The sequence below is a fragment of the Salvelinus fontinalis genome, chromosome 6 (assembly GCF_029448725.1).
Source record: "Salvelinus fontinalis isolate EN_2023a chromosome 6, ASM2944872v1, whole genome shotgun sequence".
Classification (NCBI taxonomy): domain Eukaryota; kingdom Metazoa; phylum Chordata; class Actinopteri; order Salmoniformes; family Salmonidae; genus Salvelinus; species Salvelinus fontinalis.
Window position 1 is genome coordinate 42,887,998 of NC_074670.1, and position 144,179 is coordinate 43,032,176.

Genomic DNA, 144,179 nt, shown 5'->3' on the forward strand with positions numbered 1-144,179 from the left:
GGTTGTCGGGCAAATTATTTTGCCAATAAGCTTCGAAAGGAGATCAGAGCCTCTGACAAATTGTTTTGCTGAGAGGAAGACAGTCTGCATGAAATTGGTGGTATATGTAGCCTAGTGGTTAGAGTGTTGGGCCAGTAACTGAAAGGTTGCTGGTTGTTCTGCCCCTGAACAAGGCAGTTAACCCACTGTTCCTAGACTGTCATTGTAAATAAGAATTTGTTCTTAACTGACATGCCAAGTTCAATAAAGATTTTAAAAAATAAGTAAACATTCTCCTCATGAGACTCAAGCACACCATATGCATATAATCCAATGGAAAGACTGAAATACAAGAAACTCCAGCGTCTATCAATGGAGATGTACTGCAGCTACTTGATGGCTAGCCATGTAGCCCAAGTTATTGAATTCACCATCATTTCTCTCTGGATGTGTCCCTTCAGAGTGCAACACTACCATTCTTTTCCAAGAGCCTTTAATCTGACATCTTTCACTTGAAAAATATCCACTATGGGATTCGATGCCTTTTAGCATGGCTCACACTGGTGCATCACAAAGAAAAGCTTTGACTGTGAAATGGTAATGACTATTTGTCAGATTGTTACCTTGAACGAGGAGCACCTTCAACTCCAATAGAACATTACTCAGATAATCATCCACAGGCACTAGCTTCTTCAGCGAACAAGGCAACAACAAATGGATGGAAATCATTAAAGCTGCATAAAATAGGCAAAAGTTGGCAGCTAGATTATTTGAAGAGAGGAAATATCAACGTTGATTTTCAAATCTATTGAAATCTCAATGAAATCTGGATGCTCAACCAGTCTTCACTATATGATAATCAACACCAAAATATGCAGTTACCCTCACATTTCACAATAGTATCGTATTCTATGGGTGTATGCATAAGTGTACGTACATCTTTTGGAACATTGAGCCCCTCTTTAAGAATGACCTATAAACTACTTACTGCACCCCTGGTGAGGTTGTTTGCATTAGCCCAACATGCCAGCTTCACACATATTGCTTTGCAACCCTTTGTTGCAGTTTGAGAAGATCTCAATCCCATCGCTAGCACAGTGGATCTGGGCCGATTCCGGCTGAGAGTTGGGGCACTCGGCTGAGAGTCAGACTTAGTCGACGTAATTTGGCCCGAGTCTGGGCCGCTTTAGGCAGTATTACTCATAGCTAGGATGTGGGGATTATGCTAGACCGATTCTGGTTTGAGTTATCTGGCCCAAATGTATTACATTGGGGCTACTCTCTGGCAGATGATTACACGGGCTGCTTTATATAATTATTAATAATTGCATTATTTATTTATTTTTCCATATTTTCTCATTGTTTCTGTGATCAAAAAATATAATTAACATTTAATTAAAATTCTTTAAGAGTCCTATTTAAGTTGTTTTTTAGTATTTTTATACTTTGTGCAAGGCAATTGATAAGCATTAAAAACTTTGTGGATGGAGCCTCCCGAGTGGCGCAGCGGTCTAAGACACTGCATCGCAGTGCAAACTGTGTTGCTACAGATGCTGGTTTGAGACCGGTGCAGGCCGCGACAGGAAGACCCGTGAGGCAACGTGAGGCAATTGGCCCAGCGTCGGTCAAGTTAGGGGAGGGTTTGGCCGGCTGGGATGTAGCGACTCCTGTGGCGGGCCAGGCGCATGCGTGCTGACACGGTCACCAGGTATACGGTGTGTCCGCCGACATAATTTTTTTGGGGGGCTGGGTATAATTTGTATGCATTAAATGTAATATATTAATATTTAAAATTACTAAATTGGGTAATTTTGCATACATTTAAGAAATTTGCATCGGGTCGCTTCTGGGGGGAATCTGGTAAAATGCCGACAAAGTCAGCTGAATTCCGGTAGACAGAAATTTCGATTTTGATTCAATCAGTTCCACCCCCTCCCCCGGAAGAGAGCCGCTTCTGGGCCGATTAAACATACCATATTACTATCAACATTGAAAAAATATCAACTAAAATATGTCTAATCAATTATGAAATTCAACAATTGCAACCACCCAAAATGTAATATAGGGTGAAAAACAGACATTGATTAAACAGTGAGAACATGTAGAAAATGGATTTGATGTTGTATGTTCAACACATTTACAACACCACATAACATGAATTGTGTTGCAATTTCCATGTAGATTCTACGTGAGATGTTTCACCATTCTACGTGGAATTTAACACAATTTCAACATATACAGTACCAGTCCAAAGTTTGGACACACAAGGGTTTTTCTTGATTTGTACTATTTTCTACATTGTATAATAATAGTGAAGACATCACAACTACGAAATAACACATATGGATAGTAACCAAAAAAAGTATTAAATCAAAATATATTTTATATTTGAGATTCTTCAAAGTAGCCACCCTTTGACTTGATGACAGCTTTGCACACTCTTGGCATTCTCTCAACCAGCTTCATGAGGTAGTCACCTGGAATTCATTTCAATTAACAGGTGTGCCTTGTTAAAAGTTAATTTGTGGAATTTCTTTCCTTCTTAATGCGTTTGAGCCAATCAGTTGTGTTGTGACAAGGTAGGGGTGGTATACAGAAGAAAGCCCTATTTGGTAAAAGACGAAGTCCATATTATGGCAAGAACAGCTCAAATAAGCAAAGAGAAACGACAGTCCATCATAACTTTAAGACATGAAGGTCAGTCAAAGCAGAAAATGTCAAATAAAATAAAATTTATTTATATAGCCCTTCTTACATCAGCTGATATCTCAAAGTGCTGTACAGAAACCCAGCCTAAAACCCCAAACAGCAAGCAATGTAGGTGTAGAACTTTTAAAGTTTCTTCCAGTGCACACGCAAAACCATCAACGATGATTGGCTCTCATGAGGACCGCCACAGGAAAAGAAGACCCAGAGTTACCTCTGCTGCAGAGGATAAGTTCATTAGAATTACCAGCCTCAGAAATGGCAGCCCTAATAAATGCTACACAGAGTTCAAGTAAGACATCTCACCATCAACTGTTCAAAAGAGACTATGTGAATCAGGCATTCATGGTCGAATTGCTGCAAAGAAACCACTACTAAAGGACACCAATAAGAAGAAAAGACTTGCTTAGGCCAAGAAACACGAGCAATGGACATTAGACCAGTGGAAATCTGTCCTTTTGTCTGATGAGTCCAAATTGATATTTTTGGTTCCAACTGCTGTGTCTTTGTGAGATGCAGAGTAGGTGAACGGAAGATCTCCGCATGTGTAGTTCCCACAGTGAAGCATGGAAGAGGTGGTGTGATGGTGCTTTGCTGGTGACACTGTCAGTGATCTATTTACAATTTAAAGCACACTTAACCAGCATGGCTACCACAGCATTCTGCAGTGATACGCCATCCCATCTGGTTTGGGCTTAGTGGGACTATCATTTGTTTTTCAACAGGAAAATGACCCAACACACCTCAAGGCTGTGTAAGGTCTATTTGACCAAGAAGGATAGTGATGGAGTGCTGCACCAGATGACCTGGCTTCCACAATCACCCGACCTCAACCAAATTGAGATGGTTTGGGATGAGTTGGACCACAGAGTGAACGCAAAGCAGCCAACAAGTGCTCAGCATATTTGGGAACTCCTTCAAGACTGTTGGAAAAGCATTCCAGGTGAAGCTGGTTGAGAGAATGCCAAGTGTGTGCAAAGCTGTCATCAAGGCAAAGGGTGGCTACTTTGAAGAATTTCAAATATAAAATATAATTTAAATGTTTGCAACGCTGGTTGAAATTATATGAAAACAGTACTGGTTGATAACTTTTTGCAAATCCAAATCTGTTCCAAACATAGATTCTACGTCACAATACTTTGACAAATGACGTTGAAACAACGTTGATTTAACCAGTTTGTGCCAAGTGGGAAGAATGTCAACTAAATCAATGATTAAGTATAAAAGTTATATCAGACCATACTTCACCAGAACATAATTGGCATTTTTAAATATGAATTCATATTGAATTACTGGAGTAAATCAGTTGTTTTAAATCGTTGTGAGCCATAACCAATCTCCAGACCAGACTGTAGAGACAGAATGACAGCATTCAAAACAACTTCCACTTCATGATATGCGAGTGTGCTTGTAATCTCCAAGTCTCTTTGATTGCCAGTGTAATAGGCCGCAGACTAGTTCATAACAAAGTCCAGCTGTCTGTTATGGGTCCGACATTAGGGCTGATCTAAACACATCTTTACTCTCTACATATCCCCCAGCACATTGCTAGCTGCTGTTGAATTTCCAAATCAAAGATGTCGGTCTTTCAGCAGTTTCCTCTAAATCCACCAATTATTGATCATCATTGTCAAGCATATGAATACATTTCCATAAGGCTACACCTGTTTCTTTAATAAGGTGCACCTGAATCAAGACAATAAAGTGTCACTCATTTTATATGGATTTGTTCAAGCCTAAACGCAACCAACCAATCTACATGTGATTCTCAAAACCAACCCTGGATGTGATGTGAGAATGGCTATTCTTCTCACCATAATAGCTCATCCATAATGGTTGTTGTATCAGATCAATATTTATTATCTTAAGCAGTGATCCCTGACCACTTCTACATTGATCACCTGTTTGTAATCATATTAAGTTTTACATGGTTAATACCCATCATCTATCAGCGTTAGGTCACACATTGTATTTCAATTCATGTTTGTCTACTTAAGGGTAATTGCATTCCTGCGTCTGTGAATGAAGCTCTGTCGCCCTGCATTGACTGTGGAGCAACTCAAGGTTGAGTGTCAGTATGTGACGGATTCAAGTGAAATTAACCTATTTAAATAGTGCATACACTACATTCAAGGTTTAATCTATTCTAAAAAGGAACAAAATGGTTTTAGTAAACATACAATGCCTTCAGAAACTATTCATACACCTTGACTTATTCCACATTTTGTTTCTTACACCCAGAATTCAAAATGGATAAAATAGATTTTTTCTCTCACACATGTACACAAAATAACCTATAATGACAAAGTGAAAATGTATACACTACCATTCAAAAGTTTGGGGTCACTTAGAAATGTCCTTGTTTTTGAAATAAAGGACATTTTTGGTCCATTAAAATAACATCAAATTGATCAGAAATACAGTGTAGACTGAAGAGTTTCAGAAGAAAGTTCTTTGTTTCTAGCCATTTTGAGCCTGTAATCGAACACACAAATACTGATACTCCAGATACTCAACTAGTCTAAAGGCCAATTTTATTGCTTCGTTTATTCAAAACAGTTTTCAGCTGTGCTAACATAATTGCAAAAGGGTATTCTAATGATCAATTAGCCTTTCAAAATGATAAACTTGGATTAGCTAACACAACGTGCCATTGAGGGATGGTTGCTGATAATGGTTCTCTGTACACCTATGTAGAAATTCCATTACTCTGTGATGTGTTGGATTGGACCCTAACATAATGCTTTGTATTCAGGGTATAAAGTTCATTTCTTTGCCACATTTCTTGCAGCTTTACTTTAGTGCCTTATTGCAAACATGATGCATGTTTTGGAATATTTGTAATTCTGTAAAGGCTTCCTTCTCTTTACTTTGTCATTTTAGGTTAGTATTGGCGAGTAACTAAATTGTTGTTGATCCATCCTCCTTAGTTCTATCACAGCCATTAAACTCTGTTTGGCCTCATGGTGAAAAAGTTTACAGAACTTACAAACAGGAGCTGAAAGAGAGTTCAAATCACAGATCCAAAGTTTGCGAGCACAAACGCAATCCTGCTTTGGCGTGAGCAATTAAAATATCAGCTTCAATCAGCCCATGGATCCATCTCCAACTGGCCTGACCTTGGTTTCAGAAGGCAAAAAACAAGGCAGTGGAATTTTCCAGCCCAGCTGGCAATGAAGCCTGTCTGCTGGAGCTGAATACATTGGTGCTCCCTAAGGATCCACCTCAGTATCCGCTTCTGCTGCACATTGACAAAAATATATTCCCCCAAAAAATTGAGGAGCGAGGCTTATTTGAATTGGATACATGTTTATAACAGATTTTGATGTATAACAGATTTCTTCAAAAAAGTATCTTACATAGTGTTTCAATACATATAACATATCTTCATGCAAAGCATGAAACTGAAGAGTTTTACAGTACCGCGCTGCATGTTCACCAAGACTTTCCGTTAATATGTTGGCTCTTATGATCGACAAATGCTTCCATTTCCAAGTGCTTCCATTTTTACTTATATTTTTTATTTAACCTTTAACTAGGCAAGTCAGTTAAAAACAAATTCTTATTTACAAATTCCCCGGCCAAACCCGGACGACTCTGGGCCAATTGTGTGCCGCCCTATGGGACTCCCAATCACGGCCGGATGTGATGCAGCATACTCTGTAATCCATCTCTTTTCCCTAGCTGAAAGAACAGGCTTGGCCAAAGCTTTTGATACGGTAGACCATTCCATTCTTGTGGACCGGCTAAGGAGTATTGGTCTCTGAGGGGTCTTTGGGCTGGTTTGCTAACTGCCTCTCTCAAAGAGTGCAGTGTATAAAGTCAGAAAATCTGCTGTCTCAGCCAATGCCTGTCACCAAGGGAGAACCCCAAGGCTCGATCCTAGGCCCCACGCTCTTCTCAATTTACACAACATAGCTGAGGCAGTAGGAAGCTCTCTCATCCATTTATATACAGATGATAGTCTTATAGTCAGCTGGCCCCTCCAGATTTGTTTTTGTTAAATGCTCTACAACAAAGCTTTCTTAGTGTCCAACAATCTTTCTCTACCCTTAAACACCTTGTTCTGAACACCTCCAAAACAAAAGTAATATGGTTTGGTAAGAAGAATGCCCCTCTCCCCACAGGTGTGATTACTACCTCTGAGGGTTTAGAGCTTGAGGTAGTAACCTCATACAAGTACTTGGGAGTATGGCTAGACGGTGCACTGTCCTTCTCTCAGCACATATCAAAGCTGCAGGCTAAAGTTAAATCTAGACTTGGTTTCCTCTATCGTAATCGCTCCTCTTTCACCCCAGCTGCCAAACGAACCCTGATTCAGATGACCATCCTACCCATGCTAGATTACGGAGATGTAATTTATAGATCGGCAGGTAAGGGTGCTCTCAAGCGGCTAGATGTTCTTTACCATTCGGCCATCAGATTTGCCACCAATGCTCCTTATAGGACACATCACTGCACTCTATACTCCTCTGTAAACTGGTCAGCTCTGTATACCCATTACAAGACCTACTGGTTGATGCTTATTGATAAAATCCTCTTAGGCCTCACTCCCTCCTATCTGAGATATCTACTGCAGCCTTCATCCTCCACATACAACACCCATTCTGCCAGTCACATTCTGTTAAAGGTCCCCAAAGCACGCACATCACTGGGTCGCTCCTCTTTTCAGTTTGCTGCAGCTAGCGACTGGAACGAGCTGCAACAAAACACTCAAACTGGACAGCTTTTACCTCAATCTCTACATTCAAAGACTCAATCATGAACACTCTTACTGACAGTTGTGGCTGCTTCGTATAATGTATTGTCGTTCTTAACTGACTTGCCTAGTTAAATAAAGGCTAAATAAAATTTTAAAAATGAGACGAGGGGCTCACCTTATTTGCCACTCTACTTGTCTGTCGGTTTCCAACAGATGCTTTTGATAGGTTATTTTCGAGAGAATAGTTGATCCTAGCGAATCCCACATGTGATACATCTCACTCATTATCAGAAATCCGGGGTTACGCAAGTAACCTTAGGTTGTTTTATTACTGTAGGAAATCTTTATGCTTGCAAAACTAACCCTACTGGTCTCATCTGTGATTCAATCAAACTTAGCACATTTAACTCCCACAGACCCCTTTTCACTTTTTATCTTAGTCACACGCCAACACAATGTGTGTGCCTAAAAACCTATGTACAGTAGATACTACATGTTTTAACCATAATAGCAGCAACTAATATCTTAACTGTTAACTACAAACGACATTAAGTGCCCTTATTTTAACTGTGGGACATTCAATATATTCATTAAAAGTTGAGTCCTTTCTGAATATAGCATCTTCCCTTCTAAATAGTTAATTATCGAAACAAGGTATTATCATGCCATCCCTTTAGATTTAATCTCCGCAGTGATGTAGAGGTGGTGTTTGAGGTAAGGGTGTTCAGCTGATGATGGTCCTGGCCCAGCTTGCAGAGTAGGAGGCTGTGTTCAGAGCCATTGTACAGGTTGTGGTCCTGGCCTGGGTCTCTCTCCATGAGGTAAAGTTCCACAGCGTGGACCACCAGGTCAGTCTGGAAGCTAGCAGGGTCGAAACCCACCCACAGGGTGAAGCGTTAGTCCCAGGAGCGCAAAGTAGCCAATCACCTGTAATTCTTTCAGGTTAGGCAGGTCAGAGTTCTTCTGGGGGGTGTCTGCATGCTGGGGGTACAGGCTGCAGGCGATGGCCTGCGAGTCCTTGCTGTCGTCTAGGTGCTTGAAGGAGTGGGCCAGGTTGTCTCCCTAGGGTACAGAGCTCCACATCGAAGGAGTTGTCAGGACAGGGGTGTGGGGGCATCAGCCCAGCCAGGTAAGACACTGTGGGGAAGACATCTAGCAGCTCATCCACATTCCTCACTGTTCCTCCTGTGAGAGTGAGGTAGTCACAACCCATCAAACAGGACTGGGAATAACAATGTCACATAGTAGAGAAAAAACTTATCTTGCACCAATCTGTCCTGTGGGAGAATGATTGTCACAGGAAGGAGTCAGAGGAATATGAAAGTCTCAAATTACTCAATGGCTCCTTTCCTTCACTGTACCAATGTCTGATAGGGGGAAAAAGACTGGATATGTTTCCAGCATATTGCTTTCATCTGTCAAGATCAGTGTTAATTATATAATAAAGTATAAGAGACGTACACACAAGGAATTAAAACTAGTTACTAACTATATGAGTGAATACCTTGTGTAAAGTGATGCTGTGCTGGACCAAACACATCTACGTAGGGGAAGATCTCATCCCCTGGCCACGGACGGACTGCAGTCACACCTGGTACGTAGAACATTAGGGGAAGGCGAGTGGCCACGTCAAAGTTGCTGTATTTGGCCCATTCCACATGCTACCCAAGTGACCATCCTTTAAGAGAAAGGAATCATATTTTACAAAAATGCCAATGTAATTAAGCAATCGGACAACATAAGATGTATTATTGGCCATGGTATGCAACATACAGGCATGGAATAAAAAACATGTAACAATCACTTGTTTTACATACGATGCTCCTGTAAATCAACAGACAGTTCATAGTCACGACAACATATCAGTCCCCCCGGGATTTTTTGTGATATTTGCAGGCCAGAATTCTGACATTTTGCACGGTAATATGCAATGATTTTGTCCAATTTGTCGTAGAAATGCGCTGACGAGGGAAAACGTTTGTTGACGTGTGGCTTGATTGAACCATGTGGTAAATTAGAGGTGATTGGTTGAAATTGCATGCCCTCTTTATAAACCGTGGTGATGGGTCAGTTTTATGCGATGGTTTGACTTTTTTTAATGCAGAAGTGCAGTGATTGTTCAAATTTGCAAGCCCTCCCATAATATGGAGGGAATTGTTGATTTTCCGAAAAAAATTATGATCGAAGAATCCTGGAGGGACTGATATATGCTATGAATGGATCCAAGCTGGTGAAGTAAGTCTGTCAACTCAGGAAGGTGAAGGCAGAATTTTGATGTTCTCACACCCCCATCTAGTGGCTAAAGAGTACCTCAAGTATTGCCATTAACAAACCGTCACAGACACTAGGGGTTCGTTCAGTTCGATTAAACGTTTGGTACATTGCGTGACGGTTTGTACTGAACAACATGTTTCCCCACGTTCTTGAACAAACTTTGAGGTACGTTTGCTCCGTTTGGTGTGTGTGGTGGGGTGTGGCTTGGTGCAATGAGTGACGTATTTAAAGGGCAGCGGTGTATTTTGAATCGTCATACCAACCCACAACCCAACTCCTCCCCGTTTTTCAACTCGTCATTCAGAACAGAAACGTATCTATTTAACTGAACACTGCACACCATTTTTTCATACTGAACGCAGCCCAGTTTAGGACTGGGCTATATGGCCAAATTATTTTACCATGGTATGAAGTAAAGACCACAACATTGTCTTCAGCCAGGCCCAGATCATCCAGAGTATTTGACAACCTGCCCACTTGGGAGTCCAGGTAGGTACATCACAGAGGCATAATAGTGCTGTCGAATCTGGAGCTGAGTCACAAACATTGTCTGATGAAGGTCTCTGACCGAAACATCACAGATTTTTACCTCTGGATTTATAATAAACAATATATGTTCTATAATGAGAGAGTGTCTTGACATAACTTTTGATGCTGAATCACTAACACAAATATTTATGATATGTATGTAGCCAATCATAACAGATTATTTTTTGATTTCTTTGTGCTTCAAGGTTCTAGAGACACAAACAAATATAGCTTTGGTCCCGTGTGGCTCAGTTGGTAGAGCATGGCGCTTGCAACGCCAGGGTTGTGGGTTCATTTCCCACGGGGGGACCAGGATGAATATGTATGAACTTTCCAATTTGTAAGTCGCTCTGGATAAGAGCGTCTGCTAAATGACTTAAAATGTAAATGTAAGCTTTGCCCCTACAATCATGGAACTACACTCTTGTAGTTCTTTGGCTGTCCCCACAGGATAAACCTTGTTGGTTACATGTAGAACCCTCTGTATTAAGGGTTCTACCTGTACCCAAAAACTGCTCTTCAAAGGGTTCTCCTATGGGGACAGCCGAAGAACCCTTTTAGGTTCTAGATAGCACTTCTTTTTTTCCAAGAGTGTACAAGTATAATCAACCTGGAATTCCTTTGGTATTGGTTCATATGGGAAGCTGGCGTTCAGATCTTGGACATATTCCTAATGTCAGTCCAGGGATTGTAGGTCATGCTGGGAAGGCCTTTAGGAACATCAGGGTCTGAAGCCAGGGTCATCTTATCCAGGGGGTAGAGCTTCAAGAACTCCTAATACACACAAAGTTTGTTAGGCAATTAGCAAAGATTTTCATCAGTTAACAAGTCATACCATCTACATTAGGGCTCTCCAACCCTGTTCCTGGAGAGATACCCTCCTGTAGGTTCACCCCAACCCCAGTTGTAAGTAACCTGATTCCGCTTATCATCAGCCATTTATTAGAATCAGGTGCGCTTGAATAGTGTTGGAGCAAAAACCTACAGGACGGTAGCTCTCCAGGAACAGGGTTGGAGAGCCAGATCTACATTCTATTGAGTGAATCATACTTGCTCATCAATGCCATCTGATTGCACAGTTAAAAAGTCCGTGTCTGAAAATAAGGGCAGCTGCAGGTGCAGTACCTGTGGGATTCTGAAGGGAATGTGAGGTTTGTGGAATCCAACAGACAGAAATAAGGGCTTGTCAGAATCCATTGTGGACTTGAGCCTCTGTGCTCTCCATGTCTGGTAGTGTCCCCAGAGTGGTTTCTGACACATTCACCGAGCACAGCAGGTTGACATGCAGTTGGCCATCAATGCCCTTGCAAACCTAAACAAACCAACATTTTCTTTAGTTTAACAACATTTTACATGTTTGAATGTGAAAATGCACAAAAAACATCTTACGATAAGCAGTTTGAGTATTACACAGAGAGATGGCTCAAAACAGACAACAGGCAGAAGCATCTTTAGCCATTATATCTTAAAGATGGAATCTGCAGTAGGAAGAAACAGCGCCACTGTCTGCCCTACCAGTGTTGTTTTTGTTTTGATGAAAAAGTAGGTGACAAGCCTCGCGCAATGTGGTAAAAAAAAATAACAAAATTGCAGTCCATATTCTGCTGTTCTATCGCTGTGCAATGATGTCCGAGGGGAAAAAAGTGCATCGCTGTTTCACGGTATCCACTAGGGTTTCCGTTTGGAAACTGTGGCGCCGGACATTTGACCAACAGAATTTTAATTTAGCAGACATTTGAAAAATGTACCGGACCCATAGGCATTGGGTGAGTAACCAGCTTAGGGCGTCTACCCACAGTGCTAAGAATGACAGAAATCACATTTAGATTAAAGTAATTCATATTAACAGAACATGCAAATGGAAGATGCAACGATTTCAGGTCCTTTGTTAACGAATTCTGATGTACACTTTGAAGATGTTAGAATAACTGTCCACGTTTACTCAGCTAACAAGAAGAATAACGAACAGCAAAATCACTAGCCTCCATAGAAGAAAAGTTTACCTATTCTATTGGTGCGCTTGTCGAGAAAGAAAGACTATTCCAAACAGACTCTGGGACAGCTGTGGGATGATAGATCCCAAATTCATACAACCAGAAGGCCTAGGCTACATAAACAAAAGAAAAGTTAAAAAGCAAAGAGTCTTATGCAACAGATCAGAGAACATTCATTTAAAAATGTTGATAAACTATTATTCACATTATAAAGTTCAGCAATACCCACAAGGCAGTAGGCTTCACGTGAATGCTTGTACCATAATGCAATTAGCGGGGCAAAGACTGTTGTTAAAAGCACACCGCACATGCCAGCGGTTTCATGTGACAGATGATGCAACAACTAGCATGGGTTGCTAATATGACAAGGATTGTGCCTTTGGCTACTGGACAATGAAATAAAGTTGATATAAAATAATTGCCTCCACGGATATGGTCTGATTTTGGCTAGGCTTCGTTGAAGCAAGGTAAGATATGCCTCATAATATGCAGTAAAATGTTCAGGTTTCAAACAATTAAGTATATGTTTTCAAAATGCATACTGCCTCCAGCTCATTGCAAAGTGGTGTGTGATGCACTAAAGAAGCCTGCCTTCTGTCGTCTATGCATTTGCTGTTTAAGACGCTGTATGAGCAGCTCTCGCTCGGTCTGACAGATATTCCACTCAAAGGCTCTATACGTGTATGCTGTACTCCTGTGATAAGAGACATAACGAATATACTGTACACATGCGCCAATTTAGTTCCGACAAATTATGCAAATTAACCTATAGACCAATAAGCATGACCAGTCAAATGTATTTACATCCACTGGTATTTCCATCAATGAATAGGCTAAAAAGCATTTCGCAACGGGCTTTTCTCTCTCCCAGTGGACATTTGGCTGGCAGCAATTATACTTATCAGCTTTTCAACAACACGTTTTTTTATTTTAAATACTGTCCAAAACCCGGCTATTACCGGCTAACGGAAACCCTGGTTTTCTTAGAGGAGTATCTACACAATTAACTACTGTTTGTAATAACTTCTTTGTTGTAATATCACAAACAGACGTGGCAGTTTCACCATTAAGGATTCCAGCTTTAAATTAATGTTTGTATACCGAATTGAATCCATTCACTATACTGAATAGTACCCATTAAATATACAAACATTCATTTAAGTCATACATGACCAGAGCGTCTGTAGACTAGGGAGACATGGCAGCAGTCAAGGCAAACACTGACCTTCCTACTTTCATATTTGAAAGAGGGAGGATGATAAGGAGGTACAGACCCGCTGTATGGGTAATCATCCGAGTGATTGGAGGCTATGCCTTCAACACAAACACATAAAACTGTGATATTAGCACAACACAATGACTCAGGAGGACAAGTATTAACAAGACAACTGAAACAGCCTCTGGCAATTTGAAAGCTCTCACATGAGATCCTGCACCAAATAAACAGGGAGATATTTGAAAAGTAGATATTAAACAAAGTGGAGAAAACCAGAGAATTGTTACACATTTTTCAAAGTAGACTGATAAAATAAATTCACCAACCACTAAAAACATTAAGGTCTAGAAAATGACTAGGATATTTACCTGGATGAAAGACCTTCCCAAATGGCATAGTGGGGTCGCCCTTTGACTTGAAGTACTGAGGGCCAGTAGGAGTTAAAGTCATATAACTTGGTTGTGTCAGGTCTACGACTTGTTAGTAAGGAGGTCCAACTTGGTGCGCACACTGCTTGCTACAAATTGAATGACAGAAAGATAAATATAAAAGGTGAAGAAGAAAATAGATTCAATTATACAATTACAATGGATTGCTAACTTAAGTTGGCTTGGGCTACATAATTAAATCACGTATCTGCTGTCGGCTTACCTGGGCATATGCGTTGAGAAAGACATTGCTTTTAGAAGCAAGATCATCAATGTTTGGTGATTTCACAACAGGATCCCCGTAGTATCCTAATGTTGGTCTCATATCATCAGCTATGATGAAAATAACATTTTGTCAGTCTAAAGGAAAACAAATTAGTATTACAATGTTGCCCCACCATAATTAGCTACAAATGTAGCAAGCGGAAGTGGAGGGAGTACAGGGCTTAACATGTCCCTCAAGGAGGCTAAAAAGAGATTTAGACTTGGAAAAGTTGAATATTTTCAGAAGGAGTTGGGTAATTGGTTAAGGGAGGAGGGTTGCAGGGAAAGCGAGAAGAGGTGGAAAAGACTGAGGCAGGCAGAGGATGGGTTTGTATCTGTTGAAGCAAGCAATGACAAGGGAGAGGGTGTGTCAAGGAAGATCGGTGCCAAGTAAAAACACAGTGAGCCTGACGCCAGTTCGAGTTCCTGTAGGTGAAATGGAAGGGGTAGAAGGTGTTGTGAGGAGCTTGGAGCCTGTGCCTTGTATTGATGGCCATGGTTAAGATAAACCAGGCTTCTTAGCATCATAGCAATGGTTATCAAGTCACAGAACATAGATGTTGTGGTGGCAGCTGCAAAGTAGTACTTGGGGGTACAAAATTTGACTTCAGAAAAGTTACGGGGTGTGTTGACTGGTAGTGTCCCGTACTCTCAAGTCGTTGCCCTGGGACAGGATCAGATAGGGTCAACGTAGTGGAATATGGTGGTGGACTTTAATGAGTGTAGGGTTAGTTGGTAGGGTCATTTTAAAAAAAAAAATCAAATTTCCCCTTTTGTATCTCAAAGTGTAATGGATTTATACTAAATTTCCGTTAGGTGCGGTTATGCAACATATTGGATGCTAACTGCCGTAAACCTCACCGAAGAAGAAACGTAGTAAGCTGCTGAACACACACCAGACATTGAGCAACATTGCTACATTGCAACAGTGTGTCACTGAGCAAGAATTAGGAAATACGTTTGTACACTATAATACGTTGTTTTATTTTTTTATCTACTAGGTTAATGTTGGGTTAGGAAAACTTGACAGAAGAAAATGATACAACAACTCAGGACGCAAATACATTTATGGACAGACAAAGACAACATAAGCTAATGTAGCTTGTGCATGGTCTAGAATGTTATTTCATGGAAATAAACTGCATTAAAACACGCAACAAGTATTCAAGGTTGTCTCTCTGTCAAAACATAGCAGTGTGTCTGCTTGAAAAAAAAACTGTTCATGATTTTTAAATGGCAGTTGAAAACCAAAAAGGTACATTATTGCCACCAACTGGACTGGAGTGTAAATCCATTACACTGATACACAAAGGGGAAAAATAAAATTACCCTGCCAACTAAACCTACACTCATTAAAAACCCACCACCCCTTTGACCCTATCTGATCCTACTCCAGGCAGAGGCCTGGGAGGACGGGACACTGCCACTCAACACACCCTGTAACTTTTCTGAAGTGAAATCTCATACACCCAAGTACTTCTCTGCAGCTTGCACCACAACATGTATTTTCTGTGATTTACATTCCATTTCTGCAGTACAGTTGATAACCATTGCTATTAACGCTAAGAACGCCAACCTTACTGAAGTGTATATCATTTGTTGGCCTATCCCTCTGTACTAGCACAGATCTACTACGCACATGGATCCTCACCCTTGACCCATCATGCTCTACTTTCTTCACTGCCTCAGCATACGACACCTTCTGTAAACCATCATCGTACTTCTCTAACACCCTTCTTGAAAATTGACCATGTCTCCCTTTCTACCTAATTTCTGCCATCCTCACACCCACCTCACAGCCTTGATCAACCATGAACTCCCAGGCAGTCAGTCAGTCCTACTAATCTCAGCAGTTTTGCAAAATAAATAAAAAACATCCTGTCTTCTTCCTCTATGGTATTATGGAAGTTCATAAACGCACGTTAAAGGTGCATGCTGCCACCTACTGTGCGGGGTGAAAACTGAACTTAAACGCAGAAAAAACGGGGGAAATAGGGAAAAAGAATAAAACCAAAATCAATGTACACCTTTAGTCAGATTAAAATGTCTACTTAGGCTCTGTGGCCTGAGAGGGAAGAACATCTTAAGAAAGAATTCCAAAGTTATCTATCCAGATTTCGGCCATCGGATAGGATTAAATTATATTCTATTTCTATACATTTAATCCTATCCAAAAGCCAAAATACGGATAGCTAACATTTGAAAAACTGGGCCCAGGAGATCCAAAAACCTTTCCGCCGCATTCCCAAATATATATCCAGTTTCTTTGATTTCTTGTTAGTTTGCCTGAAATGTTTCAAATTGCAATATGAATAGGCTGGAGTGGAGTGCTCTCAGGAGAATAATGATCCACAAGACCACGCACTCAGCACATCTCAGTATCAGGAGAAGCTCATATTCCAATAGCATCTGTTAACGCCGATACATCCTAACATAATACACCCTATGACTGCCCTGCTAATGTGCCTTGCTGGACCTTGTAAACTAACTGATCCAAATATTTTCCTAATCAAACATGCATTCAAAACACGGCGGTTTTGAGCGATTATTCAAATAGTTGTTTGGAAGAAAGTATAGTTATTTATTTATTGTTTAATTATTCAAGACTCCCTTTGTTATTTAATTTCAGAATAAAATGCTTGATTGTATTTAAATGCATGAATGACTCATAATGGCATGAAATGAATGATTGATTATATTGAAGTAGGCTAAGTTACATTAAGAGATAAAACAGAATTCGCTCTCACAGCTCGATGGTGGATAGTTTATATTTAAATAAGGCTACTAAGCGAATCAAGAGCAAAATAATACACTTGATTTAGGCTACATTATTGATGCTAAATGTTTCTGTCAGTGACAGATGAGCAAACAAATATATTAGCTACCACCGCCAGAGATCAATTAAGGTCATTTCCATGTAAAACAACCTGCTCTCAGAGCATTTCGTATTATGCTGTACGTAAATCCAAGAAACTCCATTTAGTATGATATGTTACGTTTCGTATGATATGTATTAATCTGTGGTTGTCCGTTACCCATTTCGTATGATATGTTACGAATTACAATTCGCATATGTTACGAATTACAATTCGTATTATATGTTACGCATTTGCAAAATAGTTTTGCTGTAATACGACAAAATGTGGAAAAGGTCAAAGGGTGTGAATACTTTCAGAAGGCACCGTATTCATATTCTTATACACAGTACAGTTCAATTAAATATTTAGAAAGAGGTGCTGGATGCAATATGTTTTTTATATGTTTTTTTTAAAGTTAAACTCGCTTTTTGCCTGGTTAACCTCTGATGGCAGAGCATTCCTCGATGACATGGCTCTACAATGCCTTCAGAAAGTATTCACTTTTCCTACATTTTGTTGTGCTGGATTAAAAATGTATTAAATAGAGCTTTTTTTGTCACAGTTTTACACATCCAGCTGTGACTGGGAGTTCCATAGGGTGGCGCACAATTGTCCCAATATCTTTGGGGTTTGGCCGGAGTAAGTCGTCATTGTAAATTAGAATCTGTTTTTAACTGACTGGCCTTAACTGACAGCGCATGTCAGAACAAAAACCAAGTCATGAGGTTGAAGGAATTGTCCGTAGAGCTCCGAGACAGGATTGTGTCAATGCACAGATCTGGGGAAGGGTACCAACAAATGTATGCAGCATTAAAAGTCCCAGAGAACACAGTAGAGAAGTTTGAAACCACTAAGCCTCTTCCTAGAGCTGGCCGCCCAGTCAAACTGAGCAATCGGGGGAGAAAGGCTTTGGTCAGGGAGGTGACCAAAAACCCAATGGCCACTCTGACAGAGCTCCAGAGTTCCTCTGTGGAGATAGGAGAAACTTCCAGAAGGACAACAATCTCTGCAGCACTCTACCAATCAGGCCTTTATGGTGGCCAGATGGAAGCCACTCCTCAGTAAAAGGCACATGACAGCCCACTTGGAGATTGCCAAAAGGCACCTAAAGGACTGTCAGACCATGAGAAACAAGATTCTATGGTCTGATGAAACCAAGATTGAACCCTTTGGCCTGAATGCCAAGCGTCACGTCTGGAGGAAACCAGGCACCGCTCATCACCTGGCCAAAACCATCCCTACGGTGAAGCGTGGGCAGCATCATGTTGTGGGGATGTCTTTCAGCGACAGAGACTGGGAGACTAGTCAGGATCAAGGGAAAGATGAATGGAGCAAAGTACAGAGAGAACCTTGATAAAAACCTGCTCCAGAGCACTCAGGACCTCAGACTGGGGTGAAGGTTCACCTCCCAACAGGACCACGACCGAAAGCACACAGCCAAGACAATGCAGGAGTGGCTTCAGGACAAGCTTCTGAATATCCTTGAGTGGCCCAGTGAGAGCCCGAACTTGAACCCGATCGAACATCTCTGGAGAGACCTGAAAATAGCTGAGCAGCTAAAAAAGAGTTGTTGCTTTGTCATTATGGTTTGTGTGTAAATTGATGAGGGGAAAAAATATTTAATCCTTTTTTAGAATAAGGCTGTAACGTAACAAAATGTAGAAAAACTGAAGGGGTCTGAATACTTCCAAATGCACTAAGAACTCAGTGTCACACACATCTACAACTCATCCATTGTGTTTGCTTCTCCTATTTATGTAAAATGCAGTTGGCTCCCCTCCATCCATTTCCCGGCAGCAACCTCCCATCCAATGTTCCCTCTAATTTTCTTCAGCACTGAGAAAATTTCAGGTCTGCTGAGTGCAAACTTGAACATTGTGAAAATTCTGTACCTGCTTTTAAAATACAGTTTTAACTGTGGCCAAGTTGACTGCTGTAGCTATTTGATCATAATGTAGTCCTACAGTGCCAGTGTGGCCTACCATAAAAATAATTATGTAGAAAATGCATTCCATAACATTCTAACATGGAAATAGCTGCTCTATCATTCAGCCTACAGCATCATCCAATTTGTGGTGTTCAATAAAGGCCTACATTCCATGACATGTTTGAAAAAAACATGCAGGCCTTGACATGAACCTGTTTATCCACTTGTCCTTCAGACAAGGAGGTGACTGAAAAGTTATTGTGTTGTTTGATGCAAGAAAACACCTTACAAAATAAAATGCATTATTATTCCCATACCATTATTAGAGAATCAGACAAATTATGGGACCCTCTGCCTCTTGGCTACTTAGCTTATTCAAGCCTGTGTCAAAATACAAAACTGCCCCTTAAAAAAAAAAGCTCTTTACCTGACTTGTTTTTCAAAGATGTCTACAAATGTAGACATTTTGTGCTCTTGTATGAAGCAATCACTCCTCTTTTGCTGACCACAAATGATCTATAACTGGGCTAATAACTCACTAACCAGCAAAGGATATGAACAAAATGTGCACGCATGGCTACATGCAGCTCTTGCTATGATCTCAAAACAAGCGCATCTACTCACGACCTCATCTCTAAACACAGTCCAGTTCAAAATAATTGGCACAGATCCATATAAGCCTACTGCAGTTCTGATTGGTTATAGTTATGTTGCACCGGTCTGTGTGGAGTATGGGCTGAGTCGCGCGCAATATAATCATACTGTACTCCGATGTCTTCTGCCTACAACAAAATATCTTGCATAGTTCGTTTCGGGAATGTTACATTGAAAGTGGATAATACTGCATTGATTCGATCACAATTTCCACAGTAAAGGGATACGGGGAAAACTCTAGAAAGTTGTGAAATTCAATCTCGTGCTTCTTTCTCTCGGTAGGCTGATATTTCTTCTGCACTCTGCGCGTCAGTCCCGGGGGAGCTAAGCGGCAGTCTTGTGCTACTGCGCCCACATTGCTCAACCACAACTGTCACGTGCAATAGATCAGTCTGAGGAACTTTCATTTACAGGAAATCACCAAGAGAAAGACATCAACATGGGTGAGCTCTGTTCAACTGTATGATCATTTGTAATCATAAAACTATATTTATTTCACATAGATTATTTTAGAAGGGCACCAGCTAAAGTAACCTATGGTATCTGTATTTGTCTAATTTGATAGGAGTTGGAGTTGGAATTGGTGGATTCATTACATTGTTGACTTTAGCCTCTTGTTTTGGAGACATTACAAAGGTTGACACCAGTGGGGCCTCAGCGATAACTGCTAGACAAGACAAGCTAACTGTCCAAGGTATTTGAGTGACCGGTATTCAGAACCTTCCAATAATCAATAATAATAAATCCATCGAATCTATATAATTCTATTGGAAAGAAATTACATGCAAAGTTAATTTTTTATATTTATTTTACCATCAATCCTAATCCTCTAAAGGGGTGGATGCCTCTCATAAACTGGCTGAGCATGACCTGGTGAGGATGAACAAGTACAAGAAGCTCATCACCAAGGTGGGGCAGAAGCATGGCCTGGACCCAGCTATCATCGCTGGCATCATCTCCAGAGAGTCCCGGGCTGGGGCAGTGCTGGACAATGGCTGGGGAGATCATGGGAATGGCTTTGGGCTCATGCAGGTTGGCTGGCAGTTGGCACAAGATTTGTGTACATGTGTCGTTGATTGTGTGTGAGAATAAGGAAGCAGAACTTACCAAGGGGATATCTGTTGAAATCTGAGAAGTTTAATAGCATCTTCCTCTTCCTCTTTTAGATTGTACTACAGGCTATTTTTGTAATGCAATAGAAGTGGTGTGATTTATTTCTAAATATTTTATTTTCATAGGTTGACAAGCGCTACCACAAGATAGTGGGGACATGGGACAGTGAGGAGCATATCAGTCAAGGCACTGAGATTCTCATTGAGTTTATCCGAAGGATCCAGGCTAAATTCCCTGCGTGGCCCAAGGAGCACCAGCTGAAAGGTGCCGTATTGCTCACCCACCTTTTTACTCTGTAGTTTGATAGAAGGGAGGAGTTACATATTTGTTATGTATGCAAATGCATGGATACCATGGCAAAAACATATTGTACATCTTTTCAGGGGGAATTTCAGCCTACAATGCTGGGGACAAAAATGTCCGCACCTATGAGCGAATGGACGTGGGCACCACTGGGGATGACTATTCCAATGATGTTGTTGCCAGATCTCAATGGTTCAAAAGACAGGGTTATTGAAGACTCTCTTCATTATATACTTCAGTCTTTGATTCTACCTATCGTAAAAATATTCAGTACGTGTTTTGGAATAAATCAAAGCAATAAAATGACTTCTCTGAATGAATCAAAGCAGTAAAATGTCTTCTATTTTCTGAATAAATCAAAGCAGTAAAATACATTCTATTTTTAAAAATACATGAAACAAATGTCATTGTGTGGTCGGTCACTGGTCAACATTATTTTATATATTTTAAGCAAACATCCTCTAATGCAGTGGTTCCCAAACTTTTTATAGTCCAGTACCCCTTCAAACATTCAACCTCCAGCTAGCACCAGGGTCAGCGCACTCTCAAATGTTGTTTTTTGCCATCATTGTAAGCCTGCCACACACACACACACATATGATACATTTATTAAACATAAGAATGAGTGTGAGTTTGTCACAACCCGGCTCATGGGAAGTGACAAAGAGCTCTTATAGGACCAGGGCACAAATAATAATAATAAGCAATAGTTTTGTCTTTATTTAACCATCTGACATATAAAACTTTAATTGTTCATTGAAAATGGTAAATAACTAACCACAGGTTAATGAGAAGGGTGTGCTTGAAAGGATGCATATAACTCTGCAATGTTGGGTTGTATTGGAGAGAGTCTCAGTATTAAATCATTTTCCACACACTATGCCTGTATTTCGTTTTCATGCTAGTGAGGGCCGAGAATCCACTCTCACATAGGTACGTGGTTGCAAAGGGCATCAGTGTCTTAACAGCGCGATTTGCCAAGGCAGGATACTCTGATAATCTGGCAGTGGCTTTTGATTAAATTAAATTTTCACAGAACCGCTTGTTGCAATTTCAATGAGGCTCTCTTGTTCAGATATCGGTAAGTGCACTGGAGGCAGGGAATGAAAGGAATAACAAATCCAGTTGTTTGTGTCATCCGTTTCGGGAAAGTACCAGCGTAATTGCGCACCCAACTCAGGTGCTTCGCTATATCACATTGGACATTGTCCGTAAGCTTGAGTTCCTTTGCACACAAAAAAATCATACAATGATGGAAAGACCTGTGTTTTGTCCTTGTTAATGCAGACCTCAATTTTGTCCGGCACATTGAATATAATTGCAGGGAGACCCTGTAATCCTAGATTCAGATCACTCAGGCGAGAAAAAACATCACCCAGATAGGCAAGTCGTGTGAGAAACTTGTCATCATGCAAGCAGTCAGACAAGCAAGCTCGTCTCTCAATTTAAAAAAAACGTGTCAATACTTTGCCCCTTGATAACCAGCACATGTTGTAAAAGCGTTACATAGTGTCCAAAACGTCTTTCAAGCTGTTAGGCATTCCCTTGGCAGCAAGAGCCTCTTGGTGGATGCTGCAGTGTACCGAAATGGCGTCGGGAGCAACTGCTTGCACGCGCGTTACCACTCCACTATTTCTCCCTGTAATGGCTTTTGCGCCATCAGTAGATACCAACACATCTTGACCACCAAAGTCCATTTGATGTCACAAAGCTGTATAGTACTTAAAAAATATCCTCTTCTGTTGTCCTGGTTTCCAGTGGTTTGCAGAAGAGAGGATGTCTTCCTTAATTGACACCCCATAAACGTAACGGAAATATACCAGGAGCTGTGCCAGGCCCACCACACCTGTTGACTCATCCAGCTGTAACGCATAGAATTCACTGGCTTGTATGCGAAGCAGTAATTGTTTCAAAACCATGTCACCGATGCATAGTGAAAGTGTTGCTTGATGAAGGCATTGTCTCAATCGTTTTTTGCTTTTTCCCCCATCATTGTCCCAGCCATATCCGAGGCAGCAGGAAGAATTAAGTCCTCCATAATAGTATGGGGCTTGCCTGTCCTAGTCCCTCGGTAGCTCACATTTACATTTAAGTCATTTAGCAGACGCTCTAGACCCTTCTTATTAATGGTATATGTTGCTTTTATACATGTATTACTGCTCAAAAGTCGGCTTAATTCTCGATTTAAAAACTCTCGTGGCTTATTTTTCAAATTGGCATGTGTTGTTTCTAAATGTCTGCGCAAGAGTGAAGGTTTCATCGAGTTGTGAGATAGTACTTTTGCACATATAACACACTGTGGCTGAGGAAAGGCACTACCAATACAAGTGAACCCCAAATCAATGTAGTTCTCATCATATTTGTCTCTTCGATGGTCCAACGTCCCTGTCTGTTGTTCGGTGGTTTCCCGGGTAAGGGGGCAGTAGCTCTTCGCATGCATCAGATTCACAACTGTCAGTGTCCATGCTAGCTGGGCTAACAACAAATGTAGGATTACTGATGCTAGCATTGGATGTGCTCGTGGAAGCAGAACAACTTGTGTCGTCGACAGGTGCAGGTGTAGTACTGCTGGTAGTAGCAGCTGGTAGTAGCAGTACTACCAGTAGAGCTGGTATGTGTCTCTATGGACGCGGGTCTTACTTTTTTTAACCATTTATCCATTTTCGATCAAACGGAATAAGCAGCAGCTACATTTGGCTACATACGGACCATTAGTGGAATTCCCATGAGAGAGTAACGGTTAATGTGATTGGATGTTCATTATTTGACTAGGCTACCAGTATTTTACATTATGTTATTATTACGATGAACACTAGATGGTTTAATTTTATTTTTGGCAGTGAAACGAGGCTACTCAGGCGAGAAAAAAAACCTCACCCAAATGTATAGCAACGTTAGAAAATATAAATGGCCTGTTTGAAAATGTGAAGAAAAAATGGTTTTCTATTTTTCATTTTTTTATGTGAATCACATTTTCATCTGGCGTACCCCAGACGGCATTGAGTACACCAGTTTGTGAATACCTGTTCTAATACGTTTAAAAGCTGCCACTAGAGAGCATTGCTGCCCACAGAGTTCCCCCTCAATTCTCAAATACCTCCCAAAAAGATTTTACTTTAATCTATGGACATAAAATGAATGTATTTGAATAGAAAATCGTTTTGAAAGATACCTGTTGTTACAGAGATTACAATGGAATTGAGCTATGACACAAAGTCAATGGTGTATCATCTTTGATCTGACTACTGTTGTCGTAAAATTGGTTTCATTATTTTAGGGGTTTTGGTCAAGGACAGCAATATTGTATCCAATCAGGTGGTTCATTTTTTCAGAGGGATCACATTCTCCTACACCATACACTGAGCATATAAAGCAAAGCATACCTAAATGGAATTGTTAAAAATACACCATCAACGTTATCTTGGATTTAAAGTTGATCTTTGAGAGCAACGTCTCAGTGAGTCAACTGGTGAACACAATTGTGTTACTTCCTCGCAGAGAAAGCATGCGCGGTACTCTAGTGCTTCTGCAGGCTACTTGAAGAAAGACACGAAACTTCAATGGGCCAGATCTAATCATCACAAATCACCGACGTATTTTTGACGTATTTTTGACTTCATTGATGGATGTCTGCATACTTTAAAATATAGCGCCTAACTCAGTTTGTAAGTATCACTTTCTTTCATGACGATCTTACATAGATAGACATATGGTTTGATAAGATTCCAAATGGTTCGCACCAGTTGCTTTTTCTATGTTGCTTTTAGGGTTAGCAAAAAAACTGTTGAATTCAGATGGTGGTGGTCTCCAACTTTTCTTGGAAGATGTTACCTTAAACTGCTCTTCTTCATTGCGGATGCGATGTTGTTGAATTATACCTCTCACTTGAAGGAACTCCCACATAATCCGACGTGTTATCTTTAGCATAATGTGACTCATCCTCTTCTTGAATTGATTTTGGTTACAAATATATTTTACTTATATTTAGTTTTTAAAGACAATTAGCTATTGCTTTCTTAAACATTTAGTCCGATTTTCAATGGCCTGTTGGCTATAATTGTCTTCTTCTCTTTGACAACACAGAAGGATAATGGTGATTGTTGTTACACTGTTTCAATAGGCTGTGGTTAAGATAGTCAATATTTTGTCCACATCAGTTTCTTATTCCCAGCAGCTATCTGGTATGATATGTCCATCAATAACTTTACATAATTCCTTATTTGATGCACATAAATCAATATACTTTATATCCCTGGTTTGGTGCAGCGTAGAAAGGGGTTGACTTGAGCCAATGTGTGGAGTAAAAACAAAGGAAATTGTCAAATCTGTCTGCAGATGTTCCAGACACCAAATGCATGAGATCCAACCTGGAATTTTTCTTTATAAAGAAAATATCTATACCTATATAATACCTAAATACTGTACCTATGCTCATGTCAGCAGAACTGGGTGGCACTTTTATGGCAAATACATTGAAATTCCATTCTAGCGCTTTTAAAAAGTCATCTGATGATTCATGGTGTGTCCAATTTAGTTTTGTTATTACAAATATCTGCAAATCTTGAAGAAATATCCCATTGTATATCTCTTTATAATGATGGAATTATATAGTGACATCAAAGGATAAATGTGCTCAAATTTAGTCTCCCTGTGCCCTTTGGATTATTGTAGCAGTTTATTGTACAAATTGAATGCAGCAAGTTTAATCTGAATTGTTCTTGACCATTAGTGTTGTTGTTTTTTACAATGATGCATAGCATTATATCCAAGCATAATGTCACAAAGTCTAACAGTGGTTAGTATAGTGGTCACAGTTGTCCTTAGCCTTGTAAACCACACACAGCTGACCAGTAGGGTGAACCAGATTGAGTCATAGCACTAATTACATGTTTTAAATGGGCCAACTGGGAAATGAGGATCTGGCGAAGAGCAAAACACTTAAAAAATTAAAGTCACAATTATTTGATTATCACCATACAATTAAATCCTTGAGATAAATGTATTCTCGCATGCCCTCACCGCTCACACATACTCTGCAGCAAATGATTTGTAGTGTAAGAAATGCCTTATGAAAATGGTCCCAACTGTAGGTAAATGGCAGACTAGAGGGCCTTTAGCAGTTTTATCAAGCAGTAAAACCCAGCAGGATCCCTTTTCATGTGGAGAGTGTGAGAACAGAGTGGGTCATTTCAAGGATCAGCTCTGAAAGGTTTCCAGCACCATGATAAGATAACCAAAAGCAGGCAGAGAGGAGAGGAGGACTGTGTTGTTTTTGCTGTATACACATCCCTGTCTATCTGTGACACATTCAGCCTCACCCTCGCACCCAGCTAGGGGTCCTCCCTAGCTCAGCTCTGGGGTATAATTTTTTTGTTATTTACAGTTCTGCATACATGGCCTTAATTAGAGTTTTGGCCAGAGAGCTCACTGCTCGCAGAAGATGTGTTCCAGATGTTAGCAGGAATTCCAAGCGCTTTGTAAAGAAAAGAAACAGTACTCTGCAGGAGTTGACTAAAGAAACTTGAGTCAGAGCAAACTGTTGAGGGATTCGAGAGAACAGGGGAAAAGGGGCCTCTTGCTCAATCACGGGCACAGATTTAACTCGTCAGAATTCAGGTTTATATAAGTAACTATCTAGAGTTGAAAACAGCATGTTCTTTTACCCTACAGTATTTTGGTGAACCACAAAGTTGATGACAATCGGTGTGTTTTCAAGCACTGAGCACTCCTTACATTTGTTTTGCAAGTTCTCATAAATGAACTCCAATGTACATACTCACCTTATCAGGAGTTTCTATACTTTCTCAGTTATGAGCTAAGCAAGCAAGAGATTCTGTAGGGGCAGTGAAAAAAATGTTTCAGGAAATACCCCCAAAAAAATTCAAGGAGGAAAACTGACTGACATTCCTCCGATCTTTAAAAACCAGAGGGATATATGATAGATGTGTTTTTCAAATGTCCACATAGTTTGCATGAATGGAGATTTCCCATGCGTGAGATTCTACTCTGATGTAGTCTGTCTGGATGTTTGAATACTAAGATGAAAGCTGCTTGTGATTGCAATTGGTGTACAGTAGACATCTTAAAAGGCCCAGTGCAGTCAAAAACATGATTCTCCTGTGTTTTATATAGTGTATATATATTTCCACACTGAGGGTGGAACAATACTGTGAAAATAATACCCTTTTAATTTAAGAGCTGTTTGAAAATGTAAGCCTGTTTTGGTGGGGTGAGTTTTGGCCTGCCTGGTGACATCACTAGGTGGTAAATTAGTTACAAAACCAATAAGAGTTCCAAACCCCTTTGCCAATAAGGCTAGTTTTATATTTTCCCCTCCCCACTCAGACCACTCCCTGACAGTCCTAGCAAAATTCTTGCTTGATAATTTGCTGTTTGCCAAGAACCTGTTTTTGTTTTCTTTTTTACCATTTTAATTTAAAACAATCACAGTAAGGTACTTAATTGTTAACCAGAAATGATTTGATATTGAGATCATTGGACCTTTTTTAAAGAGATTTTCTGGAAGTTTTGTATACTTTTTAGCTAGTACTTCTGAAAGTAGCACCCAAGAAACAAAAAGAGTCCCTATAAATTGTGCAAAATTGTATACAAAGTCGTAACGTAATTGCTCTCGAGCCCCCTGCAGCGCACGTGTCCCTTTGCTCACCCACGCAACCTCATTTGACAATGCTGTGACCATCTGATCCCGCCTCCCACTAACTTTGCAACCTCATTGTACATCATTCCACTTGCCAATCAACATTTTCCTACAGTTCGGTTGTGGCTAGTTCCCGTGACTAGTATGGCAAGCAAATGACCGTAATAATGTCATTTTATACAATGGAAAAGTTATAGGCCTACTTACAGGTAACTGCCAAAATAAAGGAAACACCAACATAACGTGTCATAATAGGCTGTTGGGCCTCCAGAATAGTTTCAAACCACCTACAAATAGCGTTTGACATTGTGGGGAATAACAAATTGCCACAGTTGGTCAAATGTTCAGGTCCTCACAAGAAGAAAAAATCACGCTCCTTTGAGACCCCATCTTTCAAAATGACAGGTCTCTTCTAGCCATGGTAGCCAAAATAATGGGCAAATGGGCATTTTTATACATGACCCTAAGCATGATGGGATGTTAATTGCTTAATTAACTCAGGAACCATACCTGTGTGGAAGCACCTGCTCTCAATATACTTTGTATTTGTAGCCCTCATTTACTCAAGTGTTTCCTTTATTTTGGCAGTTACCTATATATATTAGCGTCAAACGTCCTACTCCTTGAAACTCATGCAATGGTTATATATAGCATTTGCTTACGTGATGAATGATGATCGCAGACAATCAACTGCAGTGTTTGATTATTACCCCACATCATGGAATATCTGTGTGAACGTTTATAAAGACAGAAGGTGGACACGTTAAATTATTTTATTTGGATGGTTGACACAACAGAATGGTAGGCTGATATGTTCTTGTCTAAAAAGTGGCTAAAAGTTTGCTTCAACGTGTGTGTTGTTGTGAATGGCGACCGGGATCAATAGATGGAGCCATGCCTGGTAAAAAACCTTAGCCTATTATGAAGTACTGTGTATTCCAAAATTCACCAGCGGCACCATTTAGGAGCTAAAGGTTGTCAGCACAGTGTTTATGATCAGACACTTATCTTCTAATGTATTTGTGTGGCTACGATGCACAACGTTTTCTAGTTTGTAGGGAAATGCATTGAAAGAGAAATGCCACTACTACCGAGGTCTAAAATATCTAACTTCTCATTTCAGATGCTTTCTAACATCTGATGCATCGATTTGATCGACGCATTCAATGTATTTTTTTTAAATCTTATAATGGTAAGCGCATGCATCCACTCATCCCACTTGCTTCAGAGAGCGTGTTCCTAACACGACAGGAACGAGCGTGTAGGTCTCATACACTAAATGATGGCAGGATAGAATGTAAGGATTCGGTGCATTTTTCCACTGGGAGAGGACTGTAGATCGTTTATGCATGCATGAGCTTTTGATTTGATTTACACGTCGAGTCCAAAACGGGAGGTTTAAAAAATGAGGTAGTTTTCAATTCTCCGGAAAGTCTCTTTAATTAACAAACTGATAATCATACCAGACGGTATATATTGAGTTGATAAGCTAAGTGTATTGATTCTAATTATGTATTTTATCAATGTTTGTAATCCCCCCCCCCCCCCATCACTGTCTGTGGCCACAGTCTTCTAATGTGTTTACACTTTTAGGTAGAGGGAAACGTTTAATTTTGAAAAGGAGCCTCCGAGGTCTGGAGTTAATAGAGTTTGAGTTGATGATTGTCTACATGAACACATTCTTTATTCCCAGGAAAATGGGCCACTTGGATTGTTCCGAGCAGATCTGGCCATTTTTTATGGTTGAATGCTGATCGAGCTTTACCAAATCCTTTCCCGGATCTCACATGTTTATTTAGTTAACTTTCAGGGACCTCTGACTTTGTGTAGTTCAATTCACATATGTATTGTTTTGCATGTTGGCATTCTGCAATAACATACTTATCTGAGAATTAGGCCTATTATCAAACCTGTACATTAATAGCCCATATTGATTTTCGACTTAGTCATATGACTTGACATCCCAACATGACTGACACAAAGGTTGAACCTAGAGGTTGAGATTTAGACATCTGTTGACTCTGGCTCAATGGCAAGGTGGCACTGTTTGTTGGTGTATTTTTGTTTTTCTGATGGGGATGAGTGAGTTCCCAGCCAGGACAATCCCCACGACGCCCCTACCTAATTATCACAGAGACACGGGTCAGATAGGCTGGAAGTAAGCTGCCTGATTGAGACAATAGCTGCAGGCTGCCGCTTGGGATTAAGCTATGTGACGGGAGTGGGAGTGGGAGTGGGAGTGGGAGGTGGATGGGGGTGGGAAGAGCAGCTTGGGGCGGGCTGTTAGTTTACACTCGTTTCCTCCCACTGTAGGCTAGTCACTGGGAGGGCAGGCAGCCTCCACTCAAAGATAGCGCTGTGTCTTTATCTTTGTCTTGCCACCAGCTGCCCTTTCTGCCGTTCTGTCTCAATTCATGTGCATTAAGAAGGTGGGTGTTTGTGTGTAGTGGACTGGTGGCCTTCAACATTGCAGTTGGGGCTTGCACAGGGACTTCCACGTGCCAGCACTCAGACAAGCTGGTAAAGGATGTACTAAAGAGGGAATCCGCTGCCATTTATATTGCTTGAGCATTCCCATCTAGAAACCATGGCTGGATTTTACGGCTGTTTGCTGGGGAAGAAGTAAGTGTGCTCTGCTTTTCTGGTTAGATATATCTCCTCAGACCCTGGCAGGATATCAAACATATATCTATCTCCAGAGCATTTATCTGAATGGAACATACTCGTTTATGCTATGTGTCCCTGGTAGTCTGCTTAAAGTACATGGTGGTTGTGCATGTATGTCTTAGATAAGGGCTGTAATTATTTTACTAACCCTAATATTAGGACACAGTAGGCCTGCATTGGTTTTGCAAGTCCTAGCATATGACTGAATAGTTCATTTGAAACTGTAGCGTGGACAGGATTGTGAATACTCTGTATATGGGCGGTTTGCACAAAGTCATAAACCCTGCCTATTTGTAAAACGTGTCTTCTTAAAATTGTATTTTAACCCTAAACTTAACCACACCGCTAACCGTATGCCTAATCTTAAATTCAGACCAAAAAAGCTAATTTTGGTTTTCATGATATAGCCAGTTTTGACTTTGTGGATGTAGAATCTAGTGGAAACCCTTTATCCTTCGGTCTCATGACATTTAAGACAATAAAAGCTTTATTGACCACTCGCTTAGTTCATTGAAAAAAATGTGAGAGCCAGGCAGCCCTTTTGTTAACCTTGTGAACTGACTCACTTAACAGTAACTCTGCCTGAAAGGGATCAGTTATTCTCCCCCAGAGTGAGTAACTGACTGCCGCGGTTTATTCACATCCATCCACCCCCACATCCCAAACACCCATTTCATGGTTTGTCAGCTGTCCCAACTAAGTTCCTCATAGCAGCAGTCTGGCTAAGTATTGGCTTTCATGTGACATCTTGCACACAAACTGACTTAGAAATGGAGACCATATACAGTATGGATACCAAGCACAGTAGAGTACACAACATACCATCCTAAAGTAAACAACTCAGCTAAGATGTGTGGGACACCTGCACTCTTTCACATGGTGCTCTTTTACGCAGTCTTCTCTGGACAGTTGAAGCCTTCTTACCATTTCCAGATGGAGCTGGTTTAATGTTAATACTCCAAGTCAGTAAGAAGGGCTGTTTTGAACTGTGCCATCACCTAATGTTTTTTTTCTCCTTGTTGGATTAATAAACTAGATTAATGCATGTGCACACACGCAGAATGTCTTTCTTGCTGTACGCCTTGTATTTGGGGCAGATGTGTAGCCTAACCCTTTTGTTGACAGGCGTCTAATTGCACCCTTGAATGCACCCTTGATGCAACTTGTAAATTCATGATACCCATTTCATAGTCAGACTTAGTCACTCCTTTTTAATGTAGTAACCGGAAGTAAAGAGAATTTCATGGTTTTGTGCCTCTGGTTCTAGACAAACATTAAGGTATGTGAGGTTTTCGTCAACAGCTGAAATATCTTTGGTAAGGAAGAAATGTGCTGCGACGAGCTGACCAACCACTTTAGAAATACAGCCTCGTATGGGGGCTCCACCCATTTGAAAAGTGTTCACTCAACATGGCAAATAAAGTTCAACTTCAATAAAATGGACTACACTTCCTTTCATGATATCCTAAATTCCACCCATTGGAAATACTATAGTAGTTGTTCCTTCCAGGCAGCTTTGCCCTGCGGTAGCCTTGTTTGGAATGTCCTGGTTACTGTACTTCTCTTATTATGTTTTATTGGATATCCTGTTTGTATCATATCAAGAGAGCCACAACAACCAAACTCAGTTCTGTGGAATAGATGGTTTCCTGCCCAGGGCTGAAAATGGACGCTAGGAAAATTGTTGGGATCCGTTTGCCCGCATTGCATTCAGTATGAATGTTTTATGTTGAGCTACTGGCCTAGTACGCACACCACTAACTTTACTTGCACACAATCTATATCTGTCCTAAGTACTTCACTGGCTATGTGTATAATTTAGACTGCCAGAGATCTCTCACCAGTTGAAAGTAAAGTATAAACTACCAAACATAACGCCCAGTGTCATTGCTTGGCACTGCCGTTCACTAACTATATTCACACGGAGCATTTTATTTTTACCTTTAAAAAATAGGCAGGAAGACCTTGAAGTTTCAGGGGGTTCTTGTGTTCAACATAACTGTGGAAATGTGTTGTAGCCCATCCCTACTTAAGATAATGTGATCAATTCTTTAACCCAGTTGATGGTTTGCACTGGTTCCATAGACGGATAACTCTATATTACAGGGCCAAACCAGCCCCGAGTGATTTGTTTTGCCCCATCCAAAGTTTTTTGCAAAATAAAATAAAAAGGGGACTTTTGGTCAGACTAAAATCACCAGGATTTTAGCAAAAAATCTGTTCAAGATGTCTGACAAATAGGAATATCTGACTGACCCAAGTTGTCTGACAAATAGGAATATCTAACTGACTCAAATATATAAACAATCATGTGTAGATTTGGTCTAGACCATCCAAGTTTGGTGATGGCGTGCATTAAAATAATAGCCAAATTTGTAGAATAATACCTGAATATTGCATTTTTCTACCTTGGTGTACCTCATTTTGGGACACATCACCATGAAGAGAATGACATTCATATCCATAATTATACATTTGTGTAGTATGTTACCATGTGTAAATCCACTTCCTGTAGTTCAATAACCAAAATAGATTTTTTTTCAAACTCACTGTGGCATGTCAAAGCTGACACCCCAGACATCTTTGAATCTTAATTTGGCGCATATAAACTGCGTGAGATTGGTAACAGAATTTCGGTACAAACTTTACATCTGCACAGTTCTTCCAGTAAATGTGTTTGTCAAATATTCAGTGTACATGCATTTGAAGTGAGAAATCTGAGACGCCGGGGCAATTCCACAGTAACGGAAAAGTAATCAATAAAGGTTTCTAAATGGTCTACTCGTGAGGTTGTGCCGTCATGCTTTTGCATTATTTGCCACACGTGGTCCCGTGTGGCTCAGTTGGTAGAGCATGGCGCTTGCAGCGCCAGGGTTGTGGGTTCAATTCCCACGGGGGGACCAGGGTTCAATTCCCACGGGGGGACCAGGATGAATATGTATGAACTTTCCAATTTGTAAGTCGCTCTGGATAAGAGCGTCTGCTAAATGATGTAAATGTAAAATTTACAATTCACAGGCCTACCTGCAGTGAGTACTCCATTCATCTTGTATCCATCCCCATTTCCAAAGAGCCCCTCTTGTCCGGTTACCAAAGACTGCTCCGCCTAACATATTCAAATGATTCAGTCATGTAACACCACATCAACGGTAGGCCTAGGCTATATCTTGCTTATTAAGAACGTGCCTTGCAATGCAATTTACGGGAGCCTAGTATTTTCTTTTAGTTGCGGTGCGCTACGATTTGCCATTGCGTTAGGTTTGTTGAAGTTCTAGTGTAGTCAAACATGAATTTCCTGTGTTTTTATATATAAGATTTCCACATTGAGGTTTCGAGAAGTACTGTGACATGATAACCCTGGGCACAATGTCTATTCCGCTTTGGCTCAGCATAATTTCATTGCAATTATGTGGAAACAATGTTCCTTCAACCAGTGTATGCACAGTGGGAAAGCACTTTTTAAAGTGTGTGTTTCTGTTTGAATAGACAGCCTGAAATTTCTGCCTGTTTTGGCCAGCCTGGTGACATCACCGGTAAATTAGTTAATAGACCAATAAGAAAGAGTCCTAAACCTCTCTGCCAATAACAGCAAATTTTCAGTTTTGCCTTCCACTCCCAGACAGTCGTAGGAACATTCTTGCTTGAGAAATTGCTCTTTGCGAAGCTCTTTTACTGTGATTGTTTTCAATAAAAAAATGTAAGATAATTAATTGGAACCCAGGAAAGACTAGATATTGATTACTGCTGCATTGGACCTTTAAAATAGAGGCCTTTACTTCCTATTCCATGAATATTAGAAGTATCCTGGATGTTGACAAAAGTCTCAAAGGACACTAAGGCTTCAATCGCGCAGCAAATGTGGATTTAGAGTCTGGATGTGAAAACCAGATGGCTCTCTACTGACTCTGCTGAAGAGTGTGTGTGAAAGTTATAATCAAGGTGTTGTCTGTCTCATAAACCTTGCTAGTTGCTATCCTCTAATCCTTGATTGCATAACATGGGTGACTCCTCACATCTGACTTTTGAAATACGGGATCTCCAGTACAAAAATAATACTCAAACCTGGCTGTGTCCTTATATGGAATTGGCAGACTCATCTGTTTAAATTCCCCATAACTGCCTGTGTTCAAATGCTTTTTCATCTAAGTAATGGTTTGTTTATCTAACAGTCTTGTTTCTATCATTTAATGCTGCTCCTTTCCACCATCTCTCTCTCTCTTTCCTCCCTTTCAACTCCCCCTGAAAAGTTAAAACATGAAACGGCGGACGTCATCGCTGCTGGCCAGTATTGGAGGCAGTCCAAGGTTAGCCCAGCTGAAACCTGCTGCCCCATTTGAGTAGTTTGTGACGGGTTGGTCACGTGGTCAGACCCTGGGAGGTTATGGTCCATAGGCTAACTGTGACAACCCCAGGTGGCATATTCCCCCCAGAATGCAGTTCATAAGTACAACTAGTATGATTCGCTTTGGTCTACAGGTCCACACAGTCAATCTAATTTATCCTGTAGTCTAAATCAACTGTGGGTGGTGTTTGTGTTGTAAATGTATGTCTCTTTGTGTTGGTGGTTTTTGTCAGTCACATTGTCCACCTAGGTTATAATGCCTCTCTCTTTTGAAGCTTTATTCATCTGTGAAGCAGCGATTGGGAACATTTCCTCAGAGTATGAGAGGAAATTAATAGGCAGTATCAGATGGGAGAGTAATGGTAAAGATGGCTGTTGTCCAGAGAAGTCAGGCTCATTAGATCAGATTTCTCTCTCTGCCTCTCTCTGCTCTCATGTGTTAAAGTCAACGACTGTGCTGCTTTTGTCGCCTGACGAACGCTGTGGAATTTTTAACTGGCCGATTTCACACCAGCGGGAGCGGAAAATATTTTTGGTATCTCCGATTGTTCTGGCAATTCTTACATATAAACTTCATTGGGAGGAAGGATGTTTGACATGCTTTTTACATTTCTATCATTTTTTTTGTTGGTGACAATCATGACGAATGAATCCTTTTTAGACCTATACATGTCTCCCGTAAGACCCTATAATCTGTGAACCGTACATGATACAGACAACATCTTGGTGTCAATATACTCCTTATAGTGTTCTCTCAAATATGCAGTATGTGGTGATTCTGCATTTTTTTTAATTCAACATTAATATCCAGGAAAGCCAGGTTTCCAAAAGCTGGGCCTAAAATAGTGTATAAGAGATCATACAAAATATATTGTTGTGACTGTTAAAAATATTTGTTGGTCAAATTGAGAAATTGTGAGTAAACTCGAAGAAGAAGAAACTGTATTATGAAGCCAAGATCAATGATGGGGAAAACCTTGGAGTACTTATTCATGCATAAAAGAAATGCAATTTAAAGGTAGAATTTTGTATGGGATAGGTGGACAAATGATTTATCGATCAATAATGACAAAACTCGTGGCATTGACAACTTAGATGGAATGCTGCTAAGGACGGTAGCTGACTTTAGCCACTCCTATATGTCATATATTTTGTGCCTAGGGGAAAGTGTTTGTCCTCAGGCCTGGAGGGAAGCCAAAGTCATTCCACTACCCAAGAATGGTAAAGTGGCCTTTACTGGTTCTAACAGCTGATTATTCAACACTGTACGAGTCATCAACCACAGATAGTGATTTCACTGCAACCCTAAACCAAAAAAGTTGCAGTCAGTTTTAGAATGGGTGGACGGTTATAAACTGGTCCTGAACATCACTAAAACGAAGAGCATTGTATTTGGTACAAATCATTCCCCAAGTTCTAGACCCCAGATGAATCTGGTAATAAAAGGTGTGGCTGAGGAGACTAAATTACTTAATGTTACCTTCGATTGTAAACTGTCATGGTCAAAATGTATTGATTCAATGGTTGTAAAAGATGGGGCGAGGTCTGTCCGTGATAGAGATGTTATGCTTTTTTGACACCAGACTCCACAAAGCAAGTCCTGCAGGCTCTAGTTTTATCTAAATAATTATTATCCAGTCATATGGTCAAGTGCTGCAAAGATGAACCTATTTAAGCTGTGGCTGGCCTAGAACAGAGCGGCACATTTTATTCTTTATTGTAATCAGAGGGCTAATATCCATAATATGCATGTCAGTCTCTCTTGGCTAAGAGTTGTGGAACGACTGACTGAGTCACTTGTTTTTTATAAGAAATGTGTTGGAAATTCCAAATTGTTTGCGTAGTCAATTTACACACAGCACTGACACGCATGCCACCAAGGGTCTTTTCACAGTCCCAGGTTCAGAACAAATCCAAAGAAACGTACAGTATTATACAGAGCCATGATTGAATGGAACTCCAATCTCATGTAGAGCATCAATGTGACCTACTTTTTGTGTGTATGTACAGTGCTTTCGGAAAGTATTCAGACCACTTGACCTTTTCCCAAGAAAATGTTGTTACAGCCTTATTCTAAAATGTATTTAAATTGTTTTTTCCCTCATCGATCTACTGTACACAATACCCCATAATGAAGAAGCAAAAACAGGTTTAGACAGCGATTACAGCCTCGAGTCTTCTTGGGGATGACACTACAAGCTTGGCACACCTGTATTTGGGGAGTTTCTCCCATTCTTCACTGCAGATCCACTCAAGCTCTGTCAGGTTGGATGGGGAATGTTGCTGCACAGCTATTTTCAGGTCTCTCCAGAGATATTCTGGCTGGGCCACCCAGGGACAGTCAGAGACTTGTCCCGATGCCACTCCTGCATTGTATTGGCTTTGGGCTTGGTTTTTGTCCTGTTGGAAGAATGAACCTACACCCCTAGTCTGAGGTCCTGAGTGCTCTAGAGCAGGTTTTCATCAAGGATCTCTTTGTACTTTGCTCCGTTCATCTTTGCCTCAATCCTGACTAGTCTCCCTGCCACTGAAAAACATCCCCACACAATGATGCTGCCACCACCATGCTTCACCGAAGGAATGGTGCCAGGTTTCCTCCAGATGTGACGCTTTTGCATTCAGGCCAGTTCAATCTTGGTTTCATCAGACCAGATAATCGTGTTTCTCATGCTCAGTCTTTAGGTGCCTTTTGGCAAACTCCATGCAGGCTGTCATGTGCTTTTTTTACTGAGGAGTGGCTTCTGTCGGGCCACTCTACCATAAAGGCCTGCTTGGGAGTGCTGCAGAGATGGATGTCCTTCTGGACGGTTCTCCCATCTTCACAAAAACTCTGGTGCTTTGTCAGTGACCATCAGGTTCTTGTTCACCTCCCTGACCAGGGACCTTCTCCCCTGATTTGCTCAGTTTGGCCAGCTCTAGGAAGAGTCTTGGTGGTTCCAAACTTCTTCAATTTTAAGAATGATGGAGGCCACTGTTCTTGGAGACCTTCAATGCTGCAGAAATGTTTTGATACCCTTCCTCAGATATGTGCCTTGACACAATCCTATCTCGGAGCTCTACGGATAATTCCTTCAACCTCATGGCTTGGTTTTTGCTCTGACATGCATTGCCTTTCCAAATTATGTCCAATCACTTGAATTTGCCACAGGTGGACTCCAAACAACAAGTTGTAGAAACAGCTCAAGGATGATCAATGGAAACCAGATGCACTTGAGCTCCATTTTGAGTCTTGTAGAAAAGAGTCTGAATACTTATGTAAATAAGGTATCTTTTTATTTTTAAGAAATTTGGAAATCTGTTTAAGATTTGTCTTTATGGGGTACTGTGTAGAGTGAGGAAAATGTGTAAAATTATAAATTTTCCTCAATTTGAGAATAAGGCTTAACGTAAGAGAATGTGGGAAAAGTGAAGGTGTCTGAGTACTTTCCGACTGCCTCCATCAGTTACACATACAGTGCACACGCATGCTACATGTTTTGAAATGTATGTAAATTGTAAAGCCTTTTGTCTTTAATGTCTTTCGTTATGTGTCGAACCCCAGTAAGACTAACTGTCGCTAATGTGGATCCTATGAAATTAAAAGTATCTCAACTAACCTTTTTTTGAATTTGCTTAACTTCTAGAGTGGCCTCTGGTACTTCAATGATATGACCCATTTTATACATAGAAATTGACATAGGTAATTAACCAAACACAGCTTTACTTTAGGATTACACATTCAGCAAAGGGAGTTCCCTTTGAATCAATTTCCCATTCACTGTGTTGGTGGTGGTCATAAAATGTATCAAATTTAGAATTAGCATAGAGCCTACTCTGGAAGTGTGTTTTACTAGTATATTGTTCCAAACAATATTTCTTAAAATGATCCAAATGAATATCTTTAATGTTGAATAAATGTATTTCAGAGTCAAGACAGTGTATATTTTAGAGCACCCAATATGGAGTATGACACCAAGATGTTGCCTGTCATGTACAGTTCATGGATTACATGGCTTATTGGTTTAAAAAGGGTCTATAATGGCCACTTTCATCATGATTTTCAAAAAAATTAAAAAATAATACAAGTGTAAAAAGATTGTTAAACATCCTTCCTCCCAATGAAGTTCCTATGTGAGAATTGCCAGAAATCTGAGATGCCCAAAATATTTTCTGTTCCCGCTGGTGTGGAATCTCTAACTCGAATATTGTAGCTTCAGTTGAGAAACCAAGGACTTGACAGTTTACTTTCTCAGACAATGTGTTGTCTAGTAGTAACTTTAGCTAGTTTTCCTATTAGCATTCCCAAAGGAACGAGGAAGCCTTAATGTATGTTCATAAATGGAAAGGTTTATTTCAACAACTTTAACAACTCAAACTAATGTAACCAAATGCTTGTTGTGACCTCTAGCTTTGTCTGGAGTTCTGCATATGATATTCTTACAAAATAACTTGGGTAATGAAGTTGCCATGTTTATTGAAAATATCAGATTCAAGAGTACTTGGAATTCAGCAGGGATATAATTGTAGATGTGACGTAACAGCAGACACACTGCTGCTGCGAGCATCCTGTGACACCAGGAAGTGGAGTACAGTACACACTGCAGCTGCTTATTCCCATGAGTACTGCCTCTGGATTTTCTCAGCATGATTTTATAGTTGGGTGGTTGATGTTTTAAGCATAAAAACAGTTTAAAAATAATAGTGGTGATATTAAGTCTGAATATTTCAAATGTATGTGGTTGATTTTATGAACCGTTTTATACATTTGAGCCTTAAATTTGTCTTACAAATTACATAATTTTATGCTTAAAATATAATTGTATGAGCAATTGCTTGTCATCTCACACTGTATTAGCTTGTGGAAATTCTGTAAAATAAGCAAAGTCAAATTGGGGATGGGGGGGGGGTTACATTTTAATTTGGACAAACTTTACAAATCTGCTCATGGGGCATGCTGAGATCGCATGCCACATTTTCCATTATGATTTATGTTTCTCCATTCTACAATTTCTAATGTCACACCAAAGGACATGATGTCTTAACATAGCACGAAAGAAAAGAAGCAGTCCGTATATTTTGTCAAATACACACTGTTATAGAACATTCAATACTTCAAATAAAACACACACAAAAAAACAAGAACATTAAGCAATATTGTGCTGTAAAATGTTAAAGCTCACTTGGGCCCCCGAGTAGCCAGCGGTCTAAGGCACTGCATCTGTGCTAAGAGGCGTCCCTGGTTCGAATCCAGGCTGCATCACATCCAGACGTGATTGAGAGCCCCATAGGGCGGCGCACAGCGTCAGCCAGGGTAGGCCGTTATTGTAAATAAGAATGTGTTCTTAACTGACTTGCCTAGTTTAAATAAAAATAGGTTTGAAGTGAAGAAAATTCTGGTGTTCAATCACCTGACAACAATGCTTAAAAAGTGAACATGTAAATCATTCTAATGCTCATTTAAAAAATAAAAAAAAATATTCTTGAATTTATTCATGATAAAACATTTTACTGAAGTAAGTTAAGCAGTTCTAAACCTCTTTCTCCGTTTCTCCCAAAGCTTTTCTCTTTGTCATGGTCGCAAAGACTACATTCTAAATCTTTCCATTTCCCCAATGGATTTCTGCTTTTGATATCTATAAGAAAAAATAAATAAAATTACAATCTCAAAAGTAGGTCTAATACTCAATTAGGATCAGGGGTGAAAGATTTCATTTCTTCCCATTATGGGGACCTCCTATGTGCTCAATTGTTTTTATGGGCATAATCATAGAATTACACAGAATCCCTAATGATTTAATAGGATGTCTATGGGCCTAATAGTAAGATATGTCTTAACTTTTAAAATGTACTAGCATACTTTAAAAAAAATTGTTGCATTAACACAACCAGTCATGATGTTATCTGATTGTCAAACAATTACTTCAAAAGGCTGTACTGTAGGCTACCTGTGCACATTACTTGGGGACGGCGCAAAGTCGGCTGTTGCAGAAATAAAATGGTTTTAAGCCCAATTTTACAGTGCATTCGGAATGTATTACATTGTTACGTTACAGCCTTATTCTAAAATGGAGTCAATAAAAAAAATTCCCTCAATCTACACACTATCCCATAACAAAGGGAAAACTGGTTTAGATTTTTCAGACGTTTAAAAATATAAAACAAACCTTATTTACATAAGTATTCAGACCCTTAGCTATGAGACCACAAAATTGAGCTCCGGTGCATCCTGTTTCCATTGATTATCCTTGATGTTTCTACAACTTCATTGGCGTTAACCTGTGGTAAATTCAATTGATTGGACATGATTTGCATGTCAGAGCAAAAACCAAGTCATGAGGTTGAAGGAGTTGTCTGTAGAGCTCGGAGACAGGATTGTGGATTGCCTAAAGGTACTTAAAGGCCTCTTAGACCATCAGAAACAAGATTCTCTGGTCTGATGAAACCAAGATTGAACTCTTTGGCCAGAATGCCAAGTGTCACATCTGGAGGAAACCAGGCACGCTCATCACCTGGCCAATACCATCCCTATGGTGAAGCATGGTGGGGGTAGTGTCATGCTGTGGGAATGTTTTTCAGCGGCAGGGACTGAGACTAGTCAGGATCGAGAGAAAGATGAATGGAGCAAAGTACAGGGAGATCCTTGACGAAAGCGTTCTGCAGCAGGTTAGGACCTCAGACTGGGGTGAAGGTTCACCTTCCAACAGGACAACGACCTTACGCACACAGTCAAGACATTGCAGGAGGGTCTTTGGGACAAGTCAATGTTCTTGAGTGGCCCAGCCAGAGCCTGGACTTGAACCTGATTGAATATCTCTGGCGAGACCTGAAAATAGCTGTGCAGCGACACTCCCTATTCCACCTGACAGAGCTTGAGAGGATCTGCCGAGAAGAATAGGAGAAACTCCCCAAATACAGGTGTGCCAAACTTGTAGTGTAATACCCAAGAAGACTCGCGGCTGTAATCGCTGCCAATGGTGCTTCAACAAAGTATTGAGTAAAGGATCTGAATACTTATGTAAATGTGATAACCCTTTGTCATTATGGGGTATTGTGTGTAGATTTCTGACAGGGAAAAAACGGTTTTATCCATTTTAGAATATGGCTGTAACAATGTGGAAAAAGTAAGGCGTCTGAATAGTTTCTGAATGCACTAGATATTTTTCTGCTCATAATTACTGACATTTAGTAGGCTATTTATTAATCAACTTGGCTCTGATTATAGGTTCTCTTCTGTCATTACTTGATGCTTGTCTAGAATACTAAATAAAGCCTTGCGCACCAGAATGTCATAAATCGATAGATTGATCAATGCATCGTCAACAATCTAGTTGACATCGGTAAAGTTCTCTTTAATATTTCTGCTTCTTTCACAGAGCAAGAACATTTGGTGACCAGGGAGATTTCCAAATGAGTCTAACCAGTTTTAAGGAAATGAAAAGCTTTGGAAGTAGATCCAACATGTTTCTGATAGTATTTCAGTTTGTCTAGAATGCTTTTTTTGTGGTTAAATGAAATACTGTCAGCTTTTATGTCGCTGAAGAAATTGCATGTTTATTCTACACAATTGTCATTACGCGCACCTTCGTTCTCTCAAGATGCTGAAAAAAATAATTTATATTTCTCCACATCTGTTAGCGAGACAATTAACATTTGGTCTATAATTTTACTGCGAGGAATACTTAATTCTGCAGCGGTTAATAGCATAATAGGCTACATGTAAGGCCTACATTCAGTGTCCAGACTTCAGTTAATATTCCAACTATTAGGCTACTCCATTCTAAAATAATTACGGCATCCATACAGTGCCATTTTAGAAATGCAAAAAGACATTACTTACAAAACACCAAAAAGTGTTATGAATGACATTTGTTATCATTCATTAGGCCTACCCAAGTTTTGTAACCTGAATTGATGCGTATACTACTGTCCGTGTGCGTTTCGGTCTCGGCCTCTCATCGCTGCAATGGCAATTTGTTTTATCATTGAACCACACCACATTTGAGTTTGTTCGCAAATTTTTCTTGCGACTGACATGCGGGAATGATAGCGTTCCTACCGGACCGTTCCGACTTACTTTCACCACTGATTAGGACTATGTTAAAATCTCAAGTTTTTTTTATATTTTCGGTTTACTTTCTGCGTCTCTCTCAGGACATCTCTTTTCTCAGCATTTCTCTCCCTGTATCTCCATGTTTTCTCTACCACTCCATCTCGTCTTAAGCAGACAGACTTGTTTTCTTTTTGCCTGTTATCTAACAATGTACCCAGGATCTTGATTTGTACTGAACAAAAATATTAATGCAACATGTAAAATGTTGGGCCCATATTGCATGAACTGAAATGAAAGATCCCAGAAACGTTCCATATGCACAAAAAGCTTCTCAAATTTTGTGCACAAATTTGTTTGCATCCCTGTTAGTGAGTGTTTCTCCTTTGCCAATAATCTGCCCACCTGATAGGTGTGGCATATTAAACAGCATGATCATTCCACAGGTGCACCTTGTGCTGGGGCAAAAGGCCACCCTAAAATATGCTATTTTTTTTGCCACAGATGTCAAGTTTAGAGTGTGCAATTGGCATGCTGACAGCAGGAATGTCCACCAGAGCTGTTGCCAGAAAGGAATGGTAATTTCTCTACCATAAGCCACCTTCAACATAGTTTTAGAGAATTTGGCAGTACCTCCCACCGGCCTCACAACCACAGGCCACATGTATGGCATCGTGTGGGTGAGCGGTTTGTCAATTTTGTGAATGAAGTGCCCCATGGTGGCGGGGTTATGGTATGTGCAGGCATAGGCTACGGACAACAAACACATGCATTTTATTGATGGCTGTTACGTACGCCTCTTGGAGGGAACGCAACACCCTGCTACAACTTTCTGTGGAGTGAAAAAAGGTGTGCGGGTAAGGATGAGCGAGGCAGAGTGTACCATTTACAGGAAATGTATTCTTCCACCTTGTGAAGGAAAAGGAGCTGGACAGAAGCAAAGAAAGTAAAAGTTCCCCCTCTCCTACCTTACCTGCTTACCCACTGGTTACTTTTCTTAGCACCACCTGGCGTGCTAACCAAAATACAGGGGGTGGTCCGCCCAGGTCTTACCTATTGTGCATAGACATAGTAAATACTACGGGTATATGTTCGCAGGCCTCTTGCCTAAACACTCCCAAGGTGCCTTCCCCCCCGGCAACAAATGAAACAAACAAAATAATTCACCAAATTTAGTGAACAATTTTAATAAGCAAAAAACACTAGGTATTATGGTATACACATACCTGTACATAAGCAGCTACAAAACACTTTCTAACCAACACAGCACATACAAAGAAGCTCTCTCTCCTAACAAAGGAACACTGGCTTTTCAAGCTGCAGGAGGAGTCGGTAATTGCGCAGCTGTATCCCCTGACAAGAGGGTGGGGTCAGCGCCAATTAGTGATGGGCTGACCAATCAGCTGCTTTGGAAACCATTTCCTGAAACGCATACATACAAACCCACAACACATAAACTGGGGAACCTAACGATGGCAATTTGAATGCACAGAGATACCGTGACGAGATCCTGAGGCCCATTGTTGTGCCATTCATCTCCCGCCATCACCTCAAGTTTCAGCATGATAATTCACGCAAGGATCTGTACACAATTCTTGGAAGCTGAAAATGTCCCAGTTCTTCCATGGCCTACATACTCACCAGACATGTCACCCATTGAGGATGTTTGGGATGCTCTGGATCTACGGGTACAGCAGCGTGTTCCAGTTCCCGCCAATATCCAGCAACTTCGCACCGCCGTTGAAGAGAAGTGGGACAACATTCCACAGGCCACAATCAGCAGCCTGCTCAACTCTATGCGAAGGAGATGTATTTATTATGGAGCCCCATTATTCTTCCTCGGTCCAGCAAAATTAAGGCAGTTTATACAATTTAAAAAAAAAATAACATTTACAATACATTCACAGATGTCACAACACACCCTCAGGCCCCTACTCCACCACTACCACACATCTACAGTATTAAATCTGTGTGTGTGCATGTGCCTATGTTTGTTGCTTCACAGTCCCTACTGTTTTTTCTTTTTCTGTTTTTTAAATCTTAAGTTTACTGCTTGCATCAGTTACTTGATGTGAAATAGTTCCATGTAGTTATGGCTCTATGTAGTACTGTGTGCCTCCCATAGTCTGTTCTGGACTTGGACTGTGAAGAGACCTCTTGTGACTTGTAGGGTATGCATAGGTGTCCAATCTGTTTGCCAGTAGTTCAAACAGACAGCTTGGTGCATTCATGTCAATACCTCTCATAAATACAAGTAGTGATGAAGTCCATCTCTCCTCCACTTTGAGCCAGGATGGATTGACATGCATATTATTAATATTAGCTCTGTTTACATCAAAGGGACAGCTGTGCTGCCCTGTTCTGAGCCAATTGCAATTTTCCTAAGCCTTTTTTGTGGCACCTGACCACACGACTGAACAGTAGTCAAGGTGCGACAACTAGGGGCTGTAGGACCTGCCTTGTTGATAGTGTTTTTAAGAAGACAAAGCAGCGCTTTATTGTGGACATACTGCTCCCCATCTTAGCTACTGGGCTCCCGAGTGGCACAGCGGTCTAAGGCACTGCATCTCAGTGCAAGAGGTGTCACCTACAGTCCCTGGTTCGAATCCAGGCTGTATCACATCTGGCCGTGATTGGGTGGCACACAATTGGCCCAGCGTCGTCTGGGTTTGGCCGTCACTGTAAATAAGAATTTGTTCTTAACTGACTTGACTAGTTAAATAAAGGTTACGGTTAAAAATAATGATACTGTTGTATCAACATGTTTTGACCATGACAGTTTACAATCTAGGGTTACTCCAAGCAGTTTAGTCATCTCAATTTCCACATTATTTATTACAAGATTATGTTGAGGCTTTGAGGTGTTTTTATTTTTTGTATTATTTTTTTGCACTGCATAAAGCATGGTGGTCATGCCAGATACTGACTGGATTTCTTATCCATTCCCCTACCTCTTAAGGTATCTGTGACCAACAGATGCATATCTGTATTCCCGGTCATGTGAAATCCATAGATTAGGGCCTAATTAATTTATTTCAATTGTCTGATTTCCTTATGAACTGTAATTCGGTAAAATCTTTGAAATTGTTCCATACTGAGTTCATATTTTTTGACCGTGTCATTTTTGTGTCACACCAGAGGATGTTTCATGCAATCTGGGGCCTCGGAGTTTAGCTAACATTCTACTACTGTACCCACTAAAGTATGTTCACATTATGTCATACAGATTTAACGATTTCAAGCATTTTCATGTAAAAGGTGTTGCACCAAATGAAAATAAAATTGGCACTAATGTGAGAGGATCAAAAAAAGTCCTAAATATTGATACATTCATTGTCAAAAACTCACCCTCCGAGCATGCCATGTGCAGAAGACATGACTGGAGCACTTCCTGTTTGGGCAAAGATCCTCCAACCGCAATGGTTTCCAGATAATGGCTCGTTTTAATATCACAATATTGCGCCAAACCGGTGGACATAACTTTTTTTTTTTTAAATAATCAACGACATTTGTTCAGAGAATTTAAGTATGGATGGACTTAGGAAATATTCTCACGAATAGACATCTGTGTTAACATGCTACATATTGGAATAGAAGGGTTTTCTTCTTTAATTTATATTTGAATCTTATAAAACACTTCACATTTAGTTAAAGTACATTATAAAAATGTTATTAATGGTATGAGTCTGTAGATCCAAACAAAGCAGTGTATTCATAATCATACAATAGAGTTTTCATAAGTGAAAGTAAGTTATTCATGTTTTTGGCACAATAAAGTGAAAAAAAGCAGTGGCACATCAACCACCAATTTATTCTGACTGCCTCAGGTATTTGGACTATGCAGCTGAGTGATTGAAAGTGTTAGTATTGTAACTTCTCTCCCTTTCGTTCCCTTTCTGTTGATATTCCTTGTTTTTAATAATCATCGCATCCAGACTTAAGTTAATGTGGAAATTAACAAGTTACTCATAAGTAAATGCATTTGAAGACCTTTATTAAGACTGCCCCCGAGCCAGGGATATTGATTTGCACAAAGCATAGCCATTCTCATAAGCTCTAACCCCTCATCATGCCCTTAATAAAGTTGGCAGGAAATCATACATGCCGAAGAGTTAATTGCATTTGAATCATCTTTATTAATGGAGTAACTAGTTTAGCATGTGTGGTCGAATTCCAAATTGCCTCAACATCCTGTTTAGTCATTCGGTGGGGCCAGGGGCTGGGACTGGCTGTCACTGACCCTCTGACTTCCTCCTGCTGGGTCGGCGTGGTGCGTCTGAGGCTGTTCTGCTGGGTGCTCAAGACCAGAGCTATCTCCAGCCTCCAGACAGGCCCCTCCAGTAATCTGCCCCAGCCAGGCACATGCTGCTTATCTCAGCCTCTTCCTGTGCCGCGGCTGGGCAGTGGCATGTAGGGCGTTGTGGTAGAGAGAGACTGGTAGCCACTCCCTGATCTCTCCTCAAATGGAGAGCAGGGTTATGAAAATGGTTGTTACCATCGACGGAGATTCACACAGCTGAGTTACAGTAAATTGGGATGAATAAAATGCAGTGCCTGATTTGAATCTGTGTTATTGTAGTCAGTCCATATAGACAATGGTCTTATTTATTAGTTTCTCAAATCCCTGGAAGGCTTCCCTCTGTATTATAGTAAATGCCTGTCTCTCCCTCTACCTCACAGCAGTGACTGCAGCATCATGGCCTCTGGACCATCAGATGTGATGACCAACCAGGATCCTGCAGACACCACAGAAGAGTGCACAGGTAAACTCACACTTTAACTGGCTTTGATAGCCCTTTAAATGGGCTCTTCACTATTATCTTGTCATTGGTAAATAGCACTACCACAGACAGAGTTTCCTATGACTGCATTACGGCAGATCTGATCAGATTTACAGTATCTAGTCTGTAGGGAGGGAATGGCAAAACTACTCCTTGTCCACACAGTTTACATATATCCTCAGAGGCATAGATCCATGTCTGAGAAGCCTTGGGGTTCATTGTAAGTTGAAGTGATAATTTTATCATTGTGAGAATGCCTCCACATAATCCATGCAAAGGTATTAGTGTTTCTTCTAGACCCGTGTGCTGTTAGCTCTCTCAGAAAGCATTGGCCTTCAAGGATGATCAGGCCAAGCTTAAGAAAGCGATATTATTATTATTATTACAGTTGTATTGGCAGGAAATGAAGTAAAATATAATACATCTCACCACCCCTAAAGAACATATTTTTACAATGTCCATCCGCCAACCCTTCAACCCTACTGTGATGTGCTCTGGGAACGAGGAAGTCAGGGACTGCAAGGTCAGGCTCGGCCCCGTCTCTGGAGGGCTAGCCGGGATGTGGATTAGCCCTTTCCTTCAGGAATAGGTCACACTGACAATCTCCTCTATTGGATTGAACTTCTAAAGCGGAGGGCGAAGTCCATTAAAGTAAATCATTTGTCAATGGCTGGAGGTGTGCCGGCCAGGCGGCGTGCCAGGGGATAATGTGGCGTACCCTGATAGTCAGGGGGAGGGGGTTAAGCTGCAGTCAAGATAGAAGCCCTGTGTGTAATATGTCTGTGGAATTAGAGGGATCTTGCCCATGCCTCTTCCCAGGGTTACAGTTTGTAATAGAATTAACATCAACTCAAGGAGAGTAATTTGTTAGGTACGGCAGTGCCCACTAGATCAATGAGAATATTTTGTGGGAGTTTCTTGTGTCTGACTGTTTAATTTATGTTTCCCATCTAAGCCCAAATATGGCCTGTTGGTTAAAAAAAAAAAAACTCTGCACAAAATATCTTGGTGTCAGCTTACATGTTCAGCTACTATATACATTCATAAATCTGTAGTAGTCCCCCTCCTACTGGAATTGCGTTTTCCCTTGATTTGTTGACTTCCGCCATACTGAATGGCCCAATTCAAAGTGTGTGTGATAATGCCAGCTCAAGGCCTTGTCTGTAATTGGATCTCAAGTGTTTTCCAGAGCATGTGAGCCACAGGATTGTGTGGCTTTATATATATATATATATAAATATAGTCACTACTACCAACATTCACTTCTCCAAGGCAGTGCTTGCTCTTTAATCAGACAATTGCATTCCTGGCTGCTAAAGGTCTCCATCCTAGGATTGTTCATGTTGTAGTCATCCCCTCTCAAATATTGGCAACATTTGTATGGATCCAGCTAACTTGACCTTCTCTTTGATAATTGGCCTTTCTGCTGCACTGTTTCACCTTCTGCTGCTATTTTGGCGTAATGTCATATTGTTTCTAAAATAGTGTCTGTTGTATTATGATTTTGCACCTCAGCAAACAGTTAAGATCTCTGCCTTGTATTATTCTCAAGATTTGGGGTAGGGGACAGAGTTTTTAGTTTAAAAGAGGTGTTGACATTTTTAACTGTGGTGCTAAATTTAAATTGAACTGTTGAAGTGTTTTTCTACCCCTCTCACTTGGTAATGCAACAGTACATGGGTTTTTGACCAACACATGGTAAATTACTCTCACTTTACTTGAGCTCACATGAGGGAGTAGATGTTCGTTTAAAAGCTTTCATTAGGTAGTCTTCTTTGTTTGGTAGTGAAAAGACAAATGGTTAGGGAATAGCTCCCATTGTAAACTGGAGCTGTTTAACCTCTGTAATGCTTTAACCATGATGTTATCTATCTCCATTGTAGGCAAGAAGAAGTCCAAGTTCCAGACCTTCAAGAAGTTTTTTGCTAAGAAGAAGAGAAAAGAGGCTGCCACTCCTGCCGGGGACAATGGGTTGAAGTCTAGCCAGTCCAGTGACAATGTCAATGCCAGTGAACCAGCATTCCTCATCCGGTCTGAGAAAGACGAGGGCTCTGGGTAAGATTATATTCTTCTCACAGGTATCTTTTGGTCATCACTATGGCAACAGCCTTCATGAACAATAAACACAATATTTGCATCTTACAGTTTAATGAGAAAATACAAGCAATTTCATCCTTAACAAAGAACAAATGTGTCACTGAATTTCTCCACTGTATGTTTACAACATTAAAGGCACATATTTGTCCTAATATAGAGTGGACCGCTGGGAATTAACGTTCTGCCTACCACTTAGTCACCTGAATAATAAATCAAGTCTTGTCCGCTAATTTTAGAGTTTAGTGAATTTTACTTCATTAAACATGCAGCCTCATAGGCTACCTGCTGCAGATCTTCCCCAGAGACATGGATCGAGTCCTAAATGGCTCCCTATTCAGTGCACTACTTTTGATCAGGATCATAGTGTTCCGTTTCAAAAGTAGTGCACCATATAGGTAGTAGGGTTCCATTTGGGACATTACCAGAGCTAGTGACTTGTCATTACTGCTCCTTTAGGTTTTTCTACAAATGTTATTAGATTTATTCCTACATGATTGGATGGATGACCCAGCCATGGCCTGACTGCTACTTAGGGGATAGCTCTGGGGCCTAATTTATAACCTCTGTAAGTTTCACACTAAATGTCTGTCTGCCATTTCTGAAAAGACCTCATACGTCAAAAAATATTGAGATCACCCCATACGTATTTCCTGTTATAAATCAGACCTGTCGTAAACTATGTGCATTGAACAAGCATTATAGTTCCACCTGGAAAACGCTCATGTGACCTTATTTATGGTGACAATAACGGCCTTATATGCAGTTTGAGTTGAAACTTTTGGAAATAGGCCACAGCATTTAAGGTGTGTTGCCAGAATATTTAGCAGTGACGCTGACTATTGCTGTAGTATTTAGCAAAGGTCTGTGACTATTTCTGAAATAAAAAATCGATGACAAATTTGTTTGCTGAACATTTTTATTGAACAATGTTTTGCATTGACCATTTCCCCCAACCTAACTATGCGGCACTGCCCTTGAATTCTGAAACATTGTCTAGGCCTATTTGAGGCATTTGAAATTGCATGGTGAACTGTCTGTTCTACAGTAGGCAACTTCTTTTTTTCTTTTTTTTTACGTTCTATTGTAGCCAACTAATGTAGCCAAAATAAGCTATTTCAGTTATCTATTTACTACTGTGAAGTAGTTACAATTCATCCCATCTCTCATTTTAAATTGGATCTTCATTTGTTGTATTAGTCCAAGTTTAGTCCAAGTCCTGACTCTCTGAGGTCATTAAAGATCCCATGGCACTTATCGTAAGAGTAGGGGTGTTAACCCCGGTGTCCTGGCTAAATTCCCAATCTGGCCCTCAAACCATCATGGTCACCTAATAATCCCCAGTTTACAATTGGCTCATTCATCCCCCTCCTCTCCCCTGTAACTATTCCCCAGGTCGTTGCTGCAAATGAGAACATGTTCTCAGTCAACTTACCTGGTAAAATAACGGTAAAATAAAAATAAAAAATAAAATAAAATTAGCTTCTTCGGGAGTATGAAACCATTTCAGTCAGAAAAGGTGAGGAACTTATTCTGCATTGATCATGGAAATAAGATAATCAGGAAATATATTCTCTTTTTATTGCAAAGATAAAATTAAATAGATTTTTGCTCTTCTCACTAACAGCAAATAACTGCATCATGTCTTTTGGATTTTATGAATAAGCATGTCATTTCCCCCATTTGCACAAAATACTACTTGCCTGCTTGCAAGGCAGTGCTTCAACTATCAGAAATTGTGTGCACATATGGACTAAAGTGTGTGGGGAAGTTAAGCATGTTCTCACATCAAGTATTTTTTTAAATATATATATATATGCCAACTTTTACGTGAACAGGTGCCGCACGTTTTGTGGTAGTGTTTGTAAATGAGCCCCCAAATGGTCTGTTTTGTCATTTAACATGAAATCTCATACTCAATTGTTCTATTTCTTTTTTTGCAAGGTCAAAAATCTACATGGGAAATAAGGCTCTGTCACATGACAGTGTCTTTGTCTCCGATTTGCCCCTGTCAGAGGTAAACGAGGATATGGGAGCCTTTCAGGACAGCATCCATGGAAAAGTCAAGTCTCTACAGGTGGGTAGTTAATTCTGTGTTCATTATTGGACTGGCTGTAATTCTGGCTGTTGTACCTATAGTCCTATATCATACACCCACAACAAGTGAAAACAATGTGGCTCGTGTTAGTATCTGATATTCAGCTCTCTTAAATCGGTATTAGCTTTGGCACTGTCCGTAGAACCTGGGTATAAAATTAGCCAGTCTGGTCATAAGCCGGGTAGACTGGGCGCTAGCTAGCTACGGCTCATCCTTAGGTCTTACTACCTGGAGTAATCTGGGCAGACTCCCACAAAGGGCCCGAGTGTACGCGCAGGCTAATACATAAACGGTCTGATGCACAACAGTGTTGACTAGGCACATGCTAAAATGGAGGAGATGACAGAACAGAGACATGGCTGGTGGTGTTCCATCTATAATAAGTCCATTTGGAGAAGGATAGGGATTCTAATACCTTTTGTTGGAAGGAGACAGACTTGAGACTGTGTCCTTGAGAGCAGCTGAGCTCATTCAGATACACACACTGAATGGACACACTGAATGGACACTATCTGTGATATTGCTTTCTTTCACCACGCAAAGTCTGTTTTTCAGCTAGAATGGACCTATTGTTGCGGAACTCACTTTCACTTATCATTCTACTTTGACGAGTTCTCAACCACTAGCTCTCAGAACATGTGATCTGAAAGCGAAAAAAAAACTCTTAGTACACTGTTGCTGCACACGAGTCATATTTGTAAAAGCGTTTTACATTAATACATTGCAAAATCAAGGTTGATAAGTATGTTGTCCTGCAGCTCCAGCTGAAACAGGCCATCAGGCTAGGCTCTCCTCCGTCTCCGTGTGTGAAGGGGGATGACGCAGGGACTCTGTCTGAGGATGATGGCCTTCCCTGCAGCCCACCAGAGTACTCCACCCTGCACGCCGTCCTGGCTGGGGTGTCCCACAGGGTACGCATCATTATGCAGTGAGGACTGGCATAGTGTTCATGGGGTCAACTTCATGTTTGCATTCATTGGACCAGATTAGCTACATTAGCTAGTTCTGGTCTTCAGGACCTATTATAATTGTGTGGCATGTACTATGTGACTGCAGTCACATGATACCTGTCACATACAATACCTGCACATACCACACATTCATGTTTCATGAAAGCTACCGTGAGGATGACTCTCTGCACTCATGCTTACGTCTACAGATCTATTACTGTCTATCACCCTTTTATAACTACAATGTCACTCATTCTGTCTCTCTCCTTCCAAACTGGTACAGAGGAACAGCTCCCTGAGTCTGGAGGGAACAGACAGCGATGAAGACCAGGTAATAACCTGTTTTCCATGCTATTTTGTTAATATAGTCATGTGCTTCCTATTCAGTGGACACAGTGAAGGATCCTGTTGTCATTTGACCATCATGACCAATCGGAATGCATCATTAGCCCAAAGAGGCAGAGAGGAGGCTCCTCTCTCGTATGATGTGGAAGAAATGGATCAAGATGAGTGGGTTGTGTTGTCATTTAATTTTAAGAAGAATAAATGTTCCCCAGGTGTATTACACGAGTTGACGTCTTGGAGTACATCTGTCTTGATGAAGTATAAAGATGGTTGTCTTCTGATGAAGCTTGTACTCTTCAAAAAAATGAAAGCTTCTGTGTCAGATGCAGTGTTAAGCAATAGGAGTGAGTCAGGATGGAGGCATTGTAGAGCTTCATACGTCAATGACATGTATACCATATGCGACTGAGGCTCAGAGCAGCTACATGTGTTGTGTTGGCCATATTTACACCATACATGTACATGGTTTGTTATACACATCAGAATTTAGAATCCTTTAGATACTGCTCTTTTCTGCGTCTCTGTCTGTGAATGATTTGGCAAAAGTCTCATGATCAAATGTAATTACTGCAACTTATTCATGAGTTAATGTAAACAAGACAGTCAGTGGAATAATGCAGTGTGAAGTGTATCTGCCTCAGCATGTATGTTGGTGCTATTATCGCAGCTGGCACGCTCACACTCGACATAATGGGACCGTTGGAATGAATAGACACTTGGCTAGTTTCTATGAATGCTGATTGAATCTTTTAAGCTTTTCTCAATTGAATTTGATTGAAAGGAATCTGCCAAGGGACTCCAAATAATCGTCTAAAGTTGTGAAAGGAATGTCCTAAAAAAGGAAAACCACAATTGGCATTTGATTGACTTAAAAAAGGCTTACACAGCCCTCCAATAGCACGTTCAATAGTAGCTTCTATTGTTTTTGTATATACGGTAGTATACCATTTTTTTTCTTCTCTTGAGCTATATTTTCCACTTAGCCAGGAGTTTAAAAAAGGGTCAGAATAAAATGGAAAACCTGCAGAGTAAATCACTCCACTCAGCATTCCAACTGCTGCCTCATGTAATGACAGGAAGATTTGGGGGGGGGGATTTTCAGTAGTTGCTGACTGTTCATCCTGAATGACAAACATAACGCAGGCACACACAGATGCACTTGTTTGTTCTCGGAATTCCAAATAGTTGCCATGCGCTTGTGTTTTGCCTCACTTGTCATGCCTTCAGCTGGACCCGGAGCTGTAACAAGCCATAAATGGCAGCGTGCTTTTGGTTTGACCTCTTTTGAAATGGGAAGGGGTGGCAGTACACTCGCTTTGTCTCCCTGCTGCAAGCACCACTGAGAAACCCACCACAAATCTTCAGCTGAAGATGATGACCTGACAGTAATAATGCTGCATGTCATTCTGCTGGTCTGTTTCTGCAGGATGTATTGTTTGACTCAGAGAGGTGGGTGGGTGGGGCGGGGGCTCTCCCGTGTGGTCTGAATGCATTCCATTGGTTTTCTCTGGCAGTCAGGCTGTCTGCTGCACATGGGGATATTACAGCACTCAGTCAGGAGGCCCTGCCAAGCTGAGCTCTGGCTATAGAACAAACGCAATACATTCATTTACTGAATATATATATATATATATATATATACATACATACATACAGTGGGGAGAATAAGTATTTGATACACTACCGATTTTGCAGGTTTTCCTACTTGCAAAGCATGTAGAGGTCTGTAATTGTTATCATAGGTACACTTCAACTGTGAGATGGAATCTAAAACAAAAATCCAGAAAATCACATTGTATGATTAAGTAATTAATTTGTATTTTATTGCATGACATAAGTATTTGATACTTCAGAAAAGCAGAACTTAATATTTGGTACAGAAACCTTCGTTTGCAATTACAGAGATCATATGTTTCCTGTAGTTCATGACCAGGTTTGCACACACTACAGCAGGGATTTTAGCCTACTCCTCCATACAGACCTTCTCCAGATCCTTCAGGTTTCGGGGCTGTCGCTGGGCAATACGTGCTTTCAGCTCCCTCCAAGGACTTTCTATTGGGTTCAGGTCTGGAGACTGGCTAGGACGCTCCAGGACCTTGAGATGCTTCTTACGGAGCCACTCCTTAGTTGCCCTGGCTGTGTGTTTCGGGTCATTGTCATGCTGGAAGACCCAGCCACGACCCATCTTCAATGCTCTTACTGAGGGAAGGAGGTTGTTGGCCAAGATCTCGCGATACATGGCCCCATCCATCCTCCTCTCAATACGGTGCAGTCGTCCTGTCCCCTTTGGAGAATAGCATCCCCAAAGAATGATGTTTCCACCTCCATGCTTCACGGTTGGGATGGTGTTCTTGGTGTTGTACTCATCCTTCTTCTTCCTCCAAACACGGCGAGTGGAGTTTAGACAAAAAGCTATTTTTGTCTCATCAGAGCACATTACCTTCTCCCATTCCTCCTCTGGATCATCCAGATCGTCATTGGCAAACTTCAGACGGGCCTGGACATGCGCTGGCTTGAGCAGGGGGACCTTGCGTGCGCTGCAGGATTTTAATCCATGACGGCGTAGTGTGTTACTAATGGTTTTCTTTGAGACTGTGGTCCCAGCTCTCTTCAGGTCATTGACCAGGTCCTGCCGTGTAGTTCTGGGCTGATCCCTCACCTTCCTCATGATCATTGATGCCCCACGAGGTGAGATCTTGCATGGAGCCCCAGACCGAGGGTGATTGACCGTCATCTTGAACTTCTTCCATTTTCTAATAATTGCGCCAACAGTTTTTGCCTTCTCACCAAGCTGCTTGCCTATTGTCCTATAGCCCATCCCAGCCTTGTGCAGGTCTACAATTTTAGCCCTGATGTCCTTACACAGCTCTCTGGTCTTGGCCATTGTGGAGCGGTTGGAGTCTGAGTGTGTGGACAGGTGTCTTTTGTACAGGTAACGAGTTCAAACGGGTGCAGTTAATACAGGTAATGAGTGGAGAACAGGAGGGCTTCTTAAAGAAAAACTAACAGGTCTGAGAGCCGGAATTCTTACTGGTTGGTAGGTGATCAAATACTTATGTCATGCAATAAAATGCAAATTAATTACTTAAAAATCATACAATGTGATTTTCAGGATTTTTGTTTTAGATTCTCTCTCACAGTTGAAGTGTACCTATGATAGCAATTACAGACCTCTACATGCTTTGTAAGTAGGAAAACCTGCAAAATCGGCAGTGTATCAAATACTTGTTCTCCCCACTGTATATATAAAATCCACTCTGCTGGATACAATACAAACACGGAGGTAGTTTCACTTATGACAACCTGTCTCTGGTTACACAGGGCAAATACATTTTGATACCCATAATAGCAGCAATCCTATTTGCTAAAATGTTTATGTAAAATCTGTATTGTATATGACAAATAGCGATTTATCATAAGAATCCATTTCTAGTATGAAAGCAAGATGTTAAGTCCGAGGTGGACCATTTGCGTTCTTCTTTTGAGCTTCCTCACATCAGCTTAGACAAGTTGTCATTGCAGGTGACATAAAAGTAAATCAGGGTGTCACTGAAGGTAATTCGCTCTCCTGTCAAGCTCTTTACCTTTCAGAGTGAATTGCTGTCAGAAACAGTAGAGTAAACCTACCTACATTCCAGAGCACTGAGAGCGGAGGCCTGTATTTGTTCAGCTAATGTCAGTGGGAGCCAGGCAGAAAAATGCCAGGACATAGGTCTGCCTGGGACATTTTTAGTGACGCTCGACCCTGCTAGGAGGTCTTTATAATGGCGTCCCTGACATTGTTTATCCAGCTGTACAGACAGTCAGTCCTCCCTCTTCTCCATTTCTTATAGCTTTTCCTTTGTCTTGCGTAGGAAACTGACCCATATCTTAAGATATGGTTAATCTGTGTCATGAGAAACTATATTTGATCCACAATTCAGCATTCTTGAATCTGTTTAGCTGGCACCTGGCTTCAGCAGAGAGTAATGTGACAGATGTCTGAAGACATTGATGTTGTAATAATTATATTATTTACTGGCCTCTCTCTCCCCTAATGTGTAGATGTCCTGTGAGGTGGGCTCAAGATCGGTCAGTCTCCTGGTCCCCCTGCCTGTAGACTTCAGCCAGCCTGCCAGTCCCATGGGCTGCCTGGACAACACCGCCGCTCGCCACCGCCTGGCCGTCCGACACAAGGCCTGCTCCAAGATGAGGAAACCCACCACTGTAAGATGTACAGTTGAAGGCGGAAGTTTACATACACCTTAGCCAAATACATTTATACTCAGTTTTTCACAATTCCTGACATTTAATCCTAGGTAAAAATTCCCTGTCTTAGGTCAGTTAGGATTACCACTTTATTTTAAGAATGTGAAATGTCAGAATAATACTAGAGAATTATTTATTTTAGCTTTTATTTATTTCATCAGATTCCCAGTGGGTCAGAAGTTTACATGCACTCAATTAGTATTTGGTAACATTGCAGTAAACAATTTAAACTTGGGTCAAACGTTTTGGGTAGCCTTCCACAAGTTTCCCACAATAAGTTGGGTGAATTTTGGCCCATTCCTCCTGGCAGAGCTGGTGTAACTGATTCAGGTTTGTAGGCCTCCTTGCTCACACACACTTTTTCAGTTCTGCCCACAAATGTTCTATAAGATTGAGGTCAGGGCTTTGTGATGGCCACTCCAATACCTTGACTTTATTGTCCTTAAGCCATTTTGCCACAACTTTGGAAGTATGCTTGGGGTCATTGTCCATTTGGAAGACCCATTTGCGACTAAGCTTTAACTTCCTGACTGATGTCTTGAGATGTTGCTCCTCATGATGCCATCCATTTTTGTGAAGTGCACCAGGCTCTCCTGCAGCAAAGCACCCCCACAACATAATGCTGCCACCCCTGTGCTCCATGGTTGGGATGGTGTTCTTCGGCTTGCAAGCCTCCCCATTTTTCCTCCCAAAATAACGATGGTCATTATGGCCAAACAGTTCTATTTATGTTTCGTCAGACCAGAGGGCATTTCTCCAAAAAGTACGATCTTTGTCCCCATGTGCAGTTGCAAACCGTAGTCTGGCTTTTTTTATGGCTGTTTTGAAGCAGTGGCTTCTTCCTTGCTGAGTGGCCATTCAGGTTATGTCGATATAGGACTTGTTTTACTGTGGACATAGATACTTTTGTACCTGTTTCCTCCAGCATCTTCACAAGGTCCTTTGCTGTTGTTCTGGGATTGATTTGCACTTTTCGCACCAAGTACGTTCATCTCTAGGAGACTGAGCGGTAAGACGGCTGTGGGGTCCCATGGTTTTTATACTTGCGTACTATTGTTTGTACAGATGAACGTGGTACCTTCAGGCTTTTTGACAAATTGCTCCCAAGTATGAACCAGACTTGTGGTGGTCTACAATATATTTTTTTCTGCTGTCTTGGCATGCACAAAGTAGATTCCCTAACCTACTTGCCAAAACTATAGTTTGTTAACGAGAGATTTGTGGAGTGGTTGAAAAAATGATTTTTAATGACTCCATAAGTGTATGTAAACTTCCTACATCAACAGTACATACCCATCCCCTTCTAGCACAACCAACCCCTCTCCATGACTCCCCTGGCCAACACACACCAAACCCACCCCCTTCTATTCCATACCCAGCCCAAGTCCCCTTTGCTCACCAGAGCAGAACCCCATAAAAATCCATCCCAAGAGCCAAGTGTCCAACCCATCTAGCCCAACCACAACGCTCCAGCCTGCCGTCAACTTGCATTGCTCATGAGTCTACAAAATCTTTGTAAAACATGTGTCCGATATGACTGAAGCTGGACAGATAAATTATCTTTAAATGAACTGTATCATTATGACTCATCTCTGCATATTTCTTTTGCTCAGAGGGTTGATGGCAGGGCTGAGGGAGAATCATTCCAAGAGGAAAGACTGAGTGTTGTAATTCCAGAATATGTGGAGGAGGACAAGGAGGAAGGTAATACATATATATATATATATATATATATATATATATATATGATCCTTATTACAGTAACATTACACACAATATTGGTGCAATATCGGAAAGATTATCGTTCATGGTATTGAGTAAGAATGGTTGTCATAATGCTATAGTGACTTGCTTATAGTGGCTCTGCTCAGACGTAGTTATGTGTTCTAGATGTGAAATGTGAGCAGATGGGTGCTGCCGAGAAGGAGCAGACCGATGGGGCCGTGGTATCCCAGCAGGCCGAGCGATCAGCCCCAGATAAGGAGGATGAGCAGGGGGACCAACCGGAAGTGTCTCAGGATGTCTCTTCCTCATCCCCTTCCATACAGAATGAGTCTGACTTTGAGGAATGTCTCTCAGGCCAGGCTAAGGCTCTAACCCAGACTGCACCCCTGCCTGGCTCCCTGGACTCTCTGGAGCCCACTACTAGAGACTACGATGACTTCCTCCTGGCCCCTACTGGATGTGAGGCGGCTGAGGGTGGCTCTCTACTCCAGGAGGTGCTGAGCTCCCTCAAGTGTCCCCTAACGTCTGTCCTGGGGCTGGAGGCTGTGCCCCTGGAGGAGGTGAATGTGAAGGGTTTAGACCCTGAGAGCAGGATGGATGAGCTGGCTGATGAGCCTGAGCCTCTGTCCCTTCCTTCAGATCCAACCCAACAGGAAGAAGCCTCTCTCCCCAGTGATGGACCTGACTGCCCAGCAGAGTCCCAAAAGGAGGAGAAGGGTGAGTCTGAGGAGTATGTGGTAGAACATTTCAAGCCAGAGGAAGAGGATCAAGAGGAAATCAAGCCTGAATACTTAACAAAAGAAAATCAGGACATTCCTTCAGTTTATATGAAAAAGGAGGAAAAAGTAGATAGTGAGGAAGAAGAGGAGAGGGAGGAGGAAGCAGCGGTAGAGAAAAAGGAGGAAGCAGAGGAGGTTGTCCAAAACAAGGCAGAGGAAAAAAAGAAAGATGTGTGGAGGGAGGAGGAAAAAACAGAGCCAATCTCAGAGGTGCCAGTGCAAACAGCCTTATTGGAGCCAGAGGAAGAAGAGGATGTAACGCCAACCTCTGAGGAGGATGATGCACAGCAGGTTCCAGACAATGACACAGACACTGAGAGAGCTTGTGAGAGCCCCGAGTGCCCCACTGAGCTGCCTGACCAAACAGTTAGGGAACAAGCCTGTGTCTCCCAGCTGCCAAATAGCAGTACACCTCCTCCAGATTCCTCAGACCAGCCTGAGTCCCCTACACATACCACACAGGACCAGGAAGAGCCCGGTGTAATGACTGAGCAGTACAGTATAACCAGTCCCAGTGCAGCTTCTGGCCCAGAGCAGAGCCCCCAGGAGCCCTGTAGTGGACCAACTGCCACAGAGGATCATGGGAAGCCATCTTGTGGCTCTGAGCAGAGTGGACCCAGGTTCACATTTTCCCCCACCTGGCAAAGGTTGGCCACCAAAGAGCCAACCTCCCCTTCTACATCTCCCTCCCCTGCTACCTCCCCCTCTGTCACTGTGCCTGGGGCTGTGGAAGTGGGGGTTACAGGAAAAACAGATCCCCCAAGTAGAGTGGAGCCACTTAGCCCTGTGGTGGCTGAAGTCCCTGCTTGTCCCAGCAGAACACAGAGCACCACAGCACCCACAAATTCCTCAAAAGACACTCCACCTGCCGTTCCTGCAGCCCAGGAGGAAGGGACCCCTGAGAATCCGTTTGGTGTTAGGCTGAGGAAGACCTCTGTGGGTATGTTGCGCTTAGGATCAGAGAGTAAAACTCCCCCCTCATCCCCAGCACACTCCCTTCCCGTAGAACCACAGAGGGCCTCGTTCACTGAACCACAGCAACAAAGCAAATCTGCCCTGCTCAGAAAGCCCTCGGAGCTGGACGGTATCGTCAAGCCCAAGAGAACACCAGGTACTAAAACCATCTTAGTCACCATCACACCAGTCAGTGTTTACAGACGTGTGATATATGGCCTATCCTTCACTCACAATGCCACCTTTGTTTATATATATTTTACAATGTTGAGCTCAATAGACTTCAAATGACAAAACATTTAGTCAGTATGTATGTTTTAGGAATTTGGACTCCTGCTGGACTAACAATTCATACTGAAACAGGTCCACGAGTACTGTTTAGAGCATACTTATTGAGATATCTAAAAGGAGACCTATAAACACCAAGGAGAGATTCCTCTAAATCAAATCAAATTTTATTAGTCACAATACAACAGGTGTGGTCCTTACAGTGAGATGCTTACTTATGAGCCCCTGACCAACAATGCAGTTTAAAAAAAAATGGATAAGAAATAAAGTAGCAAGTAATTAAAGAGCAGCAGTAAAATAACAATAGCAAGACTATATACAGGGGGGGGTACCGGTCCAGAGTCAATGTGCGGGGGCACCGGATAGTTGAGGTAATATGTACATGTAGGTCGAGTTATTAAAGTGACTATGCATAGATGATAACAACGGAGAGTAGCAGTGGCGTAAAGAGAGTGGGGGGGAGGGGGTGCGCAAATAGTCTGGGTAGCCATTTGATTAGGTGTTCAGGAGTCTTATGGCTTGGGGGTAGAAGCTGTTGAGAAGCTTCTTGGACCTAGACTTGGCGCACCGGTACCGCTTGCCGTGCGGTAGCCGAGAGAACAGTCTATGACTAGGGTGGCCGGAGTCTTTGACAATTCAAGGCCTTCCTCTGACACCGCTTGGTGTAGAGGTCCTGGATGGCAGGAAGCTTGGCCCCAGTGATACACTGGGCCGTACGCACTACCCTTTGTAGTGACTTGCGGTCAGGCTGAGCAGTTGCCATACCAGGCAGTGATGCAACCAGTCAGGATGCTCTCGATGGTGCGGCTGTAGAACCTTCTGAGGACCCATGCCAAATCTTTTTAGTCTCCTGAGGGGGAATAGGTTTTGTCGTGCCCTCTTCACTATGACTATTTCTATCAACAAATTGGCTGTATTCAAATGCTATTGGTTTTTGGCATTTGTCTTTTCATTGGTTCGTACCTCTATCTTACATTTCCACTCTAAACAAAAAACATTATGCCAAATGAAATTACCAGGCCACTCATACCATATTTCGCACCATTTGAAGACTGTGTCCTGTGTTCTTCCTGTTTCAGATCTGTCTGTGGGTCGAGTGCCTAGTGGTGGATCTAGTGGGGGATCTGAATCACCAAGCTGGATCTCAGTGGCCAGACAAAAGCAAAGAATCTTCAAAGAGAATTCATTGGAGGAAACCACCGAGAAGAAGGTCCCTGCAGAGAAGGTAGGGATGGTGCACATTTGTTTTGTGTTCTTTTGTTTAACGAGAAGCCCACTGTTTCAGAGGAAAACAGTTGACTTGTCAATCAACCCATCCATCCAGTCCTTAGCTCTTGTTAGCATTTATTCTGCTATCACGACAGGGTCCACCTTTTGATGCAATATCTAGAGTTTATATGAGACTGAAGTTGTGTAAGTGCCATTTTACTTTGTTATACATGTTGGAATGAATAAGCAGTTAATTCCATCTCTTTCCAGGGGGAGCCTAACGGAAAAGGTTCCATTCCTACATTGACGAGTCCTGTCAACAAAGACCAAGCCAAGCTTCCTGGACCTCCTGTAAAAGGTTTGACTCATCAGTATCCCAATCTGCTACCACACACATCACGTTCTTATAAAGTGTTTTCATTGTTCTCACAAAAGACTGAGTGTGATTGATACACTGCTGCCCCCATGTGGATGAAACATGCAAATAAAATGTTCCTGTTGAAAATGTTCTGTATCTGAGAATGCCTAAGCTTCGATGACATGCCTGAAATAAGACATGAAACATATTTAAGTCCATTTTGATAACATTTTGTTGGTTTTAGGATTTATTTTATCACACCTACAGTGTCTTTAGGATAATGCAGAGTGATTGTGTCACTAAAGATGTTCTCTGCTCGTTGTCCATAGTGTTGTGTTCTCTTGAGATCTCTAAGCCTGCCGTGGTTGAGAAGGAGGGGAAGAAAGCCCCGGCTCACCCTGCACCTACAGCCCTAGCCCAGGATGAACCCCCATGGATGGCCCTGGCCAAAAAGAAGGCCAAAGCCTGGAGCGAAATGCCCCAGATAGTTCAGTAAAGACGGGCCGTCTCAAACCAAATCATCCATCCACTGATGGATCAGAATGCATTTGCACAACCAGAGTATATCTTTTGACTTATAATGCCTTCGGGTTTCTTATTGGACAGATGCTGAAACCCTCCAATCACGTGCTGCAGTGAAAGTCATTATGAATTAGGCCAAATTAGTAAAAGTTATTGCATAAGATTGAATTCAGTTGACATGATATATCTATGTAAAACCAACCAATGATTGAATGATAGTTATTTGTTTTAATTTCTTAACTGATATTGTCAGTATTCCTTGTATGAGTGAGGGTCCAGTGTGTCAACTTTAAACCTAGCCTTGAGCTTTGATTTGGAGGATGAATAAGCATGGATGGAGAGAAAGAACTGAAGGTTTCTTTATATTTATTAAATCTCTTTCATGCGTTTGTATTTCTGTTTTATTTTTGTATTGCCTTTTTGAACATGTGTACATTAAATGTGCAGTAAATAACAAATGGAATCGTGTTTTCTTTGTCATCTCTTCTTAAGAACATTTAAGATGAAAACTGTTACTCTTCTTTGTACCTACTGCCAATAGTGCATCAAAGATAGTCATAGCAAGTTTAATCTGAAAGGTATAGGCATACTTAGGCCGTATAATACATTTTTACTGTTAAACAGATGCCCTGCTTCACATTTCTACCCCCCAAAAATATTTTGTATATGATTCATGTGAACGATTCACTTTTATTTTAGTAGATGGGATTGTTCAATGGGATTGTTCAATCCCAGTGAATTGAATCATGGGAATCTAAATAAGCATTTGTGGAATGCTAACAGTACACTTAGTAATTTAACAAGGGGTTCAAATATTTTTTGTATTTTATTTGCTCACTTTTCAAAAAATGTAATCTGTGTAATTGAACAGATAATTAAATGTGCATTGCCCTAGTGGGGACAACTGTTAAACATTAGCTAACCTTACTCTTTAGATAATCTGGGGTTCTCTGAAAACCAGCTGAATAGTGGTAATGTTAGCATACTGGTAATGTCTTGCATGCTTGAGAACTTTTGAACCAATTATCTGCAGGTTGCTAATAGTTAGCTTTTTGGCCAGGGCCAGCCCTGCGGATTGCCAGTGAGAGATGGCAGGAAACCCCCATGCAAAGATTTGAACCTTACCAAGGAGTATTTTGCACAGTTTCTTTTTTTTAGCAGAAGTTTTTGGGTGTCAGATTTTAGTGCAGAACAACTACAGGGGATTTTGAGAAAAGGGGTTCCTGCCTCCCAGGCCAACTGCCTGGAGTAAGTTCTGTTGGGACCTAAGTAGCGGGAAGGGGTGTTGGGGATAGTGGTGTATATGCAGCGCATTCAGAAAGTATTCAGACCCCTTGACTTTTTCCAGATTTTGTTACGTTACAGCATTCTAAATTGGATATAATTGTTTTATTCCCTTATAAATCTACAAACAATACCCCACAATGAGGGACACATTTCACTTTATGCCTGGAAAGTAGAGTTCCTAGAGATTATACACAGTGGCTAGTTTATTAGGCACACCCATCTAGTACCGGGCTGGACACCCTTTTGCCACCAGAACAGCCGGAATTCTCCGGGGGATGGATTCTACAAGGTGTCGGAAATGTTCATGGCTCAATTAGTATCAAGGGACCTAACATGTGTCAGGAAAGCATTCCCCACACCACTACCACCTGCTTGTACCATTGATACCAGGCAAGATGGGTCCATGATCTCATGCTACTTATGCCAAATCCTGACTCTGCCATCAGCGTGACGCAACAGGAACTGGGATTCGTAGGACCAGGCAATGTTTTTCCACTTCTCACTGGCCAGTGTTGGTGATTGTGTGCCCACTGGAGCCACTTCTTCTTGTTTTTAGCTGAAAGGAGTGGAACACAGTATTGTCATCTGCTGCAATAGCCCATCCGTGAGAAAAATCGACGAGTTGTGTGATCCGAGATGCCGTACTGCACACCACTGTTGTACTGCACCGTTACTTGTCTGTTTGTGGCCCGCCTGTTAGCTTGCATGATTCCTGCCATTCTCCTTCGACCTCTCTCAACGGGCTGTTTTCGGCCACAGGATTTCTGCTGACTGGATGTTTTTTCTTTGTCACACCATTCTCAGTAAACCCAGGGAGGGTTGTCGTTTCTGAGAAACTGGATCCAGCACGCCTGTCACCGACGATCATACCACACTCAAAGTCGCATAGGTCACTCGTTTTCCCCATTATAACTTTCAATAGAACAGTAACTGTAACTCAATGCCTGTCCGCCTGCTTAACAGTAAATACAGTGCCTTTTGAAAGTATTCATACCCCTTGACTTTTTCCACGTGTTGCGTTACAGCCTGAATTCAAAACAGATTCAATTGATTTTCTTCTCACTCATGTACACACAATATCCCATAACGACAAAGTGAAAACACGTTTTTGTTTTATTTTTACAAACGTATTGAAAATTAAAAAGTATTCACACCCCTGAATAAATACATGTTAGAATCACCTTTGACAACGATTACAGGTGTGAGTCTTTCTGGGTAAGTCTCTAAGAGCTTTGCTCACCTTGTGTAGTAGCGATTCTCTATGAACTGCCACTGCCACAGGAGAGAGCGGTCCATAACGCGTCCACAAAAGTTAGCTTTCCAGACATTACTCTTTTGGGGTGAAGTTCCGATTTATTGCGTATATCAATAGCTCCAAAACACATTCCTATACAAAAGGTGCAGAGAGATGCATTCATTAGAACTGTATGTGCTCTCCTCTCACCTGTGCTAACCCTTCCTGGTCATCTGTGCTACCTTTTTGCACATGAGACCAGTGACCCATGACCCCAACATATCGTGCCCTCTAATGTACAAAACAAGTCAAAATAACCCTTGACCGACAACATATACACAACTCATAAACAGGCCAAAATGGCTCCTACACACCGACCCCAAATGATTCTCTGACTTAGGAAAGAAACAATTATACAAATGCTAAAAAAAGGAGCCAACAATGTATGTGTGCATGTGTCTTCATGGAGGGATGATTTTCAGGGCCAGAGGTTGCTAGCACTTAGCCCCAGCACAGCCTATAATAAGGTAAGCTCAGTTGTAGGTTGACGGGTCGTCCAAGGCAGCATCCTGTAGCAACCAGTTTGTCAGTTTGTCTGCGTGTCTCATATGTAGATGGGGTGGGTAGTAACAGCAGGGCAGCCAATCTGTCCTGGGTTGTCGCCACCTTCTCCTATGGGACTGTCAGAGACCCTTACCAATTGGGTTACAGCGGTGTGGGGTCCATCTCCAACACTGTAGTCATCAGCAGGGTTGATGGCCTGTGGAGCATCGCTGCCAATTAGCAACTCCACGCCGGCCCCAATATGACTTGGTGTGAAAGCTTAACTTGAAGGACCCTTCTTATACTGCACCTTCTTGGAGTATATTTCTTGGAAATTGGTCTTTCTAGAATGTTGGTTCTTGTCTTCAGGCGTACTACACGTACTAACTCCTTGGAATCAGGTTTGGTCTCAAGAACCTTTCCAAGTATCCTTGCACTACGTGCTGCCGTGGGGTCTCCTTCACTTAAGCTGCATTTCATTTTACCACACTTGTGTCTTTTTTAAAATGTCTTTTTTATTTAAGGGTGGATCAGCTTAATCATGTGGAAATATTGTTGCTTACATCAATGTAATTGTCTGCATAATTTCCAATCTCCTATATCATTTTTTGGTAAATATATATATATATCCATATCCATACATACACATGTGCATACATATACACATATATACATAAAGATACCTATATAGATATACATACTTCTTTTAGAATATACCTTTATTATTCCCCGCAAACCCTACCACCCTTCCCCCAATTGGAGAACCAATAAACACTTAGGCTTCTACCTTCAGTTTATACATCTTATACACATTTTACGGAGAATCTATTTTTCAACAGTTATATTTTGTTTGTTTTTAGTCCTTCCTCTATTTCTGATGTCCATCCAGTTAGATTTTTATTTGTAACTGTGCTATTTCACAACATTTCTGAACCTATATACATTTTACACACCCCGTATGTTTTACATTGGTTATCTTGTTATTATTCCCACCCTTCAGCTCCATTCAACCCCTCCCATCTATCTCTTAACACCATTCATTTTGGATTTCTATTTGCCATTTATTTTTCAACTGTGCTGTGATGCTTCACAAACGTGCTGAACCTTTCTATGTCTTCTGTCTTTTCTGTAAGAGTGGCAGGTACTCCTGTGTCCATCTCTTCCAAAATAAGTCGGCCATGTACTGGACTTGCTTCCAACGCCATCTGATGTACAGGTCTTTTTTTTTAAAGATTCCAGGGGGTAGGACAGGCTTTGACTTTAACAGTAAAATGTGATTTGGGGTGAGAGCTTCTAGATCTAGGTTAACGTTTTGATTGGGCAGCTGTTTAGAATAGCCTCTACTTCACACAGCACGGTGTGCAATCCCTCCTCAACTAGGGTCTGTTGTTACAGGACAGAATGGAGTACCTGGCGAATCATCCGAACGAGCCTTTCCCAGACTCCTCCATGGTGGGACGCCCCAGGGAGATTGAAACTCCACTGTATTCCTTCCTGAAGTAGAGCGTCTTTGATCTTGCCTTGGTTTAAAGCAAGTAGAGCTTCTCTGAGTTCTCTCTCAGAACCAATGAAGTTAGTCCCATGATCAGATCTTACGTGTTGTACTTGTCCTCTTCAACACATACATCTTCTTATGGCGTTGATACACGAATCCGTGTCAAGAGAGTAAGCAATTTCAATGTGTATTGCTCTACTGGATATACATGTATAGATCACTCCATATCTTTCAACATTTCCTCTTCCTTTTTTTAAATTTCTGTAGGACCAAAGTAATCCACACCTATATTGGTAAATAATGGGATGTCTGGTATGATCCTTTCAAGTGTCAAATCTGCCATCTTCTACTCACCAGTCTTGCCGCTTTGCCTTCTGCACACAACACACTCTGAGGTGATCTTCCTTGCTGCGGAGTTTGCATTGGTGAGCCAATACCTTGGTGAGCCAATACCAATACCTTTGACGAAGAAGTGAGAGCATGTGATTCCTTCCACCATGTCCTGTGTGTTGATGTATGTGGCAGAGGATAAGTGTAGATATGTGAAGGTCTTTGGAGAGAATGACAGGGTGCTTGACTGCATAGCCAACTTACATAGCCGTCCTCCGACTCTAAGAACTCCATCCACCAACACGGGATCCAACTTATAAATGCTACTTCCTTTCTTGACTGTAGATGACGTCATTGTCAAAGTCAAGATCTCCTCTGGAAATCTTTTATCTTTGGGTGAAGCGAATGATCGCCGCCTCTGCGTTCAACAGTTCTTCAAGACTTACAGCTTGACCACCGCATGTTGTCTTGTAGGCTTGAAACTTGTCTTTCACCATCTGGTTCTGTGAGCGTATGTTTGCTGGTGAGATTGAGATTTAACTGGATTTATTTTCTTTCCTGTACAAGTGACTGTAACACTTTTTTTTTTTAACTTTCAGGAACCAAGCCACTGCAGTCTTCAACTTCATCCAAGTTGAGAAATAAGATAACAGCTTGTTGGTGGGATTTTCAATCTCAATGACAGTAGCACTGCACACAACAACACAAGTTTTAGTCTCAGGGTCATCAAATGTGAGGGAAACTGAATTCGTGTGTTCCAGGGGGCCACTGCACTTCTGGTTTCCATAAAAACATTGGGCCATGGGTCAACCTTTTGCACTCCAGAAACTTGTCTCCACTCAGTCCTGTTGAGCCATCATCAGCAGGATTGTGCCTAGTATCCACATACCTCCACTGTGATACGGATGTATTCTCTCTGATAACGGAGATCCTATTGGCCACAAATGTTTGAAACCTTGTGTTCTCATTGGGTATGTACTTGAGCACCGACGGACTATCTGTCCAGAACACAGAGACATCCAGCTTCAGCTGTAGCTCTGGACGCAGCATCTTGTCCACCTTTACACACAGTACTGCAGCAGCCAGCTACATGCGAGTGATGGTTATCTGCTTCAAAGGTGCAATTCTGGCCTTCCCCATGACAAGAGATACATGAACATCACCCCTTTGATTCATCAGTCTCACATAGCTTCTGTTCCATAACTCGGCTCACTGGCATCTGAGTGTGAATCCAAGTTAGTTGGCTTAATACATCTTTCAATCTTAAAATTGCATTTTTGAGAGAAACACGTGGGGATATTCTTATCCCAGCCACAGCTTCTTCTATTTAGCTCCTGTAACAGCAGTTTGGCAAAGGGAGAGAGGAAGCCCAGCGGATCATAGATAGAACTCACCATGGATAGAATTCCTCTACATGTGTGGGGTTGGTCTTTTATGGTAACATTAAAGGTAAATGTATCACTCTCCACACACCATTGTACTCCCAAAGCTCTTTCAATGGGAAGTTTGTCTCTGTCCAAATTCAACTCTTTCACCTCTTTAGCTCTGTCAACTTCTGAGATGGAGGCTAGTACAGTTCGACTATTGCTCACCCACTTGGAGAGATGGGATCCTCCTTCATGACAAGTAGCTGTGATATCCTTGGCAAGTTGCACTGCCTCCTCTTCAGTGGACAGTGATTTCAGGCAGTCATCAACATAAAAATTATTTATAATTGTGTCAGCCACCTCCGGATGACAACATTCCTTTGCAGTCTTCTTTAATGCATAGTTCACACAGCTCGGTGATGAGGCAGCTCCAAACAGATGTACAGTCCTGCGATACTCAACAGGTGAGAGGTTAGTGTCACCTCCAGGCCACCACAGGAACCTCAGGATATCAACATCAGTATGTGATACCTTTACCTGGTGAAACATTGCTTGTATGTCAGACATCATTGCTACAGGCTCCTGGCGGAATCGTGTGAGCACACCTTCAAGACTGTTAGTCAGATCTGGGCCTTGAAGAAGCTCTGAGTTCAGTGATATGCTCTTGTATGTAGCAGCACAGTCAAAAACAACTCTGATTGTCCCCTTCTTAGGGTGATCTACCCCATGGTGTGGAATATACCACACTTGACCATCTGTACGCTCTAGTTGCTCTTCTGGCACTCTCAGCGTACCCCTTGTCAATGACATCAGAGAGGAAACCTTTATATTCCTTATGAAAATATTTGTTTCTCTTGAACTTGCATTCCAAGTTTGCGAGGCGCTGTTCAGTCACATGGCGGTTGTCGGGTAAGGTGACATCAACCTTCCTGAAAGGTAACCTCAGGCCGTGATGGCCCTCCTGTAACTTGACAGAATCATTCATTATCTTCATAAACCTTTTGTCTTCCACTGACAATTCCTTTTTCTCCTTGTAGGACTTCTCGTTGAAATCTGTGTTGTATTGACTTATCAACATCTCTTCCAGATTTGAAACTGAGATTCTGTTAGCTGTAACAGTAGGACAGTGACCCGTGTCCTCATTATTATGGCTTCTAAGGGGACCATCGACAACCCACCCCAGTAGGGTCCTTACAGCATATGGTCAATTTTCACAGCTGTTAACCACCTCCCATGGTGTTAACTACCTCCCATGGTGTTAACCACCTCCCATGGTACCATGAGCTTGGGAGCATTGGTTCCTATCAACATCTCTACTTTGCATTCATTTCAGGACTCTTTACATTACTCAGGTAAGGCCACTTGGACAGGTCTTTCTCTGTGGGGATGTTTTCTGTACTCACTTGCATGTTGTTCTGAGTTTAGACTTCAGGTAATTCGATTAAGTTGTTTTTCTTCAATTCGGAAATGTCCAATCCTCTGATGACATGAGTGTGCATCGACTTTCCTTTTACTTGATTTATGGTCTTCAACACCTTGTTAGCTCCTCTTCCTGTGATGCCAAGCTGTGTCATCAGTCTCTCTGTGCAGAATGTGGCTGTGCTTCCTTGGTCTAGGAAGGTATATGTCTGGATAACCCTGTTGCCAATACTGTGCTTGTCCTTTACTGGTACAATAGCAAGTACACATTCTTGGTCACCCAGTATGCACTGCTCACTGGCGCTTCTGGTGACTGCTCTGCTGTTCTTCTGATCAATATGAAGCATACTTGGGTGAGTTTGGTTGCATACACTGCATTTGAGAGGTCTGTTGCAATCTCTTGACATGTGCCCACTTGACAAGCAGCCAAAACAAATGCCCTTTTCATTTAGGAAACCAATCTTCTTCTTGTGACTCATTTTCCTAAGTTGTGGACACAGCTCCAATTTGTGACTGCCATTATAGAACAGACATCTGATTTATTGGGTTTGGGGGGGTTGCTGTGGTGATGACATGCTAATAGCAAAGCTACCCCCTGTGGATTTGTAAATAGACGTGTGAATGAGCCTTGACTGTGGCCTTTGAGTCTTGCTTCTGGATTCTGTAGGATCTTGAATGTCACCGAACACTGAATGTGTGGCTATTCTCACTTGAGATCAAGGAGTCTGGCACGTCTTCCAGGGCACTGCTCCTGTAACTCACACGCAACCGACCTCTGCCTCTACCTGAGTTCGTAGGGTAGTTTCAGGATGATGTTCTTTAAGCTGGAGGCCAGATCCATCTCGTCCATGTCTTCCATTGCATTACAACAACCTCTAAGGTATAACGCATAAGCCTGTAATGCCTTGGGATCTTCGGATTTGATGCTAGGCCAGCTAAAAGCTTTCTCCATGTATGCATTGGCAATCTTGTATTCATTACTGTAGTTCTCCTTTAATAAGCTCTTGGCTTTCTGATATCATTTCTTAACTAGCTCTCAAGCCTGCCCTCTGGTGTATTGTTTGAGGAAGTGCAGTTTGTCTTGGCCAGTTTGGGCTCTATTCTCTATACCTTGTTCAAATGACTGAAGGAAGGACCTGTACTGTAAAATGTCACCATAAAAAACAGTGATGTCTCTGGGTGGCAGAAAGGAATGATGTTGCTGTTTAACTAACATAGCAGTAACTTCATTCTGTCTTTGAAGAATGGTGATGAGAGGGTTTTCCTGTGAAATTTCCTGACCACCGTCCTGTGAATTTGGAAGTCTTGCCTGTTCTCCCCGTGGCCCTCTACGTGAGTTGGTCAACACCGATGGGCCTTGTCCTGTCTTGGCCTGCAGACTTGGGTTAGAGTCTTGTGCAGCAGTGTGTACTCCGTGAGCGGCTGTTTGAATCACACTGTGCCCTGACTGTTGTGATTGAGCTGAAACACTGTGAGCCTTGGCTGTTTGAATGTCAATATGCTCAATGAATTGGGGTCCTTCTTTAGGACGCACACTTGGCGGATGTCTGGCTGAAGTGCCCCCTGCCCTGTATGGAATTCAAGGTCTGAGATCCTGTATCTCTCTGCCATTTGCTCAAAATAGTCATTCATGCCATCTATTGATGTTGCGTTTGCCTTTATTTCTTCCCCTGTAGATGCCAAAACCGTGAGTTCTTCCGGAGGCAGCTGCTATTTCAGTTTGCAGCTCTAGCGTCTCCATTATTTTCCTCAGTTCCATCTTTTGTTGGTTTAATTTGATTAATGCTGCTCTTTCAGCCTCTGCTCTGATGCAGGCTGAGGATGATGAGGATACACCTGAGCGTGAACTCCTGTTACACCTGCGGCTGGAGGTTTGGGGCACTGTCATTAGGTTTAACATCATCTTTCTCTGGTGCTGGCGCTGCATCTGAGATCCATTGGGACACAGTAAGAAGAAATGCCTTAATATACTGCCATTTGGGTTCAAACCAATTTAACATATCATTTTTTATTTCATCCTCAGGTATCATCTGACGATGGGAATCAATCAATTCTTTGAATCCATTCAACATTTCATTGGACTGGAGCATGTTTTTGTTTTTTTACAACTTCAATATTCTTATTGTTAGTCATTAGATCAGTAACAATGTTCATTTTGCAAGTCAGCTTTCCCAGTTTATCCATTCTGGATTTGCGCTTTTGGGAAACTTTCTCCTTCAAGGCCTTTTCTAATAAAAGATCCTCCACTAGCGCCATGTCGCCCCCATTCACAAAGCTATCTGCAGTGGTAAAATCATTTTCAGCCATATTCCTTTAATAGGCTATCACAATAATATATATTTCGATATGCAACCATGAACATAGATCAATAATTGCTCCGATAAACTGTGCTCCATTAACAGTGTCACTATATCATTAATCGTCACACTTCAATGAATTAGGCAGCGGAGATTGGAAATCGGATTCTATGCATTCATCCCTTTGTGCAAATACGTATAGCCATACACTCAAATGCACCCATTAATCAATCCAAAAGTTTGTGCGCTTGTTAGGCTACTTTACATACCCAAGCGCGTCTTTTCTACGCCGAGTCCTTTACGCCGAGTCCTTGGTTACGCGACATTCCGGACAATCCATTGTTCCAAATCCAACAAAGTATTTTCCAACAGAGTATTTTGACTAAATGTAGTGGCTAAATTTCTCTGGGAAATGTTTTCCACGATCCTTGTTCGTTGTCATAGTAGGAATGATTCCAATAATCCGACATCTGCGTGCAATGATCCATTACTCCAATTTCCAACGAGAGTTAGTTCTTACTTTTGTTGTGGCGATTCCCTATGAACTGCCACTGGAACAGGAGAGAGCTGTCCATTACCCGTCCACAAAAATCAGCTTTCCAAACATTACTATTTTGGGGTGAAGTTCCGATTTATTGCGTATATCAATATCTCCAAAACACATATTCCTATACGAAAGGTATATTTGTGATATGGTAAGAACTGTATGTCCTCCTCTCCTCTCACCTGTGCTAACCCTTCCTGGTCACCTGTGCTACCTATATACACACAAGACCAGTGACCCATGACCCCAACATATCGTGCCCTCTAATGTACAAAACAAGTAAAAATAACCCTTGACAAACAACATATACACAACTCATAAACACGCCAAAATGGTTCCTACACCTGGATTGTACAATATTTGGCCATTATTATTTTTTTCAATTCTTCAAGCTCTTTCAAGTTGGTTGTTGAACATTGCTAGTCAGCCATTTCCAAGTCTTACTAAAGATTTTCAAGCCAATTTAAGTCAAAATTGTAACTAGGCCCCTCAGGAACATTCAATGTTGTCTTGGTAAGCAACTCCAGTGTATATTTGCCATGTGTTTTAGGTTATTGTCCTGCTAAAAGGTGAGTGTCCTGCTAAAAGGTTTGTGTCACACCCTGGCCTCTGTTATATTGATTTTCTTTATTAGTTTAGTTAGGTCATGGTGTGACATGGGATGTTTGTGTGTTTTGTCTAGTTTAGGGTGTGTGTATTGTTTAGGGGGTTTTGTATAGTGTATGGGGTTGTGTTCAGTAGAGAGGTTTAGGAAAGTCTATGGTTGCCTGGTTTGGTTCTCAATCAGAGACAGCTGTTTATTGTTGTCTCTGATTGGGAGCCATATTTAAGGCAGCCATAGGCTTTAGGTGATTGTGGGTAATTGTCTATGTCTAAACGTTGGTAGCTTGTGTGTGCACTTTTGTTTTTGTAGCTTCACGGTCGTTTGTTGTTTTGTTAGTTTGTAAAGTGTTTCGTTTCGTGTTCATCTTCTTCGTATAATAAAAAGAGGATGTATTTATATCATGCTGCGCCTTGGTCCACTCCTCCTCATCAAGACGATCGTGACAATTTGTCTCCCAGTGTCTGTTGAAAAGCAGACTGAACCAGGTTTTCCTCTAGGATTTGTCCTGTGCTTAGTTCTATTCTATTTAAAAAAAAATCCTAAACAACTCCCTAGTCCTTGCCGATGACAAGCATTCCCACAACATGATGCAGCCACCACCATACTTGAAAATATGAAGAGTGGTACTCAGTGATGTGACGAATTTGCCCCAAACATAACGTTTTGTACTAGGGTTGAATGGCGGGAACCCAGTTACTGAGCTTGTTATTTATATGAACAGCATGGTGGATAGGGAACTGTTAAATTATATGAGATGTCTATATCTGACTTCTCTATGGCCTCTGGATGATGGATCATCAATGGTCAGGGTGGGGACAGACAGCCCATCTCAGTATGCCGCGCAGTTCACAATGCATTTAGACCTATCTCATCATGGTAACTTTTTTCTTGTGATAGGTACTGTAGGCAGGGCTGCATTTGCTGCAGCATAGTCTGTGCTACAATCATATAAAGACTGAATGTGTGTCTAATTTATCCATCTCCATCTGGCTTTCGGTTGTCACCTTATTTTTTTATTATAAAGATATATATTTTTTAATTGCAGCTGCAGAGTTTTAAAACAGCATTTCACACGAATATTGTCTCCAACACCATTCAAATTGCATCCAAAATAAATCATCCTGTTCAAGGTTGGTTTATGGCCTAGCCTACTGCTTTCAGCTAATGAATTAAATTCAGTATTAGCCTTATATTTTGCTTATTAATGATGCCAATAGACTGACTATTCGAAGAGGGATGCAAGCTCTTGTTTGCTGAATGTTAATACAGCAGCCAAAAGAACTCAAGGACAGCTTGATAGAAGAGGGAACACGTGATGACGGTAGACTATAGCAGTTATTTATTCAGACCCATAAGCATTCGATCTTTGTGAAGAAAAGTGAAAGCCTTCTGCAACTTATTCTAGTCCAATATTATAGACATATTATAGACATATTATTTAACTTATAATTCAATGTATCACAATTCCAGTGGGTCAGAAGTTTACATACACTAAATTGACTGTGCCTTAAAACAGCTTGGCAAATTCCAGAAAATGATGTCATGGCTTTCGAAGCTTCTGATAGGCTAATTAACATAATTTGAGTCAATTGGAGGTGTACCTGTGGATGTATTTCAAGGCCTACCTTCAAACTCAGTGCCTCTTTGCTTGACATCATGGGAAAATCAAAAGAAATTAGCCAAGATCTCAGAAAAACAATTGTAGACCTCCACAAGTCTGGTTCATCATTGGGAGCAATTTCCAAACGGCTGAAGGTACCACGTTTATCTGTATAAATAATAGTACGCAAATATAAACACCATGGGACCACGCAGCCGTCATACCGCTCAGGAAGGAGACGCGCTCTATGTCCACAGTAAAACGAGTCCTATATCAACATACCCTGAAAGGCCGCTCAGCAAGGAAGAAGCCACTGCTTCAAATCTGCCATAAGAATAGCCAGACTACGGTTTGCTACTGCACATGGGGACAAAGTTCGTACTTTCTGGAGAAATGTTCTCTGGTCTGATGAAACAAAAATAGAACTGTTTGGCCATAATGACCATCGTTATGTTAGGAGGAAAAAGGAAGAGCCTTGCAAGCCGAAGAACACCATTCCAACCATGAAGCACGAGGGTGGCAGCATCATGTTGTGGGGGTGCTTGCTGCAGGAGGGCCTGGTGCACTTCACAAAATAGATGGCATCATGAGGAGGATAATTACGTGGATATATTGAAGCAACATCTCAAGACATCAGTCAGGAAGTTAAAGCTTGGTCGCAAATGGGTCTTCCAAATGGACAATGACCCCAAGCACACTTCCAAAGTTGTGGCAAAATGGCTTAAGGACAACAAATTCAAGAGAATTTACATGTGTGCAGCCAAAACTCTGACAATAGAAACTTTTCAGCATCATATTTCTAAAACCAAATAAAAAGACCCCACACAATAAATCAGTATTAACACCACTAACAAATATTCATAACAGGTGGGTTGTGTGTGGGTGCTGGCGTGTGTGTGACAAAAATGTAGGGTGAACACAAACAAAATGGCCAGGCCTTGCTTAATTTGGAACGTCCCTTAGCAGCTGGATCCGGGTACTTTTAACTGCTCTCCTAATGCACCTGCCTCAGGAAGCCTTTCAAAGGGCTGAAGGCACCTGCCTCAGGACAGAATCATTGATTATTGATAAACATGATAAACACAGAATCATTGACATGATAAACATGTCTTAAAAAAATGATAGAATTGAGAAATAAATAGTCAAAAACGTGTCGTATTCAATTATTCACCTCTGTCACAAATTTTTCCACTGTGTCTCTTATAGCCTGTTTGAGTTCAGTGTGTACTGGCGGCTATCTATTTTTCCACAGGAAGCTTATTTTAAATCACAAATAACAGATGACTTAAACACAAGAGCAGAGGACCAGGCCTTGAAGAGTGAGCATCCTCTAACTTAAGTCTCAATGCTCAATCCCTCTGTTTTACTTATTCAAATTACTAAAATATTGCATTATTGGATTGCTATCTGAAAGCCAATTACCATTCAGTTTGTTACTTTCAATAATCTCCATAATCTGTTTCCTTCAATTTAAAACCCTTATACTCTTTCCAGCAGAAAAACAACATTCTCAATCACTACTCTTAATACACATGGATCACGCTCAAACAATGTCCTGGTTTTACCCCTATTGCAAGGTTTAAAACAAAACAGACATGATAACTTTCTCCATACTGGAAGGCATTGTTTTCATCTTAGTATACCTTCACAAGAGGTCTCTTCACAGTTCCCAAGTCCAGAACAGACTATGGAAGGCGCACAGTACTAAATAGAGCCATGACTACATGGAACTATTCCACATCGAGGAACTCATGCAAGAAGTAAAATTTGATTTAAAAAACAGATTAAAAAAATACCTTGGAAAAGCGGGGACTGTGAAGCAACACAAACATAGGCGCATACACACACACACACACAATAGCATACGCACTATACACACACGTACACATGGATTTTGTACTGTATATATGTGGTAGTGGTGGAGTAGGGGTCTGAGGGCACACAGTCTGAATGTATTGTAAATGTTTATCAAATTGTATAAACTGTTTTAATTTTGCTGGACCCCAGGAAGAGTAAATGCTGCCTTGGCAGCAGCTAATGGGGATCCATAATAAATACAAATTCAAAAGTTACTCTATATTCATTTAAAATTTCTGTTGGATTTTCACTTTCTGCTTCAATATTTATTACATGTTTATTATTTTAAAATTCATTTGTAATGCTTTGGAGGGATTAATATGTAGTAACTGGGTTACACTGTCTTTCAGTCCCCTGTAGATGGCAAGCTCTGTCCATAATAAGTCTCTACCTAGAACGTTAAACGGTTGAGTAGTTGAATACAGAAAATCATTGCTTCTATTTAACAGGGTATGGGCTTATTTCAAAATGTATTACCAGGGTGGAGAAAATCTCATAAGCGTGTATAGTTTTATTGGTTAGGGGTAAATCAAGTCCTGTACAATTCTTTAACCTTGCCATACCTCAAATGATCCATGAAGGAACCACTCTGAACATTTCTCGGAATACTTTTTACACCACTTACAGACGTCTATGTGTGGGTGTGGAAGTTCTATATGATTATGTTTGTTCAATTCTTAATTCATCAGATCATCATAATAACTCATTATACTCAGTATAATGTTACTTTATCTCTAGTAACCCATCATACATTTGTGTTACATCACAAATTCCTCCTTTAGACTAGTGTTCTATTCATACAGGGGTTTAGATATTTACACTAGTTGTTCTATTTAACAGCATATTCGGAAATAGTTCTCTCTCCTTTCATATCTCACATACATAATAACGTTAAACATCAAACTTCACTGATAAGACATGTTATCCTCATGTAATCGCAAGACATTTTTCATGTTTCCTTCAGAGATATGTTATCCTCGTTACTAACTAGACATGTAATATAAACATGTTATCCTCATTACTAATCGAGGCATGCTCTGAGACATGTTATTGCGAATGAGATTTCTGTGACATGTTATACTCTACCTGTAGATAATGTGGATAACGTTATAGATTAGCTCATACAGAACTGGAAAACTCAGCTCACACATAACTGGAAAATCAGCTCACATTCACTCCATATTCACACTGGAGCTAGTCCCCTGACAGCTCTCATTCACTCAGTACGTTATAGCTGAACTTCAATCTATGTCTTGTTATGTCTATTACAATCTTAATAGTAATCATTTCAATCCATTTTTATCAAAATTTCAATCAGCCAAATTTCAATCAGTTTAATATGTCATATTGTCACGTTCTGACCTTAGTTCTTTTGTTATTTCTTTGTTTTAGTATGGTCAGGGCGTGAGTTGAGTGGGTTATCTATGTTCGTTTTTCTATGTTGGTTTTTGCGTTAATATGGTTCTCAATATGGTTCTTAATAATATGGTTCTTAATATGGTTCTCAATCAGAGGAAACGTAAAACACCTGCCCCTGATTGAGAACCATATCAGGCTAATTGAAAAGAACCCAACATAGAAACACATAACATAGAATGCCCACCCAGCTCACGTCCTGACCATACTAAACAAAGACAAAATAAAGGAAATAAGGTCAGGAACGTGACATTAGGATAGAAAACACTCCACAGTTTCCAAAACTGTCAAAATATTGTCTGTGAGTATAACAAAACTGATTCTGCAGGCGAAAACCTGAGAAAATCTAACCCGGACGTGATTTTTTTTTAAACAATCTGTTTCCTGGCCCTTCTTTCTTCCATTTAAAGGGATATCAACCAGATTCATTTTCCAATGGCTTCCTCAGGCTGTGACCAGGATTTAGACATAGTTTCAGGCTTTTATTTTGAGAAATTAGCGAGATTTTTCAAAACTAGTCAGGTGTCCTCTGATTAGTTCCTGCGCGCGAGAGAGTAGCTCTCCATTTTCTTTTTCTCTCTTATTGAATAGGTTACGGTCCGGTTGAAATATTATCGATTATGTTTGTTAAAAACAAACTGAGGATTGATTATAAAAAACATTTGACATGTTTCTACGACCATTACGGATACTTTTTGGAATTTTCGTCGAACAGAACGAGGCTTTGGTTTTCTGAACATAACGCATAACTAATATAAAGGGGTGTCTATAACCAGGGGGGTGTCTGTAACCTATTCCTTCTTGCTAATTGCCTATAATTTCCACCTTTTGTCTATTCCATTTGCACAACAGCATGTGAAATGTATTGTCAATCAGTGTTGCTTCCTAAGTGGACAGTTTGATTTCACAGAAGTGTGATTGACTTGGAGTTACATTGTGTTGTTAAAATGTTCCCTTTATTTTTTTGAGCAGTGTATAATGTCTTCATTCTATTATTTTTAACAACATTACAATATCCTTTCTGCATAACAAAAAAAGTAAAGAAGGAAAATAATTACCTTACAAGACAATTCATGCGTCTTTGCATGCATGATGGACAGGAGAGCGTACAACTGTCTGCAAATATGGCCAGTATTTGCAGCCAACATCGCACCAGAAAGAAACCACCGTGCCAGTGTAACAGTCTAACTTTACGTCGTCCCCTCGCCCCGACACGGGCGCGAACCAGGGACCCTCTGCACACATCAACAACAGTCACCCACAAAGCAGCGTTACCCATCGCTCCACAAAAGCCGCGGCCCTTGCAGGGCAAGGGGCAACCCTACTTAAAGTCTCAGAGCGAGTGACGTAACTGATTGAAATGCTACTAGCGCGTACCCGCTAACTAGCTAGCCATTTCACATCCGTTACACTCACCCCCCTTTCAACCTCCTCCTTTTCCGCAGCAACCAGTGATCCGGGTCAACAGCATCAATGTAACAGTCTAACTTTACGTCGTCCCCTCGCCCCGACACGGGCGCGAACCAGGGACCCTCTGCACAAATCAACAACAGTCACCCACGAAGCAGCGTTACCCATCACTCCACAAAAGCCGCGGCCCTTGCAGAGCAAGGGGCAACCCTACTTAAAGTCTCAGAGCGAGTGACGTAACTGATTGAAATGCTACTAGCGCGTACCCGCTAACTAGCTAGCCATTTCACATCCGTTACACCAGCAGAAGACAGCTCCTTCTGCAAGTACATTGCATAGGCGTAGAGTGCATTCGTAAAGTATTTAGACCTGTCACGTTCGTCGTAATGTGGAAGAGAGGAGGACCAAGGCGCAGCGTGATACGAATACATTCTTCTATTTATTTACCACGAAACGAAGAACACTTAAACAAACTAATCAAAACAACAAAATGTATGTATAACTTCCGGCGCCGAACAGGATGGCTGCCTCGCTTCGCGTTCCTTGGAAAATATGCAGTATTTTGTTTTTCTATGTGTTATTTCTTACATTGGTACCCCGGGTGATCTTAAGTTTCATTACATACAGCCGGGAGGAACTACTAAATATACGATTAACGTCAACTAACCACCCTTCCTACCAGGAATATGACTTTCCCGAAACGGATCCAGTGTCTTGCCTTCCACCCAATACAATGGACCTGATCCCAGCCGGCGAAGCTACACAACGCCGAAAAAGGGGCAAACGTAGCGGTCTCCTGGTCAGGCTTCGGAGACGAGCACATCGCGCTCCACTCCCTAGCATACTACTCGCCAATGTCCAGTCTCTTGAGAATAAGGTCGATGAAATCCGAGCACGGGTAACATTCGAGAGAGACATCAGGGATTGCAACATGCTCTGCTTCACGGAAACATGGCTAACTGAAAAGACGCTAACGGAGTCGGTGCAGCCAGCTGGTTTCTTCACGCATCGCGCAGACAGAAACATACATCTTTCTGGTAAGAAGAGGGGCGGGGGGGTATGCCTCATGATTAACGAGACGTGGTGTGACCATCATAACAACACTCAGGAACTAAAGTCATTCTGTTCACCTGATCTAGAACTCCTCACAATCAAATGTAGACCGCATTATCTACCAAGGGAATTCACTTCGGTCATAATCACAGCCGTATATATTCCCCCCCAAGCAGACACATTGATGGCCCTGAACGAACTCTATCTGACTCTCTGTAAACTGGAAACCACACACCCTGAGGCTGCATTCATCGTAGCTGGGGATTTTAACAAGGCTAATCTAAAAACAAAACTCCCTAAATTCTATCAGCACATCGATTGTCCGACCAGGGCTGGCAGAACTCTGGACCATTGTTATACTAACTTCCGCGACGCATATAAGGCCCTCCCCCGCCCTCCTTTCGGAAAAGCTGACCACGACTCCATTTTGTTGATTCCAGCCTACAAACAGAAATTAAAACTACAAGCTCCCGCGCTCAGGTCTGTTCAACGCTGGTCCGACCAATCTGAATCCACGCTTCAAGACTGCTTTGATCACGCGGATTGGAATATGTTCCGCACGGCGTCCAACAACAACAATGATGAATATGCAGATTCGGTGAGCGAGTTTATTAGGAAGTGCATTGACGATGTCGTACCCAGAGCAACGATTAAAACATTCCCAAACCAGAAACCGTGGATTAACGGCAGCATTCGCGTGAAACTGAAAGCGCGAACCACTGCTTTTAACCAGGGCAAGGTGACCGGAAACATGAACGAATACACACAGTGTAGCTATTCTCTCCGCAAGGCTATCAAACAGGCTAAGTCCCAGTACAGAGACAAAATTGAATCGCAATTCAACAGCTCAGACACAAGGGGTATGTGGCAGGGTCTACAGTCTATCACGGATTACAAAAAGAAAAGCAGCCCCGTCGCGGATCAGGATGTCTTGCTCCCAGACAGGCTAAATACCTTTTTTGCCCGCTTTGAGGATAATACAGTGCCACTGACACGGCCCACTACCAAAACCTGCGGGCTCTCCTTCACTGCAGCCGAGGTGAGTAAAACATTTAAACGTGTTAACCCTCGCAAGGCTGCAGGCCCAGACGGCATTCCCAGCCGCGTCCTCAGAGCATGCGCAGACCAGCTGGCTGGTGTGTTTACGGACATATTCAATCAATCCTTAGCCCAGTCTGCTGTTCCCACATGCTTCAAGAGGGCCACCATTGTTCCTGTTCCCAAGAAAGCTAAGGTAACTGAGCTAAACGACTACCGCCCCGTAGCACTCACTTCCGTCATCATGAAGTGCTTTGAGAGACTAGTCAAGGACCATATCACCTCCACCCTACCGGACACCCTAGACCCACTCCAATTTGCTTACCGACCCAATAGGTCCACAGACGACGCAATCGCAACCACACTGCACACTGCCCTAACCCATCTGGACAAGAGGAATACCTATGTGAGAATGCTGTTCATCGACTACAGCTCAGCATTTAACACCATAGTACCCTCCAAACTTGTCATCAAGCTCGAGACCCTGGGCCTCGACCCCGCCCTGTGCAACTGGGTCCTGGACTTCCTGACGGGCCGCCCCCAGGTGGTGAGGGTAGGTAACAACATCTCCACCCCGCTGATCCTCAACACTGGGGCCCCACAAGGGTGCGTTCTGAGCCCTCTCCTGTACTCCCTGTTCACCCACGACTGCGTGGCCATGCACGCCTCCAACTCAATCATCAAGTTTGCGGACGACACTACAGTGGTAGGCTTGATTACCAACAACGACGAGACGGCCTACAGGGAGGAGGTGAGGGCCCTCGGAGTGTGGTGTCAGGAAAATAACCTCACACTCAACGTCAACAAAACAAAGGAGATGATTGTGGACTTCAGGAAACAGCAGAGGGAGCTCCCCCCTATCCACATCGACGGGTCAGTAGTGGAGAAGGTGGAAAGTTTTAAGTTCCTCGGTGTACACATCACGGAAAAAACTGAATTGGTCCACCCACACAGACAGCGTTGTGAAGAAGGCGCAGCAGCGCCTCTTCAACCTCAGGAGGCTGAAGAAATTCGGCTTGTCACCAAAAGCACTCACAAACTTCTACAGATGCACAATCGAGAGCATCCTGTCGGGCTGTATCACCGCCTGGTACGGCAACTGCTCCGCACACAACCGTAAGGCTCTCCAGAGGGTAGTGAGGTCGGCAGAATGCATCACCCGGGGCAAACTACCTGCCCTCCAGGACACCTACACCACCCGATGTCACAGGAAGGCCATAAAGATCATCAAGGACAACAACCACCCAAGCCACTACCTGTTCACCCCGCTATCATCCAGAAGGCGAGGTCAGTACAGGTGCATCCAAGCAGGGACCGAGAGACTGAAAAACAGCTTCTATCTCAAGGCCATCAGACTGTTAAACAGCCACCACTAACATTTGTTGGCCGCTGCCAACAAACTGACTCAGCTCCAGCCACCTTAAAAATGGGAATTGATGGAAATTATGTAAAAATGTACCACCAGCCACTTTAAACAATGCCACCTAATATAATGTTTACATACCCTACATTACACATCTCTTATGTATATGTATATACTGTACTCTATATCATCTACTGCATCTTGCCATCTTATGTAATACATGGACCACTAGCCACTTTAAACTATGCCACTTTATGTTTACATACCCTACAGTACTCATCTCATAGGTATATACCGTACTCTATACCATCTACTGCACCTTGCCTATGCCGTCTGTACCATCACTCATTCATATATCTTTATGTACATATTCTTTATCCCTTTACACTTGCGTGTATAAGGTAGTAGTTGCGGAATTGTTAGGTTAGATTACTTGTTGTTATTACTGCATTGTCGGAACTAGAAGCACAAGCATTTCGCTACACTCGCATTAACATCTGCTAACCATGTGTATGTGACTAATAAATTTGATTTGATTTGAAAATGAACGTGAAGCTATATATATAAAGTGCAGACACAAGCAACCAATACATAGACAATAACCCACGAAATACCCAACAGAATATGGCTGCCTATATATGGTTCCCAATCAGAGACAACGATAAACAGCTGCCTCTAATTGAGAACCAATCTAGGCAACCATAGACATACAAACACCTAGACTAGTAAACACCCCATAAACATATAAACCCCCTAGACAAGCCAAAACACATACATCCCCCATGTCACACCCTGACCTAACCAAAATAATTTAAAAAAACAAAGATAACTAAGATCAGGGCGTGACAAGACCCCTTGACTTATCTAAGATTTTGTTACTTTACAGCTTTTTTCTACAATGGATTAAATTGTGTTTTTTCCCTCATCAATCTACACACAATACCTCATAATGACAAAGCAAAACTCGGTTTTTAGAAATGTTTGCTTATTAAAAATAATAAAAAAACTGAAATAGTGTTCAGTGCCTTTACTCAGCACTTTTTTTAAGCACCTTTGGTAGTAATTACAGCCCCGGGGTCTTCTTGAATATGACGCTACAAGCTTGGCACACCTGTATTTAGGGAGTTTATCCCATTCTTCTCTGCAGATCCTCTCTAGCTCTGTCAGGCTGGATGGGGAGAATCGCTGCACAGCTATTTTCAGGTCTCTCCAGAGATGTTAGATCGGGTTCAAGTCCGGGCTCTAGCTGAGCCACTGTAGGACATTCAGAGACTTGTCTTAAAGCCATTCATGCATTGTCTTGGCTGTGTGCTCAGGGTCGTTGTCCTGCTGGAAGGTGAACCTGCACCCCAGTCTGAGGTCCTGAGCGCTATGGAGCAGGTTTTCATCAAGGATCTCTCTGTCCTTTCCTCCATTCATCTTTCCCTCGATCCTGACTAGTCTCCCAGTCCCTGCCGCTGAAAAACATCCCCACAGCATGATGCTGCCATCACCATGCTTCACCATAGGGATGGTGCCAGGTTTCTTCCATACGTGATGCTTGGCATTCAGGCCAAAGAGTTCAATCTTCATGTCATGTGCCTTTTACTGAGGAGCGGCTTCCGTCTGGCCACTCTACCATAAAGGCTTGATTGGTGGAGTGCTGCAGAGATGGTTGTCCTTCTGGAAGGTTCTCCCATCTCCACAGAGGAACTCTGGAGTGACCATCGGGCCCATCTACCCTGATTGCTGAGTTTGGCCGTTTAAGAATTATGGAGGCCACTGTTCTTGGGGACCTTCAATGCTGCAGAATGTTTTTGGTACCCTTCCCCAGATCTGTGCCTCGACACAATCCTGTTTCGGAGTTCCACGAACAATTCCTTCAACCTTAGGGCTTGGCTTTTGCTCTGACATACATTGTCAACTGTGAGATCTTATGTAGACGGGTGTGTGCCTATCCAAATCATGTACAATCACTTGAATTTACCACAGGTTGACTCCAATCAAGTTGTAGAAACATCTCAAGGATGATCAGTGAAAACAGGATGCACCTGAACTCAATTTTGAATTTCATAGCAAAGGGTTTGAATACTTATGTAAATAAGGTATTTCAGTTTTTTTTTTAAATAAATTAGCAAAAATGTCTAAAAACCTGTTTTCGCTTTGTCATTGTGGGGTATTGTGAGGTAAAAAAAAATTTTAATCCATTTTAGAATAAGGTTGTAACGTTACAAAATGTGGAAAAAGTCAAGAGGACTGAATACTGTCTGAAGACACTGTAGTAATATCAGATTGGGAGAGCGCTTCCAATTTGACAACCAGACCAGGCCGTGGACTCTCCTAATGGATGCAGAGTCCTTAGGGCTAGACCACTATCCAGTGATGGATGACATGGTGGCTGCCATGATCCTCCCTGACAAGGAGATTGTTGGGAAGGTGCCTCGCCTCAAACCAGGAACTGAATGAGTAAGCGATGAACGGCTACAAAGCACTTTCAGGACCCTCTCCCTCATGGTGCACCTCGTTAACGCGGCTACGAGGCTGCAACCCTACCTCGCCCTGCTGATTCCTCGCCTCCCAAGGGGTGGTGATGACCTTCTTAAGGTGGCCACAGAGGTGGCTGCTCACTATGCTCCAGACGGACATGGCACGTGCTAACGGTAAGGCTTTGGCTTCAGTGGGGACTTCACGCTACCATCTTTGGCTGGCACAGTCTAAACTGCAACTGCAAGTTCAGAAAACATTCTTGGAGCTCCCCTTCACACCAGGTTCCCCCTTTGGGCCAGGGGTCGACAAAATCAGACTTCAGAACTGAGCAAAGACAGAGAAACATTGCAGGAGTTCTTGGTAACTGCACACCCTTACACCGCCCTTCAAAGGAGCTGGAAGACAGGGCAGGATGTCTCAAGGGTGCTCCAGCAATGTCTTGGCCCCCCTCCTCCCCCACGAGACAGCAGGGGCAGGGAAATGGGGGTTCGCCTGGCACGCCAACAGTTCCTGCCCTACTTGGAGGGGAAGCATAACCTGGTCAGATCAGACAACACCACGGTAGTGGCGTATATCAATCACCAGGGGGATCACGGCACCTCCACGAAATAGCTCAGGAGCTCTTGCTGTGGGCTCAGGCCCGCTTAGTGTCACTGCGGGCAGCGCACATACCCGGGGTCTTGAACCGGGCAGAGGACATGCTTTTGAGAAATGGCCCGCCGGAGGGGGACTGGAGCCGACACACTCAGATTGTGTTACAGCTGTGGGAAAGGTACGGTGTGCTCTGGCATCCAGGCCCATGCTGCCTCCAGCTTTGGGCTTGGCCCTTGAGAGGTGTAAATGGGCAAGTCTAGGTATTCAGGACAATGTGGTCAACACATTGCAGAATGCCAGGGCTTCCTCCACCAACGTGTCATATCAAATGTTGTGGGGAATAGTCTGTGCTTGGTGTGAGGGTCATAATGTTTCCCCCGAGTCGTGTGATGTACAAAAGGTTTTACACTTTTTACAATCACTGCTTGATAAGGGCAGAGCGGCATCTACTTTGAGAGTGAATTTGTCTGCAATTTCGGCATGCAAAGACAATGGCCCGGAGGTACCCATGGGTGACCACCCCTTGCTCTCCAAGTTTATGACGGGAGTTAAGCATCTGCGTCCAGCAAAGGCCCGTTCGGAACCAAACTGGGACCTTGACGTGGTGTTGTCAGCACTTGATAGGCCACCTTTCAAGCCCCTGGGGTTAGCGTCTTTGAAGCATCTTACCATGAAGGTGGCATTCCTGTTGGCTATTGTCTCTACTAAGAAGGTTAGTGAACTGCATGCTCTTTCAGTGAACGCTGAATGTTTCCAAATGGGTGCAGACAAGGGGAGTGTTATCATCTGAACTCTATTTCTTGCCGAAGGTCCTGTCTGACAGACGTGTGAACCAGGCCTTACATTTGTCAGCATACGCACCTCCCATGGCTGCAAGTGTGCTGGGTCTTTCCCCAAGTGTGCTGTGCCCGGTGAGGGACTAAGACAATACGACAGTCGGGGCAACTGTTTGTGTGTTATTGTCAGAGAGATCTTGGGAAGAGCCTATAACAGAGAGTCTCACATTTGATTGTGGACACTATTACTACAGCATATCAGCTGGCTGGCCAGCCTTTGCCGTTTGCTGTGGTGGTGTGTTCTACTAGAGGTGTAGCTACATCGTGGGCCCTGCTCCGAGGAGTTCCCATTGATGAAATTTGCACCTCGTGTCTTTGATCAAAGTTATAGACTACTTTACATTACAGCTGCAGACTGTAAATGTCTAGTCTTCACCTTCACTCATCGAGAGTTTGAGGGTCTTACCATTTGTAACATATTCAGCTCGCACTGCATATATTCTGGTCTGGTAGAGTCTAACCATTCGTCAGCCATGTAGCCACCGCCCTACGCTGTCTGGTCTCAATGGTTGATTATTCAGGGTACAGCTAGAACCACTTTACACACTGGCAGCAACCTGGCATGTTTTGGTCTAATATGTTAATTCTTTAGGAGACCTTTTTAAGCACCACTTTACATACCGCCAGCAACCCGGCGTGTTTTGGTCTAATATGTTAATTCTTTAGGAGTCCTTTATAAGCACTATGGCAAAAGGGGTGTTCCATCCATTTGGCATAATGTCTGTGCTTATATGGGCGTGGTTACTGACTGGGTAAAACTACATAAAAAACTATTATCTCATTTTGAAGGCTAAAATCACATTTCATCTTCTCACAAATATTTTCATATTTAATCATATAAGTTTTACAACATTTAGATGTAACTCTGACATATATACTGAGAAATCTCTTAAAGTTACAATGTTTCCATTACAATGTCTTTAATGATGTCAAAAAACAACAAATTATCTGACATGATTGTTCTTTAAGTCCCTCACAACCATTTCACACATTATTTGTGTTAGAAATATTGTTTCATTATCCACTTTGGCTGTTGGAGTTTTGGCGGGAAGAATCTCTTTGTAACAAAGGGTTCGTTCCCCTCAATACTGCCTGGCATGGAGAGAAAGTTCCTGCAAGGTATTTACGACCGTCATTAAAACTGGCCAACTCCCCCAGTAGAGGGGGTCTTGAAACCTTTGATTAGCCGGCACCTTTGATCTCCATCCAGGAGGGCAAGTCATGACAGTACATAGTTAATGAGAGACTGGGTTGACACAGCACAGAAGAGTGCAAGAGACGTGACCAAAAATACAACATGAGAACAAGCGGACATAAACGCTCATAAAAACGTAAAATAACAAAACCTAGATTATTGCGATAATGAATTTGGAATATCCCGCAAAAGCATAAATTTGAATTAATCAAATGAATTATATATATTGCCCAGCCCTATGCCATGGTCACAATGTTAAAGGGTTACACACCAAAATCATCATAAATGATATGTATTATTTCATTTTGACACATATTTAATTGAGCTACACGTCACTAAAAAAGTGTTGTTCTACAGTATGCCCAATGTCCATTGAGTCCACTACTGTATCCCACTGACTGTGAGTGACCTGGCCGGAGAGGAGGTATTTGTTACATCATGCACATAATACCATGTACTTTCAGATGACAATAGTGGATCGGAGAGGGGAGTTAGCCGAGGCACTAACTCGTGAAATCTCTTTTGAGTTCCACAACCTTCCATTTCAGGCCATGGGTTAAGCTCTCATGTGAGCTGTTTTGTTGAAAGCACAGATCACATATTCAGTTGCATGTTTCAGGAATGTTCCAGTGTCAGATATATTTCCTGTGCTTTAACTCATGTTGATAGCCTTTTCAAATCTTACTGTTTAATCGTCTTTGCAGTTTAATGCCCCCCTCCCCTTGTGTTAAAAAGAGTACATCTTTATTTTTATTGAATTAGGGTAGACAAGTGGAATACAAGATAGACTATTGCCCCATACACACTCTGCACAACTTGTACAACTGATGTAAAATGCATTTGACACAATGGCTGTGATACAAAATGTTTGTGAAACAGAGTTTCCACAAATCGGTGTCTCCTTTTTTTGCAGACAAACTCTCTGTTGTATCACAAGTGTTGTGTCAAATGTGTTGTGCATCAATTGTACAAACTGAGTGTGTACAGGCCGTGCCCCTGTGGTGGTCCTTACACACTAGGTGTATAATGACTGTGTAATGACCACCACAGGGGCCCGGCCTGTACACACTCAGTGTATACTGAACAAGTTTACACAGCCGTGGAGACACTGCCTAATGATTGTGTAACGATTTTTAGAGGAGCAAGCTGCAGGTCTAAAGGATCTGTGCTTTTCTTTTCCATTGAAGAATACAAAGACAAACCCTACAATATCTGCTGCAATGTGATGTCTAACCATTATACAATACTTCAAGCGCATTAAAAGTATTATGCATTCGCAATGACGCCTCAGCCTCGCCAGCAGCTTGAGGATGAGACATGAGGGCAGGCTGTCTGCACATTACACAAGCACAGCACAGTTAGTCTGACAGTATGGAAGTGTTAGAAGAAGTGAGGCGATAGGAGGCAGTACTGCAGCCAGAGCCCAGCCCCTGTTCCATCCATCCACAGGCAGCAACAGGGCATCAGCCACTGTACTGCGCAGTTCCACTCCCAAACCCGTCATGTGAGGCTTTACATTGATCATGCGAGTAGGAACATCAATGCACAGAGTCCTCCTTACAGCTCACACTGTATCATACGAGCTTGAGGCACACACAGTCATGTACTTCTCACATGGGCACACTCAAGCCCTCTGACACACAGCCCTCTAACGCAGTTTCCCACACTGTTTACAATGGGCTAACTAGCACTAAGCAGGTGTTCTGTCATCACATCAGCACACAGACAGGGAACTTAACCTCCTAGATGTCTTTTCTGGGTGAGTTAGGTAACCAGTTTTCCCACAAAGCACTGCTTTGCCCTACTTCTGTCAGTGTGTTACATGTTTTATAAAATCGGGGGTAGGTGTATATGCCATGTTCCCATAGAAACCCCTGCATCTAGTGACCTTAACCTTTCAGTTATAACCTTACTTGGCGTGTAACATAAGACTAGTATTATGTGGCCAGTCTCTGGCCAGGGCACACTGATGAAGGATCTGATTTAAGGCAGATGCTGAAAAATAGTATCTTTATACTATCTATTTCCAGTGGGACTCTGTAGTTTAATAATACCTTTCTTCACGCCTTTGAGAGCCCACTTTGTCACTCTAAAGTTTGTTTCTGCATTTTTCGGTCCTGAATACAGAGCAGGACACCTTATATATTAAAAAAAAGTAAGCGATATTTGGCGATATTCCTGGACCTACTGCTGAAACATGCCCTCTCTCAAAGGCAGGAGAACTAGATACACTGATACTCTGCAGATGCTAACCCGATTTCAAAGTTTACGTAACGTCTGACTCTGCCCCGTTATGTAAGCCCTATTAAAAATATCCTCATTGGCTTCTCCCTCACTCCCACCAGACAGACAGCCTGCAAATGACATTGGTACTACTTGTCCCCCCTTCCTCCGAGTCCATCATCCCTCCCAGTCATGGAGGTGCTGTGGTGCGATTCGGTGTGGTATGGGTCAGGTCATCTCCTCCAGCAAAAAAGGCAGGGCTGCAGAATGTGGGGCAGTGGGACAGGGGGAGCGGAATAGCGTATCTTTCCTTCTAACCGTGACCTACATTCACGGTGTTATGTAAACTCAATGCACCGTTTCATAAGCTATTTGTTACGTCCAAGCTTTCTAGACATTTCTAAAGAGCTCCTTTGATACTTCTTTAAACTGACAAACACGTAACCAAAGTAGAGAAATATAGAACACAGGATTAGGGATGCTTCAGATTCAAGACCATCGGTTTAGCTATTATTCCACAAATTAAGAGCATAACCTTTTTTTATTCAGAATTGTGTTTTTTTGTACATTGTATAACATTGCAATGACTACATTTCTATAAAAACAAAAATATAACATTGGATAAGATGCCAACCACATACATTCATTTTTGTAAACACATACAGTTAAGAGGCAATTATACAAGTGTTACACAACCACCAAAGTAAGACTCCATGGTCACGTCATCTCCATAGAAACAAATGACATGTCAATATGAATCAATGAGCATGTTCTGTGGTGGAAGAGCTACAGGAGTGTCAGAGGTAGATGGACTTAGATCACTAGTTCCATGTGGAATTCAAAAAGCTCAGGAAGATACTACCTTTGAATATCTATTGTTTTGGCATTTTCTGATGTAAATGGGTAAAATACATAGATGAATGACAATTTGGCTAACATGCGACCGCCAGATCAAACTAATATACATGTAAAAGTATGAGGTTTTGGTGAGGAAATATAAGCTACTTGAATTGACATGCCAACCAATCAACTTTTATTCAAAAAACATTTATTCAACCTTAACCAAGACTCATTGTTGTTGTTGTATACAAAAGTCAATAGAAAATATTCACATTGTGTCCTTGCATTGAGAAGACTTTCATTAAGTTGTGATAAGATATAAGAACTATATTACCAGTATTTGTAACCGCAATTGCAGGACTTGTCATACAATGAACCAAGACTGGAATTTTTTTCATACAATGAACCAGGATTTAAGTTTTACCAATATTTGTAACCACAACCTTAAGACTTGTCATACAATGAACCAAGACTGGAATTTTTTTATTTACTGTTTGTGTCCTCGAAAGAGAAGACCACATGTTCAGCTCAATAGTTTGGACTTTTCAGCCAAGTCTTCCTCACTGGAATGCTATCTTAGTCTAAATTATTCTTCTTGGTACTGGCATCATGGAAGAAATCCAACTTAAGGCACTAAATGTTGAAAAAGATTAGAAATCACAGTATTTGATGCTACAGTTTATGATTCCACCGGACAATAGCTTGAAAGACAAGACGATGAGGTTCAAATGACTTGAAGCAGTCTTCTAACTCCTTCAAGAGTTTTTAGAATGGTTAGGAAAATCATTTCAGAGTGTCTTCGGCTTAGGACATGACAACCAAACGTAAAACTTCTCAAATCAAACTGAGAATATTGGAAAGTGGTAAAAGCAGCAGGGCTGATAAATCCGGCACTCACTACTCTAAAAGTTTATATTTCCCTTGTCTACAATTATTTGCATTTTCACATTCACGTCGTTGTCTTTTTTTTGTATAATAGCCAGGAATCACGCAGCACAAGTGATGACCGTTATTGCAATCACTTTAAGTTTGTTTGTCACTTGTGTCATCCTTACTTTATGAGCATAACTGAGGCAAATAATAACAGAGCCAAGAAAGCCCTATATAAATGCAATTACTTAAAATTGCCCCTTACAATAAAAAAATATCATGTTTGTTAATTAACACATTTCCCCAAGATTTCACAGCATAACCATCCTGGTTCAATATCGTCTGTATAAAAAGGTGATCATCGTAACATAAAAAGAACTGTAGAAAACTCTGAAAAAAGTCTGGTGGACAAAAGAAATATGTAACATACAACAAAGCTTTGTTCCTTTGTTGAAGGCAAAGCTCACAACCCATCTTTGCTCACCATGCATGGAAAACAGTGACTATCAGTTATGCTGTTGCTGCAACTACAGTGCTAAGTAGATCATATAAATACCAATAAACATTCCATCGTAAGTAGGAGATGGCTCATTTTAACTGCAGGTGTATTGCACTCTTCTACACCAAAACAGGAAGAAAAATTGCATTATCCTCTGAGTGATACAGTTAAAGCGTCATCAGAACAAGGTACTGTGCTGTATTGCAATTTTCCCCTCTCATTTTCTACACATTCTAAGGGGTTTGGGGTTTTACAATATGTCATTTGTGGTTAATAAACCCTTTGGAAATAATAAGTCATCATTGTAATAGTAATTTCCTCCCAGTGGTGTAAACATGTTCCATGCACACGCGATGTTCATAAATAATAACAAAAACAAAGTCAAAATACTATTGTCTTTACAGCACACGTTAAAATATTCAGTCCATAAGTAGCCTCTTCTAATCCTTGGATCACATTTCGGTAATCTAATCAAAGTCCACTTGCCAATAGTAACCCATTCACACAAAGGCTTTCGTTAAAATGCGGTCTTTCAGATAAAAACTAAACACAGACAAAACAGACACCCCCATGGAGGAGATAGATGGTTGTGTGAGGGTTAGAGTCATCGAGAGGAGCGGTTGCGGGACATGAAGAGGAGTACTCGGCGGATACCACTGAGTCGGTCCTTCAGGGACGTCAGGGCCAGGAAGGGCAGCTGGGCTCGACCCTCCAGGGGAAGGACTGCCAGCAGCCACCAGCACCAGGACGGCCCATTGGGACTGGCCTACAGAGGGAGAGAGCAGGAGAATAACCATAAGAATCCAGCCACAACCTGTTCAACATAAACTGTGTCAAATCAAAATAGAGTTAACGTATGTGTGATCTAGAGTGCATTCGGAAAGTATTCAGCCCCATCTTCCACATTTTGTTACGTTAGTCTTATTCTAAAATGGTTTAAATTGTTGTTGTTTTCTCATTCATCTACACACAATACCCCACAATGACAAAGCAAAAACAGGTTCAGACAATTTTGCAAATTCATAATAAAAAATAAAAAAGACATCACATTTACATAAGTATTCAGACCCTTTACACAGTACTTTGTTGAAGCACCTTTGGCAGCGATTACAGCCTCAAGTCTTCTTGGGTATAGAAGCTTAGCACACCTGTAATTGGGGATTGTCTCCCATTCATCTCTGCAGATCCTCTCAAGCTCTGTCAGGTTGGATGGTGAGCGTCTCTGTACAGCTATTTTCAGGTTTCTGGTTAAAGTCCGGGCTCTGGCTGGGCCACTTAAGGACATTCAGAGACTTGTCCCGAAGCCACTCCTGCGTTGTCTTGGCTGTGTGCTTAGGGTTGTTGTCCTGTTGAAAGGTGAACCTTTGCCCCAGTCTGAGGTCCTGAGTGCTCTAGAGCAGGTTTTAATCAAGGATCTCTCTGTACTTTGCTCCGTTCATCTTTCCCTCGATCCTGACTAGTCTTCCAGTCCCTGCCGCTGAAAAACATCCCCACAGCATGATGCTGCCATCACCATGCTTCACCGTAGGGATGGTGCCAGGTTTCCTCCAGACATGACGCTTGGCATTAAGACCAAAGAGTGTAATCTTGGTTCCATCAGACCAGAGAATCTTGTTTCTCATGGTCTGAGAGTCCTTTAGGTGCCTTTTGGCAAACTCCAAGCGGGCTGTCATGTGCCTTCTACTGAGGAGTGGCTTCCGTCTGGCCACTCTACCATAAAGGCCTGATTGGTGGAGTGCTGCAGAGATGGTTGTCCTTCTGGAAGGTTCTCCCATCTCCATGGAGGAACTCTGGAGCTCTACCAGAGTGACAATCGGATTCTTGGTCACCTCACTGACCAAGGCCCTTCTCCCCCAATTGCTCAGTTTGGCCGGGCGGCCAGCTCTAGGAAGAGTCTTGGTGGTTACAAACTTATTTTATTTAAGAATGAGGCCACTGTGTTTTTGTTGCGGAAATTTGTTGGTACCTTTCCCCAGATCTGTGCATCGACACAATCTTGTCTCAGAGCTCTATGGACAATTCCTTTGACCTCATGGCTTGATTTTTACTCTGACATGCACTGTCAACTGTGGGACCTTATATAGACAGGTGTGTGCCTTCCCAAATCATGTCCAATCAATTGGATTTCCCACAGGTTGAATCCAATCAAGTTGTAGAAACATCTCAAGCATGATCAATGGAAACAGGACGCAGCTGAGCTCCATTTGGAGTCTCATAGCAAAGGGTCTGAATACTTATGTAAATAAGGTATTTCTGTTATTATTTTCTATAAATTTGTAAACATTTCTAAAAACCTGTTTTCGTTTTGTCATTATGGGGTATTGTGTGTAGATTGATGATGTATTTAATACATATTTGAATAAGGCTGTAAAATGTGGAAAAAGTCAAGGGGTCTGAATACTTCCCGAATACACTGTATGTCCAGGATTCATGTATTTACCTGTGGCTCAGAGTCTTTCTCTGGCATGCGCCCAAAGTGCTCTACGATCCTCTCCTTTTGTTCTGCTTTCAGGGAGTTGACCCAGATTAAGGCCTGGTCGTATACTGCATCATGGAGACTCTGCAGCTCCTTCTCTGCCACAACCTCCACCTTTACAGAACGTGAAATGCCTTTATTAGCACAACGAGATACACTAATACAAGTAAAAAAAATAGTTCAGACAACATTCATACAAATGCTTTATTTTATGATTAACAATTACCTTAACGTCTTCCAAGTATTCAATGTCTGCTGTGTTGTATCCATCTCTCTGGTGGTGCTCAATGACCTTGAACCTTCTTATCCCAATGGTGTCCACAACGGAGCGGCCATCTGCAAAGAATTCCACGTTTCGGATCTCCAGGAGGCTACCGTAATCGGCAAATCTATGGGGAAGGAAAATAAGTAGATATGGATCCAAAATGTGTCTAAGGCATTCACAGGTGACACAAACAATAAAATAGGCTACATAAACTATCTGCTTAAACAACTAGGTCTTGGGGCCCCTCTGGGTGAACGTTTTGTTTTTTGCCCTAGCACTACACAACTGATTCAAATAATCAACTAATCATCCAGCTTTGATTATTTGTATCAGCTGTGTAGTGCTAGGGCAAAAACCAAAATGAGCACCCGTTTGGTAGAGGTCTTCACAGGTCCACCAGAACATTACCCGGGCCTGACCCAGGACACGTCCAGAATTCTGTAGTTGAGCCTCGGATCCAGGTCAGGTTTGATTGTCACGGTTCTCTGATATATTATAACTAAATTTGCTGCTAATTAAGGACCCGTAAATACCAGAACGCGACTGCTGCAGTAGAGATTGAAAACTGTCTCATTTATTCTGCTGCGGATTTTCACGAGAGGCACATGTAGCATGTTGTTTTTGGCGGTCAATCACAAGTCATCAAAGCGGCATTGGCCTCTGGCTCTGTGTGTGTCGTGGTAAGCAAGTTAGCAGATCAATGGAAGATGGAATTAAAATTACGGAATTAAAGGTTAAATGAGAAGGATATGTTTCAACGACCAAGAGCCAACAGGGATGCTGTTACTTAATACTTTGAATAGAGTTGTTGTTATTATCGTTTAGGACGGGGGAAAGCGCCATCTATGAAGCTATGATTAGGCAACCCTGCTAGCTAGATAGCTAGCTTAACTAGCTTCTCTTCTCGGTTTGATGCAGTCAAAACAAGTACTATGTAATCAGATTGGATGATAAGTAACCTAGCTTTGGCAGCTTGATGTTAGTAACTAGTGCGAGTTGGCTTGGTTGCCACTGTCTCCCTCTTCCTCCTCCTCGCACCACTCAGCCGCACACAGCATGGCCCCGCCCCCCGCCTGATACTAGCTCCGTTCTTCTATTCCTCGGTATGTGCATTAACAGCTTCAATTAATAACGTAGCTAAAAATATACATTTTCTGCTGATTCCCTGACTGGCTCTGGACCTGACTGGGTCTATACGGGGCCGGGTCTGGTTGTCCTCGGATCCATTTGGACCGGGTATCCATATTTAAAACATAAATGTATTCGGGTAGGGTCCAGGGAACAAAGCCCTGGGTCAATTTCAAAACAGGCCCAACTTTTTGGACCCGAGGAGACCTCTCCCCAGGACCGAGTTTGGGATACGCTGCAATACAACATGCAATGCCTGCTCAGCTCTGATTATAGCCTAAGGCCCTCAATGGCACCAAACAAGAGTTGACACAACAGCTATTCAAATTTACTGCCAGATGGCACCGATATCCCCTGCCTGACTAAGGAACACTAAACACAATGTTTCTCTGCTTTGTCCAGGCTTTACTCACCCTTTGATGTTATCGCTGAGGCACATTCCAAACTGCTTGGTACCCATCTCCATACACCTGCGGATCATCAGCCGATAGCAGGGCTCGAAGATGTGAAGAGGACATGGAACGGTGGGGAAGGCCATGGTGCAAACAAATATAGGCACGTTCTTGTTTAGACTGCAAAAGAAGGGTTGAGGATATAATATATCCAAAGTTATAGATGAAGTAACATTTTATAAAGTGTCTGATGCCATTGTTACACAGTTCAGAAGCAATCGGATAATGTCTGTATGCTGCTTTTAATCATACTTGGATAAATCTGCAATCTCCTCTGCGTTGACTTTCTGCCTGTCCATGAGCTCGATTGGCAGATACTTGCAGATGAGGTTCTCCATCAAGACAGTCTTGTTGTATTTACTTTCTGCCAGGTACTCTTCCAGCTCCATCTTGCAGAGGGGACACTTGGGGTTGTGGTCCAGGCATCGCTCGAGGCATTTCAGACAAAAGGTGTGACCGCAAGGAGTGGTGACTGGTTCATAAAAGAGCCTAGGGTATACCATGGAGATAAAGGACACAATATTGAGCAATAGAGTGGTCCAATGTCTCTCGCTACTCTATTATTTTTTACTTTCAGGTTTTCTTGTTTACATATAGCTCATTGCATTTTCATTACATTGTTAGATAATTAAATGTAGGCTATAACTGGGAAAAGAAGACTAAATGTTTACCTATTAATCTTTATTGCGTCATACTGAATCTTTATTGTTTCATAATATCAGAAAGGAAGGTGAATATCTTGTGTTAACTTGCAAAGTAACTATGACTTGTATGAGGCTGTGAGTTTCAGTAATCATAGATAATCTGATTCCAAAGCAGAACACTATATTACTATCATTGGCAAAGTGGCAAATACTACAATTCAGATACACGTTTTGTCACGGATGGATGGCTGCATGGAGATGTTCTCACCTCATACAAAGAGAACACTCCAGGTCAGCCGGGTCTATGAGGTCAGAAAGCACTGCACTCCAGGAAGTCGCCTCTTCATTCTGGGTCACTTCTGTAAAGGAGGCGAAACATTTGAGTTAGATAGTGAATCTCAACAACTGCTTCACTTATAGTAAATATCATGCCAATATAGCTCCATTGATTTAAGAGGTGAGGAAAAAAGTCTTAAAACTTACCAGATTTGGAGCGCTTGCAGGTGTCGCTACTATCCACTTGGCTGTCCTCGGATGAGCTACGTTTGCGTTTGAGAAAGACGCTCCTGTCAATGACGGTGGGATGGCAGACATTAAGGTCCACCTGATCTTCTCCTTTCTTTTCGCCGCATGCCATTGTCTCAAATAAGCCGTCTGTCTTAGGTTCACTCAGCGTAGGTGACGATGTCAACTTCTCATGAGAGGCAATATTCTTGTAATCCTGTGAGAAAGGGTGATGATAGTACATTTGAATTAGTTCATGAGCTCAACTCAATGCATTAGATGATAATACTTTATTCTATTTAAAACCCTAAAAGATGGACGATTTCTCGTACCTTGTAAGACTTGGAGGAAGTGGTGGTGTTGCAGCTTGAGGTTGAGGTGTTCAGGATGCCACCTTTGATTTTATTTCTGGAAGACAGTAGACTTGTGCAGTCCAGGATTCTGTTGTGTACTTGATCAGTGACAGGGGCCAGAAGATCGCTCAGAATCTTTTGCGCCTTTCTTTTTGCCAGTTTACTTTCAGGATCTAATGTAATGACGACCAGGTACTCTCTTAACGCTTCTTCACATTTCCCAAGACAGACTAAAGCTTGTGCTTTTCTAATATGTCCCTGGAAGAAAAATAAACACATGTTTATTAATCAGTAGAACAATACCATTATGTTGCATTGTGAAGCTCTGATGGTCGATCTAAATTAAACATGGGGGAAAAAATCCAACTCTCACCTTTGACCAAAGAGGCATGAGTTTGCATGCCATCTCTGCATCATGAAGTGCATCCTCGTAATTCCTCAGACTGGAATTGATCTGTGATCGGTTGCTGTACAGCACATGGTCCCTTGGAGCTGGAAAATACAAAAAAACATATATTTACTTGGATAGACAGAGATTTACTTTGTTCCAGAAGTATAAATGTACATGATATCTTGATACAAAATCATTTTGAACTATACATCGAAAATATCAAGGTCAAATTCAATAGAAATTGAAATAGAGGCTGAAACTGATCATCTATTCATTAAACCATCATTCTGTCAAACAAGACCAGTTTTCTTTAGTTCACAGTGAAAATGTGCAGATTTTGGATTATTGTTGTTGTTCAACATTTACATCTCTTATGATAAACTGTAGATTACACTATCTACCTAGAGAGTTTTCATCTGTATGTTTCATAGCTGTCTACATACCACCACAGACTGATGCTGGCACTAAGACCGCACTGAATGAACTGTATTCTGCCATAAGCAAATAGGAAAACGCTCACCCAGAGGCGGCGCTCCTAGGAGCCGGGGACTTTAATACAGGGCAACTTAAATCCGTTTTACCAAATTTCTATCAGCATGTTAAATGTGCAACCAGAGGGAAAAAAACACTAGACCACCTTTTACTCCACACACAGAGACGCATACAAAGCTCTCCCTCACCCTCCATTTGGCCAATCTGACCATAATTATATCCTCCTGATTCCTGCTTATAAGCAAATATTAAAGCAGGAAGCACCAGTGACTCAATCAATAAAAAAGTGGTCAGATGAAGCAGATGCTAAACTATAGGACGGTTTTGCTATCACAGACTGGAATATGTTCCAAGATTCCTCCGATGGCATTGAGGAGTACACCACATCAGTCATTGGCTTCATCAATAAGTGCATCGATGACGTCGTCCCCAAAATGACCGTAAGTACATACCCCATACGTACATACCCAACCAGAAGCCATGGATTACAGGTAACATCCGCACTGAGCTAAAGGCTAGAGCTGACGCTTTCAAGGAGCGGGACTCTAACCTGGAAGCTTATAAGAAATCCCGCTCTGTCCTCCGACGAACCATCAAACAGGCAATTTGTCAATACAGGACTAAGGTCGAATCATACTACACAGGCTCTGGTGCTCGTCGGATGTGGCAGTGCTTGCAAACCACTACAGACTACAAAGGGAAGCACAGCCGAGAGCTGCCCAGTGACATGAGCCTACCAGACGAGCTAAACTACTTCTATGCTCGCTTCGAGTCAAATAACACTGAAACATGCATGAGAGCACCAGCTGTTCTGGAAGACTGTGTGATCACACTCTCCGCAGCCGATGTGAGTAAGCCCTTAAAACAGGTTACGGACGTGTACTGATTAACAGGACGTGTAATGCGAGCATGCGCTGACCAACTGGCAAGTGTCTTTACTGACATTTTCAACCTCTCTCTGTCTGAGTCTATAATACCAACATGTTTTTTTTTTTTTTTTTTTTTTTTTTTTTTTTTGCCCCTTTTCTCCCCAATTTTCGTGGTATCCAATCGCTAGTAATTACTATCTTGTCTCATCGCTACAACTCCCGTACGGGCTCGGGAGAGACGAAGGTCGAAAGTCATGCGTCCTCCGAAGCACAACCCAACCAAGCCGCACTGCTTCTTTAACACAGCGCGCCTCCAACCCGGAAGCCAGCCGCACCAATGTGTCGGAGGAAACACCGTGCACCTGGCCCCCTTGGTTAGCACGCACTGCGCCCAGCCCGCCACAGGAGTCGCTGGAGCGCGATGAGACAAGGAAATCCCTACCGGCCAAACCCTCCCTTACCCGGACGACGCTAGCCCAATTGTGCGTCGCCCCACGGACCTCCCGGTCGCGGCCGGCTGCGACAGAGCCTGGGGGCGAACCCAGAGACTCTGGTGGCGCAGTTAGCACTGCGATGCAGTGCTCTAGACCACTGCGCCACCCGGGAGGCCATACCAACATGTTTTAAGCAGACCACCATAGTCCCTGTGCCCAAGAACCCTAAGGTAACCTGCCTAAATGAATACCGACCCGTAGCACTCACGTCTGCAGCCATGAAGTGTTTTGAAAGGCTGCTCATGACTCACATCAACACCATTATCCCAGAAACCCTAGACCAACTCCAATTTGCATACCGCCCTAACAGATCCACAGATGATGCAATCTCTATTGCACTCCACACTGCCCTTTCCCACCTAAGCAAAATGAACATCTATGTGAGAATGCTATTCATTGACTAAAGCTCAGCATTTAACACCATAGTGCCCTCAAAACGCATCAATAAGCTAAGGACCCTGGGCCTAAACACCTCCCTCTGCAACTGGAACCTGGACTTCCTGACAGGCCACCCCCAGGTTGGTAAGGGTAGGTAACAACACATCCGCCATGCTGATCATCAACACAGGGGCCCCTCAGGGTTGCGTGCTCAGTCCCTGTTCACTCATGACTGCACGGCCAGGCACGACTCTAACACCATCATTAAGTTTGCCCGATGACACAACAGTGGTAGGCCTGATCACTGACAACGACGAGACAGCCTATAGGGAGGAGGTCAGAGACCTGGCCGTGTGGTGCCAGGACAACAACCTCTCCCTCAATGTGATCAAGACAAAAGAGATGATTGTGGACTACAGGAAAAAGAGGACAGAGCACGCCCCCATTCTCATCGACGGGGCTGTAGTGGAGCAGGTTGAGAGCTTCAAGTTCCTTGGTGTCCACATCACCAACAAACTAACATGGTCCAAGCACACCAATACAGTTGTGAAGAGGGCACGACAAAACCTTTTCCCCCTCAGGAAACTGAAAAAATTTGGCATGGGTCCTCAGATCCTCAAAAGGTTATACAGTTGTAACATCGAGAGCATCTTGGCCTCCGACCGCATGGAACTACAGAGGGTAGTACGTACGGCCCAGTACATCACTGGGGTCAAGATTCATGCCATCCAGAACCTCTACACCCAGGACTTCTACACCAGGTGGTGTCAGAGGAAGCCCCTAAAAATTGTCAGACTCCAGCCACCCTAGTCATAGACTGTTCTCTCTGCTACCGCATGGCAAGCGGTACCGGAGCGCCAAGTCTAGGTCCATGACACTTCTAAACAGCTTCTACCCCCAAGTCATAAGACTCCTGAACATCTAATCAAATGGCTACCCAGACTATTTTCATTGCCCCCCTTACACTGCTACACTCTCTGTTGTTATCATCTATGCATAGTCACTTTATTAACTCTACCTACATGTACATATTACCTTAACTAACCGGTGCCCCCGCACATTTACTCCGTACCGGTACCCCCCTGTGTATAGTCTCGCTATTGTTATTTTACTGCTGCCCTTTAATTACTTGTTACTTTTATTTCTTACTCATATTTTTTTTTTAACTGCATTGTTGGTTAAGGGCTCGATAGTAAGAATTTTACTGTAAGGTCTACACCTGTTGTATTCAATAATAATAATCAATAATAATATCAATGTGGCACACAAGAGTGGAACCAATATTACTGTGTCTGCTGTTGAATTTTTAGTACCCTTGACCTACATTTGTTTTATAGTTTTTTACCTAGAGCAATGTTTGGTCCCCTAGCCTACATAACATCTTATTCAACCTTCACACGCCCATCTGTATGTAGGGTGATCAGTGCCAGTTTTAAAATGCAATGCTTAAATGCTCAATTGAAATGTAGAAATGATAAATGCATTTATATGCTCATATCAATGCACATGATTCATGCCACAAGGAAACTGCAATGTTAAAATAAAAAACTAAAATGTTTAATTGAAAATTGGAAACGGTAAACAGAAATTCTAAATGAAAATGGTCAACAGAAAATGTTCAATGGCTAACAGAAAATGGTAAATACAATGTTCAAAGTGAAATGGAAAGTGGCTTTTATCATTTTCCAACTGCCCTATTTAGCATTCTCTTTTCTCTTTAAATGTTTTAAGTGTATGCAAATTACTTTCTGGAGACGTGAACCAGGAGAGAAACACAACACCACCATACAGTGATACATCCTAACCATGTCACACTCTCTGTGCATTGATTTTAGACTAGTGCAACCAACAGGGTTCAAACCTGGTGTCCTGTACACCAGAAGAACATATGAGCCTGCTAAGCCAAAGCTTTAGCTTGGGGAGCCAAAGCAATCTTTCTGGTCTCAGGCAAAGTTATTCAACACTGTGCAAAGTTACTCATCACATGTGCGTGGTCACCGAACCACTTTTTTCCTAGTTGTTCGCATGATGAGTAACCTTACCTGAAACCTTACGAGTTGGCTATAATCGTTGGTTTATCATACTAATGTGCTCTTCTGATGTGCAGAAGACACTTGTTCAAACCCTGTCAATCATATATGTGCTGTGGCTCTGATGGGTCTCTGTGAGGAGGAGAAGGAGGTCAAACAAATGGTGATCGGTAACTGAGGAGGTTCAGTTACCACACATGCATGATGAGTAGGCTTAACCTTACCTGAGACATGAAGAGTTGCATTGGCTCCCAGAGTCAATGCCTAGGCTTCAGCTTAGTGGGCCTATGCTTTTTTGGTGCGCAGAAGACCTGGGTTCGCACCCTGTGTGTTGGTTACGCTAGTCTCAAATTAATGTACAGCATGGCATGGCTAGGGTAAACTACTACTTGGGGGTGTGGTGTTGCTCTCCTGGTTCATGCCTCCAAGAAGAAATTTGCATACACTTTGACATTGTTAATTGAAAAGAGAATTCTTAATTGGGTAGTTGACAAATGAAAATATCTATTTCAATTTCACTATGTAGATTGCATTTACAAATTTCTGTTTACCATTTGGCTTTTTCCATTTACCATGTTTATTTAGAATCTGTTTACCATTTTCTATTTTCCTTTCAAACTGCAATTTAATTGTGGCATGAATCATGCGCACTGATATGAAAATAAAAATGGATTTATTATTTCACATTCCTATTTAGCAAATTTCGAACTGGCCCTAATCACCTTCCATACATCTGTCCATGTATGTCATAAGCATGAATCTCTCTGAATTAAGGGGATAATTATAGCCTAGTAATAAACATGACAAATTTTTATAATAATTTCCCCACTGAATTGTTACAATGTAGAGCAGCTTACGCCACGCGGAAGTTACATCACACACCTGCTGATTCAACTGCCAATTAAGTCAGCCCATGTACGCACTGGAAACAGCAGCCTAAATTATGTTGCAACATTGCATAAGATATAGGCCATCCATTTCAAGTGTTTAATTGCATTTCGAATTAGTTTAAATGAAAAAGTTAAAATACCATACCTATTTGTATTGCTTCGTTGTATTTTTCCAAAGCAGCATCCATTATTTTCTCTGAATATAGTCCATTCCCCTCACGTCTCAGATTAACAGCAAGTAATTGAATTGGAAACCACTTCAACAACAAGTTACTAAGAACAACATTAACTCTATAATTGTCTACATCGTTGAGTTTGGTGTGCCTACTGTCATTACATTCTTTGCAGCAGACAGGCATTTTTTCTCTGTCCAGGCACTTTTTGCAAAAGCAGTGTCCACAAGGCAAGGTAACAGGCTCGTATAGAAATCCATAACATATCTTGCAGGTAAATGCATCATATCCAACACAATCAGAGTGTGTCTCCTGTCTGTTGTTTTGACTGTCTGTCCCATCTTGTCTTTTAATACTGTTAGAGAGATATTCAATCAGATTATCCAGGTGGACTGGTCGTAGTCTCTCGATTTCAGCGGCTTTTCGGTAGATCTCGAAAGCATCGGTCAGTTTACCAGCAAATGCCAGGGCATCCGCCCGTTTCACCAATAGATGTTGCTGCGTACTAGGGTCGCAGAGGTGCAGCAGTTGGCATTCGTATATGTCCGCCGTGAGCCCGAAGTTTTTAGATTGAAACGCTTCTGCCGCAAGAAGCAGCATACAATCGGTACTATCCGTTCCCATAATGATTGCGGTTGTGTCGTTTAGTCGCTAAATTAATCTTCCCTTTTAGTAGTAACAGGTCGATTTCTATTTATCTTATTTTCTGAGGTCCTCTCCCCCTGCTCAACTCACTATTTTGAGACGATATCATTGAACACCATTAATGATACTATCGTTGTAAAAAATAAAAAATCTTACGTAAACTGTGTCATGTGACCACGGTCAGATGTTCCAATTGGACCCTGTTACCTAATAATTCAGTTGTAAAACAGAAAGCGTCTGGTCTGTGGATAGAAGTTGGCAAATGTCCTGAAATGGGAATAATGCTTAATAGATTTCTTTCGGCTGAAGGCATTCCATGACGGGACGCTCGGATAATAGAGCATAACTCTATGCATGCAATGGACACTTACATTCTCAGTAGGATGTAAAGTGACATATAGGCTACAGTAGCCATAATTACATATTCTTGAGGTTTTTTTTAACCAATTGTAACACATAATTAGGCAATGTGCTAGCTAAAGGCAGTAAATAAGAAGTAGAAGAATAAGACATTTGTTTTCAATCAATCAAGGACTAATGTAGGGTTTCCCAAACTCGGTCCTCGGGACAGTGTGGGTTTAGATTTCTGCCATAGCACTACACAGCGGATTCAAATAATCAACTAATCATCCAGCTTTGATCATTTGAATCAACTGTGTAGCGTTAGGGCAAAAACCAAAACGTGCACCCCTTGAGTTCCTGAGAACCGAGTTTGGAAAACGCTGGACTAAATACAGCTAGGGGGTTACCCAAATAGGTCTTCTAAACTTGCATATGAACTCAATCCCACTTTCAGACAGCTAGGTTTCTATATCAGGGCCAAGGCAACTCAACTTTCTGAAAGTGGGCCATCGGTGTGACCCAGTCAGCTCGTCTAGACCTGGATGAGGAGGTTCTGCCCAAATCCTGTGGCTGAACCATAACTTTTTCCAATGTCATTTGCAATTCTTGGGCAACTTTATGTTATGGTCCTATAGGTAATCACATGGTTATAAGTACCATAATGAAACAAACACTAGATTTACTGTACACAAAACATTAAATACTGTATTTTAGTCAAGTGCTAATAAAACTCATTTTAATACAATTGATCATATTTAATATCTACAGTATGAATAATTGTAGCAGTTCTTCAATAATCTTACTGACATGTGCAGTTAATCTTTAATCTTCAAAACGCTTCTCTTCTCTAGATCATTAATCTCTTTAAGAATAAGTACAACCTTGTACCGGAGTTTTTGACATTTGGAAACAGGCACCTAGAGATTCAAATAAACATATGCAATGTCTGATCATTTAGTGTAGTATTTTTAGGCTAACTTTCCTGTGATCTGATTGTGAAACTGGTGATTGACCTAAGAGAGCCCCGATGATGACAAAATATTAGCGTTTCCAAATCTGCATTGAAATGGAGCATGTGAACACAGTAAACTATTTTTGTTTGAGGAAAATGTTGGGTATGCCAGACTGTGTTCTCACAATCCTTCACCATAAAATGTAACCATATGCTCTAGTCTAAACCATATTGTAGCTACATATGCATAAGCAGGGACAGTGTAGGTACACACTGCTACAAACTAATAATCTAATTACAACTCCGATACATAATTGCAGGCTGTGTAATTACACATATCAATCTTTTTATGCATTAGACAAACTTAAATCAACCCTCCCCTCCCTCACCCTACACTTACACATTTAGAAAATGGGGTTCATCAAGGGGTATTGGTAAGGGTGATGGTTCTATGTGGAAGCTTAATGACTCAAAGAACCCTATGAGCACTTTAAGTGGTTTTAATTCAAATGTAGGGGTGGCGGCATATTATAATATTTGGAGTGTGGTTTCCTCCCAGCTCTTTTTGAGTGTCATTCCAGTTTATCTAATTTGATGTGTAATGCAATTACATGTTAAATAAATATGACTATGGTCAGTGTCTTGTGAAATAATGATATATAGCCGTGTGTCAATGGAGAACTGTTGTCTAAATCGGTTATTCTCAATTCTCTCCGCAGGGATCCCCAGACATTCCAGAACAAGTACACCTGATTCAACTTGTGAATTGACACAATAATAACGTCTATGGTATTTTAAGAAGATAATATGGCTAACCAGAATAAAAAAAACTGTATGGTTCATCAAAAGGTTCTTTGTAGAATGTTTGAGATTGAGAAACTATTAAAAAGGGTTCATTATAGCACCAAAAAGGGTTGTCAACAGCACCAAAAAGGCTTGTAACGATAGCAGAACCCTTTTTGGTGCTAAATAAAACCTTTTATAATGGTTCTTTATAGAACCTGAGTAAAGGGTTCTTTATAGCAACATAAATGTTCCATGTAGAACCTTTTGTACATGGTTCTTTATAGAACCTTCAAAAAAAAGTTCTACAGTGCATTTGGAAAGTATTCAGACCCCTTCCCTTTTCCAAATTTTGTTACATTACAGCCTTATTCTAAAATAGAGTTAATACATTTTTTTCCCCCTCATCAATCAACACACAATACCCCATAATGACAAAGCGAAAACAGGTTTTTAGAAATGTTAAAAAACAGAAATACCTTATTTACATAAGTATTCAGACCCTTTGCTATGAGACTCTAAATTGATCTCAGGTGCATAATGTTTCCATTGATCATCCTTGAGATGTTTCTACAACTTGAGTGGAGTCCACCTGTGAAAAATTCAATTGATTGGACATGATTTGTAAAGGCACACACCTGTCTATATAAGGTCCCACAGTTGACAGTGCATGTCAGAGCAAAAAACAAGCCATGAGGTTGAAGGAATTGTCCGTAGAGCTCCAAGACATGGTTGTGTCAATGCACAGATCTGGGGAAGGGTACCAACAAATTTATGCAGCATTGAAGTTCCCCATGAACACAGTGGCCTCCATCATTCTAATATAAAATATGTTTGGAACTACCAAGACTCTTCCTAGACCTGGCCACCCAACCAAACTGAGGAATTGGGGGAGAAGGGCCTTGGTCAGGGAGGTGACCAAGAACCCGATGGTCACTCTGGTAGAGCTCCAGAGTTCCTCTGTGGAGATGGGAGAACCTTCCAGAAGGACAACCATCTCTGCAGCACTCCACCAATCAGGCCTTTATGGTAGAGTGGCCAGACGGAAGCCACTCCTCAGTAGAAGGCACATGACAGCCCGCTTGGAGTTTGCCAAAGGGCATCTAAAGGACTGTCAGACCATGGGAAACAAGATTCTCTGGTCTGATGAAACCAAGATTGAACTCTTTGGCCTGAATGCCAAGCATCACGTATGGAAGAAACCTGGCACCATCCCTATGGTGAAGCATGGTGATGGCAGCATCATGCTGTGGGGATGTTTTTCAGTGGCAGGGACTGGAAGACTAGTCAGGATCGAGGGAAAGATGAATGGAGCAAAGTACAGAGAAATCCTTGATGCAAACCTGCTCCAGTGCCCTCAGGACCTCAGACTGGGGCAAAGGTTCACCTTCCAACAGTACAACAACCCTAAGCACACAGCCAAGACAACGCAGGAGTGGCTTTGGGACAAGTCTCTGAATGTCCTTGAGTGGCCCAGCCAGGGCCCGTACTTGAACCTGATCGAACATCTCTGGAAATAGCTGTGCAGCGACGCTCCCAGTCCAACCTGACAGAGCTTGAGAGGATCTGCAGAGAAGAATAGGAGAAACTCCCCAAATACAGGTGTTCCAAGCTTGTAGCATCATACCCAAGAAGACTCGAGGCTGTAATCAGATTGCTGAGGGGGGAAAAAAAACAATTTTATCCATTTTAGAATAAGGCTGTAACGTAACAAAATGTGGAAAAAGTCAAGAAGTCTGAATACTTTCCGATTGCACCGTACCTCTATTCATGAAGCTGTCTGCCGCCTGAGGAAATTTTGTGATTAGACAGAGCATCGGGATAAAACATTCCGTTTTCTGCCTGAGCGTGATGCTGTTTACCGGAAATGATCTTGTGACCAGAACAAAACTACTTATTTTACTCGACTAGAGATTAAAATAAATGGTGTTTCTTTGAAAAGATGGGCCTGGCAGACATTAAAAATACATCAAAGGAAAAGTGTCCACAGACAAAGAGGCTGATTGTCTTTATTTGCAATGCTGTCTGCCATGGTTAACGCAAACACAGAACATTAAACACTACCTGAATTGACTCAGAAAGGTAATGTAAGTAGGCCTACAGTATCACAGTGAGATCAATGAGCTGACAAATGGAATTGTTTTAAGATAGTCATATTATGGATCAGGTGACCTTGTGAAGCTGGTTGAGAGAATGTCAAGAATGTGCAAAGCTGTCATCAAGGCAAAGGGTGGCTAAAATATTTTTTGATTTGTTTAACACTTTTTGGGTTACTGCATGATTCCATATGTGTTACTTCATAGTTTTGATATCTTCACTATTATTCTACAATGTAGAAAATAGTTAAAATAAAGAAAAACCCTTGAATGAGTAGGTGTCCAAACTTTTGACTGGTACTGTATATATATATTTTTTACACATGTTTAACCTCTTTTTTGGGGTACACACAAAACGTTCATACTTCCATTCTTTTTTACCGGTACAGGTTATCTTCCGAAGAACGTTTGGGGGTCATAGAGCAAACCTGAGAACACCAACCGTTTGTAACCCAAGCAGTTCGGACGCTACCAAACATAAGTTGGCACATCGTCACCGGTGCGTCAATCGAAACTTGAGGTTAACTGGCGATTGGTCAAAATTTGCACACTAGATACATTATAGGGATAGGGTGCCATTTGGGACACACTCCCTCTGTTGATGAAGCCACCTGAAACCAAAGGCTGCATAGAAATGGTCCATTCCTCTCGTCATGGATATCCAAGCATTGGATAGGTGTAAACATTGGCTTGAGCTACTTCACACCATTGTTAAATTCCTGAGATGAAAATAAATGTGCAATTCCAAACTTTGGGAGACAGTGGATATGCAGCCAATGTTAATGGTCACTCACCTTTAAGTCATTAGTAAAAGGGGGGTATTCTATAAAAGGTCAAATCATTGACAAGTTGTTGCATTGTAGGTGGGACAATGGATCAAGAGCTGTACAGGTTAATTATAGACTTTTCCAGAAATTTGTGGTAAACAGCGCCACACTAAGGCAGACAACTGGAATGTTCTATTCTCAGCCAGGCCCATCTCTTCAAAGGAAACACCATTCAATTATATTTCTAATGTATTCCGGTGGTAACCAGATGGTGGTAACTGGTGGTAACCAGATGATCTAAATAATTTAGGTAGTTAACAGTGCCCCACTGGTATGTTCTATTGCGAACTGTCTGGGACTTGTTGCTGTTTCCCTGTTTAGGCCTACTACTGTAAAATTAGAGGCTTTTCTCCATATTCAAACGTGTTCAATGCAACATGCCAAGCTCTCTGCCCACTGGGGGCGTATTCCAACGGCTCGAGTTATACTACTACACTGGCTATAAACTGGGTATAGCCTAGCTATATATATAATTGTTAGAGGAATTTTACTCCTATATGTTCATTAACCAATTCAATTAAAACCCTGTCCGTTTCTAAGAATTTGTAACATACTTATTTGCATAAAATAGACAGAGATCAGTCTCAAAATGAATCAGTATAGTTTATTTTCGGAGCGCTCTCCCCAAAATATAATGTACATTAGTTTATATACCTCATATTTCGTAATAAATGTCTCTCCTCCTCTCAGATACAATGGCAGTATAGTTCACAAGCCTTCCCTCATTGTCTGCCACCTGTTAAACAATCTACTACAAGCCCAAGGTCTCTCCCCTCCCTGGGTAGAGACAGAATGTCCTGTAAGGAACACAGCATTCCAGCCGGTCTGACGATAGCTCCATTCGTTTCTAAAAAGGAACAGAAAGTCCTTGTTCTAATTCTTGACTAAAACTACACACATTATATTCAGTATTATGATTATAATAAGATTCATACATCCATACAGTAACATAGTAGTATTCTGTTTAGTTATAGTTCTAAGTTAAATGTAAACATAATTTAGTCATTATTCCTAAAAATCCCATAACAATAATTCCATTCTCTTATATCGAGGCGGAGTTGAGTTTTGATGACTGGTAGCAGGATTTACTAGCAACAAATTGAGTCACCATCAGTTGATTCTTGTAAAAATGTCAATTCTGAAAACGCTTACCTGTACCTTTGTTTGTCCTATTAAATTGCGGTCCTTCCTCTGGGTGCTGAAATTCATACTTTTAATAAAATATTTGAGCGAATACAATCACTGACTTTTCCCTTCTTGCTCGTAGGGTAGAATGGGGATGGTCATAATACTTTTCACCTTTTTGTCAGTTTTCAGAGATTGTTTAAGGTAGTGTATGCAAAAATTGATTACAAACAACCTACATCTGTCCTTTACAAATTGGTGTGGTTATTATATACAGTGCCTTCGGGAAGTATTCAGACTTATTGACTTTTTCTACATTTTGTTATGTTACCCGACTTTGTTTAATTGATACCCGATTAAATTAATAATGTAACAATTAACTCATTAGGAATTTGGGGCACCACGAGAGCGGTTGTTGAAGGAGTTACCATCTCCCAAATTAAACTCTAAAGGTCATTACCTATCACATCCATAAAACAATCAACGTATTAATCATAACCTCGTATCGTATCATCGTTCTCATAACCTCCTGCATCTGCAAAAACCCCAGCCATACTTATGATTCAGTACTAGACAAATTGGTTTAATTATTTATTTACTAGCTAACTAAATAATAACACAGGATAAGCATACAGACTTAGTACATGAGAAACGGTCCCTAGCGGACTGACACAACCTATGGTGGCTTGTTACAAAGGAGATGGACAGGGAGGAAGAGAGAGAAAGAGACACTTATCGTTGATACATTTTAGAAACTATTCTCACAGTAATCATATACTTTGCACACGAACCACCGCATGTTTGGAGTAAGAAATCATGAATGTATTTACGTTTAAATGCATTTGTTTGCCGTGGATCTCTGTTCAAACCAGCCCTCCTTAGGAAGGGTGTTGGGCCTTTCAATGACATGCTTGTAAGGCTCTGATTGTCCAAAAGGGTTTCCCCCCGTCTTCTACGTTTGTTCACTCTGGAAGATGCTCCTTGGAAGATAGGCTGGCCAGCCGTGTCAACGGTACCCATTGGTGATGAGAGTAGAAGAATATCGTGATTTGATAAGAGTAGTAGAATAGTATGGCTTAAAGAGTTTTTACTTAGGACAGCTAATCAGCCATACCAGTGATTGTCCGGGAGGTGAGTTTATGGTCTCAACCTCGTGTTGAGATACAGAGTTCAAACTAGAGGTTGACCGATTATGATTTTTGAAAGCCAATACCAATACCGATTATTGGAGTACCAAAAAAAGCCGATACCGATTAAATGGACAATTTTTATATATATATTTGTAATAATGACAATTACAACAATACTGAATGAACAATGAACACTTTTATTTTAACTTAATATAATGCATAAATAAAATCAATTTAGTCTCAAATAAATAAGGAAACACGATCAATTTGGTTTAAATAATGCTAAAACACAGTGATGGAGAAGAAAGTAAAAGTGTGCCATGTGCCATGTAAAAAAGCTAACGTTTAAGTTCCTTGCTCAGAACATGAGAACATATGAAAGCTGGTGGTTCCGTTTAACATGAGTCTTCAATATTCCCAGTTAAGAAGTTTTAGGCTTGTCACGCACTGACCTTAGAGAGCCTTTTTATGTCTCTATTTGGTTTGGTCAAAGGGTGTGATTTGGGGTGGGCATTCTATGTTTTTGTTTTCTATGATTTTGTATTTCTATGTTTTGGCCGGGTATGGTTCTCAATCAGGGACAGCTGTCTATCGTTGTCTCTAAATGGGAACCATACTTAGGTAGCCCTTTTCCCTCCTTTTAGTGTGGGAGGTTGTCTTTGTTTGTGGCACTATAGCCTTAAGCTTCACGGTTGTTTTTGTATTGTTTATTGTTTTTGTCGGCGTCATCCTAAATAAAAGGAATATGTACGCTCACCATGCTGCGCTTTGGTCTTCTTCCAGCAATGGGCGTGACAGAACTTCCCACCATCAAAGGACCAAACAGCGTGGTGAAAGGGACTCCTGGACATGGGAGGAGATCCTGGACGGCAAAGGACCCTGGAGGCAGGCTGGGGAGTATCGCCGTCCAAGGGAAGAACTGGAGGCAGCGAAAGCAGAGCGGCGGCGATATGAGGAGGCAAGTCAGCGAAGCAGGCACAAGAGGCAGCCCCAAAAAATGTTTTGGGGGGACACACGGGGAGATTGGCGGAGTCAGGTTATAGACCTGAGCCAACTCCCTGTGCTTACCGTGGGGAGCATGTGACTGGTCAGGCACCGTGTTATGGGGTGATGCGCACAGTGTCTCGAGTGAGCTTTGGTCTACTTCATTCGACGGCCGTGACAAGGCTGTAGTTATTATAGGAATTATAGGGCTATTTCTCTCTATACCATTTGTATTTCATATACCTTTGACTAGTGGATGTTCTTATAGGCACTATAGTATTGCCAGCCTAATCTAGGGAGTTGATAGGCTTGAAGTCATTAACAGCGCTGTGCTTCAAGCATTGCTAAGAGCTGCTGGCAAACGCAGGAAAGTGCTGTTTGAATGAATACTTACCAGTCTGCTGCTGCCTACCACTGCTCAGTCAGACTGCTCTATCAAATATCAAATCATAGACTTAATTATAATATAATAAACACACAGAAATACAAGCCTTAGGTCATTAATATGGTTAAATCCGGAAACTATAATTTCGAAAACAAAATGTGTATTCTTTCAGTGAAATACGGAACCGTTCCAGATTTTATCGAACGGGTGGCAACCCTAAGTCTAAATACTGCTGTTACATTGCACAACCTTCAATGTTTTGTCATAATTATGTAAAATTCTGGTAAATTAATTACGGTGTTTATTAGGAAGAAATGGTCTTCACACAGTTCGCAATGAGCCAGGCGTCCCAAAACTGCTGCTTATACCTGACTCTGCTTGCACTGAACGCAAGAGAAGTGACACAATTTCCATAGCTAATAAGCCCTGCTGACATTAATTTATTTTAACTAAATATGCAGGTTTAAAAAAATATACTTGTCTATTGATTTTAAGAAAGGCATTGATGTTTATGGTTAGGTACATTTGTGCAACGATTGTGCTTTTTTCGCTAATGGGCTTTTGTTAAATCATCACCCGTTTGGCAAAGTTGAAGTAGGCTGTGATTCGATGATAAATTAACTGGCACCGCATTGATTATATGCAACACAGGACAAGCTAGTTAAAATAGTAATATCATAAACCATGTGTAGTTAACTAGTGATTATGTTAAGACTGATTGTTTTAAAAAATATATTGTTTATTAATGCTAGCTAGCAACTTACCTTGGCTCCTTGCAGCCACAAGGTCCTTTTGATAATGGTGGTGGTGGTCAGCCTGCCACACAGTCTCCTCGTGGATTGCAATGTAATCGGCCATAATTGGCATCCAAAAATGCTGATTACCGATTGTTATGAAAACTTGAAATTGGCCCTGCCAATTAATCGGCCATGCCGATTAATCGGTCGACCTCTAATGTCAACTCGACTGAAGCATTCATTCTATCAATCTTACATTATTCTGTTGAACAAGGGTTTATTTAATCTTCCTGGCCTAGGGCATTATATAATGACAAAAGAGAAGCTGCATGTATCTAATTATAGACAAGTTGACAAAAAATAGCCTACCAAAATGTAAACAAATCGTTCTGAAGACTTTGACTGTAGCCTAGAGCATTTTCTATGCGTGTGGGTTAGGGTTGAGTGCGGGCCTCAGATTTTCACTTTATGACATATAGTCGGCGGGTTGCAAATGGGTTATTAGCAATTGAGGGCGGGTACGGGTGAACAAACAGCCGAGACCCAATTGAATCTCATCTTACGTAGTATGAGCAACGAGGTAAAAGTCGGTGGTTGTATTTGCAAAACGTTTTTATTGAAAGTATGAATTTCAGCACAGTGCGGAAGGACCGCTGTTTTAGAGGACAAAGGGTTTACAGAATTTACAACAATTGACTGATGGTGCCTCAATGTTTTTAGAAAACCCTGCGACGTTATCAAAACACAACTCCGGCTCAATATAAGACAACTTGGGTTCTCAGAGAGCTAGTGTGTGGCTAGAGACAAAGAGAGAAATTAGAGAGAAATGGAAACTAGTTCATTTCAGTGTTCCAAAGTGAATGGGATGCAATTAAATGACCAACCTTTGAGTATTTTTCTGAACAATTATTGGTCTACAACCTTCAGCTGTTTAGCCATGATTTTGATTTCTGATGGAATCCTTCCTCCCAAAAACTTGAGTCTGTGGATGCACCAACCGCGACTTTGGCATAGCTTGACGACATGATACTTCATCTATATCTACACTTCTTGAACAAACCTATATCTGTGTAAATTATTTTCAAATTATGTATTTTAGCTGACTAGATTGTTAGTTTATTTCAGACCATTTCCGGATTGGTAGATGAGATCACATGACATGCCATCATCATCATCATCTTCCTCTTCTTCTATCATTGCGGTCCGCAAACAAACATTTAAGTACAGAACAATAACAATCTTTGATTTAAGTCCATGCCACCACCTACTTTGCAGGAACGTATGATCAATCATGATCTCCCCAATTATGTACTACCATGAAATTAAAATAACAACCAAATATATCCCTACTAACGTCTACCACACCCTCCCCCAAAAAACCTTCCCCTACCCCCCTACCCCATTAAACTTAATCTACAGTGAGGGAAAAAAGTATTTGATCCCCTGCTGATTTTGTACGTTTGCCCACTGACAAAGAAATGATCAGTCTATAATTTTAATGGTAAGTTTATTTGAACAGTGAGAGACAGAATATCAACAAAATAATCCAGAAAAACGCATGTCAAAAATGTTATGAATTGATTTGCATTTTAATTAGGGAAATAAGTATTTGACCCCTCTGCAAAACATGACTTAGTACTTGGTTGGAAAACCCTTGTTGGCAATCACAGAGGTCAGACGTTTCTTGTAGGTGGCCACCAGCTTTGCACACATCTCAGGAGGGATTTTGTCCCACTCCTCTTTGCAGATCTTCTTCAAGTCATTAAGGTTTCGAGGCTGACGTTTGGCAACTCGAACCTTCAGCTCCCTCCACAGATTTTCTATGGGATTAAGGTCTGGAGACTGGCTAGGCCACTCCTGGACCTTAATGTGCTTCTTCTTGAGCCACTCCTTTGTTGCCTTGGCCGTGTGTTTTGGGTCATTGTCATGCTGGAATACCCATCCACGACCCATTTTCAATACCCTGGCTGAGGGAAGGAGGTTTTCACCCAAGATTTGACGGTACATGGCCCCGTCCATCGTCCCTTTGATGCGGTGAAGTTGTCCTGTCCCCTTAGCAGAAAAACACCCCCAAAGCATAATGTTTCCACCTCCATGTTTGACGGTGGGGATGGTTTCTTGGGGTCATAGGCAGCATTCCTCTTCCTCCAAACACGGCAAGTTGAGTTGATGCTAAAGAACTCCATTTTGGTCTCATCTGACCACAACACGTTCACCCAGTTGTCCTCTGAATCATTCAGATGTTCATTGGCAAACTTCAGACGGGCATGTATATGTGCTTTCTTGAGCAGGGGGACCTTGCGGGCGCTGCAGGATTTCAGTCCTTCACGGCGTAGTGTGTTACCAATTGTTTTCTTGGTGACTATGGTCCCAGCTGCCTTGAGATCATTGCAAGATCCTCCTGTGTAGTTCTGGGCTGATTCCTCACCGTTCTCATGATCATTGCAACTCCACGAGGTGAGATCTTGCATGGAGCCCCAGGCTGAGGGAGATTGACAGTTCTTTTGTGTTTCTTCCATTTGCGAATAATCGCAGAAACTGTTGTCACCTTCTCACCAAGCTGCTTGGCGATGGTCTTGTAGCCCATTCCAGCCTTGTGTAGGTCTACAATCTTGTCCCTGACATCCTTGGAGAGCTCTTTGGTCTTGACCATGGTGGAGAGTTTGGAATCTGATTCATTGATTGCTTCTTTCAGGTATCTTTTATACAGGTAAGAAACTGAGATTAGGAGCACTCCCTTTAAGAGTGTGCTCCTAATCTCAGTTCGTTACCTGTATGAAAGACACCTGGGACCCAGAAATCTTTCTGATTGAGAAGGGGTCAAATACTTATTTCCCTCATTAAAATGCAAATCAATTTATAACATTTTTGACATGCGTTTTTCTGGATATTTGTGTTGTTATTCTGTCTCTCACTGTTCAAATAAACCTACCATTAAAATTATAGACTGATCATTTCTTTGTCAGTGGGCAAACGTACAAAATCAGCAGGGGATCAAATACTTTTTTCCTTCACTGTATATCATGCTGAAACTCTCCACCCTTAGGATTGTTCAGCATGTCAACAACCAATTCAACAGTAACATCTGTTACCCCCAATATCTCTTTTGCCGTCTCCACGATAACCTTCAATCTGGCATTTCTGCTTTCCACAACCCGGGTCATATTGATAAACATACCAATAAAAGCTATGAAGTCAACATCATTCATTATCAAAGTGTGCTTTGACACTGTATATTCATGAGCACAAGATTTCTGAACAGGCCTCGAAACCATGCCAAGACCAGCAGAAACACCACCCTTGACATTCGGTCCACTTAATACAGGAGCAGCCATGGAAGCTCCATCATTACACACTGTAGCTCCACCAATCTGTCTTACAGCCTCTGCATATAATACATCATGACTATTGCTATATCTCTGAGCCTCTCTAGCTTCTCTCTGAACCTAGCATCCACCAAATGCTGCACTATGTTCCACCCCACAATTACAACACTTAAGCTTGACATTGCTCCCACATTCACTGTAATCCTGTTCCCTTCCACACTTGGCACATTTCCTTCTTTTACATTGTAAATAGGGTGGCAGGTAACCTAGTGGTTAGAGTGTTGGACTAGTAACTGAAAGGTTGCAAGATTGAATCCCCAAGGTAAAAATCAGTCATTCTGCCCCTGAACAAGGCAGTTAACCCACGGTTCCTAGGCCGTCATTGTAAATAAGAATTTGTTCTTAACTGACTTGCCTAGTTAAATAAAGGTAAAATACATTAAAAAAAACAGCTACATGTCCCATTCTTTGGCATTTAAAACACTGCAATGGGGAAGGGACAAATTCTCTGACATTGATCCTATCTGTACTTTTCCAAACCTCATCAGCATTGATAAGCTTTCACTACTTTGACCTTATTTCCTACTGATCCACCTTTTAGCCTCAATCACTCTACCTCCCTTCACATTTTCTTTAAAATCATCTATTGACATATATATTGGAACCCCAGTTATGACTCCCTTCAATCTAGCATAAGCACCAGGGACATTAATCTTCCCATTAAGCTTTTCCATTTTGAAAATCTTCTCTTACTGAGCCTGGCTACCACAAAATATTAACAGTCTACCATTTCCAATGAACCGAGCTAATTTGACTTAACTTACCTCCTTCTCTACGGCATTAGTTAGTTGGATAGGGTGTAACACCATCAGCGCTTTCCACTCCAACAGATTATTATTCTTGCTTCCTACCTTGGCCCTCTTTCCGCTTTCTTTACTCCACTGCTTTCAGTATCATGATCTCTCTTCTTCCTATGTCTTTCCACTACCAACCATTCTGGTCCTTGACCCTCAATCTCCCGTTCCATACCATCAGAACTGACACCCATATTGTTCGCATTCCTGCACAGCTGCTGCTTCTCCAACCCTCTCGTCAATTTCGTCCGCACTACTATGAAATGCTATTGGGTAAAGTGAAGGCTGTGAGTATCATGTCAGGAGGTCTTGTTTAGATTTTTTGTGTTTCTGCGGATCAGAAGGAACGTTTGTTTAGTCTCACCCGATTTGATAAGCTTGATGTGTCATGTTTGTCTCTTCAGAACAGGGCACTCCTCGAGGGGGTTATTTCTGGCATCTCGTGGGAAGTTGATGTTGAAGAGATTAAAAATATTCCTGGAGTGAGAGATGCACGTCAGATGAATTGTGTGGTGAATGAAGAAAAAGTGAAAAGTCTATATGTTCTTTTGTTTTTTTATATGGACTCTCTCCCTACTCAAGTGGAGTTGCGGTATTTAAACTATAGAGCATGTTTGCAGAAGGGAGAAAACGAGATGTCCAAGATGTCCAAAAGATAATGTCATGTGTTTTAAAAGTGATGAAAATGTGACATGTTGCAATTGTGGTGGCAACCATGAAGCCACGTCTTTGGAATGCCCGACAAGGGTGAAAGAAAATGAGGTGGCCAAAGTCAGGGCATTTCATATGCAGCAGCTGTTAAAAGGGTTGAGGTTTTGAATGGTGCACCTGAAGAATCCATGGTGGTGGATAGGCCTTCACTGCAGGGGTTGCTTATGACCAGCAGGATCCTGACATTTTAAATGTTAAGAAGGTGGGCTTTGTGGCCTTTATATCTATGGTGATTAATGGCACTGCCAAGGTGGAGAGAAGTTCCAGGAAGAAGATATCATTGTTGATACGGCAGATTTCTAGAACGATTTCTAGGCGGAGGAGTTACATGGAATATTGTCACAAGCATCCTCTCGGGCCCTAGACCTTGAGAAGGGAGATATTGAGATTTGAAAGAAGGAAGAAATGGGAGTTTTGTTTTGTTTTTGTACTATTTTTATTTGGGTGGATTAAGTTAATTTCCCTATTACGTATGGATTTTCTTTTGACCTTGTTTTGGTTTTTCAACCCGTCCAGTTGGTGGCGGCAATATACATTTTAGGGTTGTATTCCGCCATAAAACCCACAGAAGAAGAAGCCACGCCATCTACGTTATATTTTTTATTTTTCTCTCGCAAGAGGGCGCTGTAGTTTTCAAAGCGTGGCATTGACGTGTGTGGTTGTGGAGTTGCGTCGTTTTGTCGAAATAATTTGCACGGCGAGGAGAATTTGCAAATGGAGGAGGTTTTTCTCTGAACAACGGCAGGTTTGTTGCTTGATCAATTTATTCTTCTGTAAATCTGGCAAGATGTTTTGCGAACAATAATGTCGTGGTATAATGGATTATCTCGAACAAGCCCGCTGGCTTGCTGTGTTTTACGACTCATTTTCGCGACGCGATTTAAATTAGCTAAGTTAGCTAACGAGGCCTCGTTGTTTGCCTTTAAAATTATTCTGTGTTTTGTGTCCCAAATAACTTATTAGGGTCAACCATGTCGTTAACACTTGAAATTGACAAGGTAACAAGCCAGCTCGGAAGTTTGCTGGTGAAGTTAACGTAGCTTGCTAGCGTTAACAATATTTTGTTAGTGTTAAAGACTGCTAGTCGCTACGCTAGCTTTCTTGTCGTGCCAACCAAACTCAAGTAACTAACACGCTAGCGGTAATCTGTTTATGTAAGTGAAAAGAGCCTTGTTTAACATTTGGCCATATTAACCATTTTCTCAGGGGGAGAAATCGTTATGTCTGAGGCTCTTTATGGAAAGTTCCTAGCCCCCGAGGAGCCATTTCCACTGCTGTCGCAGCGAGGGAACTTCAGTGAGGCAGGCACTTTGGATGTCAGTGATTTTGGCTTTCAGTTGTCCTCTTGTCACCGGACAGACCCTCTGCGCCGCTTCCATAGTAACAGGTAAGACCTGATACCTGTTTGTGGCTTGTGTAACAGCTTTCAAAACAAAGCGGTAGTGTAATTTAGTTGTTCATATAGGCTAAACTAACCACTGTTTTCAGATGGAACCTGACTTCCTGTGGAACGAGTGTGGCCAGCTCAGAATGCAGCGAGGAGCTGTTCTCCTCTGTCTCCGTGGGAGACCAGGAGGACTGCTACTCCCTCCTGGACGACCAGGAGTTCACCTCTTTCGACCTGTTCCCAGAGGGCAGTGTCTGCAGCGACGTGTCCTCCTCTATCAGCACTTACTGGGACTGGTCAGACAGTGAATTTGAGTGGCAGGTAGGCTACACTAAATGTGATGACAGAAATATTATTGTTTAAGTATGTTGATAGTTGTTACATTTGGAGTAAAAGTTTTTTGCTTATCCACAGCTGCCTGGAAGCGACATAGCCAGTGGAAGTGATGTGCTCTCTGACATCATACCCAGTGTTCCCAGCTCCCCATGCCTTTCCTCCAAGAGAAAGTCCAAACCACATAGAAATATGGATGAGCTCCCCTGGAGTGCTATGACCAATGATGAACAGGTATGGAGACCTGCTCTCAATTTCACAATGCCAGGAATTGTAAAGCAGCAGTTGCAGATGTGTTTAATGCTTTGTCTGCCTCTCAGGTGGAATATATTGAATATTTGAGCAGAAAGGTCAGCACGGAGATGGGGCTACGAGAGCAGTTGGATATCATCAAGATCATTGACCCGTGTGCACAGATATCCCCCACAGACAGCGAGTTTATCATCGAGCTCAACTGCCTGACTGATGAGAAACTGAAACAGGTGAGTGAATGGCACAATTAGAGATGAAACGGTATGAACATTTCATATCACAATTATAGTGACCAAAATTATCATCAGTATTATCGCGGTATTGTTAAAATGTGATGGACATGTTCAAAAAGTACTGATACACACACTGAAATAATTTCACAATTTTTTATTCTGAAATTCAACAAACAACAAATAAAATTAGCAGCACCATGCACTTTTTTTGTGCATAAACATTAAAATAATTTAAAGATGGCACCATGTGACCATGAGAGGTAAAAGTTTCCTTAGTTCAGGTTTAAATGAATACAACCTTAAGTAAGCAAATAAACAACAAATAAAATTAGCAGCACTCACTTTGTAGTGAGGCACGGCGACCTTCATTGGCCTCAGAAAGCCAGGCCTCTCAACAATTTGAAATGGGATTATGTCCTTTGCAATGCAATATGAAAGGGCTGCACTAAGGTCTTGAGCAATTTTTGATGTTGGTGTATAAGCAGCCTGCCTTTTTAAATGCTTGCTTGAGTGTCTGTCACAACTGTAGATGCGGGACCAGTAGTATCACTAGGTTTGCCTGCTGCGCGCCCACTCTGTAAACAAGGGAATAGCAAATGTATTATTATTGGTGTTACATTATAAATATTATTCACTTACACTATCTTCTGTGTTGTATTTGAGTATATGCAATGACCCCATGCACAATTTACATGACTACAAATGAGTCTTAAGAAGACAGTGATAGTAATTGCAATGAACCCAACAATTGACATAACTACAGGAGTCTTGTATAGGAGTCTATAGTGTTTCTCCTGTTGGAACACTTTTACAACCAAGTCGGCGTCTGCCAGATTTGAAATGAACAAATGGGGTTGGTTGGGTGACTAAACTACATAACGTGTTATCGTATGCAGTGGGCTAATAGTCTGCAGATGCATACAGCAGCAGAACAACATGTAGTATTTTTACAAGATTAGGTAACACTGAAAGCTTCAGTTCACATTATTGACAAGCTATTAGCAAGTTAGACAGACACACCATGACATTTCGAAGTCCCACATAATGAATTGAGCTAGAAATTAACTTACCTTGCATTCGCTATAAAGTAGTGGGTGGTGGTCATAAAGATGACTTGAGATTTGAAGTGATGCCCCCTTTCGCAGCAATTTTTTTTATTTTTTCCCCTCCATGTTCTGCAGACAGGGTGACCATCTTCGATTTTAAGTTTCCCTCAGCACTCTTGTAAAACACAAAATATGACCAAACTTCAGATTTGGTCCCCTTAGAAGGCTGAAAAATCTCTGGAGCGTTGTTACTGCCTTCCGCCATGTTTTCACACAAAACAAAACCTACGTTGCATGCTGCGCTTGCGTCAGACTGTTGATGCTGGACTGTATTTACCGTGTGGTTTTCAAACGGTTTTTTAATGATAATTGAAATTGGAAACGGTAATACTAATTGTCGTGAATTTTACCGTGGTTTATCGTGAAACAGGTAACCGTTTCATCCCTAGGTGCAAAATGACAAAATTATTGTACTTGGATTGTGGCCCTGTATGCTGGGCAGTGTACTCTGATCTAAATGTTGTCGGAAGTGTGTTGAACCTAAGGCCTAAACGTTCCTATCGAACAGGTGAGAAACTACATCCGGGAGCACAGTCCACGACTGCGCCCCTGCAGCACCCGGGACAGCTGGAAGAGGAGTGGCCACAGCAGTGCTAGCACCAGCGGGGTGAGTGGGGCCAGCAGCAGCAACGCTAGCATGGTCAGCAGTGCCAGCAGTTCCACCGGATCCACAGGCTCCACCGGCAACTCTGCCTCCAACTGCAGTGCGGCTAACATCAGCCGCGCCCACAGCGACGGGAACCTGTCCAGTGCTGCTGAGCGGATCCGGGACTCCAAGGTAAGGAAGGGGCTTCACTCTGCCTGTTAAGAGTACACTATGGCTGGTATCGTGATCCTCCTCATCAAATACTTTGGACTGTACCAGTGTTTTAATTTGCCAGTAAATGCTGGCTTTTGGCAGATAAAAATTACATAAAAGAACAACAAATAAAAACAATGCCGGATACATTGCCCAGCAGAAAATATCTGGATGAAATTGAATCTCCTCTATAAACACATTGACCATGCATGGAGGTTGGTTTAGTTTCTTTTTACTCTTCCTGTCTACTCTGCCTGTCTGTCTTGAGCTTGCACTCTCGCTAGTGAACTTGCAAATTTGTATCAACTTGTACTGGCTGCAAAGTTTGCCGCATCATTGTGTCGGTAACCGACACGGCTGTATGTGCAGTACCAGTCAAAAGTTCGGACACCTGCTCATTCAAGGATTTTTCTTTATTTTTACAAATCTAAAATGTTTTTAATGCTTTTTTTGCTTACTACGATTCCATGTGTGTTATTTCATAGTTTTAATATCTTCACTATTATTTTACAATGTAGAATGTACAATGTAAAAACCCTTGAATTAGTAGGTGTCAACTTTTGACTGGTACTGTATACAGTGCATTTGGAAAGTACTTTTTATTTATTTGTATCTTTTTGTTTTATAAAAAATAAATTGTTACCCCCTTTTTCCATCCCAATTTGCAATCCAATTACAATCTTGTCTCATCGCTGCAACTCCCCACCGGGCTCGTGAGAGGCGAAGTTTGAGTCATGCGTCCTCCGAAACATGAATCGTCAAACCGCACTCCTTCACACCTGCCCGCTTAACCCGGAAGCCAGCCACACCAATGTGTCGGAGGAAACACTATTGAACTGATGACTGATGTCAGCCTGCAGGCACCCGGCTCGCCACAAGGAGTCGCTATTGCACGATGCGCCAAGTAAAAAGGTGTATCCCGTTTTCATTGATCATCCTTGAGACTCCAATCAAGTTGTGGAAACATCTATCTGTGGTAAATTCAATTGATTGGACATTATTTTGAAAGGGGCACACCTGTCTAAGGTTGACAGTACATGTCAGAGCAAAAACCAAGCCATGAGGTCTAAGGAGTTGTCCGTAGAGCTCCGAGACAGGATTGTGTCGAGGCACAGATCTGGGGAAGGGTACAAAAACAATTCTGCATTATTGAAGATCCCCAAGAACACAGTGGCCTCCATTATTCTTAAATGGAAGAAGTTTAGGACCACCAAGACTCTTTTTCTAGAGCTGGCAGCCTGGCCAAACTGAGCAATTGGGGGAGACGGGCCTTGGTCAGGGAGGTGACCAAGAACCCGATGGTCACTCTGACCGAACTACATCGTTCCTCTGTGGAGATGGGAAACCTTCCAGAAGAACAACCATCTCTGCAGCACTCTACCAATCAGGCCCTTATGATAGAGTGGCCAGATGGAAGCCACTCCTCAGTAGAAGGCACATGACAGCCTGAGATTCTCTGGTCTGATGAAACCAAGATTGAACTCTTTGGCCTGAATGCCAAGCATTATATCTGGAAGAAACCTGGCTCCATCCCTAAGGCATAGTGGTGGCAGCAGCATGCTGTGGGGATGTTTTTAAGGGGCAGGACCGGGAGACAATTCAGGATGGATGGATGAACGGAGCAAAGTACTGAGATCCAAGATGAAAACCTCCTCCACAGCGCTCAGAACCTCAGACTGGGGCGATGGATCACCTTTCAACAGGATAATGACCTTGAGCACACACTCAAGACAAAGCAGGGGTGGCTTCGGGACAAGTCTCTGAATGTTCTTGTCCCAACCAGACCCTGGACTTGAACCTGATCGAACATCTCTGGAGAGACCTGGAAAAGCTGTGCAGCGACGCCCCCTATCCAACCTGACAGAGCTTGAGAGAAGAATGGGAGAAACTCCCCAAATACCGGTGTGCCAAGCTTGTAGCTTCATACCCAAGAAGACTCGAGGCTGTAATCGCTGTCAAAGGTTCTTCAACAAAGTACTGATTAAAGGGTCTGAATACTTATGTAAATGTAAAATTTCAGATGTCTAAAACCCATTTTTGCTTTGTCATTATGGGGTGTTGTGTATTGAGGGGGGAACAATATAATCAATTTTAGAATACGGCTGTAAAGTAACAATGTGGAATATGTCAATGGGTCTGAATACTTCCCGAATACACTGTGTATACATACATACTGAGTAAGCAAAACATCAAGAACACCTGCTCTTTCCAAGATGTATAGTAGACTGACCATGTCAATCCAGGTGAAAGCTATTATCCCTTTTTGATCCTTCACTTGTTAAATCCACTTCAGTCCAGAACGTGGTGCAGTGCCACTTACATTCTTTGGGGAGAACCCTGCATCTTGTGTGCTTGGTGTGTCACCGCCACACATGTATTTATTTTCCTATGTTTATTGTAGAAACGTTCTAAGCAGAGAAAGCTGCAGCAGAAAGCCCTGCGTAAGAGACAGCTGAAGGAGCAGAGACAGGCCCGCAAGGAGAGGCTGAGTGGCCTCTTCCTCAACGAAGAGGTGCTGTCACTCAAAGTCACGGAGGAGGAGGACCGTGGAGAAGATGTGGTCGACGTCTTGATGTGACAAGAGTGAATGAGTCAGTGTTCCTTCTTAAGCCTCACAATAGCATCTTCCACAAACGTCGCAGGTGGTCCCACATCCTAGAGTCTAGTTTACGTTGAAGCGAAGCTGCACTATTGGAATCAGTCTGGAGTTATTTTATGTCCTTAGAACTGGACGCCTGCACAGAATTCTAAAAACTGAAGCTGTATAAACATTGGAGTATTTTTCAGAAAAATACTCCAAGTAAAACTTACCAAGATTAACGTCATTCTGTGATTAACTTAATCTTGAAGGCATAGAGGGAACACTGAATCAATGCATGGGAAGTCATCACCGTTGGCATTACGGTAAATTAACAGTTGACATTGAGTTGTAAATGCTTAACATATTTTCAATGGCTTCTTATTGTGGTGTTTGTATATAAATGCAGTTAAATCATAAAGAACCGTTTTTACATTAAGTTTCCCCTTAAGTTAAGGCCTACATGTTCATAAACACATCAGGGTTAAGTGGTGATACAGACTTGGGCTCTAACAAATACATAGAAATGAAACATTCAATCCTACATTGTCAAAGGTAATTTAATAAGTCACAGGAATCTGTTTTGTTTTCTTTTCCTTGTGTGTATTTTGTGCATGGGGGTGTAGACTTGACAATTAAATGTAAAATAATGCAGCTATCCAGTGCATTGCAAATTAGAGAGATTCCCATATTGAATGCTATTGAACTGTAGTATGACTGCATGTTCTTTAGGTGGGAAGGTATTTCTTGACATCTTTGCTTACTCTCCTTGGATATTGTGGTGGACCCCACCCTGTGGAGCGACAGTATTTACTCTTTCAACATGAACACAACACTAACTTCTGCACATTAGAAAATGTATTTACCTGAAGAAGCTTTTATCACCTGTATATGTCGCTTTGTCTTTTTCCTGTATAAAGTTACCCCTTTTGAGTAATTATAAAAACAATATATTAGATAAACTAGATGTTGTGAGTAGATCTTTATTTTGAATAAATAAATGAATAGCCATGAAATTCCATTCATTCGGTGGGGGAAAAAGGTTGCTGCACCAAGTTAGGGAGTATTCATTGCTTGCTTTCTTGGGTGACCAATTTCAAGTTGCTGTATATGCCACTGCAATGTATTTTTGACGTGAGCAAGATGGTTGCAGAACAGAAGCATACCAGAATGCAGGTGTTTCTGTGTGATCTACTCAATAATGTAATGCAAAATGAGAAATAAATTGTCATCGACGCATCAAATTTTCCTTCAGATTTGTATCTTAATTTTCGCGAGAGGTATCGCCTTGATTGACTATATACATTGATAAACCATACTTCTTGATTGGCTATTGCAACACAAAATGGCTGCAATGGAGCAATGTTTTCCAATATTTGTTCACCCCAAAGCCACTTACAAGGGCAATATACAACATCTGACAAAAATTACAATTACACATTGTTGTAAAGATGTTAATTCACAAAATGCATGCTAAATATGTCTATTACGTTACAATCAAACTAATCCTAAAATGTAGTAGTTTTATCTTGTTAATAGGACATTTTACAAGCCTATTAGAAGTAGTACTTAATGTGGTGGTAACATGTCTGGGACTAACATTTGTTAAGACTAATGTATTTTATTGTGTTTACACATCAGTTCAGTATGTGGAACAGCATGCAGTGGCATAGGAGTTCATCATTTGAGCTTCATTGCAAATCAATTTCCTTTATCGGAGACTGAAGGTCAATAGGTAGTGCATTAGCTAGAATAAATACATTATAGGTATAAAACAAGAGAACAGTTATGCAAAGGAAAGATAGTGTGTAAATGAAGGCGGTGAAATAGATCTGTGATTAATCATAGTGTCTTAGTGACTCCACAGTCCAGGGTACATTAGAAATGTGTTTGCTTAGCTACATTAGTGTTATCTGGAATAGATACAAGCACATCCTCAGCTGGACAGTAATGGTGATAGATGCTTCATATCATTTTGATTGGATCCTATGTAGTAGCTATTACAACCACTAACTTAAACTGGATGCAAAATTATCTGAATAAACTTGGCCCTTGTAATTTTATATTTGATTAAGATGTATGTTAATCAAAAAAGTTATTGTTAATGTAGCCTATCAATATTGCTGACACCTACTCCATTAGGTCCATTTCCCTCAATTACAATGATGCCTGAAACTCTTGGACCAAATCTGGTTCTTTTGTCTGCACTGGGAATACATTTTGGCAAGTATTTTCCACTATCCCACTGCCATAGTTTTTGATTGGATGGTTTTAAGTAAACCTTGAAGGTAATTGGCAGCAGGTGCACATTTCAATAGAGGGGCTTTTTACAGTAATTAACTTCCAGGCATACTGGTGATTAGCCAATAAACAAGAACAAGGTGACCATTCTCCCATCATATGAGGCAGGCTGGGCTGAGAATTGCTGCCAGGGAATGGGACTGTTACACAGTTGAGCCATCGACACTGCTACACCAATGCCTTCAGCCTTATTTAATGCACAAGGTAATGTATGGGGCCCAAGCAAATGAATAGTATACAATTTATGGAGCATCCAACAACACGTGCTTGATGAACTAATGTAATAGGTTAACTCAAGTGTTACCGAACAGATTATGCCAATTGTGATAATTACTTACTAAGAAACCTTAAAAATCTTACTGAGAAGGGATGGTCCACTTTCAAACGAGCACATCCCTTTTTCCACGAAGTCATCAGATACAGATCTGCTGCACCCACAATTTCTCTGAATTGAGCAAAGTGGGTCTATGATTGAGCCCTATGTCGCCAAATCAGCATAATCTGAGAAAACAGTCTGCATGAGAAGAACCTATTGTCAATGTAGCAGCTATCTTTGTTTTCTGTCGTGTACACAGACTGTAAAGCAGAAATAAGTATTTCATCATGCTCCATTGCCTTTCTGATGGTTCTATTTGTCCCATCCGAGGGAATAGGTGAGACAGAGCCACACATTGCTTCCTGTGCTTCTTACTGAGTATTAAGCGCACAACCAATATCAGAGGCAATACACTTTTTAGGAGAACGTAATCAAACTTGCACATGTGTAGCAACTGTGGTGCCGATGGTATCAGTTAGAACTGATAGGGTGAACTGGCAGAGAAGCGGATGAGTCAAGTTTATTTTGATAATGCTCCGAGTCCAGATGTGGTGAATGTGAGTCTCTTCACCCATAAAACAATTTAATGGCTCCTGTCTTCTTGGTTAGTTGAGCAGTAATCGTCCCAATAGGTGTGTTATTTGTCTGGTAAGTGGCTCTGGCCAACAGATAAGGTAGGACCAAAGTCATTCCCATCTGATTTCATCAGGCGTCTAAAGCTTTGCTCAGTCAGTTATTGCCTTACGCGTTTTCCGTTGACAGGCAGGCTGCTCCTGAAATCCAACCGGACTTGTTGAGATAGAGGACCTTAATGGACTCCTCTGGAGAACGTGTTTGTCTAGTTACATCTTTGTTGTATCACAGTGTCCCTTTGTTAGCTGGTCTATTGCTTTTCAGACGGTGTGTTTGTGTAAGGCATTTCCAGGAGGTTTTGATGGGCCAATTACAGAGTGATAGGTTAATGCCTCTTTCCCCTTTAACAAAGTCATACACTTTATGTGAAAGCTTGGTCACTATCATTTACAACCTGAACATAACCTGTGTTAGCTGTGTGAATAAAGGTATATTTAACCCTCTGACACTATTGCTATTGGAAATGTCAGGCGCATATTGAAAAGATCCTGTTCAAGTGGTACACACATTTTTTTATTGTTTATATAGTTACATCATTTATCGATACTATTTAAGGAAAGACGTTTTGCTGTCCAGTAAATTATACAACACAAACATTGAAACATAATCTTGTTACGCTCGCATGCAGTTAACAAAACATTGCACAAATTGTAACCAGGCGTGGACAGGATAATGTCTCGCAATGTGTTGGACTACTGCATGTGGACAGAGTGCTCCTTGTTATGGCCAGTGCTAAGTAGCCTCCTGTCATTGTCCAGCACGGCGGCTGGGCTGACCTGGGATATTCTGGTAGGTTTGGTCATCAGGGTTGGAGTGTTACCCAATGGATTTAACAGGGTTAAAAACCTAAGGAGAGAAAGACAACTAAGTGGTTTTTAAATCTGCTGCTGAGTTAACCCAAGTCTTGTAACCTAGTCGGTATACAGTATAACATATGAACCAGAAGTCTGATATACCTGCTGAAGTTAGGATGGATAAAAGGATGTCCACACAGAGAGGCCCAGGCCAGAGTGCTAATACCCAGGGTTCCCACAGAGTCAGGCGCACACACTGGGGCTGTGTATCGGGCTCCCCCCCAGGATGGCTCCACCAAAGAGGCCTGGTGCAAGGGGACATCCAGGTAAACACCCAGGGAGTTGGTTAAAGGTAACCCAGGGAGGGAGCTCAACACTCCAGCCTTCCCGTTCTTACGCCACTTGGCTCTGCGGTTCTGAAACCAAACCTAGACACAAGAGTGGAGAAAAGCCAACAGCCTATAATGGTCTCGTGACAACAAAAACATTAGCTGGCCGGAAGCAAGCGTGCATTAAGAGATTTGGTTCTGGGTTGCCGAGATTAAGAGTGTATTGATGGATCCATGACTGAATAATATCTGTTGCAGCGTCATATTAACTCCGTACTAAATAAGAACCAGCTCCAAGGCCAAGCAACATATCTTTGTGAAGTTTATGAATGGCAAAAACAAATGATTGAGCAAGTATCTGTACCTGGACTCTTGCCTCTGTTAAAGTTAGATGCGTCGCCAGTTCTTCTCTAGGGTAATAAAGAGACATTGATCTATGAACAGTTTAAACAGTCCTTTATAGTTAACATGATTGAACAGTAAAGATATGTTGTAGTGTAAAACTAAGAGTAACAAAGACACTACTAATGTCAATAACTAGTAGTAATGATAGAATATAATGTGCTTACCTGGCAAAAATGTCTGGATAATGAGATTTGCAGAAAGCCCTCTCCAGTTGTTCCAGCTGGAAGTTAGTAAAAGTGGTGCGATAACGTCGTTGCTTCCTTGAGTGTCCACCTGAACTTGGTGCTTTCAGCTGCTCTGTTTGGTTTCTGTTGGAGCCAAGCTCTGTCCCTCTGTTAGTATTTACTGTCATCTCTTTCCTGGTATCTTGTAGCTGTAAAGTGTGTTTGTTCTCCTCAGGAGCAATATGATCTGTTATTGATATCTGCTTGGACTTGTTGGATTGATTCTCAGTCTCTTTGAGAGATGTTGAACCCATGGAATCCACTGTTTAAAATATGTACACAGTTATCTCTCATGTGAACAGAATTCTCTTCACCTATTTGGAAATCTCACCAACACAATTTCCCCTGCGCCACTTACAAAAGTTAATTGGCAATCTTCAAAATTTTGGTTTCGAAACAAATGGCACGTACCTTCTCTGCTGATCCCAGTGTCTTTACTCACACCTTTGCTCAGAATGGAATCAATCAAATAAGATGATGCAAATGGCAATTTCTCTAGCCCATGTGATGACTGGGGTTTAGAATACCCCCTCATAGTTGTCTCAATCAGTTGTCCTTTACAGATCTCACAGTTACTCCGACAGAGTCAGCTGTCTACAAAGCATTGACTCTCAAATAGTGGAAACTGTGCTGCTCTTTATTGGCCCATCACTGTAGTGTTATCAATGTCATTAGCATTTTTACTTTTCCATTTGGCAGGAAAGGGAACAGTAGAGGTAGGAGGAATATGTTTGTGTCCACTTGTTTGTGAATGTCTATTGATAGCCCTACTTTATCTTTATTGTGCAAAACGAAGTAATACTACTATCAATACTAAAATACATTTTAGTAGCAGCTCTAGTAAAAGTGGAAGCAGCAAACAGTAGAAATGAAGCTTTCTCTTTGAGATAATGTTGTAATAGGTTATTTAATCATATATCCTAAATATATTATTATGGAGGCCTTCCGTTTACAAGCAATATGATTTCACTCAATTAGGACTTTTATAACACTAAATAGGAACGTTTATTCATGATGGGAGATGGGTGCCCCCTAGTGGCCACCTGTGGAACTGAGTGTGGAACGAAAAAGAATGAGATCTTAACAGCATGATTATTGTACATCATTTTCAGTGACATGCATGTCCATTGTTGAAATCCGTCACATATTTGTCTTGTATACATTCAACACCAGATCTAATGAGACAAATAGTCCTATAAAGTCTGAAGTGACTCTTGCCTGCATTTCTACATGCTCCGTTTGTCAATAAATCAGACCATTGGCTCCAGATGGAACTCTTTCCTCTTGTACATTTTTTACAAGTGAGACTGTATGGATTCTATCTATAAAGGTGTTTTATTACCTTGTGCATGGTATGTCATGCTGGCAGTGGCAGGACAGAGGTTTCCATCATTGCAGCATTCTCCATCGACAGCTACAGTGCTGCTGTGCTGCAGAGTGCTTTTGGTGAGTCAAGGCTCTCACATAGGCTCTTTAAGTAAGCTCCGTCTTAAAGCTTGCTCAGTGGTGCAGAATTCAGAATGTTGTGACTGATTGTTGTCCATACAGCACAAATCAGTCCAAGCATAGGAGGGCTTTCCCAGAATAATGTCATTAATTATTCAAACATATATTGGACACCCACATTAATAGAAACATTCCAAACACTCCTGGGGCTATTTGAAAAAAAGGAGTATGAAATTCAGCATATTTAATTTGATTAGTGAGGAGGCAGACATATGGAGGCCAGCCTAAAATTAGGTGTTAATGCTGTTTAATGGAAGCATGGAGGGGGCTCTGATGAATGTACAGGAGAACTCTGCCTCTTCATGATTTATGACAAGGACTATTTGTAGGGAAGCAGCAGGAAGGGCTCCAATTTGAAATCCCCAACCTCAATTTGTCATGCAGACACAGGGTGTCAATATTGCCATTCACATCCATTTGGAATCCCAGCCAGCCTGTCCTTCAATTAGCCAGCTATAGCCTGCTCCATGCTGCACAGCTTTTTTGCTGCCACTTTGAAAATACCAGCATACCGACTGACTAATTGACCAAGCGCTCTTTTTTGATGTTAGAAGGATGCTGTTCATTTGGCCAATGTGTGAATGCTTGAAATGTGAAAAGGGGTAATGTGCACCAGCATGGCTTCACTTATGCAAATCATATTTTGGAATTAACATGCCACTGGAATGGATATTTTACATAAATTGATTTGAATCATTGAGGATAATGTGAAATCGGTGAGTGTGTGCGGTGTGTGTGTGCACTCGGGCAGGGGTGCGAGCGTGGCGTTTGTGGGCGTGCGTGTGTAGTGCATCACCGTGTTTGATTTTCAAGTCAACAAATTCGAAAACAACCAATCTGAACCATTTTCTACCAGATTATGTCAGATTATTATAATGTGTCCTATGATGTTGCTGTTAGGGTAAAATAATAATGCTCCAACAGTTACTGTGGTTCATTGCCACTGGATGGCAGTAGTATACCATGTGGAATAATGTCATAGCTCAATTCTAAATGTATATTTGAATGATTTTACATTTAATCCACACGAATGACCCTTGTGTTTAAAATGCAACTTGATACATAAATATTCACAAAATGGTAGTGCTCATAAGGGCTTACCTTAGATTTCTCTTCCCTTGTGAGATAGGAAACCTCTTTGCTTCACATTGACATGTGCTACTTTTGTCACCAAGCCAAAGACGAACGCTTCAAAGTAAAGTTGGATCGTTGCTCAGAACCATATCCGTGCTCTGCCCAAGTGGCAGTCAGTCAAACACCTCTGGGATCTGGGTTTTTGTGACAAAAGACAGCAGTGTGCTGAGCCCTTACGGAGACGTTAAGCGGAAAAATGGAAATGTGTATCGAGAGGGAGGGAAGAGAAGGGGTGACTCCTTGGGTTCTTGGTAGGAAAAGATAAGTGTTGAAAGTCAGATTTATAGATTCTGACAGAAAGGAATCTTCCATCTTCCATCCAAGACTGTGGAAAAACAAGTTATTTTCTGTTGAAGTACAATACAAAGGATTTTTTCAACTGCAGTCCCATTCAATCTAATGAACCTCAATCCACCACTGTGTACTCTTCTCTTCCCTGTAATGTCTGACGTCTTTTGTAATACCAAATGCATTATCTCTCAAATTAAATATTGATCTAAGCATGCCAGCATGGAAACATTTGATTATAATCGTTCATCACATTTATTTTTGCTTCAGCTACTTTTCTACTTTTTATGTTTCTGTGTGTTCAGATCAGCATATTGCCCCATGGCAGCATTCACGATTCCCCCATTAGAGTCCTGTGAGGACTGACCTGCAGAGTGTGTCCTCGTCCTTTCCTGTCATCCTGCGCTACACTGGGTGTCCTCCCCCTCCATCCCTCTATCTCTCCATCCCTCCATCCCAGGTGGTCTGGTTGATGAACCCGAGGCAGAGAGAGACAGAGAGACAGGGACAGAGATAGGAGACATCCTCCTCGAAATACTGCTGGGTCATCTTGATCACTCGCCAATTTGCTGTCGGAATTCAAATTAAAAACTTGGTGTGAATTAGGTAGTTTTATGTCTCTGCATGACAGCTTTTTATATTAAATGGTTTACAAGAATCACATTGTTTATCATGGGAGCAGGTTGTCATGCATATGAATGAGGCCCAGGTGTTAATCCCACGCTGGTTCCTTTTCCAGGCACATCTCCTTATTACAACCCGCTCTCTCATATTTCACTAGAAGTGTTTGCTTTAATAATTACCTCAAAACACCACTGTCAATTGGCCTTCCGTACAATTAGCCCCAGGGCAATGTTGGTTCAATTACATCCTACATTTTGCTATACATCGGTTTTCATTGGCCTGAACTGTTTTGAAAGGTTTAAATATTGTGTAATTTTGCAGCTCTTTGAAGGCAGCCATGTGTTTGACACAGTTTTTCTAACACTCATTTAGGGCCGATTATTGTCCCTTTATGGGCTGTAAAGTGCTGATTTGCTGGGCAGCTGGGAGTCAAACTTAGTGTGCCATAAACCTGATGGTGCGTTACAACATCTTTAATATGCAATAACAGTTGAGTGAGGACAAAGATACTCTCAGTGTAAGAGCAATTACTCATTGAGAGTCTTGTTAACTGTACTTTATCTATCTCCTGTGTGGGTTGTTTTCCGTTGTGTTTGCTTGTAAACTCCTCAAAAAGAACAACATCGCACATGTTGTGTAATGATTGTAGCTGCAGTAATGAGCAGCAAGTGTATACACAGTATGTTGTTTTAAAGGCCCAGTGCAGTCAAAAACGGGATTTCCCTGTGTTTTATGTATTTTTCCACACTGAGTTCGTAGTATTACTGTGAAATTGTATTACTGAAAAATCCAATACTGTTAAACTATTTGGTGGAATGTCTTGAATTTTGTCTTGAAGACAACGTTAATTTGCTCTGACTCTAGTCTTCCACTTGTACATGTACATTTGTGGGGCACAGCAAAAAAGAAGCAAAGCCAAGCATCACACAGTTCCCGCTAAATTCACGTTCCCCTATGTGTCTCATTCAATTGAGTTCTGAACACTACCTCCACACAGGCGCGCTGAGTGCGCAGTTGCGCACACAAGCTCCCGTCAGGCCTACAAAAGTAAATGCCTATAAAACCGTATCTAACTGATGGGATACACAAGCTACAATCCTTGCCAAATGATTATAGTTCTATCACAAATTCAAAATAAACTGGTTGATTGAAGTAGGAAAATATGTGCTCCAATATGTTTTTTGTGCACCCCAGGAAGAATAGCTACTGCTTCTGCAAATTCTAATGGCGATCCGAATATACCAAAAAACAACAAGCTGCAGTTTTGTAATAGTTTTGTAATTATTGCATTCAGTCTATTTTCCGCTTATGCTACTTTGCGAACTGCAAGTGCCATTTAGAATTGGTTAGCTTAAGCTACACAGGTTGCACACAGAAAAAAATGTTATAATAATAGCTTGATATAGAAAAAGAGCATATTTGAATCAGAATTATTAAGCATAGGCCTACTCACCAAACAGATGGTGTGGCCATAATTCATCACCATGCAGTGTTCAATGTGGAATTGTTCATCCATTTAGAAAACTCCAATGAACAGGCAGAATGTCACGCCCTGACCATAGAGAGCTGTTTATTCTCTATGTTGGTTAGGTCGGGGTGTGACTAGGGTGGGTTATCTCGGGGAATTGTATGTCTATGTTGGCCTGGTGTGGTTCCCAATCAGAGGCAGCTGTTTATCGTTTCGTCTCTGATTGGGGATCATATGTAGGTAGCCATTTCCCCATTGTGCTTTGTGGGATCTTGTCTAGGTATAGTTGCCTGCGAGCACTATTTTGAGTTTCACGGTTCGTTTGTTCGCTTTATTGTTTTTGTTCTTTGAGTTTTCTCTTCCTAATAAAAGGGATGGAAACATACCACGCTGCATCTTGGTCCGATCATTATGACGAACGTGACACAGAATAAACAAAATTGAACGTCTGTATATCGAAAAGAAGACAGATTATGGTTGGTAACCCTGAAAAACTTGTCTTTCAACTCACCAAATTGAGCCCCCCTTCAAATGATCACTCTGAGAATAACTGTTCCAGACGAGAGATACCCATCACTTCACACTGGCAACTTTTTTTCATTTGGAAGAATATTCTCTTCTATTTTATTCTGTTATGTTACATACTGTTTTACTATAAAATTGGTGTGTCTTGACAGTGATAAGGGCTCGGAAAATAAGATGGTTTGTCTGCTAAATTAACAAGGCTATGCCATTGCACAGCCATAGGCTTCTACAAGCAAGTGCCACTGCTGAGGTTACTGGCTTTTTGAAGATTATGTTCCACGATATAATAGAACCAGTTGATATTACGGTTCCAATAAATGAATTTTAAATGGCACTTGCTTATTTATTGACTGAATATGTATGGGGTAATTTAGCAATTAGGATTTGTTATCTGTAATTAATGGTTATGATAAATTAGGCATTGTTGCGCACTGTTGGAATATAGATAAATGTGTGCACATTTATTTTCTAGTGCGGGCCTTGTGATCTAAAAATGTATATACTTTTTTCATTCGATTACTCAAAAAGAAATGTGAGTACCCGAACAGACAAAAAATGTCAAATGCCCATCCCTACCCCCTCCCCATTCAGACCACTCCCAGGCAGTCCTAGCTAAATTCTTGCTTAAGAAATTGCTCTTTGCTAAGAAGCTATCTTTGTTTATTTTTGACCATTTTAATTGAAAACAATTACAGTAAGGTACTTAATTGTTACCCAGAAATGATTTGATGTGAGATAAAAATGGCTGCATTGGACCTTTAAGTCACGGTTCTATTGGTCATAGTTTACACAATACAATCTGCATTTGCATGTGAATGACACTCTCTGTAGCACCTATACATATTTAATTATCATGAAACGTATTGACTCATAAACCTTGACTACTCCTTGAGTAGTTCTATCCATGAAGGCTACAACTCTTCTTCCCCACTATACCCTCAAGGTACAGTATATGTATTAGATTGTGAATTATGGAAAGGAGAAATTAGACTACATTATCAATCTACATCACATATCAGAATCAGTCTATCATCGATATCTTAACAGAAAGTTCCCCTTTTCCTCTTGTTTTCTCTGGGAAAACAAGAGTTTTTCCTCTTCAGGCAAACCTCAAATTGTGCTGTAGCTTACATAATTGAAAAGTAATTAACACAAGCAATAGTCATATTTCCGGCTGTGAAAATGAATTCAGAAGCAGGATTCAGCCTCAGTGCAGATACGATGAACTACACATTCAATTTCATTTTCTGAATATATTTCTTAATCTTGACATTAATCTGTGGTCTCTGAAGCCAGCCATAGCGAGGCAGCAGTTTAAACAACTGTATTTCTGCTGTCTTTGTTTATCTAAGAGAAATGCAATTTAGGCTAGAGACACATACTGTAGTCTGGGCTTTTCTCCCACTCTTTGGACTTAATAAATTTCATGACAAGCTGGGCAACGTTTATGATTAGAGCGATGTTCCTAGCTTTAGCAATAAGGTGGGTATAATACACTGTCTGCTGAGGGAAAATGCAATTGTTTCTTTTAATAAATGTGTTGCACTGGCTGTACATCTAGCTGAATACGATTTAGGGACCAGTGTTTTAGAAGAGTCTCAGACCTTATGAGCAACCTTTGTTCACAGGTTCTGTCTGTGTTTCCAATAATTGAACACTAATTACAACCATCAAACACATTTTGCTCTCGCTGCAACAGATCTGTGCCCCTTCAGGTCTCACAGTGTACAACATAACTAGGCTGTTTACTTCTGTTATTGCAGCTTGTATAAGTTTCCTGTTGTCTGTTGCATTGGAGAGTAGTAGTAGTAGTTTATTTATTTTATGGTGCTAATAAAAACATGCATTTCATACATTTAGCTAAACACAGCAAATGTTCATCCGCAGTTCCTAACTAAACATACAGTGGCTAAATACATAAACATAGCTAAGTACACATCACTCATACAGTATTTTTGTAGGATATAACAGATTAAAACAAACACAGGAAACATAAAATACAACAAATGATACAATAAGTACAGGACACATCATAAAACACATTGAGACTTGAGTGCATTAAGAATAGGTCATTGTGTGCAGGGTTGATGCACCTTGATCTATGCTTTGACCTCCATGAAGAAGGATTTAAAGTCACTAGTGCTTCTTAAGGTAGAAGGCAGAGAATTCCATTTCCTGATTTCCTGAAGGTGCTTTCCCTTTTAGGAATGACATCCTCTTGTGGAGGTCAGGGTAACTCTGCTGTTTTTTAAAGAGCTTATTATAACAAATATTTTAAAGGTAGGATGCAACATTGTTGATAACCTTATAAACTAGACATACATCTGGAAAAAAAACATAGTCCAAATGTAACAAATTTTTACTTGGGAGAATATTACAGTGATGGTAATGATGTGATTTCCTGTCCAGGATCTTCAGTGCTTGGTTATATAGAGATCGAAAGGGTTAAATTGTTGTTTCATTGGCTTGAGACCAGCTGTTGATACAATAGGACACGTGCGAAAAAATAATTGCGTATATTCCTGATGTATCGAATATTTGAAAGACTATATCTGAATTTGCTAGACAATTTTGTATGTGTTTTTTAAAGTTCAAAGTAGGGTCTATCCTTAATTATTATCCTTAATGCCCAGATATTTAAACTCGGTGATCCTATATGAGGAAATCAGTCAGTTGAAATAAATTATTTGGGTCCTAATCTATGTATTTCACATGACTTGGAATACAGATATGCATCTGTTACCTTAAAAAAAAGGGCCTCACAATGGGCCTCACGATCTCATCACTGTATTTTTGTGCATTCAAATAAAATGCAATTGAGTTCGTTGTCCGTAGTTTATGTCGGAATTTCTTTAGTAGAATAGGGTCCGGGAAAAATAAAGACTTTTCTAAACGCATCTCATGCAATTCTGACTGGAGACTTTAGCAGAATCTTTTTTAATACCACACAGATGATTGAAATGGCACTGACAAACAGGAACTGAGAATCTGAGATCAATTGAAACAATCTTGTCTTGGCTGTGTGCTTAGGGTCGTTGTCCTGTTGGAACGTGAACCTTCACCCCAGTCTGAGGTCCTGAGCGCTCTGGAGCAGGTTTTCATCAAGGATCTCTTTGTACTTTGCTCCGTTCATCTTTCCCTCGATCCTGAGTAGTCTCGCAGTCCCTGCTGCTGAAAAACATTCCCACAGCATGATGCTGCCAACACCATTAAAAAAAAAAGTGAGACCTTTTTTTAACTAGGCAAGTCAGTTAAGAACAAATTCTTATTTTCAATGACGGCCTAGGAACAGTGGGTTAACTGTCTTGTTCAGGGGCAGAACGACAGATTTTCACCTTGTCAGCTAAGGGATTCAATCTTGCAACCTTTCGGTTACTAGTCCAACGCTCTAACCACTAGGCTACCTGCTGCACCATGCTTCACCGTAGGGATGGTGCCAAGTTTCCTCCAGAAGTGATGCTTGGCATACAGGCCAAAGTTCAATTTTGGTTTCATCAGACCAGAGAATCTGGTTTCTCATGGTCTGAGAGTCTTTAGGTGTCTTTTGGCAAACTCCAAGCGGGCTGTCATGTGACTTTTACTGAGGAGTGGCTTCCGTCTGGCCACTCTACCATAAAGGCCTGATTGGTGGAGTGCTGCAGAGATGGTTGTCATCTCCAGAGTTCACAGAGGAAGACATTGAAGACTGACGGTGGCCACTGTGTTCTTGGGGACCTTAAATGTTTTAATGTTTTTGTGTACTTCCCCAGATCTGTGCCTGGACACAATCCTGTCTCGGAGCGGCCAGATGTTAGAGTGGCCAGACGGAAGCCAAAAGACACCTAAAGGACTCTCAGACCATGAGAAACAAGATTCCCTACAGTGAAGCATGGCGGTGGCAGTATCATGCTGTGGGAATGTTTTTCAGTGGCAGGGACTGGGAGACTAGTCAGGATTGAGGGGGAGATGAACGGAGCACAGAGAGATCCTTGATGAAAATCTGTTCCAGAGTGCTCAGGACCTCAGACTGGGATGAAGGTTCACCTTCCAACAGGACAATGCCCCTAAGCACACAGCGAAGACAACGCATGAGTGGTTTTAAGACAAGTCTCTGAATGTTCTTGAGTGGCCCAGCCAGAGCCCGAACTTGAACCCGATCGAACATCTCTGGAGAGACCTGACAATAACTGTTCAGCGACGCTTCCCATCCAACTTGAATGAGCTTGAGAGGATATGCAGAGAAGAATGGGAGAAACCACCCAAATACAGGTGTGCCAAACTTGTAGCATCATACCCAAGAACACTCAAGGCTGTAATTGCTGCCGAAGGTGCTTCAACAAAGTATTGAGTAAAGGGTCTGAATACTTATGTAAATGTGAACATTTCTGCAAACCTGTTTTTGCTTTATTTTATGGGGTAATCTGTGTAGATTGATGAGAAAAAAATATATTTTAGAATAAGGCTGCAACAACATAATGAGGAATAAGTCAAGGGGTTTGAATACTTTCCAAATGTGCTGTGAATTCTAATGACTATATGTATAATGTTCAAGTCTCCTACATTTTCTATCTAGTAGCAGATTTCTCTCACTTCTCTTATTTCAGTAGTCTGTTGCAGAGGATCCCCAGAAGATTCTTTCTCTCCTCCAGTTCAGAGTTGGCAGGTAATGCAGGTGAAGGGTTAGTAATAACCTTTGCATAACTCTTCTGTATGGGATGGTATTGCCTATTCTGTCGATGAGTAGGAAAGGGTCAAGGTGGCTCCTTTGGATGAAGGGGGAAGGGTCGATGTGGCTTCTCCGGATGAGGGGGAAGGATTGACGTGGCTTCTCTGGATGAGGGGGAAGGGTCGGAGTGGTTTCTCTGGATGAGGGTGAAGGGTCGAAGTGGTTTCTCTGGATGAGGGTGAAGGGTCGAAGTGGTTTCTCTGGATGAGGGGGAAGGGTCGAAGTGGTTTCTCTGGATGAGGGGGAAGGGTCGACGTGGCTTCTCTGGATGAGGGCGAAGGGTCGAAGTGGTTTCTCTGGATGAGGGGTAAGGGTCGACGTGGTTCCTCTGGAATGATGGCGGAAGGGTTGATGTGGCTCTTCTGGATGAGGGGGGAAAGTGTCGACGTGGCTTCTCTGGATGAGGTGGAAGGGTCGACGTGGTTTCTCTGGATGAGGGGGGAAGGGTCAACGTTGCTTCTCTGTATGAGGGGAGAGGTCGACGTGGTTCCTCTGGAATTATGGCGGAAGGGTCGACGTGGCTCTTCTGCATGAGGTCGGAAGGGTTGACGTGGCTTCTCTGGATGAGGGGGAAGGGCCGAAGTGGTTTCTCTGGATGAGGGGGAAGGGTCAAAGTGGTTTCTCTGGATGAGGTGGAAGGGTCGAAGTGGTTTCTCTGGATGAGGAGGAAGGGTCGACGTGGCTTCTCTGAATGAGGGGGAAGGGTCGAAGTGGTTTCTCTGGATGAGGGGTAAGGGTCAACGTGGTTCCTCTGGAATGATGGCGGAAGGGTTGACGTGGCTCTTCTAGATGAGGGGGGAAAGTATCGACGTGGCTTCTCTGGATGAGGTGGAAGGGTCGACGTGGTTTCTCTGGATGAGGGGGGAAGGGTCAACGTGGCTTCTCTGGATGAGGGGAGGGGTCGACGTGGTTCCTCTGGAATTATGGCGGAAGGGTCGACGTGGCTCTTCTGCATGAGGGCGGAAGGGTCGATGTGGCCCCTCTGGATGAGGGGGGAAGGTTTGACATGGCTCCTCTGGATGAGGTGGAAGGGCGGACGTGGCTCCTCCTGAACTACCACAGTTCCACTGTCATAAATGCTCATGGTTAATTAGGGAATATCAAGTTCTGTGTCCTTATTTATAATAATTTGAGATCCATTATTGATATCATTTTCTCACACATTAGGATAGGATCTCCACTGCACTGTCATCCATATGGCTGATCTATCCGTGTGGAATTTCATATTTGTGTTAGTCCTTTTGTTCTTTGTCTTGGTAAAATCAGCATAAAGGGACTCAAAGTTGTTTGTAATTCTTGGCATCTGTACTTTGTAATTATTCAGGGTAAACAATCTCCATGGCAACTCATTGGACAATGCTTCTCTTGAACAATGCTGGGATGATGTTTTTTGAAATAATGCCTTTAGTTTGTTTTTGATATATTTCAATTGTAGTTTATACAATTATTGAAATAATAAAATATTATGAAATATAATAATAATACTGACTTATAGTAAGACACAATTATGCTCAGTTGAGTATCATTACAGGAGTAGGCCTACCTTCCCTTCAAGTGTCTCAAGTTTACTCACAAGTTTTCCTTACAGATAGGGTTACTAATTGGAATTACTCTTGTAAATTCTTTGAGCACTTGTTTGTCAATACTTTAGTCCTTTCCTGTAGTCCTTCAGTCCATATAGTTGTTCTCAGAAGATTTCAGTGATTTGCTAGCTTTTCCTGAAGTTGATAAAATCCTGTAATTGGTCCTGTTGTTGGAAAAAGGTATCAACCTTTTACAAAAAATATATACATTTGTAGTTTATGAGAAGTAGATTTAAAAAAAAAAAATTACATTTAGGGTGGGTTGCACCAACGTGGATGAACTCTTAACCTGGGTTAAATCAAGGTTTATCTATTAATCTTCAAACTTTAAACCTAGTTTTAAATAAATCCTAGTTAAATCTAATCCTTCTTCTAAACTAAGTTTAATTTAGACTTTTGACCAAGATCAAATGTAATGTTGTTGCTCCATTGTTTGAAAAACAAATGTAAATGTAGTTTTGGGATTAAATCTAAACTGCTGCTGGAGGAGGATTAAGTTAATTAAATATCAGTGTATGCACTTTATTTTAGATGGTGATCAAACATTTTAGCTCCTGTGGCTTATCATGTTTGTAAAACTCAACTAGCTAGCTAACTCATTTGGCAAAAAAGTGCAATTCATATCATCCTTAGCCCAGGGGTGTTTTTAGGATTTGAAGACATTAGGGGGTTAGCCCAAAGGCAGGGGCATCCTCCCCCATCCAAAGAATGAAGTCATTTCAACAGCTAAATGCATGAATTTGGTGTACTTTGAGATGGACATTGACAGATTAGATAATTTTCAGGTAACTTGTACCTTCCCACCTGCCACAGCAGAAACTGCCAGTACTAAGTTACAGTAGCTACTGTG

General features: G+C 41.6%; 5 protein-coding genes and 1 pseudogene across 11 annotated transcripts; 3 read left to right on the forward strand and 3 right to left on the reverse strand.

The window, feature by feature from the left end:
• Positions 1-3,928: 3,928 nt before the first annotated feature.
• Positions 3,929-14,179, reverse strand: LOC129857855 (iduronate 2-sulfatase-like; annotated as a pseudogene).
• Positions 12,534-21,271, forward strand: LOC129857854 (lysozyme g-like). Of its 2 annotated transcripts, none has more exons than XM_055926497.1 (6): positions 12,534-12,650; positions 19,813-19,973; positions 20,096-20,224; positions 20,366-20,562; positions 20,769-20,907; positions 21,027-21,271. In XM_055926497.1, the coding sequence occupies exons 2-6, from the start codon at positions 19,970-19,972 to the stop codon at positions 21,158-21,160; spliced, it is 603 nt and encodes a 200-aa protein (XP_055782472.1). In that variant the 5' UTR covers positions 12,534-12,650; positions 19,813-19,969; the 3' UTR covers positions 21,161-21,271. The 2 variants fall into 2 exon arrangements, with proteins under 2 accessions (XP_055782472.1, XP_055782473.1); XM_055926498.1 differs by having other exon boundaries at positions 12,535-12,650; positions 20,156-20,224.
• Positions 21,272-24,409: 3,138 nt separating this feature from the next.
• On the forward strand, positions 24,410-63,448 carry LOC129857852 (CRACD-like protein). 5 transcript variants are annotated; one of them, XM_055926494.1, is made up of 12 exons: positions 24,410-24,611; positions 47,320-47,402; positions 49,304-49,475; positions 51,459-51,591; positions 52,371-52,523; positions 52,846-52,893; positions 56,952-57,113; positions 58,769-58,859; positions 59,046-60,770; positions 61,981-62,126; positions 62,381-62,468; positions 62,798-63,448. In XM_055926494.1, the coding sequence occupies exons 2-12, from the start codon at positions 47,336-47,338 to the stop codon at positions 62,962-62,964; spliced, it is 2,952 nt and encodes a 983-aa protein (XP_055782469.1). In that variant the 5' UTR covers positions 24,410-24,611; positions 47,320-47,335; the 3' UTR covers positions 62,965-63,448. The 5 variants fall into 5 exon arrangements, with proteins under 5 accessions (XP_055782469.1, XP_055782468.1, XP_055782467.1 ...); XM_055926493.1 differs by lacking the exon at positions 24,410-24,611 and adding an exon at positions 28,251-28,405; XM_055926492.1 differs by lacking the exon at positions 24,410-24,611 and adding an exon at positions 29,915-30,226.
• A 28,235-nt stretch (positions 63,449-91,683) lies between these two features.
• On the reverse strand, positions 91,684-105,711 carry LOC129857856 (LON peptidase N-terminal domain and RING finger protein 3-like). Its single transcript, XM_055926500.1, has 10 exons — positions 104,882-105,711; positions 99,566-99,684; positions 99,172-99,450; positions 98,819-99,056; positions 98,604-98,694; positions 97,944-98,180; positions 97,653-97,811; positions 96,073-96,235; positions 95,811-95,960; positions 91,684-94,136 (listed from the first exon to the last, which is right to left on the reverse strand). Exons 1-10 carry the CDS (start codon positions 105,531-105,533, stop codon positions 93,975-93,977), a joined length of 2,250 nt encoding a protein of 749 aa, XP_055782475.1. The 5' UTR covers positions 105,534-105,711; the 3' UTR covers positions 91,684-93,974.
• A 14,724-nt stretch (positions 105,712-120,435) lies between these two features.
• Positions 120,436-127,743, forward strand: LOC129857857 (protein FAM199X). Of its 2 annotated transcripts, none has more exons than XM_055926501.1 (7): positions 120,436-120,551; positions 121,013-121,193; positions 121,295-121,514; positions 121,590-121,760; positions 121,847-122,008; positions 123,626-123,895; positions 126,318-127,743. In XM_055926501.1, the coding sequence occupies exons 2-7, from the start codon at positions 121,027-121,029 to the stop codon at positions 126,492-126,494; spliced, it is 1,167 nt and encodes a 388-aa protein (XP_055782476.1). In that variant the 5' UTR covers positions 120,436-120,551; positions 121,013-121,026; the 3' UTR covers positions 126,495-127,743. The 2 variants fall into 2 exon arrangements, with proteins under 2 accessions (XP_055782476.1, XP_055782477.1); XM_055926502.1 differs by having other exon boundaries at positions 120,438-120,551; positions 121,608-121,760.
• Positions 127,744-130,436: 2,693 nt separating this feature from the next.
• LOC129858617 (homeobox protein ARX-like) lies at positions 130,437-132,526 on the reverse strand. Its single transcript, XM_055927931.1, has 4 exons — positions 131,437-132,526; positions 131,232-131,277; positions 130,701-130,966; positions 130,437-130,590 (listed from the first exon to the last, which is right to left on the reverse strand). The coding sequence occupies exons 1-4, from the start codon at positions 131,748-131,750 to the stop codon at positions 130,437-130,439; spliced, it is 780 nt and encodes a 259-aa protein (XP_055783906.1). The 5' UTR covers positions 131,751-132,526.
• Positions 132,527-144,179: the final 11,653 nt, after the last annotated feature.

What these genes read in the sequence shown, in the direction of transcription:
- LOC129857854 (XM_055926497.1), top strand. An exon ending in AGACAAGCTAACTGTCCAAG is followed by an intron (nt 20,225 to 20,365) that starts GTATTTGAGTGA and finishes AATCCTCTAAAG; the next exon opens with GGGTGGATGCCTCTCATAAA. An exon ending in CAAGGAGCACCAGCTGAAAG is followed by an intron (nt 20,908 to 21,026) that starts GTGCCGTATTGC and finishes ACATCTTTTCAG; the next exon opens with GGGGAATTTCAGCCTACAAT.
- LOC129857852 (XM_055926492.1), top strand. Translation starts at nt 30,192, where the DNA reads ATGGCTGGATTTTACGGCTGTTTGCTGGGGAAGAA. An exon ending in GAGAAAGACGAGGGCTCTGG is followed by an intron (nt 49,476 to 51,458) that starts GTAAGATTATAT and finishes TTTTTTTGCAAG; the next exon opens with GTCAAAAATCTACATGGGAA. An exon ending in CAGACAGCGATGAAGACCAG is followed by an intron (nt 52,894 to 56,951) that starts GTAATAACCTGT and finishes CCTAATGTGTAG; the next exon opens with ATGTCCTGTGAGGTGGGCTC.
- LOC129857856 (XM_055926500.1), bottom strand. Translation starts at nt 105,533, where the DNA reads ATGGGAACGGATAGTACCGATTGTATGCTGCTTCTTGCGGCAGAAGCG. An exon ending in CTTCCTCCAAGTCTTACAAG is followed by an intron (nt 99,057 to 99,171) that starts GTACGAGAAATC and finishes CCTTTCTCACAG; the next exon opens with GATTACAAGAATATTGCCTC. An exon ending in GAGTGTTCTCTTTGTATGAG is followed by an intron (nt 98,181 to 98,603) that starts GTGAGAACATCT and finishes GGTATACCCTAG; the next exon opens with GCTCTTTTATGAACCAGTCA.
- LOC129857857 (XM_055926501.1), top strand. Translation starts at nt 121,027, where the DNA reads ATGTCTGAGGCTCTTTATGGAAAGTTCCTAGCCCCCGAGGAGCCATTT. An exon ending in ACAGTGAATTTGAGTGGCAG is followed by an intron (nt 121,515 to 121,589) that starts GTAGGCTACACT and finishes TTGGAGTAAAAG; the next exon opens with TTTTTTGCTTATCCACAGCT. An exon ending in CTATGACCAATGATGAACAG is followed by an intron (nt 121,761 to 121,846) that starts GTATGGAGACCT and finishes TCTGCCTCTCAG; the next exon opens with GTGGAATATATTGAATATTT.
- LOC129858617 (XM_055927931.1), bottom strand. Translation starts at nt 131,750, where the DNA reads ATGGGTTCAACATCTCTCAAAGAGACTGAGAATCAATCCAACAAGTCC. An exon ending in TATCCAGACATTTTTGCCAG is followed by an intron (nt 131,278 to 131,436) that starts GTAAGCACATTA and finishes TTATTACCCTAG; the next exon opens with AGAAGAACTGGCGACGCATC. An exon ending in ATCCATCCTAACTTCAGCAG is followed by an intron (nt 130,591 to 130,700) that starts GTATATCAGACT and finishes TTCTCTCCTTAG; the next exon opens with GTTTTTAACCCTGTTAAATC.